Source organism: Camelina sativa, chromosome 6 (assembly GCF_030686135.1).
Source record: "Camelina sativa cultivar CO46 ecotype springtype chromosome 6, ASM3068613v1".
Lineage (NCBI taxonomy): Eukaryota > Viridiplantae > Streptophyta > Magnoliopsida > Brassicales > Brassicaceae > Camelina > Camelina sativa.
The window spans coordinates 3,519,329-3,657,599 of record NC_141885.1 but is presented as its reverse complement, the minus strand read 5'-3'; the positions used below and the strand labels follow the sequence as shown (position 1 = coordinate 3,657,599).

General features: G+C 34.2%; 19 protein-coding genes, 4 long non-coding RNA genes, 1 other non-coding gene and 2 pseudogenes across 32 annotated transcripts; 8 read left to right on the top strand and 18 right to left on the bottom strand.

Moving 5' to 3' along the window:
* Positions 1-6,627: 6,627 nt before the first annotated feature.
* On the top strand, positions 6,628-8,226 carry LOC104790318 (B3 domain-containing transcription factor FUS3-like). Of its 3 annotated transcripts, none has more exons than XM_010516043.3 (4): positions 6,628-6,950; positions 7,256-7,302; positions 7,412-7,488; positions 7,587-8,226. In XM_010516043.3, exons 2-4 carry the CDS (start codon positions 7,281-7,283, stop codon positions 7,953-7,955), a joined length of 468 nt encoding a protein of 155 aa, XP_010514345.1. In that variant the 5' UTR covers positions 6,628-6,950; positions 7,256-7,280; the 3' UTR covers positions 7,956-8,226. The 3 variants fall into 3 exon arrangements, with proteins under 3 accessions (XP_010514345.1, XP_010514344.1, XP_010514343.1); XM_010516042.3 differs by having other exon boundaries at positions 6,635-6,995; XM_010516041.3 differs by lacking the exon at positions 6,628-6,950 and having other exon boundaries at positions 7,063-7,302.
* A 4,429-nt stretch (positions 8,227-12,655) lies between these two features.
* LOC104790317 (pentatricopeptide repeat-containing protein At3g26782, mitochondrial) lies at positions 12,656-14,877 on the bottom strand. Its single transcript, XM_010516040.3, has 2 exons — positions 13,864-14,877; positions 12,656-13,782 (listed from the first exon to the last, which is right to left on the bottom strand). Exons 1-2 carry the CDS (start codon positions 14,809-14,811, stop codon positions 12,739-12,741), a joined length of 1,992 nt encoding a protein of 663 aa, XP_010514342.1. The 5' UTR covers positions 14,812-14,877; the 3' UTR covers positions 12,656-12,738.
* Positions 14,878-14,918: 41 nt separating this feature from the next.
* LOC104790316 (uncharacterized) lies at positions 14,919-17,322 on the bottom strand. The gene is made up of 2 exons (XM_010516039.3): positions 16,645-17,322; positions 14,919-15,828 (listed from the first exon to the last, which is right to left on the bottom strand). Exons 1-2 carry the CDS (start codon positions 17,191-17,193, stop codon positions 15,172-15,174), a joined length of 1,206 nt encoding a protein of 401 aa, XP_010514341.1. The 5' UTR covers positions 17,194-17,322; the 3' UTR covers positions 14,919-15,171.
* A 226-nt stretch (positions 17,323-17,548) lies between these two features.
* Positions 17,549-19,558, bottom strand: LOC104790315 (momilactone A synthase). Its single transcript, XM_010516038.3, has 4 exons — positions 19,378-19,558; positions 19,172-19,246; positions 18,300-18,730; positions 17,549-18,171 (listed from the first exon to the last, which is right to left on the bottom strand). Exons 1-4 carry the CDS (start codon positions 19,407-19,409, stop codon positions 17,795-17,797), a joined length of 915 nt encoding a protein of 304 aa, XP_010514340.1. The 5' UTR covers positions 19,410-19,558; the 3' UTR covers positions 17,549-17,794.
* Positions 19,559-20,047: 489 nt separating this feature from the next.
* On the bottom strand, positions 20,048-21,625 carry LOC104790314 (secoisolariciresinol dehydrogenase). Its single transcript, XM_010516037.3, has 4 exons — positions 21,494-21,625; positions 21,318-21,395; positions 20,942-21,210; positions 20,048-20,730 (listed from the first exon to the last, which is right to left on the bottom strand). Exons 1-4 carry the CDS (start codon positions 21,511-21,513, stop codon positions 20,192-20,194), a joined length of 906 nt encoding a protein of 301 aa, XP_010514339.1. The 5' UTR covers positions 21,514-21,625; the 3' UTR covers positions 20,048-20,191.
* Positions 21,626-23,662: 2,037 nt separating this feature from the next.
* On the bottom strand, positions 23,663-26,306 carry LOC147942217 (uncharacterized). 2 transcript variants are annotated; one of them, XR_015558873.1, is made up of 2 exons: positions 26,021-26,306; positions 23,663-23,936 (listed from the first exon to the last, which is right to left on the bottom strand). It is a non-coding gene; the product is annotated as an uncharacterized LOC147942217 (long non-coding RNA). The 2 variants fall into 2 exon arrangements; XR_015558872.1 differs by having other exon boundaries at positions 23,687-23,936; positions 25,956-26,306.
* A 455-nt stretch (positions 26,307-26,761) lies between these two features.
* Positions 26,762-28,578, top strand: LOC104790313 (uncharacterized). The gene has a single exon (XM_010516036.3). The coding sequence runs from the start codon at positions 26,875-26,877 to the stop codon at positions 28,414-28,416; it is 1,542 nt and encodes a 513-aa protein (XP_010514338.1). The 5' UTR covers positions 26,762-26,874; the 3' UTR covers positions 28,417-28,578.
* Positions 28,579-29,663: 1,085 nt separating this feature from the next.
* Positions 29,664-32,452, top strand: LOC104790312 (transcription factor ICE1). 2 transcript variants are annotated; one of them, XM_010516034.2, is made up of 5 exons: positions 29,664-29,912; positions 30,187-31,286; positions 31,503-31,727; positions 31,841-32,011; positions 32,088-32,452. In XM_010516034.2, exons 2-5 carry the CDS (start codon positions 30,267-30,269, stop codon positions 32,169-32,171), a joined length of 1,500 nt encoding a protein of 499 aa, XP_010514336.2. In that variant the 5' UTR covers positions 29,664-29,912; positions 30,187-30,266; the 3' UTR covers positions 32,172-32,452. The 2 variants fall into 2 exon arrangements, with proteins under 2 accessions (XP_010514336.2, XP_087311932.1); XM_087455806.1 differs by having other exon boundaries at positions 29,906-29,942.
* Positions 32,453-33,503: 1,051 nt separating this feature from the next.
* LOC147942216 (uncharacterized) lies at positions 33,504-34,489 on the bottom strand. The gene is made up of 2 exons (XR_015560358.1): positions 33,988-34,489; positions 33,504-33,689 (listed from the first exon to the last, which is right to left on the bottom strand). It is a non-coding gene; the product is annotated as an uncharacterized LOC147942216 (long non-coding RNA).
* A 4,440-nt stretch (positions 34,490-38,929) lies between these two features.
* LOC104790311 (light-regulated protein 1, chloroplastic) lies at positions 38,930-40,904 on the bottom strand. Its single transcript, XM_010516033.2, has 4 exons — positions 40,796-40,904; positions 39,433-40,673; positions 39,205-39,357; positions 38,930-39,110 (listed from the first exon to the last, which is right to left on the bottom strand). Exons 2-4 carry the CDS (start codon positions 39,624-39,626, stop codon positions 39,035-39,037), a joined length of 423 nt encoding a protein of 140 aa, XP_010514335.1. The 5' UTR covers positions 39,627-40,673; positions 40,796-40,904; the 3' UTR covers positions 38,930-39,034.
* A 703-nt stretch (positions 40,905-41,607) lies between these two features.
* On the bottom strand, positions 41,608-45,768 carry LOC104790310 (uncharacterized). The gene is made up of 9 exons (XM_010516032.3): positions 45,280-45,768; positions 45,002-45,051; positions 43,569-44,882; positions 43,236-43,324; positions 42,845-42,947; positions 42,615-42,719; positions 42,275-42,398; positions 42,014-42,187; positions 41,608-41,941 (listed from the first exon to the last, which is right to left on the bottom strand). The coding sequence occupies exons 1-9, from the start codon at positions 45,473-45,475 to the stop codon at positions 41,793-41,795; spliced, it is 2,304 nt and encodes a 767-aa protein (XP_010514334.2). The 5' UTR covers positions 45,476-45,768; the 3' UTR covers positions 41,608-41,792.
* Positions 45,769-48,865: 3,097 nt separating this feature from the next.
* Positions 48,866-48,972, bottom strand: LOC147942215 (small nucleolar RNA R71). The gene has a single exon (XR_015560584.1). It is a non-coding gene; the product is annotated as a small nucleolar RNA R71 (small nucleolar RNA).
* Positions 48,973-63,645: 14,673 nt separating this feature from the next.
* On the top strand, positions 63,646-65,081 carry LOC147942214 (uncharacterized; the record flags this gene model as incomplete). The annotated part of the gene is made up of 2 exons (XM_087455978.1): positions 63,646-64,947; positions 64,998-65,081. Coding segments are annotated over exons 1-2 (1,386 nt in total), but the record flags the coding sequence as incomplete, so codon positions are not given.
* An 11,365-nt stretch (positions 65,082-76,446) lies between these two features.
* LOC104790308 (uncharacterized) lies at positions 76,447-78,760 on the bottom strand. The gene is made up of 6 exons (XR_768672.3): positions 78,368-78,760; positions 78,046-78,086; positions 77,878-77,950; positions 77,621-77,710; positions 77,332-77,412; positions 76,447-77,087 (listed from the first exon to the last, which is right to left on the bottom strand). It is a non-coding gene; the product is annotated as an uncharacterized LOC104790308 (long non-coding RNA).
* Positions 78,761-80,554: 1,794 nt separating this feature from the next.
* Positions 80,555-82,253, bottom strand: LOC104793925 (uncharacterized). The gene is made up of 3 exons (XM_010520346.3): positions 81,630-82,253; positions 81,115-81,529; positions 80,555-81,024 (listed from the first exon to the last, which is right to left on the bottom strand). Exons 1-3 carry the CDS (start codon positions 82,251-82,253, stop codon positions 80,555-80,557), a joined length of 1,509 nt encoding a protein of 502 aa, XP_010518648.3.
* A 1,719-nt stretch (positions 82,254-83,972) lies between these two features.
* LOC104790307 (alpha-mannosidase At3g26720) lies at positions 83,973-89,692 on the bottom strand. The gene is given in 28 exon segments (XM_010516031.3): positions 83,973-84,172; positions 84,175-84,237; positions 84,319-84,414; positions 84,490-84,600; positions 84,750-84,834; positions 84,921-85,033; positions 85,137-85,202; positions 85,302-85,421; positions 85,506-85,553; positions 85,655-85,726; positions 85,813-85,872; positions 85,964-86,026; positions 86,115-86,248; positions 86,392-86,611; positions 86,704-86,760; positions 86,856-86,921; positions 87,133-87,222; positions 87,319-87,486; positions 87,573-87,666; positions 87,748-87,848; positions 87,954-88,067; positions 88,163-88,234; positions 88,310-88,393; positions 88,487-88,606; positions 88,714-88,888; positions 88,999-89,086; positions 89,177-89,270; positions 89,375-89,692. Coding segments are annotated over 28 exon segments (2,844 nt in total). The 5' UTR covers positions 89,579-89,692; the 3' UTR covers positions 83,973-84,106.
* A 556-nt stretch (positions 89,693-90,248) lies between these two features.
* LOC147942213 (putative disease resistance protein RF45 pseudogene) lies at positions 90,249-94,734 on the top strand (annotated as a pseudogene). The gene is made up of 2 exons (XR_015560416.1): positions 90,249-90,320; positions 92,873-94,734. The product of XR_015560416.1 is annotated as a putative disease resistance protein RF45 pseudogene (transcript).
* LOC104790306 (alanine--tRNA ligase, chloroplastic/mitochondrial) lies at positions 94,462-98,858 on the bottom strand. 2 transcript variants are annotated; one of them, XM_010516029.3, is made up of 8 exons: positions 98,617-98,858; positions 98,050-98,145; positions 97,753-97,958; positions 96,087-97,658; positions 95,725-96,000; positions 95,403-95,612; positions 95,120-95,277; positions 94,462-94,993 (listed from the first exon to the last, which is right to left on the bottom strand). In XM_010516029.3, exons 1-8 carry the CDS (start codon positions 98,699-98,701, stop codon positions 94,657-94,659), a joined length of 2,940 nt encoding a protein of 979 aa, XP_010514331.2. In that variant the 5' UTR covers positions 98,702-98,858; the 3' UTR covers positions 94,462-94,656. The 2 variants fall into 2 exon arrangements, with proteins under 2 accessions (XP_010514331.2, XP_087311935.1); XM_087455809.1 differs by having other exon boundaries at positions 98,050-98,121; positions 98,617-98,848.
* An 826-nt stretch (positions 98,859-99,684) lies between these two features.
* Positions 99,685-101,468, bottom strand: LOC104790305 (protein COFACTOR ASSEMBLY OF COMPLEX C SUBUNIT B CCB1, chloroplastic). The gene is made up of 4 exons (XM_010516028.3): positions 100,608-101,468; positions 100,391-100,512; positions 100,154-100,306; positions 99,685-100,063 (listed from the first exon to the last, which is right to left on the bottom strand). The coding sequence occupies exons 1-4, from the start codon at positions 100,941-100,943 to the stop codon at positions 99,871-99,873; spliced, it is 804 nt and encodes a 267-aa protein (XP_010514330.1). The 5' UTR covers positions 100,944-101,468; the 3' UTR covers positions 99,685-99,870.
* Positions 101,469-101,877: 409 nt separating this feature from the next.
* Positions 101,878-105,201, bottom strand: LOC104790304 (proline-rich receptor-like protein kinase PERK12). 2 transcript variants are annotated; one of them, XM_087455808.1, is made up of 8 exons: positions 104,806-105,201; positions 103,742-103,966; positions 103,409-103,617; positions 103,196-103,322; positions 103,013-103,087; positions 102,752-102,935; positions 102,533-102,665; positions 101,878-102,455 (listed from the first exon to the last, which is right to left on the bottom strand). In XM_087455808.1, exons 2-8 carry the CDS (start codon positions 103,890-103,892, stop codon positions 102,192-102,194), a joined length of 1,143 nt encoding a protein of 380 aa, XP_087311934.1. In that variant the 5' UTR covers positions 103,893-103,966; positions 104,806-105,201; the 3' UTR covers positions 101,878-102,191. The 2 variants fall into 2 exon arrangements, with proteins under 2 accessions (XP_087311934.1, XP_010514329.1); XM_010516027.3 differs by having other exon boundaries at positions 104,199-105,067.
* Positions 105,202-113,936: 8,735 nt separating this feature from the next.
* On the top strand, positions 113,937-115,593 carry LOC104790303 (nudix hydrolase 13, mitochondrial-like). The gene is made up of 6 exons (XM_010516026.3): positions 113,937-114,276; positions 114,364-114,447; positions 114,614-114,737; positions 114,822-114,905; positions 115,011-115,166; positions 115,253-115,593. The coding sequence occupies exons 2-6, from the start codon at positions 114,377-114,379 to the stop codon at positions 115,433-115,435; spliced, it is 618 nt and encodes a 205-aa protein (XP_010514328.1). The 5' UTR covers positions 113,937-114,276; positions 114,364-114,376; the 3' UTR covers positions 115,436-115,593.
* Positions 115,594-115,922: 329 nt separating this feature from the next.
* LOC104790301 (DNA cross-link repair protein SNM1) lies at positions 115,923-118,836 on the bottom strand. The gene is made up of 10 exons (XM_010516021.3): positions 117,991-118,836; positions 117,703-117,883; positions 117,373-117,612; positions 117,136-117,280; positions 116,920-117,054; positions 116,754-116,820; positions 116,599-116,676; positions 116,449-116,501; positions 116,251-116,360; positions 115,923-116,164 (listed from the first exon to the last, which is right to left on the bottom strand). Exons 1-9 carry the CDS (start codon positions 118,445-118,447, stop codon positions 116,262-116,264), a joined length of 1,455 nt encoding a protein of 484 aa, XP_010514323.2. The 5' UTR covers positions 118,448-118,836; the 3' UTR covers positions 115,923-116,164; positions 116,251-116,261.
* LOC109124653 (putative magnesium transporter NIPA8) lies at positions 118,824-121,915 on the top strand. The gene is made up of 13 exons (XM_010516022.3): positions 118,824-119,018; positions 119,203-119,404; positions 119,491-119,572; positions 119,661-119,722; positions 119,832-119,917; positions 120,012-120,085; positions 120,165-120,267; positions 120,352-120,480; positions 120,557-120,656; positions 120,750-120,869; positions 121,012-121,175; positions 121,259-121,352; positions 121,440-121,915. Exons 2-13 carry the CDS (start codon positions 119,312-119,314, stop codon positions 121,653-121,655), a joined length of 1,323 nt encoding a protein of 440 aa, XP_010514324.1. The 5' UTR covers positions 118,824-119,018; positions 119,203-119,311; the 3' UTR covers positions 121,656-121,915.
* A 392-nt stretch (positions 121,916-122,307) lies between these two features.
* On the top strand, positions 122,308-122,930 carry LOC104790298 (LOB domain-containing protein 24-like). The gene is made up of 2 exons (XM_010516019.2): positions 122,308-122,534; positions 122,666-122,930. Exons 1-2 carry the CDS (start codon positions 122,382-122,384, stop codon positions 122,873-122,875), a joined length of 363 nt encoding a protein of 120 aa, XP_010514321.1. The 5' UTR covers positions 122,308-122,381; the 3' UTR covers positions 122,876-122,930.
* Positions 122,931-123,059: 129 nt separating this feature from the next.
* Positions 123,060-124,762, bottom strand: LOC104790299 (pentatricopeptide repeat-containing protein At3g26630, chloroplastic pseudogene; annotated as a pseudogene). Its single transcript, XR_015560359.1, has one exon. The product of XR_015560359.1 is annotated as a pentatricopeptide repeat-containing protein At3g26630, chloroplastic pseudogene (transcript).
* A 4,397-nt stretch (positions 124,763-129,159) lies between these two features.
* On the bottom strand, positions 129,160-130,320 carry LOC109133467 (uncharacterized). Its single transcript, XR_002038594.2, has 2 exons — positions 130,227-130,320; positions 129,160-129,509 (listed from the first exon to the last, which is right to left on the bottom strand). It is a non-coding gene; the product is annotated as an uncharacterized LOC109133467 (long non-coding RNA).
* Between the last annotated feature and the right edge of the window lie 7,951 nt (positions 130,321-138,271).

Here is a 138,271-nt window from a genome sequence, read left to right as displayed (position 1 = left end):
GAAGAACTTTTACAACTCACATTTCAACGTGCTTGGTGTCTATGGAAATCTAGGAGAGTCATATTTCTCCTCGAATTAGACTCAAGTCAATCCATTCACTCATCAGGAAGTTATGCTCGATTTACCGAGACGTGTTATAAACCGACGAGAAGATAAGTTTGAAGGCAAGTGGACTTTAATGACGACCCGATTAGCAACCATCACGGCGGCCCGGTCCAGAGGAGTCACCACGTCCTAAACCCTTCTACACTGTTCCTTGCCATGCACTTAACAAGAAAAGACGTTTTTACCCTTACAAAACCCTAAATCTAGACAAAACCCTATAAATACTCTTCTAAGCCCTAAGGTTTAGTGTGTGCAATCATTGGAGCAGCCAAGAGACACGAATAGAGGAGCAGCCGACTGACTTGAAGCTCTCTCTCGACCCTCTCTCAAGCCTTTGAAGATCCACCAACTCTTTCTATTCTATTTGCTTTGTTCTTAGTTTTCAAAAGGAAGAAGATCCTACAACTTTGTTTGACAATCATTGAAGTAATATCTAAAACTATTTTCTCTATTTATTCTTTTATGTTTATGAATTATTTAAACCTTGCTTTGATGATTCCCTTAAACATGCTAGAGTAGTTTTCTAGTTGGGTTAAAGGGATAATCAAAGGGGGAGATGATTTTAGTTTAGGTGGCAATTTTTAGGGTTTGTTAGATTTATATTCTAGTTTATTCTATGCATTAAATTCTAAGTCTTTGCTTAATGCTTTAAGATAGCCTCATGAACTAACTATGTTTTAAAGTGTGGGTGCTTTGCCACAAGCTTTCATGTGTACTTGACCTAGCTTAGATGTGTGAGGAATCATAGGAAGCACATACCCCTTACCTATGGAATCTCATGGATTAGATCGAACATGTTTTAAATGCTTTGATCTATGCGTCGTTGCCTGCGACATTTAAGTAACGGAGTATAGTGATCTTAGACGGTTAGGTTGTGAACTATAAGTTAACGGTTCATTCGTGTTTCGTAGTCCGAGTCTTAGATAAACAAACTAATCCTAAACTTTCCTAGATAGATAGATCATCAAACCCCTGCGATATCCCTTGATGCCCAAGACTTGTTTTATTTATTTTATTTGCTTTTTATTTACGTTTATTGCTTACTTACGACAGTGACAACCTAAACCCCCATTTTTATTGAGTCATAGCCTTACATCTCTTCCGACGGATTCTCTAAACAACAAATCTCTCTCTGTGGGATCGATCCTTAAATACTACTACCTATTAGATGTGCACTTTGAGTCGTTATGTAGTCTTTTTAAGGTAAAAGATTAAGTGAAAAACCACGCACATCAAATGGCCAAGATTCGAAAGTTATAAGTTGGAACATAAAACATAAACTTTGAAAATGATAGATGAAAAAAAATATAGTCTCTCATACCATTACCAAAATGTAACCGAAGTAAAAGTTTATGAAACCGAAAAAAATGGAATATATGATATGATATTTATTGTAAAGACGACAAAAACTTACAGAAAATATAAACTATTAATGGACGTTTTTGCAAATTGTCCGCGTGGCTTGGTATCGATAGAGGCGTCCAAAAAAAGCAACTATACTCATCAAATAAAAGGCATCATATGCATGAGAAGTGTGAATAATCTCGCTATGATGCAAAATAAACGAAAGAATCCTATGGAAGTTATATACTATATCAGGAGAGCAAATCGATAAGAAATCACAATAGTGTTGCCTTCTTTGGTTGAAGATCACCTTGTAGTTAACGAAGATATGAGATTTTTCCATCAATGCATTCCTTCGAGTGATATCTGAAGCATACCGGCACCGACAAAGAAAGTGTATCATGGAAACTCCTACAAAATACGACCAAAAGCGATATACCGGCAAACATGAAGGACAAGAGTTCAAACTCCTATCATCTGTTATGAATCACATGATACAGATAAGTTTTTACTACTTTCAGTAGTGTAAGCATAAAGTAAAGATTTTAGTTTTCACAATCATAAGGATCTTGAAATTATAAATAAATTTAGTATGAGATCTTGATTTCTTGAAATTCATATTAGAAATTTGCATGGGTTGTAAATTTTTTTTCTTTACTTTTAATTAGAAAAGTCTTTACTGCATGATTGAAAATTGATGATATATGATAATGAAAATGCCTAAATAAAAGAAACAGTTAACTAATAGAGGAAATTTCAAAAATACCTTTTTTGTAATACAATTTTTCAAAAATACCCCATCTTTTAAATTTTACCAAAAAAATCACTAAAAATTTGCAAATTTTCATCATAACACATTATTCCATTGTTTATATGATTCTAAATTTACATGCTTTTGTGGGATATAGGTTATTTTCTTGGTATGAATTTGTTAAGGTTGAGCCAACTGAATATGAAGTGAACTTGTATTTGTATTATTGGTTTTATAAGAACCGATCATATTTTATAATAAATTTATAAATGATCTTAGGTTGCATGGAATGAGAACACATAAGTGATACATTTACAAACACAAAAGCAGATTTTTTCCAAAATATAAGAAATAAGTATGTGTTCGAAACTCTTTTGTGTATAATTTAATATATCATATAAGATTCTGTACAATATAATTCTAAAAATATAATACTATAACATTATAGTTAAAATTAATTTTTGAAAAAAAATAGAAATAACACATAAATAACATTAAAGATTTAAGACGAAGGTAAATCCTAAAGCAAAAGATATACAAGAGAAAAATCATCCAATATAAAGCTTAAAGAAAAATAAACTAGAAAATTGTTGGAACTAAAAATGTGATTAAATACTAAATACGTATTTTTAGAATAAATTTTTAAAAAATGAAAATATCAACAATTATCATTATATTATTTTATCAAGATTTTTATATGACGTGTGCTCGTGATTTTGGTGAGAAAAAATTAAGTAATTTGGTGAGAGATTTCATTAATTATCTCTAATTTGATATATATATATATATATATATATATATAATCTAGTACTAAAACAGCCACAAGTTTTCTATTTATTTATGCACTAACCACAAATTTACTATTTATTTATGCACTAACTATTTATGTTTTGTTTTGGTGAGAAATGCACTAGCTATTTATTATATTTAATAAAAATACAGGTAATTTTTGGTGTCCAAGAAATTTCTTTTGTAATATTACATAACTTTTCAAAAAGATAAATTTTAAAGTAAAATACTAAAATTTTAGTTTTTTAGATCCATAAAAATCAATTAATTGCATTTATTTTTTATTTTTAACGCATATTCAAAAAAAACTATTTTTATATTTATTTTATGTAAATTGAATAATTTAAAATAGTATATGTGAATGAATATACTATTAAAAAAAAGATATGATTAATTTGATGTTGTCTAGAGATCTTTTCTACTTTACTACTTATAACCCCTGTTTTAAAAATCGGTCTAGGCGGTCGTATAATCGCCGGTTATACACTAGGCAGCTCTCTGCTGCCGTAATTTGAATCCAATCGGCCAAAAAATCGGGAATAAAAAAATTTGAGGTTTTTGATGTTCTAACTATGATTTTTGTTGTAGATCTATCATATAAAGGCTAAAACTATAAGAATAACAAAGTAGAATGAAGAATAATTGCCAAGAAAATGAAAACCCAGCTTAAATTAGGGTTTTCAGACCGATATCAATGAGGAAGAATATGAGGAAATTTTCGTCATTTTGTATTCATTAATGAAAAATTGAGAAAAAACCAAAAAAGAGATTGGTGAGGCTCGAACCTGTGAACTCTAGATTGTACGTGCCACTGCAAACAACTGCACCACCGACGAATCCTAACAATATGTTACAATTTTACTATATTATAGATGTATATAGATAAAACCCCAAGAACTAGTTCCCGATTAATCTTCTATTTTAATCCGATTTTCTGATTATTCGTTAGGTCCTCACTCACCGCCCGACTAGCACCTAGCGATTTCTAAAATAGAACTTATAACATATTAATATTTTTTTATTACGATGTATAATTTAAGGTAATCAAATAGATTCCTTTACCGTTAAGCAATTTTATGATTCATTCTATTCTGCCGAAAACAAAAAAAAAATGATTCATTCTATTCAGCCGAAAACAAAAAAAATGATTCATTCTATTCTATTGAGTTTTTTTTTTTTGATTTTTTTTTTGTGTGTGTTAAATCACTACTTTTATAAGATCCATGTACATATGAGTTAAAATCTTTTATAATTTGTTACATTTTATGGTCTTAATCTATAATTTTAAAAAAATCTTCTCATCATCGTTATAACACCTTATGAATGTTAATGAGTATGTGCATATATGATATAAAATAAATATAATACTTCTCTTTTCAAAGACACATGTATATAGTAGTCAAATATATTTGTATATATACCAGTATACCACTATTTCATATACTATTAATTAGCAAATAATTTAAATTTCTTTTGAATTTGATTACGATTATGTGTTCATTTTGGCAGTTTCATAATTCATGAATAAAGCTAGTACAAAACAATATTGGCCAAATTAAAATCATGATTAGACTTGATCTTTGAGTTAATTTAAGTGCGTAAGAAAATAAAAGAGAATAATTTTGTCAGTAAATTTAGAGAATCATTGCCACTTGTCTATGCATCTTCTTCTCAGTGAGTCATTGTAACTAACACACAAGAATCACGTACCACATCTAGAAACATACGTATGTTGGTCGACGAACTACTATAGTATATGCTTCGATTAACTAGAATACAGACATTTAATATGTGTTTAGTTTAAAAAAAAAAAGATCAAAGTGGGTAAGGAACAAAAAAAAAAAAAAAAAGATGATTTCATTAAGTGTGAACAGAGTAGACTACATGCCACTTGTCCATCAATAGAAACATTTAAACATTGACAAATGGCATGTCGAAATCTCTTTTAACTTAATGAAGAAAATCTATTTTTTGCCCAGTTTAACTAATCTGTATTTAATCACTCAAACTTTCTTCATATATTATAATCAAACTTTACTACTTATAACACCATCCCAAAAGTATAGAATCAAAAAATATTCTAATATATTTTTTGGCCGACCAAATTATTAGTCTATGATTAAATTAGCAATCTATATTTTTGTTATTTTACTAACATGTACAATTTATATGTCGCATTATTCATAGAATAATTGATTAACGTACGAATTAAGAAAGCAGTTCTGTAGTTTGTTAACTTGGTGCATAACTTTTCAATATCTCAATTTATATGTTATAATATATATATATATATATATATATATATATATATAATTCAATTAGTAACGCCTTAATTACCTTCTGATATATATCATTAAATAAGACAGATTTGAGTATATATATATATATATATATAATCAATAGTCAGGCGTTATGAGTTGAAATTTCATTATCTTAAATTGTATAGAATTAATAATTTAAAGAAGAATAAAATGATCGTTTATTTTAAAATAAATTATATTTTTGATTTGCTAACTATACGTCTTTTGTATTTTAATGAAAAAAATGCATGGACAAGTGGAAACCATTCTCTAAATCTAATGATTGAATCTTTCTCTCTTTTCTTATGCACTTTAAAAATTATATTTAAATGAATTTACCATTAGTTGTTAATATATTGCTTGACTAGTTTTCATTCAAAAATCATGAACTACCATTATAGGGTTTTTTTGTGTGAAAAATCTACCCATTATAGTTGTAAGATAAAATTCATCATACATATACAATGTACGCCCTTAAACAGGGAAAAATGAAAAGTGGAAGAGCAGGATCACAACATATTAATTAAAGTTCAAAAAGACAAAAGAAAAAAAACATACAGTATTAGAATCACATTATATAATATAATATGTTTGATTAATATATCAATCTACGTACATTGTTATATATAACTGGATGTATAAGTTTTACAAAATTGAAATTTATGTTTCGTTATAATGCTTTATATGATGTGATTATAATAGTATGTTTTTAGATCTTCTTGGCTTTTGAAACTTTAATTAATATGTTGTGATCCTCCTCTACCACCTTTCATTTTATCCTGTTTAAGGGCGTACGTTTTTTCTTTTTTTTTTAGGGGTACGTTACTAATTGAGAATCACAAGTAACGATTTCGTATGGAGTTTGATATTCTAGTGAAGCTATATGAGACAAATCAGCGATTTCAACCTAGGTCAAGTAATCGAAGGACAATGAATCCTTTTCTTGCAAAACATGTATTGCCTCACTCTTTTAGAAGGAAAAAAGCCTTTAAATTTTCTTTTTCCCCTAAAAAAAGTGGTAGAATCTATGCGTATGCACAAATCACATGTTGACCAGTAAGTAATGAGAGAGTAAATTGACTTTAACAAAAACGAGAGTTTAATGTGGTAGAAGAGAGAGAGAAGAAGACGCCATTGAATTCTGGAAAAAAGGGAGAAACAGAACTTTTGCAACACATGTTCACCATGCACCTTCCACTCGTCCCTTTGCTCTTGGTTCCAAATCTTTAACCTAACCTATCTTGTTAAACTATGGTTGAGTGTTTTTATTAATTTAGTGACCTTTTGATCTCGTTACGTTACTATCATCTATAATCTTCTTAAGATTGTGAAAAATCTACTATTCGAAAACCCTAGATTCATGAATGTAGGTTATACAAATGTCACTTCCTTACCATAAATAGTAAAAAAAATCAAAAAAAAAAAATTGGGTAATCCCAAATCTCTGATTGCCCAGCGTCCATATTAAGGGCTGCTTCGATCTGCACAACACACAACACAACACAAACACAGACTCTCTCTCTCTCTTCTCTCTTCTCTCTCTCTCTATCTCTATCACTGAAACCCAAAGTGATCGACCATTTGTTCCTTTTCCCTTCACACAGAGAACTGTTTCCTTCCACACAGTTACAAATTTTGGTTAGCAAAAAAATTAAAATTTGGTTAGTATCAATCTGTAATGGATCATATGCTGTATATTTGATCTGGTACGGTGAACTATATGGATAAGTGAATACTTGGTAGATCGATCATTTTGAAAGTATTTACCTTATCCATGTCGATCTTAAGATCTTACAACTTTTTGTTTGTTTAATCTATTTATCTTTACTAATAGCTAGGAGCTTACAGTTTGTCTCTATGATGGTGTATATATGTTCATCATTTCATTTAAGACCAACCTAATATAAATGAGATCTTTAAAGGAAATTAGATGTTTGAGTCTTGCCCCTAATGTTGTGATCATTAGGTACTGGCCGAACAACAATAGCAGAATGTACGTGCTTGAAAACACAGGTAAACTTACTTATAACCCGGGATTTTTTTTTATAATTAGATCACGAATATAAACAATCGAATCCATCATTCTTTAAAAATATTGGATCGCTCTCGGTTGTATTTCCAGGTGACTTTGTGAACGCTCATGGTCTGCAGCTAGGTGACTTCATCATGGTTTACCAAGATCTCGACTCAAACAAATACGTACGTTACACGCTACTATAAAAAAAGAAAAAAAATATCGAAACTTTAACTACAAAACGTTTTACATGTTATGCCCGATTTTTTTTTTTTCAATTTAGGTTATACAAGCAAGAAAGGCATCTGAAGAAGAAGAAGAAGACGTAACCATGGTTGAAGAAGACGACGTTTACACAAACTTAACGAAGATCGAAAACACCGTGGTTAATGATCTTCTCATCCAAGACTTTAATCACCAAAGCAGCAACAGCAACAACAACAACAAATCTTCGTACTATTACCCCGTCATCGATGATATCACCACAAACACAGCGTCTTTTGTCTACGACACGACGGCTTTGACCTCCAACGATACTCCACTCGATTATTTGGGTGGAAGTACGACGACAACTAATAATTATTACTCCGATTTCGGATCATTCGAGGGTTTGGGCTCCGTTGAGAATATCTCTCTCGATGACTTCTACTAGAGGGATCAATTGATGGGGCTCGTGATAATTCTTAATGGTGATCATATATTTTATCTCCTTATATGTACAAGGATTAGATGCATTTTCATATCTTCAAAAGTGTTTCAATATTACATTATTATAGTTTATATGAAGATCATATATAGCTATATAATATGGGAGTCATGAAGGTGTGTATTTGATAAATAAATGTAATTTTGTGTCGGTACTTTAATATATTAATCCTTGCCCGACAGAAAAAAAAATATATATGAAGATATATTTAGCTTTCTTTTGATGGTTTTTGTTTATTTTACAATATTATAATTAACCATCATAAATATTTTTTTTTAAAGAAACCAAATGAGCTCATGAGGTGGAGCTATACCCTCAAACCAATAGAGCTACAAGTTCACGCAAAAAAAGAAACTCCATCATGAGGTGGAGCTATACCCTTAATCTAGTATAGGCAAGATCTCGACTCAAACAGTTAAAACGGGTTTCAGTTCAAAATAATACATTAAAACTTAAATTTTTATCACTATTTTGCAGTGTTATAAATAACTTTCATATTTGAGTATTAAGTACTACATAAACACAAGAAATAAATCTTGAATCACATATCTTTAAAATAGCTTGTGATTTTGCACAACTACATAAATATTTTATTTAAAAGTCCAATCAAAATAAAAGTTTTAATTTTAAATACTAAATTTACCATTATGTTGTAAGTCTTATATAAATTCAGTTTGTATGTAAAACTGGACTCTAGTTTTGATCCATGATCCTGATAATCCATCAACAGAAAACCAAAACTATAAATAAAAAACCTTCAAGCTAATAAAGAAACTGAAATCTAACCAAATTTTTTTTATATATATAAAAAAGTCTTAATCTAAAAATCAAAAACCAAAATCGAATAACCATTTTAAAACTACAAACATCCATGACCATAATAACTTGCCAGAGGGTGAACAATGAGGAAGCCGAGAACGTCGAGATCTAACTCTTTAGAGTTCGTTTTGATGAACAATGGAAGAGAAAAATGGTGGACAAAATTTAAAACGAGTGGTTGCTGATGATTTCTCCATTAATTTTTCTATAAAAGAAGATGATGTTTTTTTGTGATTCTGTTTAACATTATATGAATAAGCTTTGTCTCATTCTACAGGTTTTGAAAAAGAGATTACAAATTTGGTTTAGCTTCAATAATTCTAATAAATTAAAAATAAAAAAAGGAAATCAATTGCAATAAAATTTATAGTGTGTGTCTCGGTTAACTAAAACTTAAAAAAGAGAAAAAAATATATTATAAAACTAGATCCGGATTGGCATATATGAGTGAAGAATTTTTGTTTTAAATGATTTAATAAAAATGTAAAATAATATACTGCTTTGATCCGGCAGTTAAATCTCCAACTCTCCAAGCCTCGAGCAATTACATCCAAGAAACCACTGACATCCTCACCAACTTAAAATTCGCCATATATTGAAGCCACAAAACCACATCGAATACCAAAACCCACTATCAAAAAATGAAGAAATTTTACTAGTGTTTCACCATTAAGCCTAGTTCGGCAATAAAAACCATAACAAGTCAAAAGAGAAGAGATAGTTTCACGGAACAGTTGTCCTCAAGTGGATAACATAACAATTTTGAGTGATAGATTTACCATTTTTGAAAAAAAAATATCATGAAATTCATATTACTTATAACTATATAATTACAAATACTAGGTATTGAGCCCCCGCGATATCGCGGGGAACTCATTTTAATAAAACATTTATTACAATATTTCTTTATTTATTTATCTTTATTAAGTTATTTAATAATAAACTCAAAAATAAAAAATTTTGAAATTTTCTTCAAATATTTATTGATAAATATTCTTAAAAATAAATTTACCTTCATATGTAATTGAATAAATAATTAAAACTATAGACATATGATTAAAAACTCTTTAAGATTAAATAAATAATGATTAATACTATAAACATATGATAGTTAATTGCATTTTTAAAATTAAATTTGATGTACTCAAATCCACATATCTAAATTAAAAAGAACATAAAGAAGAGTTGTAATGATAATATGACATTTTATAAAAGAAAATGTTAGAAGGTTATAAATATAAACAATCATAACAGAAATATACGATAAAAACAATCAAAAGTTGCAGTTGTTCGACAAATAACTTTAATTTAACTAAATTATAACAAAAAAAATATTTAATTATATTTTAGTATCATAGCCACAACCATAAATATCAAATTTTCTAAAAGTTGAAACGGTTCAAAATAGAAATAGACAGTTTTAATGGTTCATCAAATAAACTACATTTTATGTGGTTTAATTAAAAGGTTGTAATAATTTATTTAAATATATTTTTGGAATTAAAATCTAATAAATAATAATTTGTGAAGATTTTATCTGGAGTGATGTGATCTTAAATATAAATAGCAAATGTTGCAATGATTCAATTAAATAGGTTAGAATAATTTAGTTTAATATATTTTAATAAATAAAAATTCATAATTTTTGAAGAATTAAACTCAGATACTGAATATAATTAAAAATTACTTCTTCTATCTCAACAGATTAATGTTTTAATATTTTTTCTTGTTTCTAAAAAATTGATGTTGTACATTAAAAACCTAAAATAGTTTTTTTACTTTATAATTTTCTCCACATGGCATGTTATCTGAGGTTTATATTTTTTCTTTCTACCAAAAAGTAATTATAAATTAATTTCTAAATAAAACTTTAACTTTTTCTTAATATATGTGAAATGGTCAACACATCAATCTATTAGAGACCGTGGGAGTATGAGAAGTAATTTTTACATCATTGTTAAAATTAGGTATGTTGATAAATAATTTATAGAGTAGAGAATGACGTTGAAAGTTGAATTTCAAATTATTGTAATTCATCATATTATGAAGAGATTCAGTTTTTTAAAGAGATGCAACCATAGAAGTTTCTGTAAAAAAATAAATACATAAAATATTTGATGAAAATGTATAACAAAAAGATGCAACTGTTATTCACATTTATTCAGATTTATGAAAAAATCTGTGTTGAATAGAAAGTTTGAAAGTTTTGTAAAGGAAAAACAAATATATAAATTTTTAAAGATGTGTATGTTTAAATTGAAAAGAAATTTTGAAAATTTCAGAAAAGAAGAACATATGTATATATTTTTAAAGATTTCTAAAAAAAAACAAATATATGGATTTCAAAAGATGTGAACATTTGAATAGACACAACTGTTTGTAAGAGACACAACTTTACATTCAATAGACACATTTTTTTAGAGAGACGCAACTGTAGAAGTTTCAATCTAAAAATATTTTATGAAAAAGTGTAACAAAAGGAAGAAACTGTTCTTCGTATCTATTCAGATTTATGAAAAATTTTTGTTGAATAGGAAGTTTGAAAATTTTGTAAAAGAAAAACAAATATATAAATTTCTAAAGATGTGTACCTTTGAATTGAAAAGAAAGTTTGATAATTTCATAAAAGAATAACATGTATATAGATTTTTTAAGATTTCTCAAAAAAGAAAAAAATATAGGTTTCTAAAGATGTGAACATTTGAATAGAAACAACTGTTTTCAAGATACACAACTTTACATTCAACAAGCACAATTTTTTAAAGAAACGCAACCGTAGAAGTTTCTATCTAAAAAGAAATATATATATAAATAATATTTTATGAAAATGTATAATGAAGAGATGCAACTGTTCTTCGCAATTTATTTAGATTTATGAAAAATTTTTGTTGAATAGGAAGTTTGAAAATTTTGTAAAAGAGAAACAAATATATAAATTTCTAAAGATGTGTACCTTTGAATTGAAAAGAAAGTATGAAATTTTCACAAAAAAAGAACATATATATAGATTTCTAAAGATGTGAATATTTGAATAGATACAACTTTTTGCGTTGGACACAACTTTAAATTCAACAGATGTAATGTTTAAAGAGACGCAACCATATAATTTTTTGTCAAAAAATAAATAAATAAAATATTTTATGAAAAAGTATAACGAAAAGATACAAATGTTCTTCGCATTTATTCAGATTGCTATTATTATATAGATTAAAATATATGACTTACCACATTACACATATAATAGCGTTCTACCAAAAAAAAACGTTGTGAATTATAATTTAGTATCCAAAATATGTTTTTATTTAGTAATTTAGTTGAAAAACAAGTAAACAAATAATTTAGCTATTTATTTGAACTATTATGATAATTTCTAAATTTGTACTTATATTATATTAATTAATTAATTTAGAAAGAATCCTAAGAAGAAGCTTAATCAATTTGTTCAAATATTAAAAAAAAAAATAAGAATTTAAAAATTGCTTTCTAGGATAGTGAAAAAGAGATATTTAATAATACCTCATATGTTTTATGAGTGTTGGTTTCTTCTTCTTCTTTATCTCTCTTTCTCTATGCCCTGCTCGAGAATCGATCTCGTCACACTTAGCACTCAGAGTGCTTTCGCAGACCAGACGAACTACACGAGCTTGGCACTACACATCACCTTGTTTTTTTTTTTTTATAATATAGCAAGATGTTGACACATACGTTGTTATTTTGTCGTATCAACAGGACTGTAGTCCATTATCATTCTTTTGTACTTGAGTACCACTTTTTAAGAGTTTATTGGTTAAGGGAAACCTAAAAGAATTGCAAAATCGTTGCAGGTGTTTCTGACAGTGAAGAGATATAAATTCAATGAGAGTTACTCACCTAATTCGAAAATCCAACGGAATTATAATATCTAATCAAATCACCAATAATCTCCACAAGAACAAAACCCATCTTTGAAATGGTGAAACCGTTTCGCATCTCTAACCACAAACTCTCTATCAACAATCTTCGAAATCAACTTGATCACGTTATGACAATCGCTGCAAACTCTCAGATTCTTAACCACACTAACCGTCGAGCCAGGAACAGTGTTCATGATCCCAAACGCAATCGCTAGTTTCTCGCTGTGAACTCTCAGTGTCATCTCTTTCTCTTCCTCATCAACATCATGGCATACAGATGCCGTGTTTGATACGTAACCTGCCTCCAACAGCTTCTTGTTCAGTTCTGCTAAAAACCCGTAAATCTTTTCGTGCTCTGGATGCTCTTCGTCTCCGATCAAGAACACATGAACCTCACCATTCAACTCAAGCAGACTAAAACCCGGCGGTTTCACCAATCCTCGATTCTTCATTATCATCCTCACCCTCTCAACATCTTTCCAACGCCCTGCATCAGCATATATATGCGAAAGCAGCATGTAATAACCGCAGTTCGAAGAGTCCAATTCAAACAAACGCGCCACCGATATCTCTGCGAGCTCCACATTCTTGTGAATTCTACAACCTGCAAGAAGTGAGCTCCATATGATAGAGTCCGGCTTCATCTTCATTGTCTGAATCAAATCATAAGCTTTCTGAAGAAACCCTGCTCTACCTAGAAGATCAACCATACAACCGTAGTGTTCTAAACCCGGTTCCACGCCGAATCTTCCCTTCATTGCGTTAAACCAGCGCCAGCCTTCTACATGAAGACCCGCATGACTGCAAGCAGCTAATACGGATACAAAAGTAATGAAATTTGGTTTAACCCCTGAATCGATCATAGCAGGGAATAACTCTAACGCTTTAGCCGCGTGGCCATGCATTCCATATCCAGCAATCATGGCGGTCCACGACCTAACATTCTTGTATTTCATTCGATCAAATGCTTTTCTCGCCGTCTCAACTCTTCCGCATTTGCAATACATATCAATTAATGATGTCCCGATTATCACATCATCCTCAAGACCCATCCTTATCACCTGCATATGCACATTATATCTTTACAAATTAGTCACAGTCAATGATACATATTATCTAAAATACATACTGTATTAACTGACCTGATCATGAATACACTTGCCAATACGCAGAGCACCTGAATGTGAAACCGCTAACAAGACAGTAGACAGTGTAATGGAGTTAAAGGTCACAACTTTATCCTCTACCAGTCTACGAAAGACTTCAAAAGCCTCATTAGACATCCCACTCTGAGCATACACACCCATGATCGAATTATACGAAACACGATCCTTATCCACAATCTGATCAAAGATATTTCTCGCCACAGCTACACCTCCTTCTCCACCCTTAGCATAAGCATCTAGTAGAGTATTACCAACACTCACCCCTCTATCAAACCCTCTTTTTACCACAAAGCTATGAATTGATTCGGTTAAACCCTTAGCAGCAATACGAGAACAAGCCGAGATGACTGAAACCATACCCATAGAATCAAGAAACATTGCATCGTCACCCTCATGATCTCCATCATTTTCTTCGACCAATAGATCCTTGAAAAGAGAAACAGCATCAAGGGCATTACCGTTAAGATCATACCCTCGAATCATCGATGTCCAAGAGACAATATTTCTACTAGGAATTTCGTCGAACACCTTCCGTGCATCTTTCAGTTGACCGCAAGTTGAATACATAACAATCAAAGCCGAAGACACGAAGATGTCTGATTGATACCCGAAGACAAAAGCTTGCTGATGAGTCTGCTTGCCGGAGAAAATATCAAGAAGAGACGAACATGCTTTAATAGTGCAAGGAAAGCTAGAGCGAGTTGGGTAAAGAGAAAGCTTTCGCATTGAGGAGAAAGCACGAAGAGCTTCAGCTGAATCACCGCTACGAGCGAGGTCAGCGATGACAGAGTTCCATGAGAAGACATCTGTTTTGTCAACATATCTGTTGAACAGAGTTGTTAGGTTTTGTCTCTCTGTGTATCTCTCCGTGTGGAGAAGACGAGAGACGGAAGAGAACAGAGCTTTTTTACTCGGAGGCATCATTCATTCTTTTTTTTGTCTCAAATTAGTTCTTTTTTTGGGTAATATTATTCTTAAATATCAGACAGAACACAAATGCCTAGTTCTTAATCTTGTACAATAAAAAAATATGACAAAAAAAAGTAATTTCATAAAGCTTGCAAATATAAAGAATCAACCACAACCAAAACAACAACAAAGATCAAAACCAATGAATCCTATTTGTTATCTTTTTTCTTTTTGCTCCTTTCACAAACAAAACATTACAAAGAGGTCGTGGCATGTCGTCATCTGCAAAAACATTTGTTCTTGATCTTCTGCAGATTCGTGGTGTATACATATATGAATCCTCGTTTTCCCAAATAATTTATCGGTAAATAAAAGCTACAACAATCTAAGATGAGCAGTATCATTCATTCGTTTGATCTGCCACCCGTTTCTCCAAGAATGCTGTAACACTGTCACTGAAGAGTCTTCTACACAGATCTTATGATTCATTACCGGACTGCAACCGAGGATTCCGGTTAGAAGACACTTTATAGGCAAAGAATGCGTGAAAACCCCGATGCAATTTGAGATTAGGGAAGAGGAATCACTTAGGTCATTGTGATTGTGATTAACTTCTTCCCTTGGGGATCCATCGTCAGGCTCGTGATTGGTCATTACTTGAAGTCTGCTTTTACCAGATTTCTTCCTTGTAAGACTCGGACGATGTTTGTGAAGCAAATCCCAGTTGGTCGAGGGAAGTAAAGACGAACCATCACGCTCATGAGTTTCATTGTGATTCATAGTAGAAGAGAAATCTGACCTGAGCTTCTCTGCAACTCCTGAGACTGTCCCGTTTAGAAACTGAACCATTCGGAACTCTACTTGCCTGAGTGATTCTCCAGATGGGGCCGTGAAATCAGGCTGGCATCGTTCAATCAAACTCAAGGTTTCCGCACTATATATCTCTGATTCATTGCAACCTTCCCAATCCCCAAGACTCATCTCGATAATAGCATCTGAGGATTGTACATGCTCCTCTGGAAAACTCATTTCCTGCAAAAAACAAAATCCGTCCAATTCAGTAACCACTTCCAAACTCATTTCTTTCACTAGAGGATCCATTGATGTATGAATCTAAACACTTATCATGCCCCCTCACTCAACCATGATTCCATGAACAACAACACAATAATATGAAACAAAGCATCACTAAGAGTAAGAGGCTTAACACCGAAGCATTGGTAAATATGCTAAACAAAGAGAGTGTTGAAGACATCAGTCTTCGTATATAGTTAACATTCATATTATAATTTCTATAGTTCCATCTAGTAATTTCAATGGATTTTCAGGATTCCTATTCGTGAAGTTTCTTCAGTATTAGCAAACCAATTCTATCTAATTCGTCCCCAAGAGATTTTCTCAGATCAAAGCTCGAAACTCACACAAAATAGGCAACATAGTACAGCTACTTTAACGCACACCCTTTACATATTTCTTCAAAGCTTAGATCTAAAAGGAGAGACTGAGAATCTTTAGGGTGTTACTAAACGTTACAGTTATTGAAGACCAACCAAACAAAGAAAGAATCGTGCACCCTCACTCAACCATAAACAAGATAAGCTCACCATTAACCAACACAACAATGAAACAAACCATCACTAAGAGGCTCAACGCCGAAGCACTGGTAAAATAGTTACTAAACAAAGACAGTGTTCTTTGTATATAGTGAACATTCATAGTATCATTTCTATAGTTCAATCTAGTGGTTTCAATGGATACCTATTAATGGAAGTTTCTTCAGCATTAGCTAACCAATTCTATCAAAAAGAGCTTAGATCCAAGAGGAGAGAGACTTAAAGAAACTTATACCTGACAAACCGAAACAGCCATGGATCTAGCTCGATCCAAAGGCGAAGAGTAAACAGAAGTGAATCGAACACCCTGAGATTTAAAGAAAACAGCAAGAGCCCTAGCTTGGCGTTTACCGTTAGGAGTAAGCGCAGCAACATGACATCTCCCACCAACCAAATCAGGTCTCAGATTGAGATCACACTCACCATGGCTAATGAGATAAACCTCCGTCACGGAACGATCTTCGTCACCAGACGCGATTCGCGAGAAGATAGGCGGCGGGTGCGGCGGAGGGGAGAGGACGTTGTAAGGATCCCAAACTTTAATCGAAGGTCCAAGCCGTGGAGTACCGAGAGATGATAGCTGTGGTGAAAGCGGTGAAGCTGAAGCGTGACATGGTAACATCTCAGGCTCTTGTTCGAGTACTTTTTTCACTAGGAGATTGTCTAATTCTCTTGTGTTTGATGATCTGCCATGATCGTCTTCCTCCTCTTCCTCATCTTCTTCTTCTTCTTCATTGTCAGTTTCCTCTTCTTCTTCAACTAGCGCAGATTGTGAAGAACCCATAGTGCTCTCTGAGAGATGCAAAAAGAAAGAAGCAAAGAGAGTTTTTTTTTTTTTTTGGTTGTTGTAAGCTCGCGAAGCGATCACATTCACATGGCTGATGGCTCCACCATTTTCAGATCTAGGCAATGAAAGCAGAGTCCTCTTTGTGTAAGCCGGAAGGTTTAAATTCTTGGGCCAGGCCAGTCCCGGCCCAGCCCGTTATTGGATAACACAATTCAAAGTTTATACAATCTCTCTCTCCATGCATCCCTTTATGCCAAACCATATGTAGATCGACCTTGAAGAAGTTGAATTAGAGGAGAGTAGAGCTAACTGGCTTGGAGATCAAACCATTTGGTACAAAGAGAGTTTGAAGTTTCTGCAAAGACTTAACTGTTTCATTATTTTGTGTTATGGAAAATATTATTCAAATATTTCATTAACTTGTAAATTTATTAAACTAATATGTTCTTTTTTTTTTTTTTTTTAACTAATATGTTCTTATGTGATACGGCCGGGCCGGGTATGTATACAATTTTATTTCAATATTTTAGCTAATTATGATGCATCTTGCTAGCCAAATTAGGAGGTGGCAGCTTGCCGTTTACAAAATAATGATTGATCATGAATCTGAAGGAAATGGAAAACCAGCGATCTTGAAAGCAGTCATGCCACCGTCCACGACCAAGTTATGTCCGGTAACGTATTTACCATCGTTGGAGGCCAAATACAAAGCAGCTTTAGCTACGTCTGCTTCTTCACACTCGGCTCCTTTCAACTCTCCCATTCCTTTCACTGACTCACGTAGCTTCTCCTCCGTCACCTTCGGAAACACTTTCTGAAGGTAACGGAGAGTGAGCGGTGTCGCCACAGCACTCGGCGAAATGCAGTTGATACGCACACCATGTTCGCAGAGCTCGCTAGCCATGGACTTGACGATTCCGGGAATTGTGAACTTTGAGATTGTGTATGAATGTGGTGCCAACCCTCCGGTCACGCCTACATTATTTTTGGACCATAACAAAACTCAAACTTTAGCGTTGACCATTGTAATAATGTCTTGCATTAATGTTAAATATGCAACTAGTATTCTAACAAATTTGAAACTTCGATTAATGTTTTAATACCTGCAACGCTTGATGTGCACAAAATGCATCCTGACCTAGCCGGAATCATAAACTTAGCGGCGTGTTTGATGCCGGAGACAACCCCAAAGACGTTAATCCTCATCACTCTCTCGAACTCCATCATATCAAGCTCCGATATGCTAGCCGGAGACATGGGTCCAACAATCCCAGCGTTGTTGTACATCACGTCTAGCTTCCCATACCGCTCCACCGTCATTTCCACGGCCTCGGCAATATCCGCCTCCACCGTGACATCACACCGCACAAACTCTGCCGCCGAGCCTAGCTCCTTAGCTGCTTTAACCCCGGTTTCCGCATCTAAGTCGGCGATCACAACTCGGGCACCGTGCCGAAGAAACTCGCCGGCCGTGGCTTTACCGAGCCCGCTTGCACCGCCGGTTATGAGGGCTACTTTGCCTTCTAGCTTCTTGCTGCACAAAAATTATTACCGCTTGTAACATAGTAATATACAGTACAAATATGTGTAATTTGTTGACATTTTATAAACTTGATTCAAAATCTACATTGAAAAAATAAAATAAAACAATAAAACTTGATTATATTTTTATCAACCGCTTGTAAGTTGTAACATAGTTATTAACTTGCTTGCTATATATGTTATAACTTATAATCCATATTCAATATTTAACATTTTCTGTTTATCAAAAAACATATTTATTATTTATATGTGTAAGTTACTACTGAGTTGTAGATATGTATGATCTACCGAATTGAGTTGACTTACGATCAAGATCAAGATCAAGATCAATTGATTTAAATGTGAATTTATAAGAATGATATCTTATATATTGATACTATGAGATGGATTCGGTCCGTACAAAACCATGAGAAAGACAGAGGCAGAAAATTACCTCGTACAAGTACAACCACCGCCACCACCTGTCGAGTAAGCGGCTGAGGCCGTGGTGGCTGGCCGTTTAAATTTTCTGACGAAAGAAAGAGCACAAATAAACTAAAATAATCAAACTGATTTAAATCCTTTTTAGTAATAGAAATTAGTAAATAATAATTAGTAGTTAGTAAATTAGTAATTGAGATATGATGATCTGAAGTTAACCTGACGATGGATCTGATCAGTGTGGCCGCCATGGATGACTACTTTCTTGAGATCCAAAGAGGTTCTAGTCTTGGTTTTGGTTATATCCTGATGATGACACACTAGTTGGTATTAGCTACAACATTTTAATATTCAATATTTGGAATGGAGTTAAAAAAGAACTATATAACGTGGATGCTTCTAGGATAAAACTAAACTTTCAATATAATATATCTACGTACACTACATCACCCATCTTCCAATCGTAACTTTTAGTGTTGATTTAGGTAAAGCCAAGCTGAAGGCATTTGTGTGCTTCAATGATTTTAATTAAAAGTTCATCAGAATGTTGTTTACGCTCTCTAGAATCGAGTCATTTTGCTTCTTTATGTTCGTACCTCACTTGTTTAATTTATAGTTTTGTACATATTGGAACTGTCTTAAATTGTATATTCTTTCTTTCTTAACCGCTTCACATTGTTATCTGAATTGATCTTTTACTAGATATGTAAGGTTAGCAAATTTATTCTAAAATACTAAAATGTCATAATGTAAGATGTGTTACACAATCATTTTAGACTAACACATCTTATTGTGTAATTATCATTTTAAAAGAAAAGAAAATGAATCACTTTCACAATTACACAATAATTATCTCTATACTAGTGAATTAATGTCAAAACTCCAGAGAGAGGCAAAATCTATAATTCCAAGTCCAACCATATCATATCCCATAGATTACAAAAGATCACATCAATGATGACCCAAAACACTCATGATAACAACCATGTTGAAAAACTAATAAAGAAAGACATTAATCAACTTGTGTAACTAACTACGCAGAAGGGAGATTAAGAGACTTGAAACAAGTAAACCCACCATCAACAACGAGGTTATGCCCCGTCACAAACTTAGCATCATCCGATGCCAAATACAAAGCCGCTTTAGCCACATCTATCTCCTCACACTTCTCTCCTTTTAGCTCTCCCGTCGCGTTCACAATCGCCAAAAGCTGTTCCTCCGGAATGCTGTGACCCGCACCCGCAAACGCCTCACGAAACATCCTCAGCGTTAGAGGTGTGGGGATGCCTGCGGGAGATATACAATTGATTCTCAATCCATGCTTACACAACTCACTAGCAACCGTCTTGACCACACCCGGGATTGTGAATTTAGAGATTGAGTATGCGTGTGGACCTAGACCCCCCATCAAGCCGCTGATGCTAGAGAGGCAAAGGATGGAGCCCGATCCAGCAGGGATCATGGCTCGAGCCGCGTGCTTTATCCCTAAGACAGTACCTCGAACGTTGAGACGCATCACTTTATCGTAAGTGTCCATGTCTATGTCCGCTATGCTTGGTGGTGATATGGAGCCTGCATTGAAGATATGAGCCTGTATTATTTTATAGTGATATTTGATTGGCAACTATTTTTTAACTAATCGTAAAGAATGTTAAAACAAAAACAAAATTTGCCGCCTAAAAATTCATCACAAAAAATAAAAAATTCATATATGTATGATGTATTAGTATTAAATATATTTTTTCAAAATAATTCAATTGTAATTCTTTTATATTTTTCTTACAAGATATTCCAGCACTATTGAGCATTACATCGAGCTTCCCATGACGAGACACGGCGGTTTCCACGGCCTTAGCGACTTGTTCCTCCTCAGTGACATCACATCTAACGAAATGTGCAGCTGAGCCAAGTTCGGCGGCGACCGTATGACCAGCCTCTTCATCTATATCTACGATGATCACTTGCGCACCTTGGCTCACAAATTCTTCTGCCGTGGCCTTCCCTAGGCCGCTTGCACCACCGGTTATGACCGCTACTTTTCCTTCTAACTTTCTATATATACATATATTCGAAGCAAACAAAAGTTAAGAGGGGGTTTGTGTGTTTTAACTAAGATTTCAAGATAGAATCTCATTAGTACATATATAAAGAGGATCGACCTTGAAGAAGTTGAATACAGGAGCGTAGAGTTAACTGGCGTGGAGATCAAACCATTTGGTACAAAGAGTTTGAAGTTTCTGCAAAGAGAAGCCACGGAGAAAAAAATTGAAATGAAGACTAACTGTTAATTAGGTAATCAAGAAGAGATTAGAAGCATGTATTGTGAGTGTTTTACCTTGTGAATGGCCTCAACATTCTATTCTTCTGCCTCTTCTTAGTTACTATGTGAACGTGAAGTGGAGATCTTTTTGGTGCAAGAGTCTTAAAGCTTTTTATATCATAGGAAACAACGACAGAAAAGGTTGGAGAGAAGAAGTTTATATTATATCAAGATCCCAATTTACTAATAAAAAAAGAGTAATTTATTTTCTAATTATTTTACATTCTTTAATCTTTAAAGTATATATCATTCCACTTTCCACATAGCGAGCTGTATATACGCATGTTTTTTAAATATGATTTAGAAGGAAAAAAGTGGATTCTATATATACTTTATCATACTATAAGTCTTTCTCAATGTAAGGCTTATATAATGGTACCTCGGGTAAAATATTACTTAACAGAAAATGATGTTATATAGTTTACTCATAATTTTCATACATACCAATGTAATACGAAAATTAAGCCAATCATAATTTTTTTGGGGGAAAAATGTCTTCCTGAAATTGAAAGTTTAGGTTAAATATACACCAACTGAAATAAAACTTTTTAATATGTCTCTTTAACATAATTTCTTGTTTGTTTGTTTTTTTATTTAAAAAAATAACATTGTCACTGGACTAAATTTTGTAATACATGTGTTAATTTTGCAGATTCGGTAAGATATTCACACATTCTTCTCTAAACAAATTTAATTCTGCTTTAGTACAAAGCATAGTCTACTTTGAACTAAAATAGTGATACTAACCAACCAGTAACCAATGTACTCTCAACAAAGACCCCATCTAGTGGATAAGAATTGAAAAACCAAAAAAAATAAAAACAGATAAGAGAAGGGAAGAATCTTGGATAAGACAGAGATTCCAAGAAAAGCAAAATCCACTGAAAGAAGAGTGGTTGACCAAAACACCGAAAGATGAAAAGAATGAATTAAAAAATAATTCATGTTAGTGGCCACTAACTTGGGTTGGGTAGGTTTGTGTAATCATGTAATAAAAATATAGAGTTTTGTCTATAGTTCTAGCGACAATAAAGGCAATCACAACACAGTTTTACAGGCTTTACTACTTCTCCACACACAAACACACAACTCACAAAACCCCTCTTTCTCGATGAGTTTAATTTACGAGTAAGATAACTAATCAGTGTGAAATTATTAGGTAACCAGTACAGTAAACTATGATTAAAAATCTTAGAAAAGAAAATCAAAACCTCTTTTGGTTTTGTCATATTGCGTATGGAAGGAGACAGACTTTAGACAAAGTAAGCTCTATAACTCTGTCTCTCTATAGGCTTTTTGTCTCGTTTTACTAGAGCAACAGTATCTCTAACTTTTTGTTTGTCACGTGATTACACGTGTTTTTGATTCCATCACGGGCCTTTGACGTATTAGGCTTTTGCATGCCTAAATATATATTCTACTTGGGCTAATCTTATTATGTTAATTAGAGGTGTCAGTATTAGTTAGAACCAAAAAAAAGAGCGTAACAAAAATATGGATATTCAAAAGTACAGTATCATTGAACGTAAAGAAAACGTTCAATCAAGTTGTAACTAAGGTGTTGATCGTTTGCGTGTGATAGCGGTTGTTAGCGATTGGTACCAATCACACAAATCACTTCCAATCGCTTCAAATCGCTCCTAACCGCTTCAAACCACTGAATTCTAAAATCTGCTTTCCGCGAGCGTTTGCGATTGCGTTTGGAAAATTTTTTATTTTTTTTTTAAACTTGAAACAAATCAATGATAATGAAATATTTTTTTATAGATATCTTTTACCTAATTATTTTATTCATTAAGAATGAGAGAAAATGAAGTACGAATACGATTGAGAAAATTAAAAAAATTAAAAATTAAAAGAAAATAAGATTTTAATTAACAATAACCCGGAAAACTTGATGTAAATTTAATGGTACATCGCACGTAAGTTCAAAAAAATCTAAAGAAATATAACATTTCATCAGAAATTTAAGAAAATAAGATTATTTGTGAAAAATATTAAAACAAATCACGAGTGACTCATTACCACCAATGTAAATACTGCCCCATGGAACTTATTGAGTGTGTGAGATTTAAGAAAGAAGATTTACGATTGAAAACATATGTTTTATCATTTATAAAATTACTTGATTAAAGTTTTGGTAAAAAACCAAATGCATAAAGTAATAAGTATTTCAATATGAAATTTATTTGTTTTTTTAAATAATTATTTTAGTAATTTTTAATGAATTTTAATTATAAATCAAGTTTAATAAAATATTTGGTATTTTAAAAAATTTATATAATTATATATTACATTTCTTATGTTTTAACTGCTATTGCACCCGCTGGTCAACCAGTCGTAAACTCCCGCAAACGCACCTATTTCAAAACGCTAAACCAATCATTCAAAATGCTTAATAACGCTTAAAACCGCAACCACCCGCTTACGCAATCTCCCGCAACCGCAACCGCAAACGCTGCAGTTAAACCAGTCAGGCCCTAAATATATCTTAATTTATTAACTACATAAAAACAAACAAAATAACAAAAACTAACAATAAAAATAGACAACATAATTCTTTTTGAATAAATTTTCAATAAAAACAAGACAATTTTTTGAAAAACAGATTTTAAAACAATAAGTGCGGATATTGACCTAATATATAACAAAACATGCCAAGCTCATGTTTAGATACATTACATATACAAAAGATGTAACGCCTTGGACGCATATATATATATAATGTATAGTGTTGTGTTACGCTACAAAATATTAAAACACTTATGGAGTCTTGAACTGTTAACACTTAGTTGTAGGAAAGAAATCAATATAATCTCGTAATATGAAGCATTGAATGATCCTCCTCGTATATCAAGATAAGAGGACTCAATTGCAGAATCAAAAATAGTACCATTCAAATCAATGCAAAAGTAGAGAAAGACCAGAACTGAAACAAAGACTGTATCTCTCTCTCATAATATAATATAGTATGGTTTAAAATTTGATTGTATGATATATCATAAGGCAAACTGACTTTAAACTGAATCAAAGGAGAAGCAAGTAAAGAAAAACAAAAAGAAAAAATATATTTAAGTTTTAACTTGAATTCAAATTGAAATTAAAACCGTATTAAACTATTTGTAATATATATTTTATATTAATTTGGATACCATAATTTTTATACTAAAAATATGACAATCTTTTTCTTAACTGAACTGGAATCGAACCAAAATTAGACTAAACATTCATGATCAAAATATTTCCAACAAAATATATGTAACATTGGAAAATGAGACAAATTATGATAACTAAAACCACTATCCAAACGTAAAATAGTTTGGTAAGGGTGAATTTTAAGGAAAGTATATTGGATATTTCGTAGAATTTAAAAAATTTCTTGTGAGTTTTTGGATAATTGATGAAAACCAATTCATACAACAATAATAAGTATATTAGAAATTGTCACTACAATTTTGTGACAGTGAATATTTATCATAATAAAATTCTGATAAAATCATAACGAAACACAAATAAATTCAATATATTTTCAATATTACATGGTAAATCCATAGACATAGACAAAGCATGCAAATTATAGGGAATTTAAAAATTAATATCATACAAATTATTATAAAGTTACCACACACTCTTCAAAAGAAACAACCATACATGTTTGGTCAAACAACTACATGATTTATAGGAGAATAATCTAGCAGGGCTGGTAACAATTCAAAAGAAAAGTATACAGCCCATGAATTTGTAGTTAGTTTTTTTGGTTGAAAAGCTGAAAACCCCATCTAATTAACTATGATAAAATTGAACATTATGAGTATTATTAACTAAGATTTGTGTTTAACACTCACAATAAAAGAGCTTCTAATAATGTTCATGCTGAAAAATTGGATAACAAGATAGATTTATGAAATTAGGATAACTAAAATAGATCCAAACTCTCGATGATTTGCTAAGAGAGTAAGAGTTAATTTTAAGACAAATATTTTGGATAATTAATTAGGGAATTTCAGAAGATTTTGAATTTATTAATAACTTCCAAGCAACAGTTATAAAAGTCTAAATTTTAATAATCAAACATGCACTTCTTTTTTTTTTTGTCAAAAAAGAAGTTTAATAATCAAACATGCACTTCTTATAACATGTTTTATGCTATTGATAGAATAATTTATCCGGAACCTAAAAAATAATATGTTTTGATACTTGAATTATGTTAAAACATTTAGAGGGGGTATCCAAGTTATATTTTAAAGGGTTTGGTAAGATTTTAATATTTTAGAATTTTGAAAGATTTAACAAATGTTTAGGAGATTTGATTATGTTTTAGATTTTTTATATTTTTTTTAGAAAATGAGATGTAATTCTATGAGATTCTATGAGATTTTCTTACTAAACTTTGTGTGATTTTGAAATATTTTACAAAAAAAAAAAATCTATGCATCGTGAGAACCGGCGATTTCTATCATAATAGCATCAATCTCACTTTTTCAAAATAGTTGGCTGAAGATGAAACATCTCCCTAGTTGCCTATTCTCAGATCACGGATACCTTTGGTACATAATGGTTTCCAGATTCTGGTGTCTCCTCTCACATTACCAATTCTGCTCATCACCCCCATCACGTTACGATGAGAGTAAGAAGCAAACAACATGTAATCTGATATTTCAATGGTTCTCTCTAGACAAGAACAAAAACAGAGTAAGGAGAGAGAGAAGCAAACGTGAGACAAAGAGAAGAAAACATGAATTGTTGAGAGATTATAAACAAGAAGTGTTGACTGCTCATTTGTTTGTTTTTGTTTTTAATTGAAATCCTTCAAAATCCTATCTCAAGGGGTATGATTTTGAGAAGAGTACTTTTCAACTAAAAAGAAAAAAAAAGTCTCTTAGAATCATTTAAAGTAGTATTCTAAAAAAAGTTGTGATATTTTGAATAACAAGAGATTTAAAGTTGGATTTAAAAACTATTAATTGAATAACAAGAGATTCTGAATTATTTTAGAGGAATTTATATAAATCTTAGTTGAATAACATATAATTTCATGAGATTTTTTAAAATCTTCAATTAAATAACAAATAATTTTAAAAATACTTTAAAATCCTTTAAAATGTTAAAGTTCAATGCCCCTCCTTATATGTTTAACTAAATCTTTAGAGTTAATGAATATTATTAATAAACCAATAAATATATGTATATATTAGTGTGAATAAGATTATTTATAAAATTTATCCTAAGTTAAAAAATGATTGTAAACATTATAAAAGGCTTAAAAATGATTTGAACGAAAACATGTACATGTACAGATGAATACGGATCGAATCTGATCGGATCGGGTCGGATCGGGTTTGAAGTCGGGTCAAATCATAAATCGTAAATACAATCGGAAACAGAGCAATTTTTCAATGGAGCAAAACCCTAAAACCCAGAAGAGGTCATGGCGATACACATGGGAAGCTCAATCCCATTCTCCGAATCTTCGTCTCTTTCTTTTCGATTCCACAACCAACCCTATGACCCACTGCAAAAGCCTCAATGTTTCAACCATCCTCGAAAAATCTCAACTTCTCGTCACATGGACCAATGACGACGAAGACGAAGACGAAGCCACAAGCAAAGAAGAGATTGTTTCTCTTTGTGTTCCTATCCCTAGGGTTTTGCTCGATGCTGAATCCCCTGTAAATTTCAAAGCTTTAGACGATCACATCGAGGTTAGACTTGTTCTGTTACTCCCGATTGATCATCCTCTAGTCTCAGACTTGAATTTGGGGATTGATTCTAGAGAAAAGTCGGAGCCTTTAGTGATGGGTTATGATCTCAAGACTCTGTCTTTGATGGGAGGAGTTCATTTTTACTGTAGAAACTGCTCAAATAGGTTAACAAAGAAGGAACTTTTGGATTTCTCTGAAATGCCGTCTATTAATTGGCGTGAATCTGCTGATAACTGGTTTGGTACTTGTTGTTGTTCGTTTGGTGGGATTAGTGAGAAGATGGTAGTTAAGTACACGAATTCGTATACTTGCTCTAGTGGGTTGTGTTTGCTTAGTGCTACTACTGTTTTGCTTAGTAAAGATGATCTTGTAGAGTGTAACTTGTCTAATGGAATTGAATCGAGTTTAGCTCTGAGTTTTGATGTTGGTGGAGGTGAACCGGGTTCTAGAAGTAGTGAAGATATTTCTGATGAGAGCCATGAGAATGGAGGTGAGAGTGTTTGTGGTAAAGTTGATAACTTGCTGCTGGGTTGTAAAGATAAGGCATCAATACATGGGTGCTGTGTACATGACTCACATGATTCTAATGAGAGTTTTGAGTTGGAACAGCAGCTTACACTTGATAAGAAGTTGCTTCTTGATGGGTTTCTTGAGGATGTTTTTATGGCGAAAGCATCGAATGTGTCAAAGAATGTTGACTGGATTGAATTCGTTTGCCCTGAGTGTTCATCTCCTCTTGGAGCCTACCCTTCTGGTGTTGGGAGCAACGGTAAACCCATAGATGGTGGAGTTAGACTCTTCAAATGCTATATTTCTACATCATCATCGGTGGCTGGTGATTCCTCTGATGTTTTCAGGAAATACACATTGGAAAGAATGTTTACCAATCAGCTAGTGGAATGTGCCAAAGAAGAGTTATCATTTCATGTTTTGGTCAAAGATCTGACAACTAAATCGCCTCTGTTCAACATCGTTATTCTGAACCCAAACTCTTGGTCCTCCACTGGTCTTTGCTCGAACCGAGACGAACCCTTTTCTACAGTAGAATTAAGCCCTGTTGTGAAGGTTCTGTTTTCGGATTGCAAGAGCTCGGTAGTGAAGAAGATTGATGAAGAAGTCTACATTTTGAAGGGACAAGGAGAGGAGTTGATAGAGTTGATAACAAATGCGAGCAAATGTCTTCCATCTTCATGTTCATATCTTCAAGGCTCACACGTCTCATCGATGCATCTGTGATAATGAGAATCTTGTTTTTCACTTTTTTTAGAGTTTTGCTTTTGGTTTTCCTCCAACTCGATACGGCTACCCGGGCTACGCTTGTTTGTTTGACACCATATAAACTGTTTTGTCCCGCTTAAACGCTTGTAATCGTTCTAATTCAAAATTTGATTCTCTCGAGCCTCGAGTGTTTGCTGTGGGGGAAATTGGCATATTCTACTATTACCAAATCAGTCATCGATATTGTAGGTGTCTATCATGATGACCACGGAGAGAAGTATTGTAAACAATTTTTTTAATAATAAAAGCTAAAACAGATAATTAGAGAAAAGGTACTAAAAATGAATAAACAGAACACAATGATGTATATTGTGTTTGTGTTAACCCTTTTTATTTTCTTACCATATATCTTTCAAAATACATGATTCAAAATTGAAAATTTATTTGAATAATGTAGGCTTTTTTTCTTTCTGCATCCTACATAGTTAATTTTAAAATCAGATACAGATTTTTAAAATAGTGAATAATGTTTGTATACAACACATAAATGAAATAATACAGAATTAAATACAGTAACACACATTTCGAAGGTGGATATATCTATAGAAACACCCATCAACAAAATTATACTGTAATAAATATATGTTGACATTGGTGAAATTAATTCTTCACCCATTTCATGATGATCAGTTTTCCAATTTTTTAAAATATTATCTTTCGTATGTACATATATTTTCTCTAGTATTGATTAAAGTTTATACGGAGTATATGTATAAAATTGAAAATTTTCATGAAAGGTATTTAAATAGAAGAAATTAGTTGATCTATTATAATTGCGAAGTGTTTAGTATCGAAAATTAAGCATCTGTTATTATGAAAGAAAAAAAAGTGTGCAAAACTTACAAAACCAAATTCACAAAACGGGTAAATGCATGTTTTTAAACTCATGCGTTAGATCAATCATTACATTATTTTTTAAATTCAAAAAAAAATCTTACAAAAACAAGAAAATAAAATATTTTAATAATACTAAATACTATACTAATACTTATTATTATTATTAAGAATAAAAGTGTGTAAAACCAAATTCATAAAAACGAGTAAAGTGCATGTTCTTAACTGATGCCTTAGAAACTAATTAAAAAATTATTCTTCTTGCAAAAACAAGAAAAGCAAAGATTTTAATAATATTAAATGAACTTTAATTAAGTCCTTAAAAAACTTTGATTGAATCATAATTAGGTAATACTGTAATAGTATCAGTTAAAGAAAGTGCATGGAAGACACGCGTTGCATGAATAATCCCCTAATTAGACCCCTCACTAATCATCATCATTAGCTTTTTTGTTTCTTTTTAACTCTCTCCACATAAAGACAGAGAGAGTGACACAGAGAGAGAGAGAGAGATAAGCTTAAGCTAAAAAAAAAAAAAATCAGCAAAGATGAAAGAGAGTAGTAGTGACGGTGAGATACGGTAAACGAAGCAAAGCAAAGAGAGTCACGAGAAATCTCGGGTATGTGTTGAATGATAAAGCAATTTCATGGTGGGCTGTTTCCATAAAATTGAATCCCCAAAACAAACAAATTAAAAGTTTCAATTTTTTTTTTTTTTTTTTTTGGTGAAGTCTATAAGAAATGAATCTATCATTCTCTCTCTCTATCTTCCTTTTCAGATTTCGCTTCTTCAATTCATGAAATACTCGTGATTCTTCTTTAATGCTTCTCTTTATACTTTTTTTAAGTCTCTGAAAATTCAAAGTTACTATCTTTCGTTTCAAACTTTTGCAGAATTTGTTAAAAAGGTCTCAGCTTTGTAGAATCGTCTTTTGGGGGGGGGGGGGGGGGGGGTAAAGGTCTCAGCTTTGGAGATGGTTCTTGACGGAAACAACAACGGTGGTGCGGTTTGGTTAGGTGGTGGTGGAGAAAGGGAAGAGAACGAGGAAGGTGGTTCGTGGGGAAGGAATCAAGAAGATGGTTCTCAGTTTAAACCTATGCTTGAAGGTGACTGGTTTAGTAACCCACCACATCCACAAGATCTTCAGATGTTACAGAGTCAGCAAGATTTCAGATTTCTCGGTGGTTTCCCTTTTAATCCTAGTGACAATCTCCTTCTTCAGCACTCGATTGATTCGTCTTCTTCTTGTTCTCCTTCTCAAGCTTTTAGCCTTGACCCTTCTCAGCAAAACCAGTTCTTGTCGTCCACTAACAACAAGTCTTGTCTCATCAATGTTCCTTCTTCTGCAAACCCTTTTGACAATGCTTTTGAATTCGGCTCTGAATCTGGTTTCCTTGGCCAAATCCATGCTCCCATGTCCATGGGTTTTGGTTCTTTGACACAATTGGGGAACCGTGATTTGAGTTCTGTTCCTGATTTCTTGTCTGCAAGGTCGCTTCTTGGACAGGATCACAACAACAACAATACAATGTTATGTGGCGGTGGAGGAGGAGGAGGAGGTGGGTTCACAGCTCCATTGGAGTTGGAAGGTTTTGGGAGTCCTGCGAATGGTGGTTTTGTCGGGAACAGAGCTAAAGTTCTGAAGCCTTTAGAGGTGTTAGCATCGTCTGGTGCACAGCCTACTCTGTTCCAGAAACGTGCAGCTATGCGTCAGAGCTCTGGAAGCAAAATGGGAAACTCGGAGAGCTCGGGGATGAGGAGGTTAAGTGATGATGGTGATATGGATGAGACTGGGATTGAGGTTTCCGGATTGAATTATGAGTCTGATGAGCTAAACGAGAGCGGGAAAGCGGCTGAGAGTGTTCAGATTGGAGGAGGAAAGGGTAAGAAGAAAGGCATGCCTGCTAAGAATCTGATGGCTGAGAGGAGAAGGAGGAAGAAGCTTAATGATAGGCTTTATATGCTTAGATCAGTTGTCCCCAAGATCAGCAAAGTAAACAATTACTTCTCTTTTATCTCCTTTTTAAGGTCTTTGTCTTAATCATTTACTTATTGCTCTCAGTTAAGAGAGTATTGTTGTCCTGTAGCTTTTGTAGGGTTTGAAGTAAGAATTCTAGCATGGCCTTTGTTGTTGTTAAACTTTTGAATGTAGTTGCTTTACTCTTTTGAGGAAGAAGCTTGTGATTTATGGATTCTTGATGAATTGCAGATGGATAGAGCATCAATACTTGGAGATGCAATTGATTATCTGAAGGAACTTTTACAAAGGATCAATGATCTTCACAACGAACTTGAGTCAACTCCTCCTGGAACTTTGCCTCCAACTTCATCAAGCTTCCATCCACTAACGCCTACACCGCAGACTCTTTCTTGTCGTGTCAAAGAAGAGTTATGTCCCTCTTCTTTGCCAAGTCCTAAAGGCCAGCAAGCAAGAGTAAGGACTATATATATATATATGCATATCTTTTTCATATAAGTTTTGCTTAGACTGGAAATGAGAAATGATTCATGTTTGATACATCATTTTACTCTGCTTCTTTTTCGCAGGTTGAGGTTAGATTAAGGGAAGGAAGAGCAGTGAACATTCATATGTTCTGTGGTCGTAGACCAGGTCTTTTACTTGCTACCATGAAAGCTTTGGATAATCTTGGATTAGATGTTCAGCAAGCCGTGATTAGCTGTTTCAACGGGTTTGCCTTGGATGTTTTCCGCGCTGAGGTAAGGATCTTCAACTTTTTAGTTAAAATAGTTGAGGATTGGTAGTAACATGTTCTCTTATCTCTTTATCTATCAGCAATGTCAAGAAGGACAGGAGATATTACCTGATCAAATCAAAGCAGTGCTTTTCGATACAGCAGGCTATGCTGGTATGATCTGATCGAGTCCATTGAGCATCTGTTGAACCGAAGCTAGAAGAACTAAAAATCTGTTGAACCGAAGCTAGAAGAACTAAAAGTCCCTTTTAAATCTGCAATTTTCATCTCAGTATTTTTTTTCCTTTTTCTTTTTCTTCTTAACTTCAGTTTAAGCATGTAATGCAATTGCAAATGAGAGTTGTTTTATTTTAAGCTTTTGAGAACTCAATTTCTTTTTAGCAATGTTAACTTACAATTATGTTTCATCTAAATTTGATCAATAATTCATTAAAGTTCTATTAAACTTTGTTCATGAGTGTGACCTTCTCAAAGAAGACAAGACAAAACAGTTAGGTAAGAGCCTTTTGCACATATACGGTTTCAGACAAAAGTATTAGGCTGATGAAAAATTTTGGAGCTTTTTTAAATGATGTGAGAATGAAGAACACAGTTAGAAAAGAATAGTAAAAGGAAGAGGCAGAGCAAGAGAAAAGTCCCTACCATTTTTTTTTTTTTGTTTCTGCTTTATAATTAATGTTTTAAAGAACTTTTATATCCGTTGTATGCATCCGTACAAAATAAAAGATTTTGAGACACAGAAAGAGAGAGAGAGAGGAGACAGAGTTAATGGCGGTTAGAGACAGAAGAGAGAAGAGAGTCACGAGAACGTAGAGGATGTGATGAAGTATGATGAAGAGAAAAGTTAAAGTAGTAGGGCCTTTCAAGAACCTAACATGTTATAATTTTTCCTATAGGGCTTTTTTTAGCTTCTATGATTATATCTTGTAGTAGTAAATACTAGTAATGAAGTCCTCGTGATGATTCAAGCCGTTTCGTACTCTATTTTGTTTTTCAAAATGTTTTCTCTGTGAATGTCTCTCTCTCTCTCTTTAGACGGATTCAAACTTTACAATCTTGTCTAGTAAAGAAAAGCTCTTGTTTACTCAGTCATTTTCTCTCAACACGATTTTACCTAAAATCTTCTGGCTATCCGCTATAATTGGTCCCCAAGAGAGTAAAGTAACCTTCAACTTAAGCACTTTATTTTTAAAATAAAGAACCACTTTATTTTTGCAATCAAGAACTGCCATGTATTCATAAACACTTTAAACTTCAAACATCGAAAACTATTTTTTTGTTCTACTTTCCAATAATCATAAAGAGTGTAAAGCCAATTGAAGATATAAAATCTTATTGTCATTTGGATTTTCCTTTGATAACTTTCACTTCACTCCATGTCTTATACTTGGCCTAAGTTAAAGGGGAATGAGAGAAAGGCTTGACCTTTCTTATTTACGCTTTCGCCAATTCTGTATAGAAAGTCTCAAAGAATTTTGAGAATTGGGCTTATGATTGATGCTAATGCAAGATTTCTTTAGTCAAGATTTCTTCTAAATGATAAAAAGAAAAGATTTCTATATGTTCCTAGGGAAACCTTATAGACGAATTCTCACAAACCTCAAAGACTTAAAAACTACTATTAGTACGTACCTTGGACGAGTCAAGTCGCAAGAGATCTTCCTCCAAATGAGCCACACCACCTTCACAAGAAATTACCTAATCAGACATTTACTCTATCAATAGTAGTAACATTTCAGCAAATAAGTTTAAACGAAAACATGATTCACCTTTGTGTTCACACATCTCACTCAATAAGTCAGCCAGATAAAAAAACTCATTCCCAAAAGTCAACACTCAACAATATACGATTCCAATCGATACATGAATAATAAAAGGGAATTTATATATGTTGATTTGGATGTATATATATTATCACACAATGAAGATGAAAAATAAAGATTTGGATTTATAAAAGATAAAATAAAGATTTGGAGTTACAATCTTTGATTTGGGCTATAGAGTCCCTTCTAGCGGCTGGTATCGACTATCAACCTTCTGAGACGGATTGTGCAGAGTTAGTCGTGATGGTACAAACGCCTGATGATTGGCCCGCTCTCTTGAATCTGCTAGATGATTTCTCTTCGCTCAGATCTTCATTCCCTTCCTTTACCCTTACCAGGATCCCTCATGTGTCCAATTCAAGGGCCGATTGTCTTGCTTGCTCTTTGAGATATTTAATTTCTGAAATTTCTTTTGTAAACTCTTATTCTCTTGTTTGGGCGACCAATCTTAAAGTTCTCTTTTAGTTTAATTTAATGTTGGTTGGAAAAAAATATATAAAAAAATGTTGACAAAAGAGTCAGGTTCTGAACAGAATGGTAAAGCAATTGAAAGGGCAATGAGAGAAAGGGATTTTTATATATATAACAAAAAAATAATAAATGAAATTATGAGTAAAATAAATTTGATGTAGCAGACGAAGAACTTTTGATTTATTAGTGTGAAGAAAAGAAGAAAGGAAGAAAGGAAGAAAGAAATAAAAAAAAACCACAATTTATAGCATTTTGGATCAATTTGACGTTATTTTCAAGACAAAGTTTTTCTAATATATGTTGTTCACATTTTTTTAATAGGATCAACGTTTTCCATTGTATTTTATACTATATATTAGCTTTTTAACAATTTTATTAACATTATACTAATTTGGAATCAACTTGACGTTATTTTCAAGGCAAATCTTTTCATATATGTTGTTCACATTTTTTTGTATTTTTTTATCGGGTCAACGTTTGACGTTTCCCATTGTATTTTATACTATCTATTAGATATTTACCAATTTTATTAACATTATTACTAATTTATAGCATTTTGGAATCAAGTTGACGCTATTTTCAAGGCAAAGTTTTTCTAATATATGTTGTTCACATGTTTTGTTTTTTTATCTGGTCAACGTTTCCCATTGTATTTTATACTATCTATTAGTTTTTTACCAATTTTATTAACATTATTACTAATATATAGCATTTTGGAATCAATTTGACGTTATTTTCAAGGCAAATTTTTTCATATTTGTTGTTCACACTTTTTTGTATTTTTTAACGGGTCAATGTTTGACGTTTCCCATTGTATTTTATAATATCTATTAGCTTTTTACCAATTTTATTAACATTATTACTAATTTATAGCATTTTGGAATCAATTTGACGTTATTTTCAAGGCAAAGTTTTTCTAATATATGTTGTTCACATGTTTTGTTTTTTTATTGGGTCAACGTTTCCCATTGTATTTTATACTATCTATTAACTTTTTACCAATTTTATTAACATTATTACTAATTTATAGCATTTTGGAATCAATTTGACGTTATTTTCAAGGCAAATTTTTTCATATATGTTATTCACATTTTTTTTGTATTTTTTATCGGATCTACGATTGACGTTTCCAATTTTATTTTATACTATCTATTAGATTTTTACCAATTTTATTAAAATTATAACTAATTTATAGCATTTTGGAATCAATTTAACGTTATTTTCAAGGCAAAGTTTTTCATATATGTTGTTCACATTTTTGTATATTTTTTATCGGGTCAACGTTTGACGTTTCCCATTGTATTTTATACTATCTATTAGCTTTTTACCAATTTTATTAACATTATTATTAATTTACAGCATTTTAGAAGCAATTTGACATTATTTTTAAGGCAAAGTTTTTCTAATATATGTTGTTCAAATGTTTTGTTTTTTTATCGGGTCACCGTTTTCCATTGTACTTTATACTATCTATTAGCTTTTTACCAATTTTATTAACATTATTACTAATTTATAGCATTTTAGAATTAATTTGACGTTATTTTCAAGACATAGTTTTTCTAATATATGTTGTTCACATTTTTCTGCTTTTTTTACTGGGGAACGTTTCTCATTCTATTTTATACTATCTATTAGCTTTTTACCAATTTTTTTAAACATTATTACTAATTTATAGCATTTTGGAATCAATTTAACGTTATTTTCAAGGCATTTTTTTTTTAATATATGTTGTTTACAATTTTTTGTTTTTTTTTATCGGATAAGTCCTCTAAACATGTAAAAATGTAAATTAGTAATAATGTTAACAAAATTGGTAAAAAACTAATAGAACTAAGGTTAAATTAGTAATAATGTTAACATGTTTAGAGGAGTATTTTTTTACATGTTTACATATTATTATTTTCCAATTTTCACTAAAATAATTACCAATTTGCCACTATGTTCAAAGTGAATCTCTACTATTAGAAAAGTTTTATAATATGCTGCTCACGTTTCATGTTCTTTAAAACACATGTAGATTTTGGTTGTTGTTTGTTATTTTTTGTCAACGTTTCTTATTTGTTGTATTTTACATTATCTATTATTATTATTACTAATTTTCATTAATATTATTACTAATTTGAGGTTATTTTCAAGGTAACTATAGAGTCAGTAGAGCTTTGATCTAGCCCCTTTTATCAAATACTAGGTTTTGATAAAAAATATAAATGATTGATTGATTTTGATAAAAATTATATATGATTGATTACGGTAGTAAAATATTATCTCATAAAAAAAAATTAGTACTAAGAAAAAGAATTAAATTTCAGATACATAATTTTTTAAAATATAAAAATCAGTTGTGTTATAAAATCAAATATGATAAAAAAAAATCATAAATTTAACTTGACGTCCAGGCGAGGCAAATCAAACTGATGACCTCACATATCCTAAACCATTTTCTTTGACTATCAGAAAAACGAAACAATTTGATAATCATGAATTTAACTCGTTTTCATATTTAATTGATCGCTACCATCTATGTTTTCGTGTTTTTATTCAATGTTTTCTTATTCTTCATATTCTTTTTTGTCATTTTCATTGTCAAATTTTGTGTTAATTGTCATCGTAACTTTTACCATTTGGTTCTTAGTTATACTCTTTTTCTTCTTTTTTCTCGTCAACTTCTTCACATTCTTCCACTGAAAAACAATTTTTTAGACTACCACACAACTTGTTAATCCATCAAACTCCAAGAACAAAATCATTTCTTTTCTCATAAAATTTGTCAAATTCATGATTACGAGCATAGTCAACACATTCAGCCAATTATTGTCAATTTTATCCATATACTTATTTGGTTTTAGATCCACCTGTTTAGAAACTTCTCAAACCAAAATCCTTACTTGGTTTATAATATTTTAAAAACATAATAAAATATAATTATTTATTTAATATGAATCATATGATATATAGAAATATGAGTACACTATAATAACATATTAATTATAAATAAATAATATCAATTATATTATATCATCAAATAATATCAACTGTATTATATTATCAAACAACCGTAACCGTAAATAACAGTAACCGCTTGAACCGTAACCGTATTTAAACGTAATTGTTTAACCGTTTGTTAAATGGTTCTGGTTAAGGTTACAAAAATTTCTAACCATAACCGATAGTTAATAAACCTTAACCGTGACAACCGGAACCCTGGTCATGTCTATGTATAGCTAATAAAACGTGTGTGTTTGTCATCCATCTTTCTTCTTTAAACCTCAAAATTTGACTCAAACATCAAATTAAGGTCTTGCGATGTCAATCCTTCTTCCTTAGACCAAAAAATAAAAAACTAATGAAAAAATATCAACTCATCTATAAAATCATACACAAAAATGTGTTTTACAGCTCATAAGAAATAAAAAAGCACAAATGTAGATAAATAAGATAATTTATGTTTTGCATCAACATTTATAATATTTTAAAAAATTTGAACCTTTTATTTTTTTTAAATATTTATAATATTTTATACTTTTAAAATTTAAAAACTTTTTAAAAGTTAAGACCTTTTAAACATTTTAATATTTATAATATTTAAACTTGTAAATTTTTTAAATATTATAATATTTTTTTGAAACTGTTTAAAAATTGTCATTTTCATTGTCAAATTTTGTGGTAATTGTCATTGTTACATTTATTGTCTGGTTCTTCGTTATATACTTTTTCTTCTTCTTCCTTGTCAACTTCTTCAAATTCTTCCACCGAAAAACCTTTTTTTTAGACTACCACACAACTTGTTAACCAATCAAATCCAAAGAACGAAATCATTTCTTTTCTTACGAAAATAAAAAATAAGATAAAAAATTAATGAAAGAATATCAACTCATAAGAAATAAAAAGCACAAACGTAGATAAATAAAATAATTTCTGTTTAATATCAATATTTAGAATTTTTTAAACTTTTAAAAGGTTTTGAAATATAAAATTTGAACCTCTTAAAAAGTTTCAATATTTATAATATTTTAAACTTTTAAAATTTAAAAGTTATAATATTTAAAAACTTTTTTAAAGCTAAGAACTTTTTAAAGTTTCAATATTTATAATATTTAAACTTTTAAAATTTTTAAATATTATAATATATTTTTCTGAAATTTTTTAAAGTTTTAATTTGATCAAATAAAAAACTGGATCAAACCTAATATAAAACTTTTAAACTTAGACGCGTGATAAATAAAGCTTTTCTGCTCATTTGTTGTTGGTAGCATATTAATCTTATTTATACTGGTTTTGAACCATTATCTAAAAAATTTCTAGCCGATGTGGGATATTGTACATAATTCTTTTATTTCTATAAATTTAAAATTTTCCATTTTCTAAAAAATTCTGGAAATTTATAAAAATGTTAATGAATTACATGTCAAATCCTGATAGATTGTTTAAAATAATTCTTAATATAGAAAATTCTGGAAATTTGAAAAATGTTAATTAGTGAAGTGGCTAATCCCTATTGGTGGTTTAAAATCATAGGTGGACGTCTTTAGGAGCTTATAACTTCTATTTTTTATTTATATAGATTCAAACGTTTACTGTTTGATGTAAGTTTGGGAACTCTGGTCCCTGATTCATAAGTTCAATCTTGATTTAGCTAGTAAGAAGCTAGATTTCATAGATTAAGGGGGCTATAGAGACTTTGTAAGATACAAAACACATATTCACAACATCACATAAAAAAAATCTTGTTTCTTCTAGTTGGCATCTTTTTGATAGTCAGGTTCACAGAATTCTCCACCAAGATCATCGCAGGCCTCTTCGCGGAAGACGCTAAGTTGTCACAAAAACACACAAAATCAGAGATTTTAAAATTGAAACAGAGGTTAAGAAAATGAAAAGGTTTTTGAAAAAAGTGAAGTTTTACGTTTTGGTGTTGTTATACTCTTCGTATTCTCTGTCAACATGCTCTGAAACAACGGGACGTGAGACGGGCTTTGATTCGAGCTTTACTTCAGGGTAAATGTCAGCAGAACAAGCGTATCCGCTGATTACTTCGCATGCTTCAGCTGGGAAAACACTAAGTACAATAAAGATGTTAACGAGTCAGTAGTAGAGATGAGAAGAGGAGGGAAGTGGTGATCTAAGGACTTACGAAAGGATGGAGGAGTTGTAGTCGACGGTGTTAGGATCAGATGTTGAAGGAGATGATGATGTGTTGTTTGATCTTAGAGATGAGAGTCTTGAAGCTTTAGTTGCGTGAGGAAGAAGAAGACTGAGCTTTGGAGAAGAAACTGAAGAAGGAAGAGGAAGTAGAATGGTTGGTTTGATGTAAAGCGCTCCCTGCATTTTCTTTCTTTGTGTAAGAAAGATTGGTTTAGTGGTGAGATTTTAGATTTTTTTGTTCTGTTTTGGAACAGTATATGCTTTATTTATAGCCAAAACAGAGAAGAATTATTTTTCTTTCACTTAGGCAATTTAAGATTTTAGTTTTATTGACTCAATAATTGATAATCCAACGGACTAGAATCACTCACTGGTCTAACAAAGAAGATAAAAAAGTTTGAAACAAAAGAAAGAGATATTTATGAAAGGATAAGGTTCAGGCTTTGTATGTAATATGTGAGAATGAAAATCACTGGATAGGTATCCACCACACCACTACCCTTGGAAGAAATTTTATCCAATCTTTTTTTGGAATTTTGTGTGTGTGTGTTTTTCTCAAAGTACTCTGAGTGAGCAAGAATCATATGATTTGAGATTAAGCAATAGAGTAATGTTTTGGAGAGTCTGAAATGAAATAAGCATGATACATTCTTATTCGATTATTAAAGGTTTTAGTTCTGGGGTGGACAAGTCACTAAGCATATCTGTTTAGCGTTCGGAATTAATATTATTATCCAACATTGTATCGTTTCTGTTCCCCATGGCAGCACCAACGATCCAAGTTATTATGTCTTTCTCTGGTCTACAATCTGGTTGGCCTTGATTGAGATCTAAGAGGTGTATTCAACTTGATATCTTAAGTCATTTGTGTAAAAGTTACAAATCCTATGTTATTCAATCATGAATTTTAAAAAGTCTCATGAAATCCACTGTTATTCAACTGTTGATTTAAAAATCTACTTTCAAATCCACTGTTTTAAAAACAGTTTGTGGATTTGGATTTTAATAAGTTTTAGGGATTTTGGAAGATTTTGGAGGATTTGTTTAGTTAAAAATACAGAAATACAAATCTCATGGTTTTAGGTAGGATTTGAAAGAATTTTACCATAAATCATATCAACTCTCTAAAATCTATCAAAATTCCAAATTTTCTAAATCCCATCAAATCCTCCAAAATCATTGTTTCAATACATCCCAGTTTCTCTATCTCTCCAACATCCATCCTCCCACCTACACAATTGTTTGAAACACAATCACAACTTTGACGATGAGAAAAAAAAAAAAAGACAATTAGATTTTGATGTGTGCATATCTGATTTATAATTTTTTTTTTTAAGAAAAACTATACGTACACTCATGTAAAGCGAAGAGGGAGAACATGACTATGCAGATTACAACTATCTGTGATGATTTTATGGTTTAAAAGGGATGATTCTTATTGATTTACTGAGTTGTTGTAATTTCTAAATAGAAGACTTAATATCTATATATAGTACTTTGTAGATAGATTTGTCTAGATATCTTATCTATTTACTGGAAATGCTGCCACATGTCTCTTATAAACATGACACAATTTCTATTTTTTGCTGTTTTCGATTTCTACTGGTAGACATAGATTTGTGTAGATATCTTATAAACATGATACATTTTCTCTTTTATCTAATTTTCTCCTTTTAGATTCTCTTCATTCTAACCAAACCCACACTCCAAATTAAAAATTTGCTGTATTAATCCAAAAAACAACCCCAATATAAAATCCAAAAAAAAAGAGCTTTTTTATGAGAATATCTGAGAAGCCACCTTTGGTCACTTTTCAAATTGACATGTATCTTTTATCTGTAAACACTATATATTAATTAAACACCAGGATTAAACAACTTTTAAAATTATTTAAGATTTCTTCTTATGAGAATTTCTAATGATTCATAAGTTAAATCGAGACTTAAATTGGAGATGTTTGTGATGAAATAGTTGTACGGATTGTGATGTATTTGTTTGTTCAGGTTTTTTTTGGTATAACACAAAAAAAGTAATATTTATTTCTTATTCTGAAAGTTCCTACATCAGATTCTAATTACTTCTCTACGTTGATGTCAACTAATTCTGAGATATATAAAACCTCTACATGATAAAGTTTGATGAAAGGATTTTACACTTGGCTAAGGGGATCAAACTCACATCCATATAAATGATGCACAGTGAAAAAAGAAACAAATCCAAAGTTCAAATTTAACTTACTCACCACATCCACAAGACCACAACCTCTGTTCTTTTCTTTATTCAGTATTTCTTCTTAGATGAAAAGATTATTATACATACACACAAATCCATAGCATTTTTAAAGTCTCTTCAGTAACGGCGTACACTTGTTGTCGACAAAAGTACCCGGTTCTGTTTCTTCCCTCTCTTTCCGGGTTCTTTGATTGCGGCTGGTGCGCTTGGTGTCACTGTTCTTGATGTTACACTTGCGAATGATGTCATGTTTGTGGTTCTTGCACCTGAAAACATGTTTAGAGCTCATCAGACTATTCTATAAGAATCTGCAGAGCTAGAAGCAGTGGTTTGGTTACCTGTGGTTGCATTAGCAACTTCACTACTGCTGCTGCTTTGAACATTTGTTGCATCGTTATTCAAGTTGGGGGAGTCATGGCCTGCTGCAAAACCGTGCCTTGTCACATGTGAAAAGGAATTTCTCTCTCTGATGTTTGGAGGGCTAGATGATATTGGGGCAGAGTTCCCAAGGGCTAAAAACGGACACAACACAAAAGCTTTCTGATTAGATCACTTAACCTCAAATCCAATTAACAGACGAGAGATTTCCTATTATTTACCTTCAAAGTCATCCAAGGAATATGGAGGAAAGTCATTATGAGACGACTGCCCAAAACTGGCCATCAATGGTACAACAAGCTCTGCAGCTGCAGCTACTTCAGCTTTAATTTTATCTTTTTGCTCCTGAAAAATGGACATTATATGAGTGTTAGCCCTGATTTTTCCTTTTAACCATGGAATTTAGGACAGAGTAAGACACAAAGCAGGATCATTTGCTATATGTAATCAAGATAAAAATACTAACAAAAGTGAACAAACAAAGCCCCATGAGGTTGGAATCTTAAAGATTTTAGACAAAGAGACCATGGGTTGTGTATCATGGTTAAGAAAGAGGAATACCTTCCTAGCACGGTCTTTCCTCTGCTTCTCACGCTTCTTGATATCATCTATAAATGGAGCAAAGGCATCAGGAGGCAAGGAATCCCTCATATCAATCTCACATATCTGAAAAGATTACCAAACCGAGGATAACCTCGTGAGAAAAACGTCAAGACATAGCAACATTTGCTGAAGGTAGAACCAAATGAATAACATGTGCGGAAGATAGGAGCAACCAATGGAAAATAAACCTGAAATGTAGTTGTTAAAGAAAAATGACTCAAGAAGCGGTAACGTCTCCTTATAGCTTCCGACTGGGTAACAGTCTCCATTTCCAGTATCTTTCCACTCACTCTGTCATTTCATGGATTGGAATCAGAACACAACTGGAATAAAAAACTACAGCGGATAACTTTCGCTGAACAATTTTATTGATTTTCATACTGAATAACAACAATTCAATCTTTCTATCGATCACCAATGCCCGATTTCATAAAATAAGGAGCCATACATCATAGACTTTTGAATCAGTATCACAAATCCATGCAAAAAATATTAGGCAACAAAGAAGCTTCCATTGCAACCTATTCCCTAGTCTTTGGCATACGAGAATTGTGATGCATAAAAGACATGGACTCTTACCTTGGTGGAAGAAAGTCATAGCTGCCATAGTGATGCAGAAGGCACTTCACATTTAATGTGTGAAGGATAATGTGCTGACCATCAACAGACTGTATAGGTAAACAACCAGAGCACAAAGGTAAGACAACTTGAGCATCTTACAGATAAAACCACCACAATTACTTTTGATATCAACAAAACACCCTGGATTATTAATAACATTTATTTTCATATAAAAGAATCTGACTCTGTTATATTAAACGACCAGCCCATAGCAATGGAACAATGAGCAATCATCATGCAGCTCATTAGTACTTTATGCAAACACAACAGTATGCATCAGAAACTCATTACCTGATAAAAGTTGTATGCATCGTTGTCCTTCAGGTCTTTGGTGTCATTTTGGTGCGACAGGAAACCTTTGCTGCCATTATATGAGGAAGATGACGGTGCGTCTTGGTCTTCTAGAGGATGACCATTATCATAACTCTTTTCCAAACTAAATTGTGATTGCCCATCTGACTTATCTACTGAAGAATCTTCAATTGATTTCTCTTGATTTTTGGAACCGCTAGCTGATGCTCCATGCGCCCAGCTGGGTGCTTGATAACCAACTCGAGAAACATCAGGAGGTGAAGATGATTGTGTCTGATTTCTAGCTGGTGTATTCAATTTTCTGTAATTAGAGAGCCTATGCGCATTCCAGTACATTTTTCTCTGCTCCAAACGATCCAAAGCAGCATTTACATATAGGTGCTTCTCCAAGTCTTCGACGAGTCCAGGATCTGCCTTTGCAATCCAAGAATCTAACTCTGAAACTGCTTGTTTGACAGAAAGATCAACATCTTGGGTGAAAATGAACTTTGAAAACGGATCATATATCTCATTATCACCACTAGGAACATTCGAGTCATACTCAACTTTTCGGGTGGGAGCAAATGAATCTTTCTTGCGGGTCAAAAGTACAAACTCGACGGGATCGCCTACAGAATACTGCTTGACGTTTTCAATATAAACAGTGTATAACTCTCTTGGAGAAATCATCACGAAGCACAATGGACACCTCTTGAAGCAATCTGCCTTGTGGTTATCCACACCAGTCAACAGATACTGTAGAATACACGGGAAACAGAAGATATGCCCACAGGAAGTTATCTGCGGACATAGAGGATACTCCAAGCAAATCGGACAGTGCACAGGAGACGGAGTAGAATACCTTACACAAATTATATTATCCCACTGCAGCGTTTTGTCAGGATCCATAGAATCAGGAGAATGATCTCCAGTATCCAACACAACAAACTTGTAATTGGCCTTAAGAAACATATCCTTGTTATAAGGCCTTCCCTTGTACTGTTGCTTTCTTTGAGGCGGAGGAGGACCCCTGGATTGTGGCGGCGAAATCGGATCATACTGAAAATTCAGTAAATGGTTCCCACTTATCATATTAGCTCTTCTACCAGTTGGATTATGATGCGTAACACCGCCTCTAGGAGAATTATAATGTCCGGTGTTATGCTGCAACTGAGAAGAAGAAGAAGAAGAACCAGCAGCTCCTCCAGTACCTCTTCCTCTAGACCTATTCCTTCGACCATCATATCGAAAATGGTCACGTTTATCAGCATTAGGTGGGGAAAAACTCTCCTTCCCTGCTCCAATTTGCGTCATCTGCAGAGCATAGAAACAACAATGAACCGACCATTCAACAAAAAATGAAAGGAAACTAGATTTGTTTCTTAAAAGACTTTAAAGACTCATCATTTACTGAGAAAGCAACTAAAGTTTACCTCTTTGGAAGATCCACGGCTATGTCCCTCCTCAGCTGCAGCAATCGGCTCTACAGTTCAAAAAATTCAAAATTGAGACAAAGAAGTGTGATATTATTAAAAAGCTCATTTTTTTCAAAGAAACCCTAAAAACCCAAATCAAAACTCAACCAAATTAGCTGCCTTTCAATTTTTTTAAAAAACCCTAAAAACTCAACCAAATTAACGAGTTCAATGTACAAAAAAAAACCCAAAAAATTTAGGGGTAAGGTGAGAGTTAATCAATCAATCTTCCTTACCGGAGAAACCGTGAGTGGGTTCAGAATCTTCGACGAATCGAGTTCCGGTGGAATAGATCCGGGAAGGAGGAGAGGTGGGAAGAGGAGAGAGAGAAGAAGAGTTGTCGCCATGGTCGGAGCTAGGGTTTAGAGAGGAATCTGTATTAGAAGAAGAAGAATTGTGACCTTGGTTATGCGGTGAAGGCAAGATGGACATGAAAATTTTAGGGATGAGAAATGAAACTTCGCCGGCTCAGAGCCACCGCTTCTTCTGCGTTTATGCGTACAGAGATTTTTTTTTTTTTTAACCAAAGGCCAAGAAACTCGTCGTCGTCTGTTTGATTTTTTTGTTATGATTGCTCCGTGTAGTACCCGACCCGGATCCGTTAACCCGTAATATGATTCCTTTTGTTCGCGGGTGGATATACCGAATCTTTTTAAGACAGCAGTTTACTGTGTAATAAAAGTAAATGACTAATAACCATAACCATCGTTTGTAAATTTTGGTGTTCGGTTCTTTTGTCATGTACTCCAGTTTAATAAAGTCTAATACCTACTCAGTTTGAAAGTCCTTAACAAATTATTTTTAAAACCAATCTTAAGAAGTAAGAATAATTGAAACCGTTTTATTAACTCGATGCTTAAAATTTTTACTGGTTAATTTAGTTTGAAAGCCCTGTAACTTTCTTTTATTTTATTTCAAAACTCAAATCTAACAGTTTGAAAGTCCTGTAACTTTCATTTTATTTCAAAACTCAAACTGATGAATTTTGGATTGAAAAAAACTACTCAGTTTGACAGTTTGAAAGCCCTGTAACTTTCTTTCATTTTATTTCAAAACTTAAATCTAACAGTTTTAAAAGTACAAAAATTCATCAATATCCAAAATTCATGCTCTATAAAACATTTCTAAAAATTCAAAACACAAATATACTTCAAATCAAAACAAATCACAATCTGTTTATCATTGCTATTTAAAAGCCAAACGTAATAAAATAGTAAAATAAACTCAGTTTTGATCTCATTGCCAAACATAGTAAAATAAGAAGCTCCATTTCAGATTCTTCCATTTGCCCTTGAATTGATTAAGCTGAACAAAGAGACAAAGCGACGAGCTTTAGTAAAGTCCAAGTACCGAGACATATAAGAAAGTAATCCAAACATATATAGACGTTTGCTCTTATACGAACAAACCTATTCAATTGAAAAACTGAACAAATATACGATTTTTAGTAAAGTCCAAATACAGAGAGGCATAAAGAGCAATCCAAACAACTTATACGAACCTATTCAATTGAACACAAAAAAAACTACTGCCACTATTAGACTAAACATTTGATAGAGTCTAAGATGAAGCTAATCAAAACCGTGTTCTGCAACATATAAAAGATGGAGAGAATCGCCAATCTCATCATGTGTTAGACTCTCCAACTCCTACTATTTTTGTATCATTATTATCTTCATCATCAAAATAATCTTCAATGTCTCCTAAATATCATATAAGTTAGTCAAACAATTTAAAACATTCTCGCAAAGATGACTTGAACAACTTAAAAATACCTTCAAACTCAGCAAATCCACACAACCAGTTTCTAGTGCAAATTAATGCTTGAACAATTTTGGGAAGAAGTCGGTTTCTGTAAGGATTCAACACTCTACCTCCAACACTGAAAGATGACTTTGATGCTACAGTGGTGATGTGTCTGTATTTTATAGGATTTCAATCTTAGTTTCTACACTTGTTTTGAGTCTTTTATTAGGTCCAAGTGTGTTTTTAGAGTCTTTTTAGTCTTTTGTGAGTTTGTACAGGTTTTAGGCTACTTTGGAAGGGAACTAAGTGTTTTGGGGATGAAAACATGCATTTGGAGCTAAATTGGTTGAAGACCATTGGACAAGCTAGCAATTGGTGCAAACGCAGAAAAGCATCCGAGATCCGCTGATCCTCATTCGGGATAGACCGATCTTGTACCCGAAGCAACTTTTCCTTTTTCGTTTTTAAACCGACTTTTAGAGTTTTATTTTACGATTTAAGCATGAGGCTCAACCTCTAGAAAGACAACTTTTTTTTCTACGCAGCTTTTGAGTACTTGTAAGCTTTGGGAGAAGATATCTTATCCTCTCTAACCTTTTGGAGAAGAATTTTGAACCCTTTTAATTCTCTTTGCAATTCAATCATGTTTTCTTCATCCTTGATTTCTTGTTCTTTTGCTTCCATGTCTGAGTAGTTTTACTATTGGGTTTCGGTTTTCAAAAAGGGATTTATGATTCTCTAAACTTAAGTTTGTTAGATTTGGGATTGATCTTATAGTTCTTCATCTATTGTTGTTCTTAATACTTAAGCTAGATTGATCACCTAGATTAAGATCTTAGGTTTAATTCATCTAGGCACCAAAAGTGTTGTTGAGATACTTGAAAGAATTTAAGTAAGCAAGGTGGACCTTAACCAACGGAAGTTGAAGTTGAGGCACCTTGTGAACAAATCAAACTTGAACTTTAATGCTTGCTTGTTTAGCTAGATTCAAACGGAAGTTTAGGGTCTAGTTATTTCTTTGCATAGTTAGCTAACGCTGCGGAAGTAGATTAGTTTTTTAATTGTGATTTGAGTTCAAGAACGGTGTCTAATGCTTTCCCAATCTATCATCTAAATTTGTGGTTGTATCCCCTAACTGATTCTCTACACCCAATATCTTTCTTTGAATTCAAAACCCTTACTTTATTTTCTGTTTTTAATTTGTTACTTGAAACACAAACTTTCTCTTTGCCTTAGCTAAATTCGAATATATACAATTTCATAGTGCATTGCTTGGTCTCTGTGGATTCGATCCTGAAGTGTTACAACGATACCACTAGATCGTGGTGGAGTACACATTGGGTTTTAATTGACCTATGATCAATTTGGCGCCGTTGTCGGGGACCAAAAACGTTGACTTTGAAATTTTAGATACACGTTTAGTCTAAGGTTTATTTTACTTTAGTTTACTGATTCGTTCTTGTGTTCTTTCTCTTTTGTTTCAGGTGCACGCAAACAAGAAGCCACAAGCCTACTGATTTGCGTAACCTGCGAAACAAGAAGTTAGCACAGCTTGAACGCCAAAACCGCAAAGCAAGAGCCCAGATCAACGCTATGGCCGACGGAGAAGAAACAAATGTTCGCCAACCCAACCCTCAATTGGGCATCGTCCAACAACAGTAGAGGCAACACCAGCAAGAGCAAGCTGCACCGAATCCGCCAGCAAGGCAAACCACCTTGAGGGATGAAGATGCCCACAACAGGCTGTTTCCAAATCGATCTGCGATTCAACCACCAGCTCCTGCGAGGCAAGAATATAATATTAAGCATAGGCTAATCAATTTGGTCCAGAATCGTGTGTTCAACGGGTTACTGTCGGAGAGTCCTCTAGATCACATTGAGGCTTTTGAAAGGCTGACTAGTACGACAAGGTCCAATGGTGTCCTCTACGACTACCTCATGCTGACATTGTTCCAGTTTTCTTTGGCGGATAAGGCGCTGAGATGGCTGAATCATCTGGATCATGGTTCGCTCACCACTTGGGCACAATGTAGAGCAGCTTTCCTGAATCACTTCTACACCAAATCGCGCTCAGTTAAACTACGAAGCAAAATCACTACATTCTCTCAAGGAGGCATGGAGACTTTTTGCGAAGCATGGGAGAGGTTCAAGGAATATCTGAGAGACTGTCCTCACCACGGTTACACCCAAGAGAACCTGATGAACATCTTCTATGGAGGTATCGAACAGAAGTACCAGATGGCATTAGACACAGCTAGCATAGGAGATTTCTCCACCAACACCGCAAATGAGGCCAATGCACTAATAGAAAATTTTGCCGCAAGCAATAACAATCATGGCACAGACTACGATCGTACGGTGCGGGTCAATGCTGTCGAGACTGATGCTATTAAGGACCTCACAACCAAAGTGAATCTCCTACTGAAAAGGGATCACCAAAACGTTAACTTGTGCGAGGAACAAGCCGGGGATATGCAGATTTCGGAGCTGAGACATACCTTGAGGGTACAGAAGAGATGAATTACATAAGAGGGCAAGGAAACTTTCAGAATAGAGGTTTCAACCAGAATTTTAGGAATCATCCTAACTTATCCTACAGAAGCAACAATGTTGAAAATCCTCAAGATCAGGTCTATTCGCCGCGACCTCAGCAGGGAAATTTCGCACAGGACTTCCAAAACAATGGGACAGGCTTTGGAGGATTGAATTTCCAGCAGAAACCTCAAGGGAACAACTTCTCACAAGGTTATCAAGCACCTCCACCACAATCTACTGCCCCACAAGAAAGTAAATTGGAACAGATGATGCATGCATTGATGGAAAATCAAAAGAAAAATGCAATTGAGGTGAATGTCAAGATCGATAACATGTATTCAAAGCTGAATGGAAGAATAGAAACGTTAAACACTCACATGCGAGTGTTAGAGAAGGCACCTTCAGGAACACTTCCAGGGAAAAATGAGGCTAATCCAAAAGAATTCTTGAATGTCATCACCATTCGAAGCGGCAAGGAACTGAGAGAACCGCAACAAAAAGAAGGGACTGATAGATCCACTAACAAGACTAGCCGATCCACGATACAGGAACAGAAAAGTAACTCCGATGAGGTTCCTAACGCAGCTACGAACAACATTGTAATCTCTAGTACAGAAACTGCAGAAGGAGAACAACCCTGCAAACCCCAGCCGCAATATGTACCCAAGCTTCCTTTTCCCACACGTCGCAAATCTAAGATACAAGAGCGGGAGTACGCAAAGCTGAAATCAGTGGTAGGAGAGCTTCAGGTCAGAATCCCTTTCATTGAGGCAGTCCGGATGGTTCCATCTCTTAAGAAGTATATGAAGGAGATCCTCACTGATAGGCTCAGCTTGGAGAAGGGAGTTATGTATCTCACGCAAGAATGCAGTTCATTGCTTCAAAACCGAATGCCAGAAAAATGTGGAGATCCAGGACCATTTATGCTGCCTTACACAATAGGAGATCTCAAGTTCAATCATTGCTTCTAGGACTTAGAGGCAAGCGTAAGTCTGATGCTACTTAGCGTTGCAACGCGACTTGGACTATACTCCTTCAAGCCTACCCAAGTCACCTTAGTCCTAGCTGATCGCTCTACCCGACGTCCAAAAGAGATGCTGGAGAACCTACCAGTGCAAATTGGTAACTGCTACATACCCACTGATTTCAATGTTTTGAAACTTGACGAAGAATCTCAAGAACCCATTCTGCTAAGGAGACCGTTCCTGGCCATTGTTTGTGCAGTGATAAACGTCTGAGAGGGCAAAATTGATTTGCACATGGATGATTTGGTCTTGAGATTCAACTTGGAGAAAGTAGCCAAGAAACCCACCATCGATGGCCAAACCTTCTCGATTAACACAATAGAAGAAATAATGGATTAAATCTATGAAGAATATGTTTGAATGATCATCTAGTTGTGGCTTTGACTAAGGAGGAACCTGAGTTAGGGTACTTGTCTGAGGAGACCATGAAGATGGCAGAAACGCTTAACGCTGCAGTAAATTTGGAACACGAAGTCTTTTTTGTCAATTTGCAAACTGGGCTGACAGATCCTGACATCGGATTTACCGATCCGAATCTTTATGAGGAACTCACGAATAAACGCAGTGGAACGACCATTCCTGTTTTTGGATCGGTCGATCTTGAATCCTGCTTTGAGATCAAAGAAACCCAGGAGGACTGGAGCGAACTCAAGGCTCCAAAATTGGATTTAAAACCACTCCCAGAAGGGCTCAGGTATGCTTATCTTCGACCAAATTCCACATATCCAGTAACTATTAACTCGTACCTGAATAATATTGAAACCGCACTTTTGCTCTCTGAGTTGAGAAAATATAGGAAGACTTTGGGATATTCCTTAGATGACATTTCAGGTATTTCACCGGAGTTATGCTCTCACCGCATCCACCTTGAAGATCCTTCAAAATCTTCTATAGAACACCAGCGAAGGCTAAACCCAAACCTCAAGGAAGTGCTGAAAAACGAGATCCTTAAATTGTTGGGAGCCGGAGTTATTTTCCCGATCTCCGATAGCACCTGGGTGAGTCCGGTCCATGTGGCATCAAAGAAAGGAGGGGTGACAGTAGTTGCGAATGAAAAGAATGAGTTGATCCCCACCAGAACAGTCACAGGACATCGAATGTGCATCGTTACCGCAAGCTCAATGCAGCCACCAGAAAAGATCATTTTCTCCTTCCATTCATCGACCAAATGCTTGAGCGCCTAGCCAATCACCCTTATTACTGCTTTCTGGATGGTTACTCTGGCTTTTTCCAAATCCTGATACACCCGGTTGATTAGGAGAAAACAACTTTCACATGCCCTTACGGCACCTTCGCTTATCGGCGGATGCCTTTTGGGTTATACAATGCCCCAGCTACCTTCCAACATTGCATGATGTCCATCTTTTCTGACTTGATAGAGGATATCATGGAGGTATTTATGGATGATTTTTCGGTTTATGGCTCATTTTTCTCTTCGAGTTTGTCTAATCTGTGCAAGGTTCTTCAACGTTGTGTGGAAAAACACCTTGTTCTGAATTGGGAAAAATGCCATTTTATGGTCACCAATGGGATTGTCCTTGGTCATCGAATTTCAGAGAAGGGGATAGAGGTTGACAAGGCTAAGATTGAGGTGATGTCCAGTCTGCAGCCGCCTAAAACAGTGAAAGATATACGCAGCTTCCTCGGTCATGCTGGCTTTTATCCACGGTTCATAAAGGGTTTCTCCAAAATAGCTAGACCGCTCAACCAGCTGTTATGCAAGGACATCTCCTTTGAGTTTAATGCAGAGTGTTTGGAAGCTTTCCTTACAATCAAGCAGGTACTGAGATCAGCTCCTATAGTTCAACCACCCGATTGAATCCTATCCTTTGAAGTTATGTGCGACGCAAGTGATTTTGCTGTTGGAGCGGTTTTGGGACAGCGCAAGGATAGTAAGTTACATGTTGTCTACTATGCCAGCAGGACACTCGATGGAGCACAAACCAAATATTCCACGACAGAGAAAGAATTGCTCGCCATAGTTTTTGCGTTTGAGATTTTCAGATACTACCTGGTTGGCTAAATTGAGGCTATTGAGATGGATCCTACTCCTGCAAGAATTTGAACTTGAGATAAAGGACAAGAAGGGAGTGGAGAATGGAGTGGCAGATCATCTTTCTAGGCTGAAAATCGATGTTGAGATTCCTATCGATGATCAGCTTCCTGAGGAGAATGTGTATGTAGTCACGGCATATGAGGAATGTTTTAAGGACAAAGCCGACACTAAGGTCCTCCAACAAATCGGTGATCACTCCCCATGGTATGCTGACTTCGCAAACTATTTGTGTGGTGCAGAGGAGCCTCCGAATTTAACTGGATATACCAAGAAGAAGTTTTTGCGGGATGTGCAACGTTACTTCTGGGATGAACAATACCTTTACAAACATTATGCCGATGGCCTTTACAGAAGATGTGTCCCAAAATCATAAATTCCAGGGATACTTTTTCACTATCATGGATCCAACTACACGGGCCACTTCGATATGTTTAAAACTGCGACCAAGGTACTTCAAGCAGGCATCTGGTGGCCTACTCTGCTCCGTGATGCACACGATTTTGTCTCCCGATGTGATGCTTGCCAGCGACGTGGGAACATAAGCAAAAGGAATGAGATGCCACATAATTTTTTCTTGGAAATCGAAGTGTTTGAATGTTGGGGAATCGATTTCATGGGACCCTTTCCACCCTCCTACGACAATGTTTATATACTTGTGGCAGTAGATTACGTCTCCAAATGGGTCGAAGCATTGGCAAGCCCCACCAATCACTACAAGAAAACAAGGCGATAACTGACGGAATTACTGACGGCGCTAATCCGTCAGTAATTACCGACGGCTTACCGATGAATATCTAACAAAAGATTAGTTTGTCGGTTGTTCATCAGAAAATTACTGACAGAAAAAATCCGTCGGTAATCCGTTAGTTTTTCTGACGGATTACTGACGGATATATAATTTTCTTGGTGATTTTTGATCTGTCGGTAATCCGTAAGAAATAACCGACGGAAAACTGACGGATATTAACATTTGTCGGGTGTGTCAAAATTTGGTCTGTTTTTTTTTAACCGTCGGTAATCTGTCAGAAATAACCGACGGATAACTGACGGTTTATATGTGAATAGTGTAAAATTTTCCTAACTTAGCTCCATAATGCATTTTTTTATATGCAATGTATAAAAGATGAGTTTTCAATGCCTAACTACTCTTCTTTAATACAAGTGTACACATCGAAAAGCTCTCTGCCCCGATTATCGAGAACCTCCGCCTAGCTTCCATCTCCGGCACCGTCAAAGCTTCTGCTTGCCGGCGTCGGGACTCTTTCCTCCTTTTCATGGCTTGCTTCCTAAAGATCTCTCTTTTAATTTCGATTTGGCCACTTACTCAATCTTTTCAATTTCTCCCCGGTAAACCTCGTATCAATGGTGGCTTCTCTGGTAAATCTGAAAGGCTTTTCCCAGCGAAACCCCTCTCATCTCAACCGTTGATAGCCCTATCTCTGTCGCACCTAAACCTAGAGAAACCTCCTTTGTCCAGCGGTTCTTCAACGCTCAAATCTGAGGCGCGTCTCTCCGATTCCTCCAGATCTACAGATGTTGGATCTCCTTTGTCTCCTCTTGCAGACCTCCCTCTCCGGATCTCATCGCCGTTATTGACCTCCACACCTCCCCCTCGATTCCAGCATGTTCCCTCGAGTTTTAGCTGTACGCTCTCGGGAGTTCTACCGTCAAAACGGCTCAATCCGGGCTTTGCTCCGGTGATGACATCGGGAATGAGCGGCGACGGCGCAACCCCAACGTCCATTGGTGCTCCTCGACTGGACCCTCTTGTTCGCCAAATGGGCTTCGGCCCACTTATTTTCACATCGAGGCCCTGTGATCCAAACCTATTTCTTTCAAAAGTCTAGGTTCGTTCTAAATATTTCATTGTTCTCCCGTAACATACATTTGTGTCGATACATGGAACCATTTGTCCGAAGACTACATTTGGAACATAATCAATCAGTGTTGCTAGGGGGGTACAATTCTTTTTTGAAAACCTTGCCATTAGAATCACCCAAGGGTACTACTCATATTTATCACTGTTTGAAGAAGTCCGACATTATGACCCCGTCTCTAAGGAGCGGTGGTTACCGAAACTTCTCCAACCTATCCTCCTCTCCGTGTTATATTATCCCCGAGTCCTTTCAAAAGTGTTGTTGTATCTTATATCTGGGATCCCAAAGCTTGAGGAAGAACGGCATTATGATCTCCTACCAATGGCGTGGAGATTACCGTACTTTCCTCAACCCTCTCCTATCATCTCCCTTGCTTCCCGAGCCATGTCAAAAACAAACCATCAAAAGCCGGAGGCTTATTCCCACAGCCCAAAGCTTGATGAGTTACGACATTATGATCCCATCTCTAAAGCTGAATCCACCCTCCCCTCTGCTAATGAGCAGACCTCTCCATTGAGCCTCTTGGCCATGGAACCCTTCTCAACGTCCCAATGTCTATTGATAAGGACAATTCTCCATGTCCACGTCTTGTCCGTGAATATGGCTTCGACTTCCCTTGGAATCGCTTGTGATTTGGTTGTTCACCGCCCTTGTCTCCGATATATCTTGGAATTGTTGTCGAACTACCTATCTTTTTTATCGTCTTATGCTTATGGTTGTAACTTTCTTAAATTTGGTCTTGTATTGGAAGAAACTCTAAGCTTTGTAAGCTATTATCCGAATGAATGAATGAAACAAGACTTTTGAACAAAAAAAACACGACTCTTCTTTTAAACAACATTCTTCAAAAGTTGTGGTTTTATAGAAAAATAGGTTGTTTACTTAAAGTACTTATGGTGTGGTATTACATATTATGGGTAAGTATTTGCCATATGGCTTTAAAATTATTTTTTTCTATAATTTAATCATATAGATGTTTATTCTGGGATGTTACTTCTGGCATTAACCGTACCTTTACAAACATTGTGCCGATGGCCTTTACAGAAGATGTGTCCCAGAATTATAAATTCCAGGGATACTTTTTCACTGTCATGGATCCAACTACGCGGGCCACTTCGCTATGTTCAAAACTGCGACCAAGGTACTTCAAGCAGGCCTCTGGTGGCCTACTCTATTCCGTGATGCACACGATTTTGTCTCCCGATGTGATGGTTGCCAGCGACGTGGGAACATAAGCAAAAGGAATGAGATGCCACAGAATTTTATCTTGGAGATCGAAGTGTTTGACTGTTGGGGAATCGATTTCATGGGATCCTTTCCACCTTCCTACGACAATCTTTACATACTTGTGGCAGTAGATTACTTCTCAAAATGGGTCAAAGCATTGGCAAGCCCAACCAATATAATGATTCGAAGGTTGTTCTTAAGATGTTCAAGCATATAATTTTCCCACGGTTTGGTGTTCCGCGGGTGGTAATAAGCGATGGTGGAACTCACTTTATCAATAAACTTTTCAAGAATCTGCTAAGGAAGCATGGAGTAACACACAAGGTCGCTACACCATGTCATCCTCAAACTAGTGGGCAAGTTGAGATCTCAAACCGTGAAATTAAAAACATCTTGGAGAAGACAGTGAACTCAACAAGGTAAGATTGGTCTGCTAAACTCGATGATGCTTTATGGGCCTACCGGACCGCTTATAAGACACCTATTGGCACCACACCATTCAAGTTGGTCTATGGGAAATCCTGCCATCTACCTGTCGAGTTCGAGTACAATTCACTTTGGGAAACAAAACAGATGAACGTCAATGTGAAGACCGTGGCCGAACGACGCCTGATTCAGCTGAATGAACTTGATGAGATCTGTATGAATGTCTATGAAAGCACCAAAATCTACAAGGAGTGCACTAAGATGATGCATGACAAGAAAATTTTTCCTAAGAATTTGGCTGCTAATGACTTGGTTCTGCTCTTCAACTCTCAATTGAAAATCTTTCTTGGCAAGTTACGTTCTCGTTGGTCAGGACCTTTCCGGATCAAGGAGGTTATACCCTATGGAGCCATCGTTCTCTGGAACCATGATGGTAAGGAGTTTACCGTTAACGGTCAATGCCTAAAGCCATATCTTGCTCATCATGGTCTCACTGAGGAATCTACCATCCCTCTGATGGATCCCCACGCTGCCTAAAAAGCATGAACAGTCAGGCTCGCGACTTTGAACAAGGGCTCATGGGAGGCAACCCAATGGGGTTAGTTCTGTTTTTTTTCCCCTATCTTTTCATATTTTTCCTTCGGATCTTGTTTTTGTTTTGTTTTGTTTTCATTTAGGAGTTCCACGCTGGTCATGTCGGTATTGAACTTTCATGAGACAGGTTCGAAACGCAGAAGATGCAAATTCTTTTTAAAGAATGTCACTCGGCTATTTCAGGATCGGTCAATCTATCTTTGGATCAGTCGATCCCCCGTTCCAGCTAGAATCGAAGTCGAGCAAGGTAATTTTTTCTTTTTTCCATTCTTGTGTTCAATTCTCGGCGATTTCCAGAAAATGCCTAAAAGACACCACAGTGGTAAGGAACTTGCAACTCCTACCGACGAGCAAGCAACCCGAGTTTGGAATGATGAGGATGCTAGGAGTTACAAATTGTTGGGTCAGTGTAAGATGAAGCCGACTTGGTTTTCTGACCGAGAGCTTTTTGGGAGTTTGGCCATGCTTGTAGATTTTGATGAGTTGGTCAAAAACATGGGGTTTGGTTCTTTTGCTGAGAAGGCATGGGATTTACATGAGCAGCTTGCAAGAGAATTTCTGGCCACTGTGAGGATCGATTTGCTTTCCGGTCCTGATTCGTTAGCTGAGCAATGTTCGATCAGTTTCTTTTTGTGCAAGAAGCATTACACCATCTCCATGTTCGACCTTTGTGACATTTTTCGTTTCCCTCGAAACAAGCAATGCAAGATGGACAAGCTTGACAGTAGGACATATGTTTGGAAACTAATTGGAGCTGGGAACTATGTTTCCTGCGGGGCCAGGCAATCCCACATTCACAATCTAGTCCTTCGGATCACTGCTAAATTCCTTAGAAACACCATTTATGCTAGGGCTGAAACTACCACATTGCAACTACATGAGTTGTGGATGTTCTTTCACGGGAGTTCGAGCAAGTCCGACAAGACATGGCCAAAGCTAAGAATAAGAGGGTACTCATCGGTAGCTTGGTGACTCCTATCATCGAGTATTGTGGCATTTTCATGCCATCACCCACTTCTGCTAAGAAGATGCGGCTCCTTGACCTCAAATATCTGTCCACCAGTGAGATTCATGTGCGTTAAAATTTTGTCTACCGATTTCAGGACAAAGCTGGTAAGTGTCGATACATGAGGATCCCTATGCCATCCTGCACCTCACTTTGCTAGACATAGAACATTGCCTTTGAGTCTCCTGAATTAGCATTATGTGACCTTGACGAGGTGGTTTGGATGGAGGAGAGTGGATATGCTTCCCGCAAGCCCACACGTCACACACATCAGGCCGCTGCCTCAGAGTCCTCACAATTGTCTTGTTCACTTCCGCCATTTCCGACCTTTGATGTGAGCCAGTTTGTTGCTACACCGCCTCTCCAGGAACCTCAGTCTGAATTTGAGAGGTGGATCTACGATACTCAGAGGACTAATAATATGTTGCTCACTCGACTGGCTACTTGGCCTCGGGGACTTACACCATCTTGTTTTGCACCGCCACCATCGGATCCTACTGCTGCCAATGATGCCGATAACTCCGCCACTGAGAGTCTGCACTCTGATCATTATGCGACTTCCTCACCTTCACGCTAGACTGCTGATTCACCACGGGTTACTTTTTCACACTTTCTAGGATTTATTTTGCTTTTTTCCCTTTTGTTGTCGGAGGTCCCTTTTTCTTGGCTTTGATTTCACACCGGGACGGTGTGAAGTAAGTCCGGGGGAGGGGTGTCTCCAAGTTACTAATGTCGTTATCTTTGGTTGTTTTCTTTGATTTCCCTTTTAATTGAGTCATTTTATCGAGTCTAAAAAAATATATATATTGGGAAACTATGATCATTTCTAGGAATCTTTTGCTTTGAGCTAACACTCTTATGTTTTCTTTAGTACTTTTGATTTTTGAATAAAGCTTGGAATGAACATGAGCAGTCTCAACACGCCCCAAAAGACCCTCACCAAGGAGAACATTAAGCTGATCCCATGTTGTCTCTAGTTTTGAAAGGACTTAACTGGATTTAACTTCTTGCCTTGGGACTTGGTATACATCGAACAAGACTCCTCCCTTCAAGCCTTACAAGACATGCAACTCCTCACAAAGTATGCTCCCCCTCTATCTTCCCTTCAATACTCAATAAAAAAGGAAAAGAAAAGAAGAAGAAGAGGATATAGGTAATAAAAGAAGTGAACCGAGGGTTGTGCGTAAACCCGTGCATCCTTCGGAATTCATGGAAACCTATCCACAAGAAAAGAGCAAAGGATTGATAAAAAAAATACAATGATACCCTAGAAAATTAGGGAGAAAGCAATCCTTTGGAAGTGAGAAAATGGAGAGGAAAGGGAGCATATGAAGGAAATTTTGAGCATTAAAAGGTTTAAGGAGTCAATAAGTTCAGTGATCTATATTCCCTCGGCGAGACCACACATTTTCGTTAATCTGATTTAGAGAGACAACAATGGGTATGCTAAAGGTTCTTTAAGGTTGTGGAGTTCAGAGTAGGGAGTCTTGATCCTAATCATGGGCAGAGTACAAAAAGTAGTTCTTAATTTGATTTGATGAAGAGTGCAAAGAAGAGGTTCCCAAGAATATGTGAGTTCCCACTTTCAAACATTTTCTCTATTCCTGAGTTTTTGTCTCTTCTTGCTTGAGGACAAGCAAAGATTTAAGTCCGGGGGAATTGATGTGTCTGCATTTTATAGGATTTTAACCTTAGTTTCTACACTTGTTTTGAGTCTTTTATTAGGTCAAAGTGTGTTTTTAAAGCCCTTTTAGTCTTTTGTGAGTCTGTACAGGTTCTAGGCTACTTTGGAAGGAAACTGAGTGTTTTGGGGATGAAAGCATGTATTTGGAGCTAAATTGGTTGAAGACCATCAGACAAGCTAGCAATTGGAGCAAACGCAGAAAAGCATCTGAGATCGGCTGATCCTCATTCGGGATCGACCGACCCCGTACCCGAAGCAACTTTTCCTTTTTCGTTTTTAAACCGACTTTTAGGGTTTTATTTTACTATTTAAGCACGAGGCTCGACCTCTAGAAAAACAACTTTTTTCTACGCAGCTTTTGAGTACTTGTAAGCTTTGGGAGAAGATTTCTTATCCTCTCTAACCTTTTGGAGAAGATTTCTGAACCCTTTTAATTCTCTTTGCAATTCAATCATGTTTTCTTCATCCTTGATTTGCTGTTCTTTTGCTTCCATGTCTGAGTAATTTTACTATTGGGTTTCGGGTTTCGAAAAGGGGTTTATGATTCTCTAAACTTAAGTCTGTTAGATTTGGGATTGATCTTATAGTTCTTCATCTATTGTTGTTCTTAATACTTAAGCTAGATTGATCACCTAGATTAAGATCTTAGGTTTAATTCATCTAGGCACCAAAAGTGTTGTTGAGATACTTGAAAGAATTTAAGTAAGCAAGGTGGACCTTAACCAACGGAAGTTGAAGTTGAGGCACCTTGTGAACAAATCAAACTTGAACTTTAATGCTTGCTTGTTTAGCTAGATTCAAACGGAAGTTTAGGGTCTAGTTATTTCTTTGCATAGTTAGCTAACGCTGCGGAAGTAGATTAGTTTTTTAATTGTGATTTGAGTTCAAGAACGGTGTCTAATGCTTTCCAGTCTATCATCTAAATTTGTGGGTGTATCCCCTAACTGATTCCCTACACCCAATATATTTCTTTGAATTCAAAACCCTTACTTTATTTTCTGTTTTTAATTTGTTACTTGAAATACAAACTTTCTCTTTGCCTTAGCTAAATTCAAATCTATACAATTTCATAGTGCATCGCTTGGTCTTTGTGGATACGATCCTGAAATGTTACAACGATACCACTAGATTGTGGTGGAGTACACATTGGGTTTTAGTTGACCTCTGATCAAGTGGTGATTGGAATGCTGAGAATATCAGATGCCATGGGAGCTAAATCACCATATCGATGTTGATTATCTTTCCAAAAACTTAACACTTCCATGTCTGTAAAAGTATTCATCTCTAGTCTATCTTCATCCAAATATATTTCCAAATTTGATTTGGGGTTTCCTGAACTAGACATGAGGCCACTTTCATGATCAAACAGATCCTATGATATGAAAGACAAACAAATCAGTTACAAAGATGTTAGAGAGAAGCTTAGAAAGACATAGAAAGATACTTACATCATTCAAATCATCCTCAAGTGGTGATTCAGAGAGAAGCTCATATGGAGTAGGTGTTGTAAAACTTGGTACAGAACCAGATTGAGTATTATATTCTTCATACAGCAGAACCAGATTCTTCCTAACAATTTCAACTTTTTCCTTGGAAGTGTTTGAATCGACCTTGTCATAAGCTGACTCAAGTATTTGCAACTTTAATCTCGGATCCAATGCTGCTCCCATAGAAAGAATGATATTATAATGATTCCAATACTTTGCAAACTTCTTTCGCATCATTTGAGCCATTTCTCTCACATAAACATCATCACAAATAGAATTTTTCTTCAGCAACAACACAATTTTCCACACTTGAATGAAATAAACATTGGCTGTTGGATACTTCACTCTTGAAAAGTATGTGGTGATGGTATGAAATGGTTCAACATGTCACATATTTTTCTCACCTCGATCCCATTCTTCCTATGATGGTAATGAATTGTAATCTCTCTCGTACAATTCAAAATACCAAACGCTTTTCTGAATTTAAAGCTCTAGCCAACATCTCATATGTTGAGTTCCAACGAGTTGCAACATCCAAAGATAATCCAGCTCCACCTTAGATTCCTAAGCTCTCAGCGCATGTTGCAAATGATTCTTTCCTCGACTCATATCCTTTTACAAATTTCACACTATTTCGAATATTCTCTCAAAGACTACTGGCTACATCCAACCCTGCTTTAACTCTCAAATTCAGAATATGCGCTGAACATCTCACATGCAAAAACTTTCCATCACACAACAGCCCATTACCAAAACGATGCTTAATAATCTTCAGCATATTATCATTGACTTTAGCATTATCTAGAATGATAGAAATAACATTCTTTTCTAAACCCCACATCTTTAAGCAATCATAAATTTTCTTAGCAATTTCTTCACTATTGTGTGGAAGTTTGAAATGACAAAAAGTCAAAATCTTATTGATTAATAGTGAGAGTGTATTGACCCGCTGATGGATCTGTTTTACTTTTCCAACTGGTGAAACGTGTGTCCAGAGCCATGCCTATCCTTATAGAAAAAGGCAAGTGCCTAAGGCTAGTTCACACTAAATATAACAAATTTCTAGGCCATATTTTATAGAAACTATCTTAATATTCCACACTATTTTACCTTTTTAGTGGTCAATATAAGGCTTTTTATTTTCAATGCTTTTTAAAGTTTTGTTTTTCAAATTTTCAGCTTAGATACATATTTTCTGTTTTTTTCTTATACCAAAAAAAAAAAAAATACCCCCAATCTTCAATATTGCTTTGCACTTCTACATCCTTGAGCACTGATGCGTCTTCACGTTTCAAACCTTATCTTAGCTCCGGGCAGTCACGTATTTGACGGGTTGTCGAAGCTCTGCCAGAATACATTTCTAAAGGAATCTCTGAGTACAAGATTCCCATTTTCGAGAAGAATTGCATAAACTTGGGTGCTTCTTCTTCTGGTTCCATTGTAAGGAAGGCCGGTGGACCAAAATGATCTAGTCCCTGTAATTATCACACAAAACTAAATTATGGTTTGATATCTTCAAAACAAATAGAGAATTTATACTATCTTCAAAACGAGATACTTTTATAGGTGACCAAATTTATAAGGTAGTTTTTATACAACATCTTATATAATAAAGTAAGGTTTCCACAAAATCCAATATATGAGAAGCTGATATTTGTTTCAGTTTTATATTCTTTTGACATGTTCCATTTTATTAAATTTTAATATATAAATTTTATTAGTTTCACTAAGGATCTATTTTGAGACACATAAAACAATTGTACAGTAGAAAATACTAATCCAATTTCATATTTCTTAATCTTTTATTTTTATTAATAGCTAGAGTATTATATGATATATTAGATGTTTGAAAGGAAGATGAATAACCACGTGAAACTTGAAAACTTGTATTTAAATTTTATATGAAAATTTAATGAACTAATAAAATGCTAACGTCGCAATAAAAAGATGGTATGACATCTAAAAGTCTATTTTATTTGTTATAAAAACACATCTGTAAAAATATTTTATTTATGTTTTGTTTTTATTTTACATATGTTTTTCTTATATTTTACATATCTTTTTCTTATATTTTACATATATTTTGCTTATTTTTTTTAGTTAATTTATTTTTTTCATATTATAAATACATGTCAGATGTTACATAAATGCAAAATCTTATCAGTGAAATTAGTGAGAAAATATATAATTATATGTAATATGTGTTCAGTTTTACGATGTTAGAAACCGTTTGAGAATTTTCTCAAAAATTGTGGTATTAATTAGATACTAAATACTAATTATAGTATCTAATTATAAGAGAGAGAAATAAAGAGTGTTTAGGGTTTCCATATCCGTAGAGAAAAAAGAAAATTATTATACCCACTTAACCAAAAAACAAAAAAAAAAAGAAGAGAGAAATAAAGAGTGTTTAGGGTTTTGTTATATAAAGAAGAAGAAGTTTGGCGCAATGTATATAGTAGAAACTAGAAACACTCTCATCTCTTCATAAAACAAAGAAACGTATACGTATTATATGTTTAATCCTTGATTCCTGATTGACTGCTGTTTGGTAGAGAAATATTTGTTGAACGAGAAAGTTAAATATTTTGAATGTTTAGACTTCTAGTCTATATCCAGTATATTCTTGAACCCTAATCCTGATTGACTTCTAGTCTATATCCAGTATATTAGATCTTTCGAGACGGGAGGTAGAAATTGTTTTAGGACTCTCTAGTTCATTTAGTGTCTTCACTCTTGAATCTTGGAGCTTTTGACTAGGGTAAAACTTCCCTCAAAGCAAGAGTCGTACCCGTTTAGTACTCTTTTCTAGTTGGTTTGGTCTTTTAACCTTCTACAGTTCCTGTTTCGCGATTAGGGTTCTTCTTCAGATCTACTTTATTCTGCGAAAAGTGAGAATTAGAGTTCTTCAAGTTCTGGTTGATTGTTTTACCTGTAAGATGTCGGTGAGCTTAGATAAGGCGCTGCTTGGAATGTCTCTGGAAGAAGAAGAGGAGACTCCTTTCACTATGTCGGATCTTCCTGAGTATTGCTCAAGTGAGAAAAACATTTTCAGTCTGATGGGTAAGGTTCTTAACCCAGACTGTCAATCAGTTTCTAATCTTGTCAGAGATCTATCAAGGAAGTGGCAGCTGTATCACAGGGTCATGGGAGTGGCTTTGTCGAAGGAGAACTTTCAGTTCGTCTTTCAGCATGAGCATGATTTGGATAGAATTCTGGAAAAGGGAGCTCATACTTTCAACAAATGGTCGATTGTTATTGATAGATGGGTGGAGAATCCTCCGGAGGACTACTTGAAGTATCTACCGGTATGTGTCCAAATCAGAAATATACCGGTGAATCACTTCACTACGCAAGCTATCACAGCTTTGGGGGAAATCATTGGTCAGGTTCTTGAGGTAGCCTTTGATCCAGCTCAACCACAGATAAACGACTATGTGAGGGTGAAGGTTAAGTTTGATGTCTCTAAACCTCTACGTCGCTCAAAGGTAGTAAATTTCAAAGGAGGTTCAACCACAATCTTCTTTGACTTTGAAAGAATTCAAAAACGCTGTTTCACCTGTCAAAGATTAACTCATGAACAAGGCAAATGTCCGGTTAAGCTAAAAGAACTGCTTGGGCAGAAGGAAACAATGAATCATAAGAACAAAGAGTCTCAGGCCGCGAACCGTTTAATTCCTGTCGCGGATCCCCTGTTCGGTGTTTTGAGGGATGATCAAGTGGGTATTGATCCGATTACAGGTAGAATAAGAATGGCAGCGGAAGTAATTGAGGAAATGAGTAAGTATATGAGAGGTTCAGAAGGTTCTGAAAGGATAGAGAAGAATGAAAAGATCAAGTCCTCCCTTGAGGATCTTAAGAATGATCCGCTGAGAGCTAAATTAGTGGTTAGGCTGGAGCCCCCTCCGTTGGTATCTTCCGATGTAAACAAGCAGAAAGGGTTAGTTTTTGGCTACTCTAGCGAGTCACTTCAGTCAAGTAATTCTGGTAATATCCTTTCAAGGGTGGGATGCAATGATTCTTCTAGATCTTTGGCTGGTGGGACACCTATGGTACCCGAACTTGGTATAACACAATCAGATGGAGGGATTAATTCTGTGCTCTATGGTTCTTCGATGTATTATCAGGATAATCCTACGGTCTTCAATGCGGGTCTCTCTGAGGCTGGTTGCTCCGAGACTATCCTGAATAAGTCTAAACAGAGAAGAAGACCATACAGAGCTCAAAGGAAGAAAAATACGGTCATTAATTTGGGTGGGGGTAAAGAAGTTACTTAGAGATCACCCCGCAGAGGAAAGCTGCGGATGAAGCTATAATTCCATCAAAAGTCGCTAAGCGCACAAACAAAGAGGTAGCCCCAAAGGATCCAAGTGTTAATGACAATGATCAGTTGGAATTTCCAGGGACTGGGACGGTTCCATGATCTGACAATTCTTCGTCTCAAGGAGATGTGTAAAGAACATTTCCCAGAGATCCTGTTCTTGATGGAAACTAAAAATAATAGTAATGTAGTAGTAGATTTACAAAGCTGGTTGGATTACAAGAGGGTGTTTACCGTAAATCCAGTGGGTTTAAGTGGAGGTCTTGCTTTGTTTTGGAAGGAGGGAGCCAGTGTAGATATTAAGTTTTTCGATAAGAATCTAATTGACTTCAGTGTACAGTTTGGCTCGGTGGAGTTTTTTGTCTCTTGTATATATGGTGACCCAGTTGTCAGTGAAAGAGCAAAAGTGTGGGAGAGGTTGACAAGAATCGTTATTCAAAGATCAGAGGCTTGGTGCATGATGGGTGACTTTAATGACATCCTTCATAATGGTGAAAAGCTAGGAGGACCCAAAAAAGGTGATACTTCTTTCCTTCCTTTCAAAGACATGCTTGGAAACTGTCAGATGGCTGATTTAAATAGTTATGGAAATGGGTTCACCTGGGGAGGTATGAGAGGACCATTGTGGATTCAAAGCAAGCTAGCCAGATGTTTTGGAAACAAGGAATGGTTCAAAAAATTTCCTCTCTCCAATCAAACTTTTATGGAGAAGAGAGGATCAGACCATCGCCCTGTTTTGGTCAAGCTATCATCTGTCAAGGAGCCGTACAGAGGTAACTTTAGGTTTGACAAGAGGTGTTTTAACAAACCGAATGTTAAAAAGGCTATCACGCTGGCTTGGAACTCTACGACTACTAGGAGGAATGGTGTAGTATCAGAGAGGCTCATAAACTGCAGAAAAGCTCTAAGTAAATGGAAAAAGGATAACAACACAAATGCCTTAACACAGATCTCTCAACTTCAACTCAGTTTGGAGGTGGAACAGTCTTCTGGGTTCCCAAATACTTTCAAAGTGAGAAGTTTGAAGAAAAAACTTAGTCAAGCATATAAAGAAGAGGATACTTACTAGAAACAGAAATCTCAGCAAGAATGGTCAAAGTCAAGTGACAAGAACACTAAGTTCTACCATGCAGCAGTCAAAGCAAATAGGAGGAAAATAAGGCTAGAAAGGTTGATTGATGTTAACGACAATGCTCAGAAATTGGAGGCGTTTAAGGGCTCAGTGGCAGTTGCTTATTTCCAGGATCTTTTCACAACATCAAACCCAGAGTCTTATGAGGAGTTCTTTCAAGGTTTCCAGCCTATAGTAACTGAATCGATGAATGAGCGTTTGTGCAGAGTTGTCTCTAAAGAAGAGGTGAAAGAGGCTGTCTTTGCCATCAAACCATCAAGTGCTCCTGGAGCAGATGGATTCACTGGTTTTTTCTTTCAAAAATATTGGGGGATTATAGGCAATCATGTCACTAAAGAGGTTCAAGCTTTCTTTCTAACTGGTATCTTACCAGTTGAATGGAATTACACCCAACTATGTTTGCTGCCAAAAATAGAGAACCCAGAGCATATGACAGACTTGAGACCTATCAGCCTCTGTTCAATACTCTACAAGATTATATCCAAAATCCTTATAAGACGGCTCAAACCTCTGTTGCAAGAAATAGTTTCTCCTAACCAATCTGCATTTGTCCCGGAGAGGCTCATTTCTGACAATATCTTGATAGCACATGTATTGATACATGCTTTGAGAACAGATAAAACCATATCAAAGGAGTTCTTGGCTATCAAATCTGATATGTCTAAAGCGTTTGACAGAGCAGAATGGAAATATCTGGAGACTCTGCTTCGAGCTTTAGGTTTTGGTCATCAATGGATTCAGTGGATCATGGGTTGTGTGACCACTGTCACCTTCACAGTTTTGATCAATGATCAACCCTTCGGCATGATCATCCCAGAACGAGGGTTGAGGCAAGGAGACCCCTTATCGGCCTTTCTTTTTGTTTTATGTACAGAAGGATTGACACATCTAATGAACAAGGCAGAAGCTCAGGGTCTTATAAATTGTATCCAATTCTTGGAGGATGGTCCTTCGGTTCATCACTTGCTGTTTGCAGACGACAGTTTATTCCCCTGTAAGGCGGATTCTGCTCAATGTAGTGCTTTAAAGAACATTTTAAAAGTTTATGGTGATGCATCAGGTCAGCAAGTGAATGTTATCAAATCTTCGATCACCTTTGGAGATAAGGGTGAGGTTGGCAAGAAATTTGCATTACAAGAACTGTTTGGAATCTTTGCTGAAGGAGGAGCTGGAACCTACCTAGGCCTTCCTGAGTGTTTTAGTGGTTCGAAAATCCAGCTCGTGGACTACATAAAAGCAAAGCTAAAGACCAGATTCTCAGGTTGGTTTGCTAGATCCTTGTCGCTTGGTGGTAAAGAGATCTTGCTCAAGGCAGTTGCAATGGCGACACCGGTTTACGCAATGTCATGTTTCAAACTGCCAAAGACTACTGTGTCCAATCTTACAAGTGCAATGTCCGATTTCTGGTGGAATGCAGTTGAACATAGGAAAAAAATTCATTGGGTGAGCTGGGAGAAGATGTGTCTGTCAAAAGAGAATGAAGGTTTGGGCTTCAGAGATCTGGAAGCTTTCAACCAAGCCTTGTTAGCTAAACAAGCTTGGAGAATCCTCCAAGAACCCAATTGCCTCTTTGCTAGAGTTTTAAAAAGCAGATATTGTGTCGATACTGAGTTTCTAGAAGCGGGTTGTGGGGATAGACCATCCTTTGGCTGGAGAAGCATATTACATGGTAGAGACCTGTTGAAAAAAGGCCTGAAGAAGAAAATCGGAAATGGGAAATCTGTTCAGGTATGGTGGGATCCATGGATCTTTGATAATGGCTGGCGAGCTCCATACAAGAAAAATTCTCTTTTTGATTGGGGCTTAAAGGTATCGGACTTGGTCGACCATGACTCAAGAACTTGGAACAACGAGACTTTGGATTCCATTTTCATACCCAATGATATAGAATGCATCAAAAAGCAGAAACCGGTTATCAACAAGGATGACTTTTGGTGTTGGGACCATACGAAGAGTGGAGAGTACACAGTCAAATCAGGTAATTGGCTAGCTAACTCTTTAAAGAATTCAGAACTGCTTGAGGAAGCTCAGATGCAACCAACGCTCAATGACATCAAAAACAAGGTCTGGTCGACTCAAACAGTTCCGAAAATAAAAGTCTTCTTCTGGAGAGCCGTTAGTGATGCTTTACCGGTGACCGATCTGATATCGAAAAGAGGAATCAAACTTGACTCTAGATGTCAGATTTGTGGAGTAGAGGGAGAGTCAATCAACCATGTGTGGTTTACTTGCACACTAGCGAGACAAGTATGAACTCTATCTAATTTCCCTGCACCTCCCAATGGTTTTGATGAGCTCTCAGTGCATTCAAATTTCCACTACTTGAACACAATAGCAAAAATCTCTTCAATTGATATTGAGATTAGAAGGTTATTCCCATGGATTCTATGGAGACTGTGGAAGAACCGAAACTCCTTCTTTTTTGAAGCAAAAATGTTTGATCCTCTAGACACAGTTCTAAAGATTAGAGAGGACGCTGAACAATGGAGTTTGTCTCAACAAGTAGATATGGAATGCGAAATAGAGGAAGAAACCGAGGAATTATGGGATGTGACAAAATGGAAACCACCACCTGCTGGTTGGTTAAAGTGCAACATAGGCACGTCAAGAGTAAAAAAGAACTCGGTTTCTGGTGCAGCTTGGGTTCTTAGGGATGAAAGAGGTTCAGTTCTGCTACACAGCAGAAAAGCATTGGCTAACTCTTTGAACAAAGAGGATGCAGATTTTCAGAGTTTCTTATGGGCTGCTCAAAGCATGTATAGCCACAAAGTCTCGAAAATAATCTTCGCTTCTGAATCACCTATACTGACTGGTGCGATAAACAGACCAAAAGCTTGACCATCTTACGCTCATCAACAATCAGAAATGCTTCTACAACTAACTAGAATACAAGACTGGAGTGTCCAATTAGAGAAACCAGAATCAAATAGAGGTGCCTCTCTCATAGCTCAAAGTGTTCCTGATCTTGCATTCTTGCAATCTTATGTATCCATGGGATCATTCAGGTGGTTACATGAACTCTTTGAATCTGAGAGATTCTTTCCCTCTCTTTAGGATTAGGTTTCCTTCTCCCTTAATGGCTAACTTGTTAGAGCCTATTTTTTGGAAGGTTAAGCTGATTTTGTTTAAATCACTTGTCTTTAGTAGCTTTTGATTAGATTACAAAGCTACACTATGTAATCCCTTCTCATATGAATGGAAAAACCAGATGACAAAAAAAAAAGACTTCTAGTCTATATATTGCCTGGTTTGGTATATTAGTCCTAAGTTATAAATGGTGTTGTCCAATTAAATTAACGAGTCACTAGATAGCTTTAGCTATCTTGATCAGGTGGGAGAAACAAGGCTTTCATCATATCAGCCTTATTAAATTACAGTTACGGTCATGAGTTAATAAAGACGCGTATTTCAAGCGTATAATCAACTCTGTGAAAAGCACATTTTCAAAATACATTGGATCATTTCTGCACCAACTTTTACTTACACGTGCTGATCTTGATAATCCTCCAAATACATTTTTATAAAACTGAGTACAAAATCTTAAGGACTGGACACGTACTAAATCTTATCTAAAGTATCTATTTTTAAAACTTGTGATGTTTTGACCTAAATACCTTTACTTAAATTAACACTCTATTTTCTTTGTTTAGCATAAGAAGGACGCCAAGAGTGGGAAGTGGAGAGAGAAGAAGAGTTGTCGCCATCGTGAAAGGTTTAGGATTTAGGGCAAATGTCATAAAAACCCACTTTTTCCTAAAATATTGTCATAAAAAACCCCATTTTCCACTCATGGTATACTTTCCCAAGTTTTTTGCTTATGTGTCCACTTTCCTTTTACATTTTTACCCTTACTAACAACTTACCTCTCTTTCTCTCCTTCTTTTCTCTCTTTTTCTCTTCTTTTTTGTTGTTAACACTTTAACAAAGTAAAATATATTTATTGTTATCATAAAACAAATTTTCTATTTATTTATATAAAATATGTTATGATTATATATTTTCTACATTTTAAGATACATATTGCTATATTTTTTATGAATTTTTAGATTATACAGTATCCATCAGTCGTTGAACATTTGTTCAATTATAAGTGGATAATCAATTGCAGTATTGTTAATAGATAGTTACTTGTGTTTATTCATACAAAATATACATACATAAATTTGGTTAGATCTTTATCCATAGCATATTATCCATAACACAACATAGACCAAATAAGTACAAAACCCTTTAATTCTAAATTTTAAATCCTAGAACATAAACCCTTGAACCTAAAACCAAAACTATTCACTTTAAAAAAAAACAAAGTTTAGTGGATAGAAAAACTGTGGATAGGTCTCCATGGATTTACAAAGCATATCTAGACATTAAGCTGAAGAATAGCAGTTGAATGGTGGCTATGGATGTGATCATGTGGATATTTTTTTGTGGATACCAATGTAGACAGACCAAAGAATCATCATACGACATCCACACAATTAAATCCATAGACACCATGAGCTCCTTGCTTCATATTTTGTGTTGGTCCAGAAACATATACACTCATAAGTGGTTAATAAACAAAATAAAAATTAACAACATTGATTTATTTAGAAGATTGAATATCATTCATGTGGATTAGTAGTTATGGATACTTATCTTATAATATCTTGCTCATTCTTTACATGAGCAGAAATTTGTCCAAGATAAATTAGCCACATAGATTTCTTTTAGCTAAATGTTTTTGTACTATTTTTCAGCTAGAAGGATTTCTTTTAGGGTTTAGGGTTTAGGGTTTAGGGTTCAGGGTTTAGGGTTTAGGGTTTAGGGTTTAGGGTTTAGGGTTTAGGGTTTAGGGTTTAGGGTTTAGGGTTTAGGGTTTAGGGTTTATACCCTAAATATTAAATCCTAACACCACATAGACACTAAATCCATATAAGCCCAAAAACGTAAACCTTATACCCTAAATCTTAAATCCTAAACCCTAAACCATACACCTTGAACCCAAAATCCTAAACCATGAATTAAAAATATAGACACATCATCCACATACCTAAACCTAAACTTTCAACCTTAACCCCTAAATCCTACACCTTGAACCTTAGACAATACAACTTGAACTCAAAACATAGACATTGAATCTATATACCATCTAAAGTATAAACCCTAAACTATGGTGATGTTTGAACATGCAACAAACTTGTCAATAAATTTCATCTGGATTGCTTGTCCACGTGGTCAGAGTTTGGTGGATAGGCTTAGAGATTAATAATGACCATGTTTGTTGTGTAGTATGCTTCTAGTGACACTTCTAAGTTCTAATATCTCTAATTCTAGCTTAAAAATAGTACAAAAACATTTGGCTAAAAGACATCTAAGTGGCTAAACTATAGTGATGTTTGAACATGCAACAAACTTGTCAATAAATTTCATCTGGATTGCTTGTCCACGTGGTCAGAATTTGGTGGATAGGCTTTGAGACTTAATAATGACCATGTTTATTGTGTAGTATGCTTCTAGTGACACTTATAAGTTCTAATATACCTACTTCTAGCTGAAAAATAGTACAAAAACATTTAGCTAAAAGAAATCTATGTGGCTAATTTATCTTGGACAAATTTCTGCTCATGTAAAGAATGAGCAAGATATTATAAGATAAGTATCCATAACTACTAATCCACATGATTGATATTCAATGTTCTAAATAAATCAATGTTGTTAATTTTTATTTTGTTTATTAACCACTTATGAGTGTATATGTTTCTGGACCAACACAAAATATGAAGCAAGGAGCTCACGGTGTCTATGGATTTAATTGTGTGGATGTTGTATGATGATTCTTTGGTCTGTCTACATTGGTATCCACAAAAAAATATCCACATGATCACATCCATAGCCACCATTCAACTGCTATTCTTCAGCTTAATGTCTAGATATGCTTTGTAAATCCATGGAGACCTATCCACAGTTTTTCTATCCACTAAACTTTGTTTTTTTTTTTAAAGTGAATAGTTTTGGTTTTAGGTTCAAAGGTTTATGTTCTAGGATTTAAAATTTAGAATTAAAGGGTTTTGTACTTATTTGGTCTATGTTGTGTTATGGATAATATGCTATGGATAAAGATCTAACCAAATTTATGTATGTATATTTTGTATTTATGTATGTATATTTTGTATGAATAAACACAAGTAACTATCTATTAACAATACTGCAATTGATTATCCACTTATAATTGAACAAATGTTCAACGACTGATGGATACTGTATAATCTAAAAATTCATAAAAAATATAGCAATATGTATCTTAAAATGTAGAAAATATATAATCATAACATATTTTATATAAATAAATAGAAAATTTGTTTTATGATAACAAATAAATATATTTTACTTTGTTAAATTGTTAACAACAAAAAAGAAGAGAAAAAGAGAGAAAAGAAGGAGAGAAAGAGAGGTAAGTTGTTAGTAAGGACAAAAATGTAAAAGGAAAATGGACATATAAGCAAAAAACTTGGGAAAGTATACCATGAGTGGAAAGTGGGTTTTTGTGACAGAACTCACACCCCAAAATGGGTTTTCATGACATTCACCCTAGGATTTATATATCTTCAAGTATCACAAATTTGGCTTTGTTTGTACGTTAACTAAAAAGTTCCGGCCGTGCATATATATACAATTCCTTGTGGACTAGAGACCATAACCTGTTACATTAGTCTTTATGGGTCTCAATAAGTTAGGATCTCCTCTCCATTGCTACTGTTGACATTGGAAACTTCTTAGTCTTTTTGGTATGCCAATATGGCGATATCACACGTGTTTCAGTAATTTTACAATGTCGTAGTGTATATGTGGACGGTTGATTTGCTATTTCGTGAAAGTTCACAAAATCGTAGCATTTGTTAGTTTGTTACTATGACTTCAGACGATATTGTCTTAAGTTTTAAAATGGAACTGCACCATGTTTGCAAATTTATTTTATTAATCAGAGATTAGTCACCACAAGAAAAATCTAGCGTGTGTACACATACTTGCAAAGATTCTACGATGAGAAAGTTAAAAGTATATGTAGATTACTAATAACATTCCCAAAATATGGTATAAAAACGATTAAAAATATCCCTTTTAGAATAACTACGTAACTGTTATGGTCAAGATCATGTGTTATTTTCAATTCTACACAATTATCTTGAGTGATTTAAATGAAAACACGAGCTTGTTGCATGTTCAATTGACGACTGAAACCGACAATACATGAATAGATTTTTTATTTTATTTTAAAGTGTACCACAAACATGAGACTAACTATTAAAACGTTATGTACGTACATAGTATGTAAAGTGAATTTGGTCCGGTTTACGTACGAGTGAGTAGATATCAAATTCTGTTAAAATTTAGATCCACTCTTTTTTTTTTTAAAGGAACTACTAGATAGATATGGCTAGTTATAGAACGTAGGATTTTTCTTAAGAAAACATCTAGAAAATTGTAATAGCTATCAAGAGCTAATAGAGATTTGTGCATGTATAAATTCATAGAGTATCTTAATTAAGAATGATCTCAATGGGCCGGGTTTGTACATATATCTAAAATAAAGAATCTAGAAAATATTAAAAGAATACATTTGAGATTATTGATATTTGCTAATACTTAATAGGGTGATGTTTGACATGGTCACCGAAACGAGAGAATCCGCGGTAAGTGACGGTGGAGGCAATCAAATTGTTTCCAAAACCTTGTAAGTTGTAAGAATCGATCTATCTTTAGTTGACTACTATAGAATTTGTAAAATTGTAGTATATTTATACATAACAAATTAACAATGTACAATCTTTATATACATAGAGTACAAACAAGGAAGGATCTCAAAAAAGAAGATCTCGATGGATATATATCAGTGTTCAAAAAATCGCTAGACGGTATGTGGACGATAAACCAGCGACTAGAACACTTAGTCGGAGTTTAGGCGTTTTTACGCGTTTACAATATAAAATATGATATTATATATAAAATTAGGTAAAAATATATGTTAAAAGAAAAAAAAATCATAAACTAAAATTAGAAAAATGTATTTATTTAATTTAGATTAATAACATATGTACATTTATAAATATGTATATGAATATAAAACTTAAATTTTAAATATATACAGTTAAAAATTATAAATATATATTAAAAATAATATTATGTAATTTTATACGGTTCCGGCGGTAGTTCAGACATCTGCTGAGCGCCTAACGTATACACGCCTACACCACTTTCTTGAAACTGATTTATATGTACACATCTACTAGCTATAAGATAGAGTCTATATATGACTATATATATATATATATAGAAAAGGGATATATCCAACCAACAGCAAAGTGGTCTTACATTTAGGGATATAAAGAATTGGTCTACGTTTCTAATGTCTACGACTATGTTGTTTAGATTTTTATGAAACTGAGTACAAAATCTAAGGACTAGAGACGTACTAAATCTAACCTTTTTATCTATTTTCAAAACTTGGGATGTTTTGACCTAAATACCTTTACTTAGATTAACACTATTTTCTTTGTTTACCAGAAGAATTGGGAAGTGGAGAGAGAGAAGAAGAGTTGTCGCCATGGTCAGAGCTAGGGTTTAGAGAGGAATATGTATCAGAAGAAGACGAATTGTGACCTTGGTTATGCGGTGAAGGCAAGATGGACATGGAAATTTAAGGATAAAAAAAAACTTTTTGGTAATAACCATCGTTTGTACTTTTTGGTATTCGGTTCTTTGTCAACAACACATGTCGTAACAAATTATAATTTTTCCCTGTTTGAAACTTGAAAGTCGTAACAAATTATAATTTTAACCAAACAATAAAAACCGTTTTATTCACGTGATGTTTAAAAGTTTTACTGTTTAAACTTGAACCAATGGTAAAATAGATCACAGTTGCAACTTGCAAACACCTGATATACGGACCACAGTTGATTCATGTTAGTGTGCGGATTCATTTTAGAGAATTTTGCACCCACACTCACTCTACCTCCATTATATTTTGCATTTTCTATATTTTAAGATACATATTGCTATATTTTTTATGAATTTTTAGATTATACAGTATCCATTTGTCATTTTAGAGAATTTTGCACCCACACTCACTTTCTCTAAAACTATTCACCACTACACCTACTTTCTACTACTCATATATTTTTCTCAAGTTTAATTACATATTACCCTTCACTCCTTCTAACCCTCTCTCTCTCTCTCTCTCTCCCTCTCTCTCTCTCTCTCTCTCTCTCTCCGCGCATCAACGAAAGATATGCAGAAAGTTAATAAAGAAGCCGATGACAAGAACCATTCTGACAATGATAAAGATCCAAAGTAAGAGAAATCTTCAGATCATGTGAAATTTGATATGGATTTTTTTAGTTTGAGTGTTATTTTACTGATTGTTTGTTGTCTTGTGAATTCTCTCTCTCTCCGCGCATCAACGAAAGATATGTAGAAAGTTAATAAAGAAGCCGATGACAAGAACCATTCTGACAAGGGTAGAGATCCAAAGTAAGAAAAATCTTCAGATCATGTGAAATTTGATATGGGTTTTTTAGTTTGAGTGTCATTTTACTGATTGTTTGTTGTCTTGTGAGTTTTTAAACTTAAATTTCAATCCCATCAGAAAAATTGAGTTTTGGGTTTACATGATTAATCGATTTTGATTCTTGGAATTTCCAAAATTATATGTTTATTTAAAAGACGAGCATTTGACCCGCGTTACGTGCGAAAGTTAGATGAGGTTGTTTTATTTTGGTTGTTTTGGTAGTTTGTTATTTGGTTATGTATTTTTTCTCTTTCTGTCTAGTTATGTTGTTCTTATTTTGTCCTTTGCTCTTTTGGTGTATTTTTCTGGTTTGTATAAATGTAACCTATTTTTTAAATTTTAAATTTATTTAAATCATCATGATCTTTTTTTGTTTTCATAAAAATATAAAATATAGAATTAGAAGTTAAGTTTTGTATAATAATTGTTGTTGTCTTGCTTTAGTAGTTAGTTCTGGTTTATTAAAATTATTTTTCATTTTGTCAGTCCATTGTTATTTGGTTTTATTAGATGTAGTTGTAGGTAATGTTTTTATTATTTATTTTTTTAATTAGTAACTTGTGGGAATAGTGTTTTACTAAACGCTTTTGTGTTTGGAGTAATGAGTTTGTGGTTTTTGATGACAAATGTTTTAAAATCTCAATTTCTGTTTTTTTTTCTTCATTACCATAACTATCTATCATGAACTTGTTGATTTTGGTTTAACTCCTAATGTCTAACCTCATCCTAACGAAATATATTAAAAATGACCTTCTGGTTCCTTTTACTCTAACCAAAATTGTTTGTTTTGGATTCTTAATCCTAATACAAAAAAAAAGCTTTGCAAACTATTAAGCAAACAAAAAAAAATATCTCAAACCATTTCGTTAAGAACGAAATAGTGTGTACACACACACAAACTGTTTCATTCAAGGAATAATATCGACATTAAAATCACAACAAAAGAGCCATGTGTATGGTCTCGACGGCGGCGATACTTGCCGATTTTCTCCTATTCCGGTTAAATGTAATGTCTCCGATGGTGGTGGTGGTGGTGGAATCCATGTAAGTAAAGATAAAATTAAGAGAGAAAGGGAATTGTAAGAGGCATGAAATTGGAAGAGAGGACATTATATAGGACTTCAACTTGCACCAATTGAAGAAAAAGTAGTGGGACTTCAATTGAATGAGACAGCATTGAAAGACTTGAATTATCGTTTAAGAGGAAGACGTTACGATGGAGACAATGAAAGGGTGTGGAGGATAAGGGAGGGAAGAAAGAATGAAGAGGGTGAGGGATGCTTGAGGTCACACAACAGAATAAAGAGGGGGGGAGGGGACGTTTGAGGTTGCACAACAACAGCGGCGGAGAGGAGCTACCTGGAGAAGGGTTTTATTCCTACAACATATGAAACATGTATAACTAAGAGCATCTTCATTGGTAAAGTTGTAAGAAAATATGTTAACATTATTTTAATTAGAAAAAGTACAAATTCAAAGCTAATAACTTTTGTAAGATACAACTGAAAAATATACTTCCAATGGTAAAGTTCTTAATTTTTTTTAAAATAACTTGCTTTAAAAAGGAAGAAGAAGCAGCTTGAACTTCAAGCAAGAAGCATAACACACAAGAGAAAGCTTACAATGTTGGGATATTTGGTGCTAGGTGCAGAAAGAAGAGTTGCAGTGTGAACCAAATGGTAAAGAGAAGCCATTTGCCACACCTGAAATAAACATAAAATCGAAGCCAGCAAGCAAACCGGAGCCACAATGAGGCTAAAAAGTACTATATGAGGTAAAACCATTGTTCCAATACAAGAATGTATTCACGGTTTGTTATCATTGAGACGTGATGACTAATTCTGATTTGAGATTAAAATATAGATGTAACATGAAGAAGGAAGTTTTCTTTTGGAAAAGGAAGAAACATACCTTGTCATTCTCCTTCTTCTTCCAATTAGCTTTATCGACCAATCTTGCTAACTCTTTGGGGAGGCCATACCACATCATCATATCCATCATCTACATTCAAAATCTATGTTAATATGTGATTAAGAATACTCTAACCATCAAGGATAAGACATTAACAGGAGAGTGGAGACTAACATTACAAGTAATCAACTAAAACTCATTATATAGTTCTTGTCAAAGGATGACTCAAACGTGGTTTGGCATTAGAAGGAACATACCTGAACACTACAACATCACCACGCACAAACTTGTAATCCTTGAGGCAAATTTTGTCCACAAGTACAATATCATCTACACCAACAATTGAACATCTAATAAGAAAAGAAGAATAGACCCAAAAAATGCAAGAGTTAACTTTGAACCAGTTTTGGCTAAAGGACACTTACCTAAATAAGAATTTTTCTGGGGATTCATTGTCGGAGACCATCTACAACAAAATCCACAAGGCTCCAGAGTTAATAAAGCTTCTAAATAATGTTTTCTAATACAAAATGACATAATCTATCAATTGCATCTTACAATCATCTTAAATAATTCTCATTCCAAACCAGACCTAATATAGTATTGTCAAGCAGCATGAACTGATCTTGTGAATCTAACCTTAATTAAACTAAGTGAACTAAACCTAATCGATTCATGGAGATGCAGCATCGAACCAATAGAACAAAAAAAAAGAGATTGGAGCATCGAAAGAAGATAAAATCGTACCAATAGAAAGAGATTGGAGAATCGAAAGTGAGATTGAATCATTGACCATCAATTAGTGCTGGGTTGCTTCTTGATTTTCCTCTAAATTCACGTGCAAGGAACAATACACTCGTTGTAGCCAGTATCATCGTCTTAGCCAGTATCATTGTCTTCACCAGTCTCAGCGGGCAGCCTCGTCCCGTGTCCGATGTAATGAACGACAAGAACGTTGCCAATATCAGCAGATCCGATTCCGATGAGATCCTTAAGCGCACGGCGGATGTTCTTGCCAGTGGGCTGTGTAGAGGATTCATCGGTGTCGATGAGGACGGTGATGTCCTCCTCGGAGAGAGATAGATCGAGAGAAAGAAAAGAAAGAAAACAAAAATTCACACGCATTTTTTGTTTGTGTCCTAAGATATATTTCTTAGCTTAATTAATATTTTTGATTATTTTTTTTCAGTTTTACGTTAACATATTTGCTAACATATACTTTGTTCAAAAGAAAAAAAAAAATTTGCTAACATATATGAAACTGGGCTTTAAAAAAATAAAAAAACAAAGAAAGAATAACAGTTTACTAGGCTATGTCAAATAATTGGGCTTATTAAACTAAGAGAGGTAATGACGTGGCAGCACTGAGGAAAGTGAACTTTATATATATAGACTAGATGTACTTAATTGTGATATTGAATTTTTTTCTTGTTCAAAATGTCAAAATAACGAAAGCAAAGCATAATAACCAGAGCATTATAAACATATCTCGACAAATTAGGGTTAATGAAGATGTGGTCAAAGTTAAGTAGATGGGTTTGGATGGAAATCATGAATTTTAATGTATGAATATACTTTGTTATTGCCGCAAATTCCGAACTGGTGGTGGAAAAGAGACTAACCTTGGAAAATTTTACTTTGTTTTGAATGAATCCATGGAGACTTATCCATAATTTATTTATCCACTAAATTTTGTTTATTTTTTTTTTCAAGTTAAGGTCCGTAACTAATCATCATAAGCTCTTTTTTTATGTTCTTTGAGCTTTGGCACATATCTAGAATACTTTAAAATAACCGATAACCAAACAACGGAAAGACGTCCTATTTCCCCCTCAGAAATACCATATCGTACCGAATGTTCCTGGAATTTTGACCTCCTAATAGAACCCCTTCCAGCTTATCTACTCCTTCTATTTCCCCCCGAATTCATACTTCTATGTCTATTTCCCCATCCGCCTGGGTTTACACGGTTTTGTTAGTAAACCCGATGGAAACCCATCTTAAACCGGTATGAAAGCAATTTATAACCGGGTAACATTTAGAACCCGACCCGACTACTTCTTCTTCTCTTTTAAAACGAAAACCCCCAAATTCTTACTCCACTAAGAACCCTAAAAATCTAAATTGAAAAGATCCAAATTTCTGTCTCTTTCTCTCAAAATCATGAGTAATATTTCTGGGTCTTCGACCAGGTAGACAAATGTCCGCGAAAGAGGAATAGTTGTTGGTGCACCTAAGAGATGTTGGTGTGGAGAAGCAATTGTAGCCAAAATGTCAAAATCCAACCATAACCCAAATCGACGATACTTTCGTTGTGTGTATGCAGCTGGAAATAAGGTAATACGAAGTAGAACTTATTATTTGGCTTATGAATATTGATAAGGTTCTAAAAGATAACCAAATGAATTGTCCATGGTGTAGCTTATGAATGACAATCACGTTTTCAAGTGGATCGATGAGGCTTTGTTGGATGAGGTGGAGACAAAGAAAGAGTTCATATCAGAGACAATGAAAGTTGAGAAGAAGATGCAAATGGAGCTGCAAATGGAGCTTGAGAAGAAGATGGAAATGGAGCTTGAGAAAGAGATATTTGAGAGGATTGAAGATGTAAAAGCTGAATTTAAATCCAGGATGAATAGGATGATAATTGTTTTAGTATTAGGTTGTATGATTATCTTTGGTCTAGTTAAGCTAATATGATGACATTGTATGTTGTTTTCTATGTTGGTTTTGTATGAGACATACTTCTCTTGAGTGAGTCAACCTTGAGAAGATTCCACTTGAGTTCAACCCTACAAATTTAATCAAATATAACCCATAATTTAATAAAACAAAGAACAATTGTTGTATCACAAATGAATCAATTTAGAAAGAAAACTAACATGTGTTGTATTCTTCTTATTCTTCTTCTTCTGGTGGTACCTACAATTATGATCAGCTGCACCACAAATCCCACAATGCATGATTCTTTTTTTTTTGCTTTGGTTGCTTCTTGGTAGGTGACTCATTAACACCTTTCTTCCTCTTCTTGTCGATCTTTTCATCGTCCGGCTTTGGAGGTGGATACACATTTTCACCCCCAGTGGAAGGCCAAAAACGTGGACCTCTTTGTGGAACAAGCCCGTCTGTGTAATTCTCTCTCCACTTAGCAGTTTTGAACCATTCACACACATAGCCTTCAGCTACCAATGTCTTCTTGATTATCAGTCCATAAGCATGTTCGCATGGAATTCCACAAATCTGAAACTTCATGCAAGTACAAGTTCTGGCATTTAAACATACTCGGTGTTTGTCGTATCCCAAGTAAACTTCATACGCTCCATTTGTGCTGGGATATACAAAGCATGTAGAAGTTGCCTTATGCTCATCAGCAAGGAAACATGTCACATATGGAGTGCATAATCCTGCCACATCCGACCATATAGAGTACATATAAATGAATAAACATATAAATGTGAGTGAGAAATAGCATATAAGAGTGTAGTCTTACTAACCTTCATGTGAATGAGAAATAGCAGACCGTTTAGCAATCCGAACCATGGCAAGCCTTCTAACAGTCTCTAGCATAGCCACAAATGGTTTCTCTCTCGCCTTGTTGATTGTATTGTTGAAGGACTCCACTGAGTTGTTTTCAACATCCTCACAATAGCTGCCAATCTTGTGGAATGCCCTACACCATGTTCTTGGTTTAGTCTTCATGACATCTTCATGGACCTTGCTATCGTATGCGTGAATCCTCTCCAATCTCTCTTCGTAATCTCTAGTGTTGTAGCTCCAAGCTAGATCCCAAAGCATTTTCTTCAATTGGTTCTTGTTTGGATGCATCTTCTTTAGGTTACCATAAATGTGCCTAACACATTTACGATGCTCAATCTTTGGTAATTCTAACTCAACAGCCTTAATCAATCCCTGAAACAAAGTTAAATTCATTAGAAACTGATCCAACTGAAACAATGTCTTTGGTTTACCACAAATCACACAAAGCATAAAACATAACCAAAAAAAATACCTTTTGGCGATCAGAAACCATGATGTAACCATCTCCATCTCCTAACTCCAAGTCTATCTTCAGCCTATTCACAAACCAGCTCCAATTATCTGTGTTCTCAACCTGAACAACACTCCAGGCTATTGGGTAGATAGCATTGTCAGAATCTCTTCCTAAAGCCACCAACAACTGACCCTTGATCTTTTCCTTTAAGAAGCAACCATCAACCCCAATTAGTGGCCTGCAGGATTTTTTCCATGTTTTTCTAAGAACATCAAAGCAAACATAGAACCGCTTAAACACATCATGACCATCATCATTCTTCACCGTATCAATCTCTACCACAGACCTTTGATTTGCTTCCAATATCTCAGCTCCATAGTCTCGAAGACGTTCAAATAGAGTGTCATATTCACTCGATATCCATGCCAATGCCTTTCTCCTAGCAGCTTGACATTGACCCCTCGTAGCTGATATCTTCCACTTCTCCATTATGGTCTGTTCCATCTTCAAAAGCATGTAATAATCCGGTTCTTCTCTAATCTTATCAAGAAATAACCTAGCTATGACTGGAACTTTAAACATCTCACAGTCTCCATTAGGCACACAAACATGGGTGTTCGTGTACTTCGTAATCCTCCACATCGACTCATTATGAAGAGACGCAGCATAAACTTTCCATTGACATTTTCCCTTAGCACCAACACACCTAAACCCGATTCTATCTCTATCGAAAACTCTGCCCTTTATACATTACACCATCGCCACGAACAATCGGTGTTCCCCCACGAGAAGCACCACCACGACCATTACCCTCAGTCTCGTCGTCACTTTCTGGGTACACATTATGACGAATCGATTCCTCCGTTTCTGTAAAATCTGTCGCAAGCTTATCGATGTGAAATTCATCTCGATCCTCAGCTTCCTCGTCGAACTCCACTCCAATAGGTGGATTAACAACAGGGACTAACGTCATCCCAAGAGCCAAGAGCAAGAGAGAAAAAAACGATTTGAAGAAAGAAAAATCGATTTACGGATCTAGGGTTCGTCGAGAGAGAAAGGGAAAAAACGATTTGGGAATTTTTGGGTTTTTTGATTTTTAGGTTTGATTAGGTTAAGTGATCTAATCGGGTTGTAATCGGATCGTCAATTGGTTAAAAATGATTTAATTTGGTTAATAAACCTTGTCCGTCGGTTAACTAAAACAGTAAACCGTGTTAATCCATGTCGATGGGGAAATAGATGAGAAGGTTAATTTAATTGGGGAAATCGACATAGAAGTATGAATTCAGGGGAAAATAGAAGGAGTTAAAGATTAGTTGGAAGGGGTTCTATTAGGAGGTCAAAGTTCCAGAGACATTCGGTACGATATGGTAGTTCCGAGGGGGAAATAGGACGTCTTTCCCCAAACAACCCAGCTCAGTTCGGTTTGGTTAACCGAAGTGGTTTATGATTTATTTAAAAACCAGTGCGACTGTGCGACTGATTGTTTTCTCTTTTGGTTCAAATTGTTTTCTCTTTTCTGATTAAAAATTTAAACAAGAGGAACAACAACGTTTCTTATTTCAAAACGTATGCAAATTGTTGCTGTTCTCTATCACCAACCATTTCAATGTGATCATCAAACTTGATTAAGAAGGTTCGGATTTCCATCGGAACTAGCTCAACCACTAGCTTCTCCGCGTCTATTGCTCCTCCCCTTTTCACTTCTTCCCCGGCCGAGCCTTCTACTTTCCAGATTAGCCTTCTCTTCTCCATCTCCGCCTTCTCTTGGTTCCCTGAAAGACTTGTCTCTTTCACTTGGCTTATCTGTTCAAACAAGTTACAATAGAACAGTAATATGTTTTTGTTAGGACACAAATATGAGATGGATGGATCTTCTTGTTTTTTGGCGTACCTTTTTGTTGTGAAATAGTTTCTTCAGCTCTACTTTTGCCATAACTGAGTACTCACTATCCTCACCAACCTTCACAAACACGACAGTAACTCAAAAGGACTCAACTTCAATGAAAGTCATGAAACCATTAAGAGAAGAGATAGAATATAAATATCACTTTCAGATTTTAACCGCTGCTTAGTAACCCAGAATTTTCCAGAAAAGCAAAACTGTCAAAAGTTAGTGGGTTTTCAATTTAAAACCAAATAGTAATTGGGGGCCAGACCAAGTCCCTTCTATATTACTTCAGGTCTCATCTTATTTCACATATGGGATTTTTCAGAAAACCCAAACATAATCGTCGTCAGAAAATGACATAGCACAAGGATTAACCGCATAGTCAGCATTTTTGGAATATAAGCACGAAAAGTTGAAAACAGTTTGATTTTAGGTAAAAAAATACACCTATACAATAACTAACTCTATATATTTGTGTTAAGAACTAACTCTATACAATAAATTGTTTTGGTTTCCTGGAACTGTAAGATTTGGGTTTTCTAAGTATTCCAAGTTTGTCAATATCTCTAATCATTTGATATCTTAATCGGCATTGTGTTAATTGTTAAACTACATTTCCACAACCAAAAAGCACATAGCCATAACAAATTAATGGTGGAAACATATAGAGAGAGGACAAGTAAGAACCTCGAATAAGTGAGCAAGCCTTAAAAGAACTTTCCCATTTTCCAACTCCTGGAAATGTCAAAATTAATCATAGTGTGCTCAAATAATAAAAACGTCTTTGACATATATACAGTACACAATCCAACTAACCTGGAGCGTGAGTAATGCGACGTTTTTTGGTAATGAGTATGACGGTTCAAATGCTGAGAAAGTCGTCTGATGTGAATTAATCCAACTATCTCCTTCCTACAAAAAAATAAATACCTAATCTCACTTCACTACCTAAAAGAGGAGAGGAAATGTTTCGTTTTCAAGAGCAACCTGTTCTGTGAATGCTAGAAGCAGTGGTGAATAAATTTCTTGACCAAATGTTCGACGCCATTTTGCACCATCTCCAGGTTTATCTATCTGTACATAAAACTTCCCTCGTATCTACAAAACAACTCAAAGTTACCCAAACTCTTTGTTAGGCTAAAAAACGACTAAGTACCACCATGGAAACAAGCTCTCTTACATGTTCCCTTAAAAGCTGATACGTTGCAACTTGGACGGCTAAAAATGATATGAAAACTTAAGCTTACTGTTAATCCTTTGCATCCTTCAGGGAGACAGACTGTTTCATTAAGAATCTCGCCAACACCTCTTATATCATCATGCTGCATTCTCCTACACGAATGAAACAAAAAGAGGTGAAACACAAGCAAAACAATATATGCTTTTCTTGATTATATAGAGAAAGTTAGTTGACAGACCGATGAAGCATCAACTCGATCTGGCCGTTCTCTAAGCTGGACCCTCCTACAGCACGATCCACAACCACCGATAGCTCTGAGGTTTTATCTTGCATGTATATCCCGAGATTTATCTGGAAAATAATACGTTATGGAAAAGGTAGATAATGCGGCTCAGTCAAGTACAAGACCTTAGTATATCAGGAGAAGGAATGTCAGATGGATTTGATGCCTTACAGGATAATAGTTTCCAGAAACCGGTTGGTACACTTGCAAGTCCCAATCTGTTCTGAAGTCCCGAATCTGCGAGAAAATATAACAAAGTATGTTACAAAAAAAACAAAAACAATACAGTTGTTACAAAATAAAAAACTACTGCACACATGAAGTTTGCATCTATACCCGTTTGATGAAGTCACGTCCATTAGAATCTGTGTAAAATGTTCCATTTGTCTTCATGGTGGTTGTCAGTTTAGTGATAACCTCCTTGCTAATACCATCATCAGCTGGTATAGGCCCAACCTAGAAAGCAGTGAATAATAAGACTGAAATTGTCTTCATCAGTTCTAAACGAAGACATGTGAAGATAAAGAGAGATCCACTCACAGTGAACTCAACTTCAGCATGGTTTTTTCCCTTGTACACTCTGGTAATCTGCAAATTAACAGACTCATCACAAGATGAATCAAGAGTTATAGTTTCTGTATTGTAAGTAAAATAGTCTAGAAAAATAAATATTTGCAAGAGAAAATGACCTGTGATATCCAAGAGTTAAAATCCTGGTGCACTTCATCAAACAAAGGCCCCCGAACAACAGTCAATTGAGCCTGAGTCAGGCAAGACAATTAGTTTTCTTTTGTATTTTCACATATGGTCAGGAAATAAGGTTCTAGATGCAGCGTATATGTATTACCTCTCCTTGGGATTTAATTGGAAGCACACCATCTGGTCGAAAAACGTAAGCTCCAGAAGCCTTATAAATATATGTTAAGAGAACGGTTTAAAACACGACAAGGAGATATAGATAAAGTTGTATACTTGTATCTCATAAAGAACTGAGTTACCTGTGGATCCTTGTCAGTTCCATTGCTTCCAATGTAATAAGCATATGATTGTTCTGCAGTAACCTTAAAATTTACCACAAATCAACATCAGATGATTTTAACATACTCGAATGGGAAAATAGGGAAGTTATGATTAAGAAAAAAGGCACACCTGATTTCTTGTACTTAAATAACGAGTCATTTTCAGTCCCTCTTCTGAATAGAATAACTTTAGATTTCCTTGGCCAACTTCTACATTTTGATTCATGCTTCCAGAAGTAACATCTGACGCAGATGGTCCACGCGCTAAAATCAAATTAGAAAACAGAGATGCAAGTAAATACAAAACGTCTGTTGATATCAGTGAGAACCAATTGTTATGGTGGCTAGTCGAGCCAGAACACAAGAACTTGTATTCAAGATCCTATAATTCACATTCTGAAACATACATGTTCGTCCAGTGTCTGAGATGACATACGAGCTGAACCCAAGAGGTGGTACTGAAGCTGTAAATGCAAGCACATGTTTTGCAGTATTCCTTGGTGATCTTCCTAGATACGCTTTGACATACTCATTTCTTATTCTCAATGTAATGTCTGAAAGAGGTAGAAGCTGAGACACGACTTCTTTCCCAGATGCATCTTTCACGATAACATTTTCAGATGACACCTAAAAGAAATTATCATGTACATTTCGTAAATGCTGGGAAGAATGGCAGATAGTATTGGATAATAAACAAGGGAAAAAATATATATACTTACAGGAACTCGGACAACTTCCTCTCGTTTCCATCCAAGAGAGTTGTAAACAACAACCACCTACAAGGAGAGAGTAGTGTGAAAAGAAGATAGAACAACTAACCAAGAGATCCAAAACTTCATACAATAAAAGTCAGCATGTCTGACAGATTTACCAGACTTTTCCCGCTGGGCAGACGAGCTTCAGATGCAGGACAGTAACTGATATTAAGCAGAGGACACTGCCAATATGATGCAAAACATAAGAATCTTAGAACACTATACGTCTTTGGAAATTGAGCCATTAAAGTGCTCATGAAAATGACAAAGAAGCTTACTAAAACTTTACAGCATCTTTTGTGGAAGCGAAACTAGTTACCACTCAAAGTTGATCTCAACGTACACGGCCATAGATTATTGGAATCCTAGAAATATCTTAAACAAGCACAATACCTGCTGAAATTTTGTGCCAGGATTCGTCCCTTCAGTACTTGATTTTGCTGCTGATAAAAAGGAAAGGGAAGAGGCAACCAACTTCTCCGCCTAGTAATGATCAAAGAGAAATTCTTAAACTGCTGCACCAACAAGAGAAATAAAAATTGCATGAACAACACATGAGATGTGTAACTAAAGAAACACCTGAAGGTAACCCATTGAGAGTCTAAGAGCATAATCTGCAGCCACGTGTTGTCTTTGTGTACCACTAACTGCATCATGGTGTTGAGCAATTGCCAAAGCATCGGCTAGCATATCAGTTGTTGGTCCTGAACTATTCCTACCTCTCAAGAATTCCAATTGTCGAGCTGCCTGTTTGAAAACATAAAAGACCATGTAAGAATGAAGCAAAATGACACTACAAATCTATGAATGTTAGAAAAATTATCAGGCCATACCAGATAGTAACCACTTAAATCCCTCACGTATTTCTTAAAGGCTGGCCTGCTCGTAAAGTACCCTGTCCAGTATGCATTAGGTTTGTCCGCATACCTGGCACAAGTGCATATATTATTTATTTAATCAACACGTATTTGCATTTGTAGAAAGTAAAACTCGAGCTATCAAACTCACGGGAAGAAATCATCAGTCTTTAGGGGCCAGGATTCGTTTGCTGCATATTTTGCATCGGTGTAAATAGATGGTGTTGAATAAAGAACATTGAGACGCCCATCCTGGATTGTGCAGACGACAAGGGAATAAAGATTGGTATCTTTTACATTGACAATAGTAAAATCCTATTGATATGAATTTGCTAGTATAAAAATTATAAGTTTTACCTTGTTAACATAATGTATAAACTTGTCCATCTGTCTGAACCATGAATATGCATACTGGTAACGGAAGTCAGTTCCCATTAACCACATGATATGGTTTGTCTTGGTTACATTGACCTTGAAAAGAGAAATCTAAGTTGAATTCTACAATATATCATAGTGAAGTTTCTTTTATTGTTGTTGATTTCAAGAAAAAAACAGTATGATCTTACCTGTGCAAGGGCTGCAGCTACAAAGTCGTTAACTCGCTCTTGAACATTGTAGTCAAAAAGGAGAGGATCATCCTATATTCAACATTCTTCATCAGTGCACGTTGAAGCTAAGTTCAAATACAGCACAGCATGTTCAACTGCTTTTACCTGGACTGGCGCTGATACATCATTTATTTCAAATGTGAAACCATCAGGAGGGTCGTAATGTCTTGGGAATACACCGGTGAATATCTACAAGTAACATCAAACAGCAATGAAACAAATCCAGCTAAACAATGGAAACAACAGAACAAGACTGAGCAGAGCAATTTGTTGGTTTTTAACCTGTGAAGAAGAGCCAAGGGACTTAGAACCTTGCCAAATAACCTCAAGTGTTTTCTCTCTTAATCTCTTTGCACGGTCTTGGTAGTCAATTCTAGCGAAAAACAGCGAGTCAAAGCCAAACTGTAGAAGAAACCAAAGGGGTTGTCCAATCAAAATTAGAGCTGATAAATAGGCTAAGCATTCACATACTGAAGCTAACGAAACCAAACAATGTAAAAATATTATACCTCAGCTCCAAGTAAGTAAGCTTGCACTGCAGAATGTCCAAAGGGATCAATCTGCCAACCAACTCTAGGAACCTGACCAAACTCAGATTTAATAAACTGATGGCCTAATGTAGTCTGATCAATCATGTCAATGTAATGTGGAGTCGCCTCATCATGCATACACATTCCACCATTTCTATATATAAATAAACACACACATCAACACAACAAAAACAACAGATACATACATGATGTATCAGTGATACATCCAAAAAAAAAAGAAAGTAAAATCAAAATCAAACTAACATGAACTCTAGTTGACCAGAGTCAACAAGCTTCTTGACTTTAACTTTTTTAGCTTTGCTTTGTTGCCTCCACCATCTTTCAAAAACGCCTACACAGCATTCAACCATAACTAATTACATCAAGCAAAGACAATAATCAAAAATAAAATAAGAATCTCCCGATTTGGTATATCTCTAACTGAATCTTACCATCTCAACATAAATAAACTTTCTATTTTCATCATCAAGCAACGAAGCGATTACAGAATCCAACACGTTCTGTACACAAGCTCCCTGATTCAAAAATCAAATTCAAATAACAAAATCAAATCCCTAAATAAAATCGCAGAATCCATGGAAAGAGACAGATAGAGAGAGAACTAAGTGAATAAAGTTACCCTAATGGAGTTATTAGAACCGACGTAGTACTGATCAACGGTCTTAAGCCAACCAACGTCGTCGTGTGAGTGAGGAACTAAGTGAACATTGATTTTTTCAGGTACGATTCTCGGTTTTGTGTTGTACTCTATATACTCGGAGCTAACGCCGCCGAGTACAACCGCCGCTAGAATCAGATAGAGAGAGAAACATTTGACCGCCATAGAAGAGAGAGCTCTCAGGAGAAGAGGGAGAAGGAGAAGATTACAGTGAGGATCGTGAAGAACAATGTGTAGAAGAGAGAGAGACGAGTGTTATACATATTGTAGAAGACGAAGAAGAATCAAAAAAAAAAAAAAGAGTAATCACTATCACTTAAATGTAATATATTTTTGGTCTTAACTTAACTGTGGTATTACTAATAATTTAATTTTTATTAGACTTCTTTATCTTATCCACTTCCTAACCAATAAGAGGCAATATAAATATTAACGTTTAATTCAATAATGTGTTAAATTAAAAATAGTGTAGAGTTGCTTGTAGGAGAAGTGATAAAATGGTCCATTGTTGTTGTTTTTATGACAAATTATACTGTAAGCCAAATCAAATCGAATGATTGCTCATTATTCTTTTTTGAAGTACATAGAGTAGATGTATAATTTTAAGTTTCTTTGATCGTATTTAAGGTCAGATATATTCATTAATTTCTCATGGATCGGGTAATAATGCGTGAGCCCAATCTATCTAGAGTAAAAGCCCATTCTTAATTTAAATACATTTGTAGGTCCAAATTACACCACATGTTATGTTATGCATGAACTGTTAATTTAAGACATAAGTAAAAAAATGTTTCAAGTTTAGTAGAAAAAAAAAAAAAAACGGATCACATTTCGAATGGTGCCTGGTTACAAACTTGACGTTGACACTCGAAATCCATACATGAAAGGGAAACACAGTATGACGATTGTACACGGTTTGCATTCACTAACAAGAAAAAGAAAAAGGTAAATGAGTTAGAAAATGCTTGAAGCCGGGTAGTTAGTGATATTCTGTGATAACCCGTTTATTTTTGTTTGGTTTAAGTCTTTAAGATGATAATAATGGTTTCGACGATCTATAAATCTATTTAATTTCGATTTTGTAGCTAAAACTAAATATTTTTTTATGACGACCAATATATATATATATATATATATATATATATATATATATATATATATATATATATATATATGTACTGTGTAGTTTAATAAAGAAAAGGAAAGCTTAATTTAGTATTCTCTATATATCTGATTTCAGAAATAATTAATTAAGCCTTAGTATTACAAAAAGAAAAATCCTAATTCTATTTTAAAATCGAAACTTTTATATAAATTCAAGCTATATAATTATTTTGTTTTCCTTTAACAACCACTAGAGCACCACAGCTCATAGTTTCCTTTCAAACCTTATACGTGGTAGATCTTGATTCTTCAACTCCTTTTAACTCCCAATTTTTCAAAACGAAGTATTCTATTACCAATTGCATGTGTTTCGACATCATTTGATTTTTATTCTTTCTAATATATTAAGATCTATGAACACACTATGATTTGCTTATGTGTATAGCCTTTTTATTTTATTTAAAATATGTATCAACATTTGTGAAACTTTCATTAAGTGTTTGAACACAATAGAAATCCTTATATACAAACTATTAAGCCAACACAACTATTTGTCTTAAAAAAAAAACTAGTAAAGCAATATAATCTTACCCATAATAAACCAATCTCGTAAAGCCAGAAATTTGTGTGCTTCCATCTCAAATTGAAGCACACAGATTTGTGTATTTTGTAATCACAATTATCTTCATTGGATAGTTTCAGGAAAATGATGGTTCATCATATTTCAACTCCCAAGGATACGACACATCTAAATACATGCTTTCAAAACAACATTGGTTATTTTTCAACAAAATAATTTGCTTAATGATTATGAAAAATTAGAACTTGTATTTTTAACTCACTAAAAACAGTTTCTATTTTGTCATTATCCGTATTAATTTTATTTTAATACCATCGTTTACAAAGTGATTTGTTAGAAATAAGCTTCTATGAGCATCTCATCTCCATCCACAAATATAAACTAGATATGTGTTATTAAAATCATATAAGAAAAACATGGAGAGAAAGGGATAGATGGTTGTCAACATAAATTGACAGTTATTTTACAAAAAAAAAAAAAAAAAACATAAATTGACAGTTTTCATTTCACTAATGATCCACTTATTAAAAAACAATTAAAATATATTTATATAATTAAAATATATTTTTTTTTTTTTTGAGAAACTCTTCATGGGTTTTGCCGATGAAAGTGCTCTAAGGTTGCCCATATGAGATTTGAAACAACTAATGAGATTAGATAATATTTTCTAAATCTTCATAATTTTTTACATTAAAATGTTTATGAAAAGGAAAAAAACAACATATGTACATAATATAGTTGTATACAGTATTAAGGTATTTATAAGAAGAAAATAAAGAAAAAAATAACATATGGATATAAGATAAGTGTAAAATAGAATACATAAAAATAATCAAGCATTATTAGTCTCACTAATTTTTTATAGTCTATTTTATGAATTTACTCACATCTATTTGTAATGATCTTAAATATCCAATTATAATTAGCTATCAAATTAATATTTTAAAGTATTATAAATTTTTCATATTAAAAAAAATACAAATAATTAAGGAAACAACAGAAATCCACATAGGATTTAAACATCAAATCACAACTAGCTATATCATTAAGTTAAAATTTTATTATTTTTAAATATTAAAATACATAAAAATGAAAATAATATATAATATAAACTTTTTCTATTGGAAAAAGATCATTAGTTTATTTATTGGGATACATAAAATAATTCATATTAATCTCACTAAGTTTATAAATATTTCATTTGATAAGTTTATACATCTACTAGTGAGTCATATTGTAGGGGATGATGGTGTTCAAATGGTTTTGATATTCGTAGGGGTGTCAATTGGGCTGTCCATGTCAAAATGGACACATACGTTTTATGGACATTTATGGTCAAAACCCAAATAGAACCATGTCCAAATATAAACCAAATAAGACCATGACCAATTGGATTGTCATGGGTCCAGAACTCAATTAAGCTAACAACTTATAAATTCATCATAACACTCAAAAATTCATACATAACACTCATAAATTCATATAAAACTCATAAATGCAAGTCTTATTCATGGAAGTTGCACATGGTCTTTACCCTAGTGTTGAATGATAAAAGTGATGAAAATGAACAAAAAAAAAATTCTCCAAATTTTGGAATCCCTAATTTTGAAGGATTATTGGACAGCCCATGTCCAGATGAGTTCATACCATTTTTTAGCGGACTAAATAGGTTTTGGGTCCATTTGACCGCTTCAAATTTGGTCATAACCAAAACCGGTCCAATTTAATTTGGAAATAGACAGCCCATGGTCCCTAAGCCCAATTGACATCTCTAGATATGCGGGATGGGCGGTGTTGGGAAAACCACTCTAGCTAGACAAATTTTTCATCATGAGACGGTGCGGCGTCATTTCAGTGGATTCGCTTTGGTATTTGTTTCACAGGAGTGTAGACAAAAGCATGTGTGGTGGGTGATGTTATAGAGCCTTAGGCCGAAAAATGAGGAACAGAGGATTTTGGAGATGACAGTGTCTGGACTCCAAGATGAGCTGTTTAAGCTACTTGAAACCGAGAAATGTTTGATTGTCCTTGATGACATGTGGAGCAGTGCAGCTTGGGAGCTTATAGTATGTAGAAAATGTTGGAAGAGATTTAGGTCGATGATTTATTGTAAGAGATTCAACAAATGCTCAAACATTGTGGAGGGTTACCATTAGCCTTGAAAACTCTTGGAGGGTTGTTAGCTACAAGACGTACTGCTTCCGGGTGGAGAAAGGTACACAACAATATTGGATCTCATACTGTAGGAGAGATTGGTGAAAATGGCGGCATTGGTAGTTTGGTATTCAATGTGTTATCTTTTGAGTTATGAAGATTTACCTTCTTATTTGAAGCACTGGTTTCTTTACCTTGCCCATTTCCCGGAAGATTATGAGATACAAACAGACACATTGTTCAATTACTGGGTCGCAGAAGGAATAGTGGCGGTGCATAATGAAGAGACTACTATTGTAGATGTAGCTGAGGATTATTTGGAGGAGTTGGTTAAAAGGAGTATGGTATTAGTGGGGAAGAGGAACACTGTGACATCAAGAATTGAATCTTGTCGTCTGCATGACACTGTTAGAGAAGTCTGTTTATTTAAAGCCAAAGAAGAGAATTTCATACAATTTTTCAATGCTCAGAGCCTTGTCACGAATGCTACTAACGCTCCATCACCTGCTGTATCCACCAACAGATCACGCAGACTCGCTGTACATTTGGTTGACGAAAATGAACCTAGTATATTTCAACAGAGATAGATTCAAAACCCCAAAGCAAGGACCCTTTTGTATATCACTAGATATTTCAGTCCTTGGATATTATCAACAGCAAGTTTTCGAGATTTAAGATCACTTCTAGTGCTGTTGGTTTATTTGGATTTAGAGATTTACGAGACAAGTGGTTCACATACCAAATGTCTTAAAGAAGATGAAGAACCTGAAATATCTTATGTTACCTGACGAACTAACCAATAAAACAAAGTTGGAACTAAGTGGTTTACGGAAGTTGGAGACCCTCAAGAACTTCTCACTACATCACAGTAGCGCTAAAGATCTCATTGATATGACCAAACTCAGAACGTTGTGGATCTGTTGTGCCTCCGTTAACCCTGAAGAGGAAGTTTTACCTTTGTCGCTCGGTGCATCACTGAAACAGTTGGAGGAGTTGATGTTATACAACAAAAGAAACGGCCAGGCCCAAGCCGTGAAGATTGATGCAGGAGCCTTTGTTTCAGGTTTTGTAAAACTCAACCAGTTAGGTTTAGATATAAAGATATATAAATTACGTAATGAACTTCAATTCCCTTCCTGGATTAGACCACAAGACAAGGTTAGAAGTTTAAAATTATACCTAATGTAATTTTGTAACCGAAAATGTCATCAATAGCAACCTACTCAACATCTTATTGACTAATGATCCAAAACCAATTAAGTATTTCGTCTAGACAAATCAAATACCTTTTCTTATCATATCCATCAATCTATACATACCATTCAGTTTTCTAGAATCAAGCAATGTGCTCTTCCTTCTCCCTGTACAATCTTGTTGCATAGATAGTTTTTTCTGAATTTGTTCTTCAATTTAGCTTTTCGGATAGTGTTGCTATGAGATCTTCCCGAGCTTTCTCTAAAGCACTTGGGAGATTTTCAGGCTTTCTGCCGCCTGCTTGAGCGAAATTAGGCTTTCCACCACCTCCTCCGCCACACATCTTAGCTATGGGGCCAATGAATCTTCCTGCTTGAACTCCTAAAGAGACTACTCCGGGACTAAATGCAGCAACTAAACTAACCTTGTCTTTTTCTGGAGATGATCCTAGTACCACAGCTACTGGATCTTCCAATGTGCTTACCAAATGCTCAGCTGCACTCTTTAATGAGTCAGCATCAGTGTCATCCATCGACTCAACGAGCACTCTGAAGAAATTAAAACATTCACAGGAAGAACTTTAGTTGATATTATAACGTTAGATCATGTGTCAAATTCTCTGAGCATAATTATCATACAAATCATTTATAGCAGGAAACAATAGATTTTGATACCTTATAGCCTGTGAAGTTCCTACTGTAAATGCTTTGTTCGATATAACAGATGATTTATAGACCGCTGCTTTTGAACGCAAGTCTGAGGCTTCTTTCTTAGCAGCACGCAGTTCCTCTACAAGATTCTCCACTCTGCTTGTAACATCCTCTGCTTTCACCTTCAAATTAGACCACAAGACAATTATATATGTCAAAAGTAACTACTACCCTTGAAAGCATCAAATATGATATTGGTTGACAAAAGAAGCAAATTTGAGAGGAAAACTCTCTAGAAGCGGCATACCTTGAGAGTCGAGCATAGACGTGTCATTTGAGAATCTCGTGAGTTTATGTATTCAATGAATGCTTCACCTGCAACCGCTTCAATACGTCTGATTCCAGATGCAACGCCCTGTTCTGAGATAATCTTGAAGGCTCGTATCTCTGCAGTATTGCCAACATGAGTGCCACCGCAAAGTTCCATAGAGACACCAGGGACTTCTACTACACGAACCTGCGATTAATGTAAGGGTCCTATTGGTCAAGCCAAATCAACTTATAACCAAACTGTAACACTTTATACACTAATGTGGTTCTCATAATTCAGGCTTTCACAACTCTCTTACCTCATTTTCATCATATTTTTCCCCAAACATTGCAATTGCTCCAGCTTGTTTTGCATCAGCAAGAGGAAGGACCTTTGTTTCAAGACGTGTAGCATCCCCAATCCACTTATTGATGAGGCATTCGATTTCCTCAAGCTCGTTAGCATGCAGGGAGCGATTAAAATTGAAATCGAATCTGAGGCGGTCAAAAGCTACTAATGAACCAGCCTGTGATGTTTCTTGTCCTATTACTTTCTTAAGTGCGGATTGCAGCAAATGGGTGGCCGTATGGTGAACCTGGAAAGTTAACAAAAAGGATCAAGAATTTGAAAAGGAAAGAGGTAGTTGGGGATATTGGAATGTAAAATGACTTTTAAATGTACCTTCGCTCGTTGCCTTAAGTCTGCATCTACTGCTGCTTCCACCTCCTTGCCAACTTCCAGAGCTCCACTTTTTACAATGCCCTTGTGAACAAAAATTTTAAGAGACTTCTGCACATCACTTACCTCAACAACAGCTTTCTCTTGGTTCCCATCACTGCTAACATAAAGAAAACCATGATCAGCAATTTGACCTCCTGATTCAGCATAGAATGGAGTTCTGTCCAGCAAAATCTCTACATCACTGCCTTCAGAGACCCTTATCACAGGCTTCCCATTCACCAAAAGACTTTTTACAACAGCACGAGCAGAGAGACTGTCATATCCAAGGAACTCAGTGTCTGCAATATTTTTCGTGATGTCAGCATCGTCTTCAACTGTCAGTTTTACAACATTGTGAGCAGCTTGAGATTGACGCCTTTGATTCTCCATTTCCACTTCAAAACCTTTCATATCTATACTGACTCCACGTTCTTCAGCAACTTCTGCTGTTATCTCCACAGGGAAGCCATATGTGTCATACAAAAGAAACGCATCTTTCCCATCTAGATAAGGCTTATTCTTAGTTCTATCAGCAACTGACAGCGCATCGTTAAGCTTTTGGTCAAGTAACTTTTCTCCTCTTTCCAGAGTTTTCTTAAAGTGAAGTTCCTCTTGTCTAATCTCCTCAATGATGCGTGGAGCCTTTAGTTTTACATCTGAGTCAATATATGTGCTCAATTCTATCACCTTTTCAGCAACTGTTGGCAAAAACGCTCCCTTTGGATTACCATTTCTATCCCCATTTATTCCGAGAGACTTCCCCTTCCGAACTGCCCTTCTTATTAGCCTCCTTACTACATAACCTCTGCCAATGTTTGAAGGCGAAACACCGTCTGATATGAGATAGACAACTGCACGCATGTGATCCGCAATCACTTTTAGACTTGTCTTTGCCTTTTCATTTGCAGAGTCGTATGAGATATTCGCCAACTCTGAGATCTTCGCAATGATCGGATATATTAAATCTGTCTCGTAGTTGTTTGGAACCTTCTGAAGGATTTGAGCCATACGTTCTAAACCAAGACCAGTGTCTATGTTCTTCTGTTTCAAGGGCTCAAGCAATCCATCTTCCGTCTTGTTATACTGCATGAAAACCAAATTGTAGAACTCAATGAATCTGGTATCATCCCCGAGATCAACATCTTCATCATAACCTCTCTCGGGATAGAAGTCATAGTATAACTCTGAGCATGGACCACAAGGACCAGTTGGTCCACTGGTCCAAAAGTTGTCAGCTTCACCCATTCTCTTTATCTGTTCAACAGGCACACCAACATCATTGTTCCAGATTTCAAAAGCTTCATCATCGTCTTCGTAAATGCTAACCCAAACTCTATTAGCAGGTAGCCCAAACTCTTTAGTTGATAGCTCCCATGCCCATCTTATCGCTTCTTTCTTGAAGTAATCACCAAAGCTAAAGTTCCCAAGCATCTCAAACAAAGTATGATGCCTGGCCGTTTTGCCAACATTCTCCAAATCGTTGGTACGTATGCACCTTTGCGCAGTGGTTGCACAAGGAACCTGTCTAGGTACCTGCATCATTTCAAAAAGTCCCACCAATGTTAAAGGAAAAGTCTCTAAATGCAGGAGAAAACAGTAGTGTTTGGCTTGAATTGAGTATTGATACCTTTCCAAGGAAGATCTTCTTAAACTGAAGCATTCCAGCAATTGTTAATAAGACAGTAGGGTCCTCTGGTACAAGAGACGCACTTGGAAGCACTTTATGCCCACGAGATGCAAAGAATTCAAGAAAACGCCTCCGTATTGAGTCTCCACTAACGTCATTGGACTGACAATCCTCCTTAGCGTCCTCAGACACCGGCTGTACTGATACTGAAATCAACATAGTGAAGACATATCAGTCACCAAAATTCAATAGAAGAGACAAAAACAGATTATGTGGAAACACAATAAGTGTAAAAACCTGATGAACCCTTAGCAATAATCTGAGGTGACTGAATTGATCTGGGAAGCAAGATAGAAGAAGGAGAAACACCTGTAGAGGTTCTGGTAACAAAACCTTCAAACCACATTATAAATAAATTAACGACTACATGAGACAGAGAAACAAAGCAACAAGAAGACAGAGTGAGCAAAGCTCAAGAGCTTTATTTAATCAATCAAATTAGCGTGTGCTCTCTCTCAAGTTTCAAACAAGTTTTACTAAGTTCTTCTGAATCATAGAGGACACTGAAAAGAAAGAAAACAAGCAAATCGTAAAACCAAATTATAAAGATTTATACTTTCTGAAAAACCCTTGGAGCTGCCCAGTTAAGTTCAAAATTATAATAATCATGTACAGACCAAGATAATGACAAATTTCATGGATACGAGCCCAGAATTCAATTTTCCCACTAATTTTCATCTAGGTTATGAGTTTCTAATTTCACTAAATAAATCCTCAAATCCCTTCAATTAATATTCAATGATGATTATATATAAAAAAAAAAAAAATTGATTGCGAAAAAGGGAGAGAAGAACAGAACCGTACGTTTAGAAACGAGAATACAAGAAGGATGCGAAAGCAAAATTGGTCTAAGAGGAACATCGAAAAGGTTTACTCTTGTCAAATTCATCGGAGAGAGTGTGTGTGTTTCAGACAGAACAAGAAGAAGAAGAAGAAGAAGACACAGTAAAGGTTTACTCTTGTTTATCCACTTCTTTGTGGTTTTAAAAAATTTGATTAATCAAATCAATTGTTTTGTTAAATCTTAAACTAACTCGTTAAGGTTTAAGAGGGGGGAATCGTAAAAATACATACCTTCGTCATTAGAGTAGGAGAGATTTTTATCTCCCACTGTAGCCAACAAAGACAGCGACACCTTCTTAGAGATTTTTTTTTGTTTTTTCTTCTTCTTTTCTTAGTAAGATTTGTGTCATTAGGGTTATATAACTCTATTTATAATAAGTAAATAATGATTATTTGACCTCACATTAATTTAATTAATTAATATGTACCATCCAATATACATACAAAGGTAGAAAAAGAGAAACATACGGCTTTTGATCTCAGATTTGGTTGCATTTTTTGAAAGACCAAGAACCGAATAGTAATCCTAGAGTTGGACACAATCATTAAAAAGCAAATCAAGATCATAATAAGTAGAGAAGCTGAGAGATAAGAAAATAGGAGCACATGACATACGGCATCAGCTCTAACAGTGTAACGAGATCCTCTGCGAGGATGCTCATGCATATTACTACTGGACATTCCCGTCATTAACAAGAAAGGCAAGGACCCATGTGAGAACATACTCGACTTTGAAGCTCCCAAACAATTTATTTGGTTCATGGAACTGCAAGGTTGTGATGCTATTTATTTGGTTCATTGAACTGCAAGGTTTTAGTAATATGGACTTGCCTATCATTCACGAAGATCATACTTACCGATTCTTAGTAAGCTTGGACCATTAATAGAGAACTCGAGCTCAACAACAAAATTCTTGACATGGATTGGAGGTACCAGTCCAAACCGACCAAATCCTTTGTTTCATGTTCTTTTCTACTACCCAAAATCGAACTCAGGAACAAAAACTCAATTTCATTCAAAAGAACAGACTTGCTCAACCAAATGAAATGAACTATATACTATATCAACGATACATCCTAATGACACCTGTATTCAAATTGATTCATTTATAGTACATGAAACTATGAAAATGAGTTAAAAAGTCATTAAATCTCATCTCTTAAAACAAATATAAACACATTCCCCCAAAAGGCAAAATTGGGAGGTGAAATGTTATCATGATGATCTCTCAAAAAGACCTTTGACATAAACCATGCCTTTCTCACTAAACTGAAGCTCCTTCCTCATTTCTTCAACTTGAACATCATCTCCTTGAACCACAATCTCATCCAATCTCCCTTTTGGTCCCACCATCATCTTCACCTTTATCTCCTCTTTCCTAGACGCCTTCTTCCAGTAATACACTCCTCTGCAACACAATCATCACCAAATCATTCACAAAAACACTTTCATATAGACACAAACAGAGGGAGAGACAGAGAGAGAGAGAGAGCCTTACGCGAGTGGACTGAGAAGGATGATGAAGAACCAATTGTTTCCAAAATCTGGAACTGTAATGGTTAGAACAAGACCAACACTTGCTAAGCTTATACATGTACAAAACGTAAGCAGAGCAGCTTGTCCTCTACTTGGAACCATCTTCCCTTCAAACCTTTTTTAATCCCATAACAATGTCAGTAACACAACTAAACACAAAAAACCCCAATCGAAATTTTCTAAAACTTTTGTAGCTTACGTGATCGTTTCTCCTCGATCAGTAATGTTAAAGTTCTTCCTTGAGAAGAAAGATAGAATCTCTCCAGCTACTTGCTTTGGTTCCTTCTTGACTTCATTAACAACAAACGTCTTTCTCACTATCTGCAAATCCCCGCATTGGATTCAAGCTTAATAAAAAACCAAAAAAACTTGTGGTGAAATTTTAGGGTTTTGTATGTAATTCGTAAAGTTCGAACCTTTGATTTAACAGAGCGCTTGATGAGAGACCAAAGACCTGGAACAGAGATAACAAACAAACCCAAAGACGTATAATAGCTAGCCAATGAGTAACCACCACCAGTCTCATCCATTAACAGTAACGAATTAGGGTTTTGCTCCCACCATTGATGAATCTGAATCGCTGAAGAATATACAGCAGAGAGAGGCTCCACGATCATGGCGGTGACAGCAGAGACTCTGTTTCGCTTCGTGGTCATCCATTCCCGTCTCTGCCTTGGAAGCCCTTTGATTGTTACCTCTCTTGAAGTAACCCATGGACAAGACAACGGCGGAGTAATCAGCTTCGTCGCCATTGTCGAGAGCAGGAAAAAAAAATAAAGCTTTATCCTTGGCTAACGAGAAAAGCTTAAACCTTTACGAGATGGGTCTATCCAAAAATCGTGTGGTTCTCATTTTTTCTAACTTAAAAGAAATTAAAAATTTAACGGATTTTAATATTAGCTCTGTTTCTATGTTGTAAGAATCAAAACTCTGGTTTCTTATTTGCTTTTCTGAGCTTTTCAATCAATCAGTACTGTGTGTTTTTTTTTCTTCTGTAAGGTCAAGATCTGGAAGAGTAGATTAGATTTAAAATGAGACCCACCACTTTCAATAACGATTTCACCATCTTACAGAAGAACAGTCTTTATCATTAGATCTTCTCTCCCGACATAAAAATCAGACCAAACATGGTTTTGATTTTGCAATCTCTTCAAAGACTGTTTATAGTTCTGTGTGCCCACAAAGGTTGTAGCAAAACTAGCTAGGGACAGTCATAAATAAATCAGAGAGCATTGAGTTTTGATTTTTTTTTTGACTGAGACCAAAATAAAATAAATAAGACTTGCTTGACAAATTAGTCCAGTCCAAAGAGTTTTTATCCAATTGGCATCTTTTGATCAAAAACTTTTGAGACCAACTTGGTTATTATATCTCCTTTGGCAATAAAGGCTATAAAGGCATAGGTAGGTTGAAGCTAAGGTCAAAATCTTTCCCAAAATTGCTACTCTATAGTAAAAAAGTAGCTCTGAGTCTTTCTGTACAAACACAATAATTTGAGTTCTTCAGACAGGGAGTTATCACCTTCTGTTAGTTCAACTGCTAGCCAATTGGAATCTTTTGATCAGAACTTATTCAACTAACTTGGCAATAAAGGCTTTGAAGCTAAGTTCAAAAATCTCCTCAAGATGGTTTACATTATATTTAGAGAGTAAAATGTAAGTTTCTACTTATACAAGAAAGAAAGAATCACACAACATTCCACTCTTTGCTTCCTTTATATCAATAAATAATGTTTTTACAAAAGTTATATTTTCTGCACTATATTGTCAAAAAATAATTGCTGAAAATAACCTCCAAAAAGGAAGTATAAAGGAGGAAAAAAAAAAACAAACGAATAATAATAATAAGCTCAGCTGTTCTTTATACACTTAACACAAAACAGCTGATCAGTCTTCTTCTTCTTCCTCCTCCTTGTAAGTTCTCTGATTGTTTTTTTTTTATCTCAGAGACCTTACATAATATATATGTATATATATGTAAAAAGATGGTTCCTTTTTTAATCACTTTGAAGCTTTAAAAAGCTGACTTCCAAGAGTAACAGTTGGAGTACCTTCACCCATTACTGTTGTTAAGCTCACTTCTTTGTCCAATATTCTCTCAAGCTCTGTCACAACATAACTCATTGTTGGTCTCTTCTCACTTGAAACATCAACACATATCAGTGTTAATGTAATAAGCTCCTCAACTCCTTCTGCTGTGTATGTACCTCCTAGTCTTTCATCAATCATCATTGGTATGTCCGCGTAATCCTTCAAGTTTTGCATCTGCAACTCCAGTGCATACAAGTGAGATTACATTGACAGCATTATGTGATCTGGATTCTGATCAAGTGAGTACATACCCATTCGACTAGCGTCTTTGTTGAGCTTGAAGGGGATGGTTCTGATGCTTCTCTTCCACTTACTAATTCCAAGAGGAATACACCAAAAGCATAGACATCACTTTTCTCTGAAAATCTTCTGAACTCTTGAACCCTGCACAATGGGAGGATCTGAGAAACTTGGATACAACAAAAAAAAGAGACATATGTGAGTGAGCCTAAAGGTAACATTTAAATTACTCTGGGGAGAGGAAAATCTGATCTGCAACAATGTGTGACGATGTACCAACATCCTCTCTTCCTAGGAAATTACGGACTCCTGCATCCGCAACCTTAGCAATGAAATTTTCATCCACAAGAACATTAGCGGTTTTGAAGTCCTTGTGTATCAATCGAGGACTCAGCGAGTGAAGATGCGCCAAGCCTAGAGATTAACAAAAGATCAGAACACAAGCTAGAGCTGACCTCAAATGAGCTTAATGGCTTTTGCATAGGATTTACCTTTAGCAGCTCCTATAGAGATTGCAAGCCTATGTCTGAATTCTAGCCTATTTCCAGGTACTTTACCACCAGCTCCTAATAAAAAAAGAAAAGATCCAAATGATGATCCAAACTCATAATCTTCAAACTGATTAAGTACCAAATGAGAAGAGCATTAATCTCTAAATAAGGACAGAGAGTTACCGTACAGGTGACTGGAAACACTTCCATTAGGAACATACTCGTAGACAAGAAACTGCGTGTTACTTTCTTGACAATAACCCAATAGAGTAACAAGATTACGGTGATGGATAGACGATAGATAACGAACCTGAAAGAAACATGTGAAAGCCTCTCAAGACACTTATTGTTCAAAGACCATAAGCAAAAACACTAAACAAGAACATTTATATAAACCTCGTTAACGAATTCTTGAGTGGGAAGACCAGGTCTTTTCTTAATAGCTACAAGAACACCATCTTGAAGCAAACCTTTGTAAACCTCACCGAATTTGCCAATACCTATAAGACTTTTATTAGTAAAACTCTTGGTGGCTTGAGCAAGTTCCTCCATTTCAAACCTTCTAGCTTCTCTCATTGACAACTCAATTGCAACATTTCTTCCTTCTACAAAAAAGCACACAAATAGCAAAAGTAATCATTTAGCTATATCATCCAAGAGAAAGTCAATAGAGAGAGAGGAATTGGGAATTGGGAAGTGTTGGATGGGATTTGTGAGATTATTATTAACCTTGAGTAGAAGGATCAGAAGAGCCAGTCTCAGAAGTTCTTGAAAGATTCTTAGGACGAAAGACACAAAACCAAAGGAGAAAAAGAAACAAAGCAATCAATGCAAGAGCTCCTACAGCACCACCAATGGCAGCTGCAAGAATTGCTGACATTTGGAAAAACAAAACAGCCTCTTCTCTTTCTCTGTCTCACCGATGCTCCAAGCTACTACTACCATGCGATAACCCTGGACAAAGAAAGAATAAAAACAAGAATGTCGGCGAAAAGAAAAGTAGAAGAAGAAGAAGAGACAATTTTAAAAGCAAACAGAGCTTCTTGTTATTTGAGAGGTAAACTAAAAGAAAAAAAGGGTGTCAACTTGTAAAAATTGAATTTATGATTCTTATGTAAAAAAAAATCAATCAATCAAACATGCAGTAAAAAAAAAGAAAAGGATTCATTAATTAAAATAAAAAAACCTTGACAGATCTCCAGAAAATCTCAACTTCATCGGCGATTTAATATCACAAATTCAACAATCGATGGACGTGGACGTGATTCACCACAATTTTTTTTTTTTCCCACATTCAATGACAGGAAGAAGAGAAAATAAAAATCCTTAAATCAGCAGATTCAAGAAATCAAAGTTGGCTTTTTTTCGAATTAGAAACACAAAGCTTGGTGTGAAAATAGAAGAAGAAGAAGAGGAGGAAAGAAACATCAAATCACAGCGCACCGCCGCAGTTTCTTCTAGAACTCGAAGGTAAAGAGTAAGAAGAAGAAGAAGAAGAAGAAGAAATGAAGTCTTGTGTCGGAACGCAGACAATGCCGACAGAAAGTGACATTGTTCAGACAACAACAACAACTCTCTCTTCTCTCTCTCTCTCTTAAGACTCACTCAAAATTTTTTTTAACTTATACTTAACTGAGAATCCAACAACAACAACAACAACAATATGAAGAAGAATCAAAACTAAGTAACTTTGGTGAGTTTTTGTTTTACTATTGTGCAACCACCAAACCCATTTGTTTAATTTCAGAGGGGAGAAAAAAATAAAGAAAAAAGAAGGAATAAAAAAGGAGAACCTTTGAAGACAAGAGTAGAAGCAAGTGGGGTACTTCGCCAGTTTGCAATTACAGCGAAAGCAAAAACCTTTCCTTTTTTTTTATTTTAAAGGAAGAAAGATTCAGAAGGAAGAAAGAAACTTAAAGACCCGCCGTGTAACGCAGTTTCCGCCGCCGCAATTTTTTTTTTTTTTTTTTTAAAAGAGACGAACACAAATACCATCTGTCTCTGCCTTCCTTCTCTTTTTATTTTACTCCGCAAATCTCTCTGTTTTTTTTTCTCTTTTTTTTCGCATGTTTTTAATTTCTTCTTTATATTGGTTATTTTAGTACTTTATTAAATGAGTGAGTACTTGAATACTATTAGTATTAGACTACCTAAAAAAAGTTGGAATTTTTTTATTTTTTTAGTAAATTATTAAATAAGCAACCAATGATAGAGTGGGATTTATAACTCTTGAATTTTATAATTCTTAAGATTTCAATTTTCTTTTAGTCAAAAAAAAGGATTATGTCATGTTATAGTTTTATATTTAGTTTAAGTTTTTTATTCTTTATCATTTCCACACAGAAAAGAAAAAAAGAAGATTATTTTGGTAATATGTGAATTAGTGTCACAATGTTATTCGGTTTAAACCATTTAAGACTAAGAGCGTAGATTCTTTATTTCTATGTTAAATTTTATTGAATAGAAAGAAAGAAAATATATAAAAACATTGAATTTGAATTTAAACGTTTTATCGATTGCATCACGATAATTTTTTAGTCAAATGTTTTTGGTGAAATATGGATGTCTACAACTAAATTTCTAAACCAATATTGTGAAATGGTTAAAAAATAGATGAGTCAATTTATTAATTATATATTTTTATTAAAACAAGGTTGAAATAATTCATGACTATGTTAATATCAAGGAACAAAAATGCTATCCTACATGTAACTAGTGTTATAACCAATTTGCTGCTACACATTGATAAACTATATGTGTTAGATGATATCAGTGGTTATAATAGTTACTTCGTTGTCACATGACTCACATATCTGACTGCTACTAATATAATACTTGAATGCAACAACAAGCAATAATCGCAAGTAAAGAAAAATGAACTGTTGTTTTAACTTGGGTACTACTAGAAAGCAGCTGATTAAATAATTAACCTTTTTTTTTATTAATGACAAATTAATATCCAGCGAACAAACATTCATAAAATATTCTTTAAATAAAATATTCAACAAACTTCAAAAAATAAATATAAATAAATTTAAAAATGTAGGAGTTGGACCACAACAGATTACTAAAAACATCGACAGAGTAAAAAAAAAAAAAAAAAGGTAGGAGGAGGGGAGAGGGGTCATAAGCCAGCTGTATCGACCATACATTTTTGCTGCTTCTTCTCTGACGCTCTTCCCTTTTCCAAACTCACATTTCCACGATCTGCGTTTCGCGTTTTTCTATGTTTTCTTTTCTTTTTGGTTTTTCAATCTGCCTTGTTTTTTATTAACGTTTCTCTTGACATCAAACTGTGTTTTTTTTTTGTTATTATTATAAAATACTATAAAAACGAATTGGAGAAAATTTTGAAATGTAGGAGGACCAATGATTGAAGCGGCGGTCGTGGTCATCATGAATAAATCATGCAAATCGGAAATGATTGAAAAGTGACTGAAAATAAAAAAAATCAAATCAAATCGCTAGTCTGCACCAACCCCCTAGCTCCATTTTAAAGGCCCATTTTAGGCCCATTAAATGAATTCTTCTGGGCCACTCGTCCTGCGTAAAACAGAATGATGCTTATGTCGGATTTGATTGTGCTTAATTTTAGAACCGAGATACAAAATTACCAACGAACCAAACCGGGACAACTTGGTTTGGTGTTCGGTCTGTTTCCATCAGGTTTTTGTGTCTTAAGAGATCCTTTTTTTCCATGCTTAACTTTTTATTTGCAATTGTGAGGTTAGAGGTGTTTTTATCTGGATTTCAATTCATTGTATCTTTATTTTTTTCGAATGTTTGATGTATTGAAGGCAGAGTAACCAAAGCAAAAACAAATCTAATATGGATTGCCTAGTTCGGTTTAGTTTAAGAAAATTATGTAGTATAGCCAAACATTTTACTTTGATTATATCGTTTACTAGATTATGACCTGCGGTACACCGCGATGCAAGTTTTTTTTTTTTTTTTTTTGTTAATGTACTATTTTAATACTAATTTTGCTAATGTAATTTTTTTTTTAATTTTAGTGATTTATTATATAATTCGTGACCGCACAACAATTTTTGTTTAATACAATCTTAATTAAATCAGTTTGATTCGAGATATTTTATATTGGTGTTGTTAAAATAGTAAAATAAGGATTTAACCCGTATTGAAGTATAATATTAATGATATTTGTTATCTTTTAGTATTATCAATTCAATCATGTAATGTCTTATAACCCGTCATGTAATATAACTTGTTTGTGTTATTTTGAAAATTTAATATGTTTAAATATTCATAATTTTAAACTTTTTATTAAGTTTAGATATGTCACTTATAAATTATAAACTTCTTAAAATATTATAATTTACTCTACACGGTTAATTTACTATATATGTATGTTGAACACACACTTTTTATATTAATTGAGTAATATATGTTCGTTTTAAAAAATTCAAATCACAATATATGCAGGAAAAATATACATTTTATTAACTTTATGCATTATATGACGATTCACTATATTTAAATTTTAAAATAAAATAAAAAGATGATAGGAGAATAATTTTTTTTGATATGGAATAATTCTTCTAAATATCTATATTAATTATAGAATATTATATATACGAATATTCAAAATATTTTAATTCTGTTTGGTTATAAGGATAGTAGAGAGAATTAACTAACCTTGTTTGGATATGAATATAAGCATTAAATGGTATTAAATGTAAAAAAAATCCAAAAAGTATTTTTGAGCAAAAACTGCTGCAAAAATACTAGTATAGATATTAGACCAATTCTTACCAAAAAAAACCTGAATAATTTGATGGGTAAGCCCACATTCAATTTATGTTCTCCTAACATTTTTCTTTTGTGGTTACCAAATACAAAGGATCCAACTTTTCATTGAATATAGTTTTCTAAATCATTGTATTTTATACTATACACAAGTCTTAATTATTTGGCAGAGAACCAAAATGTTCACACACATTTTCTCTTTCTTATTTTATCTATTAATTTGACATAGACTTTCTCTATTTAATTTATGAAAATCATATGTATATATATATATATATTATATAAATTTTAAAAGTTAGTAATTCATATAATCATGATATGTGTCAAATATATCGATTATATTTTGACATGTGTGAAAAGAAAATTTATTTAACAATTATAGAAAATTATAAAATCCTAAAAATAAAAAGATTAAAATTAATATTTTTGAAAAGTATATAAAACAAAAAGTAATCTATTATATCACTAATTCTAATAGGAAATTTATATATTAAATTACTAGTTTCAATAGAAAAATATGTGCAATTAATAAGGAAAATATTTGCAATTTAATTGCAATTATTATTTATTGTAATCATAGTAAAAATAAATTTATACAAAAAAGTGATTAAAGTATAAAAAGATTTAATGTGTTAAAATTAGTGATTAGTATAATATAAGAAAAATAGGATAATCAAAGTAAGAAATTAATGTAATTTTCTTAACTTTTTCAATCTGTGAATGATTTGATAGCTTATTCTATAATATGCTACTATATAAACATTGGTTTTCAAAGTTAGTAACTCATGTGATCACGACATGTGTCAATTTTAACAATTAAATTTTTTGTCATGTGTTATACAATAACTGTGTTTTAACATATTTGTAAATTATAAGAAATTAAAATTTTAAGCAATTTAATAAATATAAAAGATAGTTCATATATATAGATATATATATATATATAAAATAATACTAATTCTAATTTTAAATTAATAATTCTATAAGAAAAATAAATAAGAAAATTATAAAAATAATTACTATAATAGCATAATTAAATAAATTATGCTGTCAATTATTAATTCTAAAAGAAAAAAAGGATTGTAGATACTCACCTTTATATAAAAAAATAATTTTCTCATAATAATGTTTTTGAGTGTTTGATTAATTTATGATAGTGTTAGTATAATTTTTATTTAAAATTAGTAGGACAAGTAGTAAAACTATTACGTATGAGATTACAAAATATGAAACAAATATATTTAAGATCTTGTTACTTTTTCAATTATAAGATAAAATTAGTTTTCAATTTTTTTTTGAGAATTATGTTTTACTAAGTTTTAGGTTTTAAAAAATATTAAGTAAGGTATAAATTTGATGCAATGTACATTTTTTATATGAAAATTATAAATGTTACTCATTGGGATTGAGTGCATAGAATTAAAATCTAATTTTATTATCATGTAATACTAGGATCGGATCCGCGCTACAACGCGGGAGAATACTTATTGATATATATACGGTTTTAATAGATTGCAATATGCTATATTTTTATTTTTACAGTAAGTCATATAATTGAGTAATGAGGTTGGATAAAAGAATAGTAGGGAGAAAAAAATGAGCAAACGCTAACTTTTGTTCAAAAAAAGAGTAAATGGTAATATAATGAGTTTTTTTTGTTGTCAACTAAGGAGTTTTGATACCTAAAATTAAATATTTAAAAGTTTAGAGAAAATTCTAACAACACAAATGAATAGATAATTCAATTTGATCATTTTGGTAGTAGAAATAGGAATATATATAAAAATTATAAAAATATTATGTTTGTAAAAGTTACATACTCATAATGTATGATGTGACAAACCATAAGAACAATTTCTCATTTACACAAAATTTTTAATGTATCATTTACTAAAATTTAGAAAAACAATTTATCAAAGAGATGTTTGGTTTTATTTTTTATGTTGATGAGTTTTGTTTAGGATAGAACTTCAATGGTTTATTCTTTAGATTCTCTTGAGTTTTCTGCAAGTGTAAAAAATAAAAATAAAATCTTCTTAATTGGATATTAGTAGCATAAAAAAATTAAAAAATACAAAGATTAGTTCATATGGAGAAGATGGTGATTCCGGTAGATATCGTGGGGTCAGAACTTTGTGTTCACATATAAAATCATCGATTTGGTTAAAATATAAATTAGGAAAAAATATATATATATACACATATAAGTATGTATGTTCAGACAATTTAAATATATTTAATTAACATTAGTTGCAAAAAATAAAACAATATAGTTTTTATATTAAGTCAAATTAATTACAAAAATGTAAAATAGTTCATATACTAAGTCAAATTATGTATATAACTGAACATAAGGAGATAGAAATTTGATAATTTTCATAATGCTTCATATATCCAAAAACAATAAAAAAAAATATTAATCAAATTCATAATTTGGTTTGTAGTAGTACTCTGCATCATAATTAGAAAGATATTGAATGAAATTTTGTACATACCCTTATCACATAAGAACCTATGAGTTTGTTTGATAGATTCACAATGTTTTTGATGTTCCTGTAAAATAAAATAAAAATATTTCATATTGGATAAAAGAACATGAATTACCATTGAATTCATATATAAACAAAAAATCATAAATAAAAACTTCAGAAAAGCATAGAAAAGTTGGAATGAAACCATTGAATTCCAAATGTATTGCCTTATATAGTGAGGAATGGGTGTTCGATTTTTAGGGTTAGTCAGTTAATTTTTTCTAGAAAAATCTGTTTTGGTTTGTAGAGAGTTTTAATTGATTTCCTAATAATTATATAAATATATTTAGAATATTAATAGTAATTTCGGATTTTAAGGTAATTACTTAAACTAACTTATTGAATATGTAACTGATCTTGTATTAATATTCAATATAGTCATATAAGGAAATATTTTTTAGTGATTAACGATATTTCTGTTTTCGAAATCAATTATAATACTAACAGTTAGGTGAAAAGTTGCTATAGTATATTTGGCAAATATATGATATCTTTATAACTAATTTATATTTTAGGATTTTGTTTGTTTAGCATATAAATTAATGAGATTTCCGATGGATGACTAAAATTTTGGAACAATTTGGTAATCAGATATTATTCTATAATAATTTTCTAAAATTGAAGCGTCATTTGATTTACTAATAATATTTATTTTGTTAGTTTTCTGAATTATAATATTTTAAAACTTTTTAAAAGCTCATAACTTTTAAAAGTTTCAGTATTAATAATAATTTAAACTTTAAATTTTTTTGAAATATTCAAATAAAAAATCGTATTAAACACACTATATATAGAGTTTTCAAATTTGGAGGCCTGGTTTGAACATTTGTAAAAAAATTATAACTGATGTGGGATATTTTTTTTCTTCGCGATAGAGTAAGATTGAGATCTCTATTCTTTGCGAAATCAATATCTTAAGTTTACGGAATATTTTTGTAAGTTGGTATAACAAATAATGTTGATATGACTTTATGTTCTTGCTGATTGTTAGAATCATAGAAAATTGAAAGTTAAAAATGAAGGATTCTAAGAGATTGTTTAGAAAGTTTTTTAAAATTTTGATGATTTGTTTTTTCTAATCTTGTAAAATCTTTCTATTTGATGAAAGAGTTTTCATGACTTTTGTTATGAAGGAAATGATATAAAATCCTAAACCATTAACATAAAATTTGAATTCATTAACAATCCACAACCAATAACACCAAATTTTTAAAGAGTTTTTAAAAGTCTTGATTGAATAACAACATATTTTACCTAACTTTTAAAGTCATTAAAATTCTTTCTAAATCCTAAATCAATACCTCCCCCTTAGATTTTATTGTTAAGCTTTTAATAAATGCAAATTTTATACGATGAATCTAAAATAATTACTTAACTTTATATGTTTCCTAAATTTCATGACTGAACAATATTTTCGAAATTAGTATGCCATATGTAGAATATTTTGTTAAGATTTATGGAAGCAGTTAATGATAATTTTATTTAATGGAATAATCGGTAGGAATCGTTTGTGAGAAATTTATTGATGTTTTACATTTATGATTTTTATTTATTGAAGTTTCCTTTTTTTTTGATAACCCAATGACCCATTTAATTCGTCGCGGGTTTATTTTTATCCGTATCCGTTTCTTTAATTTCAGGTTATTTTCACTTAATTGACCCGATTGTCTATTTTGTACTTCTTTTTTACTTATATAATAGGGATGCAAAGAAATTGTATTGCAAGATTGAGTGTGTGAACTCTAAATCCGTTTTTTTTTTTTTTAAATATTTTGAATATAGCTTAAAATTTTACATATTTAACTTATATTCGCGTTAATGCACGGACCTAATCTAGTATATATATATATATATATATATATATATATCTCAATAAAAAAATTATTGTATTTAGAAGTGAACAAAATTTATCATTCATGTCTCCTACATCTTTTGATATGTATGATTAAATCTTTTGACTTTTCCTTATTTGATAATTGGATAATTATCAATAATATTACCACATTCTTTGTAATTTTTATTGTGTATTTTTTCTTACTCATAAGATAAAGTCACCCTTGAACAAAATCAGAGCATTTTTTTATCACAAGTCACCAACCATATATCCGACTTTCAAATTGTTTTCCGTTGGCATTGGTTCAATGTATCTACATTCACGAAATTTCATTATAAGTAATATCATGATTCAATCCTTCACGTCCGTTTTGGAAGGTTAAATATATCGATTTCCAATTTTTTCATAGATTAAAAAAACTCTAGCAACATATACTGTAATTTTTCTTTGGTGCTCTAAGTAGTAAGTAACACTTTATCTATTACACTAGGAGTTTAATATTTCTTTATTTTTTTCTACACAAATTTGATTAAAAATGCATAATTCAATTGTTCATGCATATTACTTATTATACTTCTCTTTCTCAAAGATGCTGGCATCTCCTTTGTATTTAGAGAAATTCCCATAAGTTGTAACCTTACGCAGAAAAAACAGCAGATCTATCTTCTTGAGAGATTGAGTGATGTTATCAAATATAGTCTACACCTGATTTATACTCTCTAAAGGACTGGTATCAATTTCCCAAAATATTATTACTCCGTAATCCATGTCTAAGGAATCCCGATAATCCATCATATAAGCGGCATCAGAGGTATCTATATCAACCTTAAAGAAACAAAAAAACGAAAAAGAAAAAGAAACATTAATATAGACTAGTTTTAGTGACAAATCAATCATATAAAATAAATATTCCTAAAAAAACACCAACTATTTAATATTTGCCAGAAAAAAACAGGAATTTTTTTTTGTTGTTAGAAAAATACAAAGACTATTTTTTAGTTGATAAAAAGTACACCAACTATTATCTTTTTCCAATTTTTTCTCCTCTCCGTTACGACCGTTAACGAAAATACATGAACTTTTTTTCTTTGCATGAAAAATACATAATTTTCCATTTCTTATTTTTCCATTAACAATATTAGAGATCATAAGTCATAATTTTCTATGCTCTCTTAAACTTCATACAAATATGAAGTTTACAATACTATTTAGGATAACTAAATTCAAGAACAAAAATACACAATTAGATTAATCAACAATTAAACTCTAAAATTTCATGATCTCCATCTTTGGATTGACAGACAGTCAATTATATATATCAGAACATGTCGTTGGTACTAGTTCCTTTGGCTCCAAGTAAGTTAATTTAACATCCATGATGTTCTTTCTATTCATTTGGCTCCATTCCCGGCACATTTATGTTTCCTTTTGGTAGGCTAAAATGTATGCCATCAAGAAGGTTCTTCAAGACAAGCGGTACAAGAACAGGGAACTACAAATAATGAAGATGCTAGACCATCCCAATGTCGTTGCTTTAAAGCCTAGCTTCTTCTCAAGAACTGACAATGAAGAGGTTTATTTGAATCTTGTACTTGAATTTGTGCCTCAGACTGTCAATCGTGTTGCAAGAAGTTACACTAGGACGAATCAGCTGATGCCACTAATATACGTTAAACCTATCAGGTAAATATTTTCTGGATTTGAAATATTCTATTATTTTTTTTTTTTTGTAGATTTTCCGTTTTTTTTTTTTTTTTTTTAATAGAAAAAGGTGAAAAAGAACGAGTGGTTTATATTAGTTAATAAAAGAATTGAATGCTCTCTTTCGTCAGCTGCTCTCTCTCTTAAATTTGTCACCGGAAAAAGCTCATTTTTCTCCTTCTTCCCATATGGCTAACAAACCAAAACCGTTCCTTCCTTTTTTCATTTCTCTTAGTTTTTTTTTTTGTTTTTGTTTCCGGTTGTGTTTTTCAGCTCCTTGGTTCTTCAGTTCTGGGTTAAGATAAAATCGTAAAAATTGAATCTTTATTGAACAAAGATGATTCGCCATGGAAGCAAAAGCTATGATGACACCAATAAATAGATAAAGACAGGATTTTTTTTCACAGCTTAGGGACCTCTGCATTTTCCCTGTAAGTGGTTCTTCTTCTTCTTCTTCGATCTTACAGAGAAATTTGTGTTTTTTTTTTTTTTTGTTAATTTGGTGTTGACTCTTTCAGGTTTTATAAAGAAATGTCGAATCTTTCAGCAAGAACAGGACGAGACCATCAACGTTATGACAACAACTTCCGTCTTGTTTCTGGGTACTTAAATCCTTTTCTCTCACCTTTTCACTTTCATGCGGGGTTGACCTTAATTTATGCTTTGTGATGTGATGTGATGCGGTGTGTCTGGTTTGTTCAATTCAATTTCAATAATGGAAATCTAAAAAGACCATAATAATTCATGTGTTGAATGTGATGATGACAGATGCATTCCATATAGGCTGGTGAAAGATGAAGAGGAGGAGGACTCAACAAGTGTTGACTTTGGAAACAAGCTTGAAGTTCTCATGGTTTCATCTCCTAATCGTCACGATCTTGTTTTCCCAAAGGTTTTTTGATCCTTAATATCTTGATTTTGAAACGATATGCAAAAGTGTTATTGTTTGAATCTTATACTCGCGTTATTTGTTCAGGGAGGGTGGGAAGATGATGAGACTCTTCTTGAAGCTGCATCTCGTGAAGCCATGGAAGAAGCAGGAGTTAAAGGAATACTAAGAGTTAGTTTCCCTGTCTTGTCTCAACACACAGACTTTATCGATAGCTTCGAGAAAGCTTCTTGTATATAGATTTAGATTGAGTCTGTCTTTTGGTGTGTTATTTAGGAAGATCCATTAGGTGTTTGGGAATTTAGAAGCAAGAGTAGCAGCATGGAAGCTGATTGCTGCTTAGCTGGTGGATGCAAAGGTTATATGTTTGCGTTAGAAGTGAAGGAAGAACTCGCGACATGGCCAGAGCAAGAAAACCGCGAGAGGAGATGGGTACAATAGCGCAAAAATGTTGCTTCTGTTTGTGTCATATTACATTGTCATATACTGATAAGGGGGTTGTTTGTAAAAATGTACAGTTGAATGTTAAAGAAGCCTTGGAGCTGTGTCGGTATGAGTGGATGCAGAGCGCGCTTGAAGAGTTTCTAAGAGTAATGGCAGAAGAAGGAAGCACAAAGGAAGACTTTCTTGATATTTCCAGCATTTCGAATAGAGGAGGAGAGCGTCAAATTGATCCTCAGTACTGCTCAGTAGTTAATTAGTTTCGTTTCTTTAGGCTTATCAAACTTCTCAATTGTAATATATTATTGAAAGCTTCTTCTGTAAACAAAGTTAAGACATGATGAGAAGCAAATGGTTTAAGACCCTGTGACTTGAATGTGTTTCTCAAAAGTAAAAAGACAAACAGAGATTATATTAACTCATAGGATCCGTTGGTTTGATATCTCTGACTGAAACAACCAAACACATAAGGACAAAAGATTTTGAAACAGTAATCTCATAGGCCAATGCATGTGAGACTAGGAACCCTTGCTTGGACAGGATTGGTCCAGTTCCCAGTGATGCAACTAAATGGTTTGAATGTGACTAAAACAGGAATCACGAAGTATCATCGGAGTTTTTGCAATGACGATAATAGTAGTTCACCATCTCCAGATACTGAATCCCCCTCGATTTGGTTATCTTATTCTTTCTTTGCATTAACTCTACTCATTGCTTGTCGTGTCAAATGACCAATTCATCATGATGTTGATGCTAATCCTTCTTCTAGGTACAGATAACTAAATGTAGAATATAGACAATATTGTTTCTTTGGACTCTTTTCTAGTTCTCTTATCATAACTACAAGAACTTAGCCACATGATGATATACTAGATCCATACAAGAGAATAACCAAGAATAAACCTCTGGATCAAAGAATATCCAAGATCTTACAGAATCATCAAGCATCCCTTGAAAGCTTTAATGATCAACATATCAGGATTCATAAACTGCAAAAAAGGGGGAAGTATTACAGATAGAATGACCAAAAGATATTGTTTTTCGTACCAATAGAAAGCAAAAATCATCCATCAACCTGGAGGAGTCTCAGCGTCTGAGCCATTCCTTGAAACATGATTGCATTTTCTCGCGATTTTCAGCATTTGCATTGTTCACTGTCGGAATAATCTTATCTGGCCTTAAAAACTGCGTAACAGTGGAATCAGTTAATGCTAAAAGATGTGTAAAACTTATCGAGGACAGACAAGAAAATAACAACATTCTTGGTACACACCTGAACAAACTCACGAAGTTCTGTGAAGCTTGAATGCTCACTATATGGAACCCCTAGAAAGATACATAACTACAGAGTCAGACAAATTGGCCTCCCACGAGTCATGATGATACCTAGAGGAGCTATGTGCATTACTAAAATCAAACTCACCGTAAATGGTGATTTTTCCCCTTGAAGTTGGTTTTATTAGATCAAGATGTTCGCCTATTTTCTCGGAGTAAGTCCAACCTGAAAACACACATTACTATTTGAACCAATCGTTTAAACAAAAAAACCTTTAAAAAAAGGAAAGGCAAAAAATTCACCTGTGGGCCTAAATGCCAAAACTGCTCCATACTGTTCTCTATAGTTCTTCAAGTGTTCATCGAGCCTCTTCAGAAATTATTAGAATAGAGATAAGATCATGAGAGGTTGACATGGAAACTATATAGAATAATACTTGATATAAGCATATTGGTTTTAGAGAAATACTTCAACTTTCAATGATGACATAGGCAAAACATGAAGACATGTGGTTTTCCCATCTGTACAAAGATTCTTAGAAATATCATCCCAACCAAATGATTGCAGGATCCGTCTTCTTGAAGCATTTGCATATATCTTAACCTGAAATCCCCACAACGTTAGAACATGGAAGTCCATAAAAGATGACTTAAAAGAAAAGAGAATTTCTCCAGGAATTTATACCCCAAGAGCTTTGGAAATAGCAAGATAAACACATTCTTTTCCAATGCTATAAGAACCAACCACAATCAGAGTCTTCGGTTGCTTCCTGAGGAAATCCTTTGTGATTCTCACAACATAACTTAAGACATCTTCTTTAGAGGGGAACCTAAACATAAAAAGGATGGATCAAACATTTACGAGCATGCTCCCTCAAATCCATCATGAGTTCTTCTATTATTCAAAAATTCTTGCTCTCACTTGTATCTCGGATTGCAATACGTTGTATCCAAATACAGAACATGAACTCGTTGGTTATAGAGGAGAGGATGAGTTTGCATCTGTTTCGAAGCCCTGAAATCTCCGGTATGCAGATAACACGTTCCATCTATGAGACGAAAGTGAATAAGAGCAGCACCAGGGCAATGATTAGCTTCAATCAAAGTGACTTTGATTCCATTAATACTGTATTCAACGTCTAGCTCCAATGGATGAATAAACCTACACACAGAATTCACCACACTGAAAACTCAACACACAGTTTGTAGGAAGTCCTTATAGAGACATATATAGCATTAGCAAAGTGCTTACGAAGGATTGACAGAGAGACTAAGTCTAAGAAGACGACTAGTGAGAGAGGAGCAGTAAATAGGACCATGAGACCAAGCTTTAGAGAGACCAATGTAATGATCAGCATGAAAATGAGTAAGGAAATAAGCAGAGCATCCTTGAACACAACCATATCGAAACGCATCCACAGTGAACGGTGTTCCTACATAAATTTCACGAAATTGGCAAAGAGAGAAAACGACTAAGGGATATGAATGCGAAGAAGAAGAAGAAGAAGAAGAAGAAGAAGAAGAAGAAGAAGAGGAAGACCTGGCAGTTTCTTGTAAAAAGGACATGGTCTAGGCGAGTCATTGCTAAACAAAGAGTCTCTACGCCTCTTTCCAAGACTAGTATTCGTCTTTTTCGCTGAAGTAGAAGCAGGTGAAGTGAAAGGAGAAGGCTTTTGTAAACCCCAAATCTGAAACAAGTCAGTTTGTTTCATCTTCTTCGTTGTATCAGGAGAACTCTCTTGTAAACCCCAAATCTGAAACAAGTTCGATTGTTTCATCTTCTTCTTCTTCTCAGAAGAAACAACGACCTCTTCATCTTCTTCTTTCACCAAACAAGACCAATCAGAACCAGCCTTATAGAAATCAGACGCAAAACCCTCTTCGTCTTTAACATCGTCTTCGCAGAACACAAAACCCTCTTCTCCTTCTTCTTCATTTACACCGTCGTTGAAACGAGAACCAAACCAGTCGTCGTCCTCTTCATCAGAAGCCTCCATTTTTTTTTTCTCTCTCCTATGAAACTAAAAGGTACAAAAGAGTCAATTTTGACCCGCACCCGCCAAAGGTCGCTTCTTTTTGGCCATTGAGTGTGTCTCTCAACAAGAGGAGAGAGAGAGAGTAAAAATGGTAAAAAGCCCAAAACAAAACGTGAGGAGCAGCAAGAAGACAGATTTAAACACAAAAGGGCCCAACCACTAACGTCATTTTTGTATGATCAAAATCGCGTAGTCGTGGTCGTCGTCTTCTTCGTTGTTCAAACCCGTCACCGTCGTTTGGAAGCTTTATCGGCACAATTGGGTCTTCCTTACGAAAAAATCAAAACTTTTTTTTAGAATTTTCAATTTTTGGGGGAAAGATCCAATTTTTATTCTTCTTCCTTTTAGTCGACGCCATTTTGGTTTGCTAAAGCTTAAATCTCATTTTCATAAAAAAGGAAAAAAAAAAAAATAGTTAATTTTTTTGTTTTCTTTGTTGGGAGAGGAGGAGGACTTGTAAGTAAATCTGCATCTTCTGTTAGAATCGATCTGGATCTGAAGCTCCTCTCTATCATCGGTCTCTTCTTCGCAGGTTTTGCCTCCTTTTTCTCTTCTCTATGCTAATCTCCGTAAACCCTTGTTTCAGTTTTGATCTCTGTTTCAATTAGATTCAACGATTGTCCCATTGCCTTATCAAAGCTGCAAGCTTTGTGTGTTTGAAAATCACCATCAAAATAGCCCCCTTCTTAGGTTTCTGCTTCTTCTTCTCTTTGTAGGTTTTGAAGGCTAAGATTCATTCATATGAGGAGGGCCTGAGCTAGTTGATTCTTTCAAGTTTACAGCTTTAGATGATCTCTAATTGAGCAAGTCTGTATTAAAAAAATCATGGGAGAATGGGTCATCGGAGCTTTCATCAACATTTTTGGAAGTGTTGCTATTAATTTCGGCACAAACCTTCTCAAATTGGGACATAATGAGGTCTGCATTTGCCTCAGCCACCCACTGTTTGATTGCATTTTAATCTCGTGAAGCTTATATAGACTTTTTGTGTTTTAATCTATCAGAGAGAAAGGTTAGCTCTACAAGATAATGGCGGAGGGAAGATGCCATTAAAGCCAATTATACATTTTCAGACATGGAGAGTTGGTATGCTCTCTGGTCTTGAGACCTTTTTTCCCCCCTTTGGTGTTTATATGAAGCTAGTTCTGAGTCCAATGTTGTTGGAAACTTACAGGGATCCTAGTCTTTCTTCTTGGGAATTGCCTCAATTTCATTTCGTTTGGTTATGCTGCTCAGGTAAAATTGATTTTGTTTGGCACTGCCTACTTGCGTGATTTGTATGATTTCATTGATTGCGTTATGGTTTCTATTCCGTTTCCTTACCTTGACGCACTCTCTTTTGCAGTCTCTTCTAGCAGCTCTTGGATCCATTCAATTTGTATCCAACATAGCATTTGCTTATGTTGTATTGAACAAAATGGTGACTGTCAAGTATGCAAACAACCTCACTGCAATTCTTTTAACATGCATAACCGATTTACTAAGTCTCTGCTCTGCTAATATTTTTGGTATGCCTTGGTCACAAAGTACTCGTTGCTACAGCCTTTATAGTTCTTGGAAACGTTTTCCTTGTAGCTTTTGGTAATCACCAGTCACCAGGTAGCCATTCTTGAACAGATAGGTTTTGGTCTATCGTTTTTTCACAAAGCGTGACCTAATGTATGTCTTCTGTGCTTAGTTTTCACACCCGAACAGTTGGCAGAGAAATATAGCAATGTAACGTTCTTGGTCTACTGTGGGATTTTGATTATTATAGTAGTCGTGCACCATTTCCTCTATAGGTGAGTCTTGCATTTGAATTGTAGCCTTGCACTATTTTTCAACTATCTGCCCTCTTGTGTGATCAGTTTAATCGAAATATTCAGGAAGGGAGAAGTTTTAATTTCTATGCCTGGACAAGAAATTAGCTCGTATTGGAAGATGCTGCTTCCTTTCTCATATGCTGTGGTCTCGGGTGCTATAGGATCATGTTCGGTTTTATTTGCCAAGTCACTGTGAGTTTGCAAATCTACTGAGCTTTACTTGAAAATCCGATAGTTTCAGGTGCTAAATTTGAGTTTCATTTTCCAGCTCAAACTTGCTGAGATTGGCCATGTCTAGTAGCTATCAATTGCACAGCTGGTTCACATACTCTATGCTTCTTTTATTTCTTAGTACAGCCGGATTCTGGGTAAAAGCCATAATCTACTGAAATTGTTTTGGTGTGCCGTTGAGACGATAAAGTTACTGAAGTTTTAACGTCTTTCCTGTGTTTGTGTTGCAGATGACAAGATTGAATGAAGGATTGTCTCTGTATGATGCAATTCTCATAGTTCCTATGTTTCAGATTGCTTGGACTTTCTTCTCCATCTGTACAGGATTCATCTACTTTCAAGAGTTTCAGGTTCATCTATTATATAAATTGTGATGCTTTTCCTCTCTTTTCTTTAACTTTGGGCTAAAACGGATCTAGATGATTACTTTGATCAAGTTGTCACAGAATGGTGTGGGTTTAGGCTTAGATAATTTTCTTCTTCCTTAAACAGGTTTTTGATGCGCTAAGAACAACAATGTTCATATTAGGAATGATGTGTGTATTCTTAGGCATTTCTTTACTAGCACCTGATGATACAAGAGGCAACGAGACAAAAGATAGTTCATCATCTCTCGACTCTATCGTGTCCTCGAGCCTACCAACAGAAGAGGACAGGTAAGCATTGCATTCTTGTTAGGTCCCTAAGTCAGAAGTTTTTCATGTTTTAGCTACTAACTATTTTTGATCTTTAATAACAGGTTGATTCCACAATCATCTGAAGATGGACATAGCAAAGACACAAGAGTACATGGAATGTATATGAAAGCAGCTGATCTAATTGCCAAGACAAAGGTACCCACAAGCGAAAGTATCATTACTTGTGAGCTTTACCAGCATTACTAAAACAAAAACGACTCTTTTACTTCATTGTCTTTGCAGACTGCTTGTTTAGCAGCATTGGGCTTTGGCGAAGACTCTATAAATGCATCTGCGATTCTAGTGATGCCAATGGTATCTTCGAAGATTACAGGGTTTAGAGGAAATGGACTCGAACGGGCTAAGATTTTGTCCATGAGAGGATCAGGATGGAGCAAACTAGCCATGGAAGAAGAAGGAACAAGAATGCTTGAAAAGACCGTCTCTTCAAAGGCTTAAGTAGGTAGTGAAAACAGAAAGCTATGAGACAGAATCTCAGGTGCTTTTCTTCTGTTATCATATATGGCTTTAGTAGCAAAATCTGTTTTTAGGAAACCATCCCACGATTGTGTATTCTTGCAAGAACCCAAATTGTATTACATAACATCTCTGTATATTCATTTTTTTTGTTTGACACCTGTGAAATGTGTTTCATAAAGCACAGAATGTAAACAAGTTTGAATCGAGTTTATTACTATTACAAATCCATATTTTGAGAATCACATTGTGAACATCCCCTCTTGCTCTCCACCATGACTAACGTCTTAACAACCTCTTATCACCGGTCTGAAAATGAGTAGTCATCATCGAAAAACTTTTATATGATACCTGCAATACTGTTTCATTAATTCGAGAGGACGGAAGCGGAAGCGGAAGCGGAACTATTGAACAAAAGGAGCGAGACAGTTAGTGCAATTCATTCTCTTGAGTCTTGAGGAGAAGAACGACACAACATTAATGTTTCCTTAACAGTACTGTAATATCATCAACGGTAATATTAGTCTAATTAATCACTTAGAGAAATCAACATTAATAGTGTTACCTTAAGTAAATGTCCTCAACATTCAGAAACTGGAAAGTAGCCGTTGGAATAATTGGAAAAGAGAGGAAATGAAAAGTGATACAAATAGCCAAATCCTTTGTCTAGATCTCACAATCTTTGTGTTCTTTCTGAGAAGATCTGTGATGAATCCAAAAAGATGTGCTGCCTGCAAATATCTGAGAAGAAGATGTCCAAAAGATTGCATTTTCGCACCTTACTTCCCTCCAAACGATCCTGCAAAATTTGCATGTATCCACAGAATCTATGGTGCTGGAAATGTTTCCAAAATGCTTCAGGTATATATATCTATTACAATATTTTTTTGTGTATCTTCTCTAAAATCATATTTAAGATCACGTACGTACGTTTATGCATATCTATATAAGCGTATTCATGTTGGATTTTTTGGTGATCTTTTTGACAACAGCAACTTCCTGATCAGACGAGAGCTGAAGCAGTGGAGTCTTTGTGCTTTGAAGCAAAATGCAGAGTAGATGATCCTGTTTATGGATGTGTTGGCATTATTCATTTACTGCAAACTCAAGTTCAGAATGCTCAGAATGAATTAGCCAAAACTCAAGCTGAGGTTGCTGTTGCTCAAACCAGACTTAGCCAAACCCAAAATTCTGACTTCTGAGTTTATGTAATATCTCTCAGTTTCATCAATAATTTCTGAATAATATTTCTTTTTGCATCTCTGTTTCTCTTTTATTCAATGATGCTGATCCTCTTGAAGTTCCACTAACATTGATATATCATACTCATAATCATAAGGCCATTAGCTACGTTAACGCGTTAAATCCAAGTAACACAGACATGAATTGCGCTCAATAAAAATCGAATCGAATTTACAATTTTCACTGCTTGAGCAAATCTAAACTCCATTCCTTTTACAGTTGTACATGACATTACACTACTTTTGCGGGAGCTTTTCTTGTATAGTTTACAAAGATGATCAATGAATCTGTTTAATAGAGGAAAAAATATATATGTAAAGAGACACTGAACCTTCAAAATCGGCCTGTATCCCACTTGGAGAACATAATTTGATGCTGGCTCGGACTTTCGTGTCTTTCATTCACTTGATCCATGTAATCATCACCAAATGAAGTATTGTGGTTTGGATCAGAATCCATAGATTCAACCAAGTCTGAAACTTCATAAACTTCGAGGGCTTTCTCCAACAGTTGGATCATACAAGCATTATGTTCCCGAATAGGTGAGATACCGTAAACTTGGATCATCCATGTGAAGTACTTCAAACCATCCTTTACATTACCTGTATTAGCACAAGCGGATAAGACACCAACGAAAGTGATAGCATCTGGCTCTACGCTCGCTTCTTCTTCCATATCTTGAAACAGAGACAAAGCCTCTTCTCCACATCCATGTACACCCAAACTAGTAATCATCGAGTTCCAAGTCGCTAAACTCTTACTCTGCATCACATCAAAGACTTTCCTAGCGTCCTGCAAGCTTCCACATTTGCTATACATATCGATCAAAGCAGTTCCAAGGAAACAATCAACCACAAAACCGTTTTTGTGAGCATAGTCATGAACCCATCTTCCCATAGACAAGCTCCCAAGCTGAGTAGAAGCTTGCAACAAATTAACAATCGTATACTCATTAGGCTTAACATGATCATCATCCTGCATTCTCCTAAAGAGCTTAAACGCCTCATCAGGTCTACGGTTCTTAACATAAGCAGTGATCATTGCAGTCCATGAAACAACGTTTCTCCTTGGCATCTGATTGAATACAATCTCAGCTGAATCCAACTGAGAATTGGAGACAAGACCATAAAGCATAGTAGTCCATGAAACAATACTTCTCCCAGGCATTTTATCAAACACCTTACGTCCACAATCTGGTTTCCCAAATTTAAAGTAAAGATCCATGAGAGTGTTCTGGAAGAAGACATCATTAAAAAACCCAGCTTTGATAGCTAAACCATGGAGTTGGGTACCTAAACGAAGAGACGAAGAAGAAGCGAGACAAGCTTTGATAACAAAAGGGAAAGTGAATTTATCAAAGTGAGAGTGATGATGAGTGAGCATAAGGATAAAGAGAAGAAGAGCTTCACGAGGCTTATGATTAAGAGAGAGAGAACGTATCATAAGGTTCCAAGTAAAGGTAGAAGGAGACTGAAGTTGGTTGAAGACGAGAGAAGCGTATTGGGTTTCTCCGAATGAAGAAGAAACACTTATAAGCTGACGAACTAGTAACTGATCGTTTGTGAGATTGTGTTTGATGACTCTGGTGTGGATTTGTTTCAATTGAGAGAAACTTGAACAGGTTCGGAGAAAGTAAGAAGCTTCGAGAGATCGGAATTGTGGAGGAGAAGACGGCGACGGAGCCGCCATCGATTAAACGAGTACGTACGTAACCCCCAAATCCTCACATTCAATCTCTTCCTCGATCGTGTGTGGATGATGATGAAGCTTCTTGGAGTGGACATATAAACCGAACCGAACTATATTTTCACCCATATACTCACGTTTTAGATCTACACTTAATGAAATTTCTCAAACCAATAATAATATTTAGACATCTTATAGAGTTTAATTATTTTTTTATTATATATAATGTTTATTCTTAAGATAAAATTTCCTTACCATAATAATATAAAATTTGGCAAATGGTAAGTCCTTAATGCACAAGACACCATCACACCAAGGATCGAGTCTCGCTCCCTATGAATGTAGGGATTTGGTTAATAGGTCAGCATGTTGTGACCAAATGGTTGACAAAAAATTAAAATAATATAAAGTTTAATTTTTTACTTTTATTTTTTTCTGAGTTACCATAATCTTTTCACGGCTTTTTTCAACACTTTTCAAGTTTTAATATAACTAGGTTTTGAACCCACGCTACGCATGGGTTTATTTGATATATTTTGGTTAAAATTATATATAATTGATGACATTTATGAAATATTATCTTGTAGAAAATTTTAAATTACTATTAATAAGGCAAAACTTTTTTTTAGATACACAATTTTTAAAAATTTTAAAAATCAGTTGTGATAAAATTAAATATGATCAAACGAATCATAAATTTAACTGGACATCGAGGCGAGGCGGATCAAACATTCGAACTGGTGACAATGCATATACTAATGATCTCACCCTTTGATAATGATCTCAAAAGTTGCAAAGTTTCGATCCAACAATTGTGTTTCTTCGTTGCACCCCCAACTTTCCATGTTGGCATCCGTTAGTTTTACACCTATTTGTTTTACAAATATAAATTGCAATGTTTTGATCCAACAATTGTGTTTCTTCGTCGTACCCCTAGATTTCAATGTTTGCACTTGCTAGTTTTCATACATTTTTGCTTCACACTTCTTTATTTTCACATCTCTTTGTTTTTTTATATATACAGATTTTTATGAACTTTGAAAAGAGTTTTTGTTCTTTGAGTATTATATTATTAATGATCTCACCATTTGTTAATGATCTCAAAAGTTGCAAAGTTTCGATCCAACAATTGTGTTTCTTCGTCACATCTCCAACTTTTCATGTTAACACCCGTAAGTTTTTACACCTCTTTGTTTTACACCTCTTTGCTTATATAAAGTTGCAATGTTTTGATCTAACAATTGTGTTTCTTCGTTGTATCCCTAGCTCTCAATGTTTGCAGTTGTTAGTTTCACACCTTTTTGCTTCACACATTTTTGTTCTCACACCTTTTTTTTTTTAATGTATATATAGATTTTTATGGACTTTGAAAAGAGTTTTTGTTCTTTAAGTATTGTTTCACACCTCCAAGTTTTAAAAATTATGAGTATTATTTTCTTTAAATTTATTAATCAACATGATTCACTCATCTTCATTTAAATTTGGATTGTTTTATTTATTGATTCTTTCATCTAACTTTTGTTTGGTAAAGTTTTCCATTTATACCTTCATCGATAATTTCTTCCAAGTATTAATCTAGGTAATTGATTGTGATTTCTGTTTTTTCATAGATTTATATGTTTATATATTATAGCAAACTCACTTTTAGGGGTCAATTTAAATATAACAGATGAGATTGTTTTTATTATCTCATCTAACTGTTTAGATTTGTTAATGATTGTAAAAGTTGCAATATTTTGATCCAGATTGTGTTTCTTCGTCGTACTCCCAGCTTTCAATGTTCACATTTTTTTGTTAATTTTTGCACATTTTTGTTTCACATCTCTTTGTTTATATATATATATATATATATATATATATTTTATTTTATTTTTGTGGACCTTGAAAAAAGTTTTTGTTCTTTGAGTATTGTTAAACACCTTCAAATTTAAAAATTCTGACTATTATTTTCTTTCAATTTGTTAATCAACATTGATTTACTCATCTTTGTTAAAAAACTTTGGATTTTTTTTATTGATTCATTCATCGAACTTTTGTTTGTTGTCGTTTTCCATCTAACCTGTATTGATCATCTCTTCCAAGAATTTATTTATTTAATTAATTGTGATTTCTATTTTTTTTTATAGATTTATCTTTTTAGTCAATTTTGTTGATTGCAGCTATGAGCTCTTTCTCCCTAATTATCTTATTATTTTGAATAAATTTCGATAGGATAATGATTTAAAATTTGTTTTCTGTGAATATTTTTCAAAATTGATTATCTGAGTATGATTCAATAAACCTAGATTTATATATCTTTAACATTATTATTGTCACTGAATCTATTTTTCATTTTTATATATACAATAAATTTTTTATTTAACTAATTTGGTTGATTCATCTTAGTCATTATTTATGACTTTTATATTATACAGTTAAAGAAATACCATAAAGTTTTCACTTGAAATGTAAAATTAACAATGTTAGTCATTTCAAGTTTTCATTTTTCGGTACGGTAACGCAAGGGCCGACATCCTAGTTATATTCAATATTTAATTGTCATTTTTAAGAAATATCAAAACAAAGCAAATACTCAACATTTCAATGCAATCCATATTTGATAGTGCACAAGCCCTTAATCATGAAACGTATGTAAGGCATGCTCGGGAAGAGGATCGGCCAACACAAATCAGCAAATGAATTAACGACTATGCAACATTGTTTTTCGATCTCATGAAACCGCCTGTTATTTTATTGAAACATCCATGTGGTGCGTTTTTAATCTTTTTCCAACAGTCGTCAGGATGCATCGGTTGAGCATTCGAACAAGACAAGGCCATCAACAGAACAACAACCATGAGCAAAGGAGTTGTCTTCATTGTCTTAGATGCAATTTTCTTTATCCAATTATTAAATAATTTAGTTTGTATCACTTAATGTTAATGATGCCTCATTTTTATAGGGGGTTCTTTACAATATTATGGCTAGATATTGATCAACTCAAACTGGTAAAATTTTTAATACATTTCACCTAGTTAAAACAAAAAAGAGCAAAAATCAATGTAACATTAATTGCTACTCAATTTCAAGATTATTTCTCTTGTATAAGATAACTAATGCTTTGAACCAAAATTTACTTTGATTACTTGATTATCTCTCTTGTATACGATAATTAAGTGCTTTAAATATAATTATTAAATCACTTAATTAATCAAAAATATAAATGAATTTAGTTTGTATCACTTATATAATGTCTGGTTTTTGTAGGGGTTTCTTTACGATAATATGGCTAGATATTGATTAACTCGAATTGGTAATTTTCAATACATTTTACCTAGTTACAAAAAAAGAGATCATAAATCAATGCAACATAGTAATTACTACTCAATTTCAAGATTATTTGTTTACCCTAATCTAAAATCTTAAAATTATATGGTATGATTTTCTACTCAAAAAAACAAAATGACCTAATTTAAGTAATAATGTTTTAAGTTTTGCTCTGATACCAACTGATAGAGAGCGGAAGCTTAATTAACGGACGAGAACGCTAGATTTCCAGGAGAACTCGGATTCACGAACGGATCTTTCTTAGAACGTCGTAACTTGACGAAGAAGCAATAAGAATAGAGCCAAGATCGGGAACGATATCGACGTGGTTTTGCAAGTCCTCCTTGCAGGGCTTGAACACAAACTCTTAGGGATGAGAATCCTCCTCTCTAGGCTTTTGACAAAGTTTTCTTAAAACTCTTTTATTCAATAATCCATAATTACAGACTAATGAGACTCAGGTCTCTTTAAATAAGAAAACGAAAACCCTAGTCTAAATATTTAACGACAAAATTATGGTTTTAAAAACCCATGAACCTAAGGCCCATTAACATGAGTTAAACAAACAACAAAGTGGTTGAGGTGGTGATCAACGACGTGAAGATGCGCTGCATCACTAATTGTTCTAGATTTTGTAGTTTACCACTTTATAAACGTACGGCTAAATCCTAGGGACACATAGCAAACTTTAACGAGGCTCGAATTTTTGAAGTTAAAAAAACCAAAGCAAATTTGATAATGAAGAACGCTTCTTTTAAGCTCTCACTCTTGGTTTTCATTTTGGTCATCATATCTAGTAAATTTTTCTTTATTTTGCCTTTTCTTTTGTCAGCAGGTGCATTGAAAAGATGTTTTTGTTTTGTACAAGTGATAGAAACAAAAGTACATTTTTAAGTATTGGTTATTAGTATTTTTGTTTTTAGATGAAGAGTTTAACCTTTAAAGCCATTTTTTTTATGCAAATGATGGATGAGAAGATCTTGGAGCACAAGCAAGACATCTAACCGAAGTTGATGCTTGAACGAAGCAATTCACAATATATGAGACAGCAAAGAGTGTGATATTTGAACGAAGCAGTGTGAACGTGTGGACGCAATCCTTGGCTGTGAAGGGGTGAGAAGAAAACACTATTTTCAATGGTAAGATCAATTTTCTTTTTATCTAAACCCGTTAGATTTAGCAGACCTTTAAAAATGGATTTGCTATTTTATATATATATATATATATATATATATATATATATATATATATATATATCCCTTCCGATCGTTACATTTTGACTATGAAAATATAGAATTAAGTCCATTGGGTAAGGACGAGGACAACCTCAAGTGGAACCTTCTTAGGACAGACAAGTCCATATGCCACAACAGATAATATATTTCCAAGTTGTAAGGACATTAACGGTCCATATTTTTCTGATAAATAATTTGAACATCGAGCGGTGAGGTTCCGACCCTAACTTGTGCAAGTTGCCAATTACAGGAAGTCTTGGTGGTCCAGGAGGTAGATTCTTCTTTGTTATTCTCGTGTTCTTTGCAATGAGTATAGATGCAATGAACACGAACGTAACTACGATATACCACAAACTCATTTTGCTTTCTACAAAAACGGATAGTTTATGTAAGGGAATGTGAAGTCGAATCATTTCTACTTGGTTCAGTTTATTGGATAATATTAAGAGAAATAGAAATAACATGTTAAGTGGATGGAAATATAGAGCTGCGCAAACTACGACCGCCAAATAATTACTTTGCCGTATGGTTACTTAAGAAGAACTATATACTTTTTCATATGACCAAATGAAGTTTTTAGAAGAGTTTTTTTTTTTTTTTTTTTTTTTTTTTTTTTTTTTTTTTTGTGCATCCGGCCAGAAGAGTTTTAACCTTTTCGTTTTTAAGTATATCTTTAAAGAAAAATTGAATCGGGGTTTTTAGTTTAGTTAAAAAACTTTGATTAGTAACATGTGTTAACCAAATTGAGTTGCATTAATATTACGATTTGATCTAACTTGCTGTTGACCATTTACTTGAAATAATAAATAATCAAAAAAAAAAATTGTAACAAAGTATAATAAACATAATTACCCATTTATTTACAATCTCATGATTTTAAAATCAATTCCTATATTTTTCATCTCAAATATAAATAAAAGATAATAAATAGCTTTTTCAAAAAAATTAGTATGATCACAAAAAATTAAGACAATAAAACATGGATAACTTCTACACTCTAAAATTCAGTATTGTAGAGTAGAGTGTCTTCTACAATACTGAAACATCTACATAATAAATATAAGGTGGAAGGCTGGAAGCTTACCTGAAGTATAATAACACTTTGTGCCGAAGATTTCAGAAAGAGGGAGAGGGAGATGGAGAGATGATAGTGTGTGATAATCTTATATAAGCGTACGTCCACGAGAATATATAATTATTTTTTAATTTGCAACAATGCTAAAAATGCCAAAAAAAAAAAAAAAAAAAAAATCTTCTCAAACGAATAATGCTAAAAAAAATCAATATGAGGTATATCAAAAGCGAGGGGTCGTCCAACGTTCAAATTGTGGAACATAACATTAGTATAAATAAAACTAAATAATTATTGCATGTCTGCGATATACAACTAATCAAATTTTATAATTAACAACGAAAATCCAGTTATACAATCTTAAACACTAAAACAAAAGAAGCAAAATTAACAAATAAATACACTTTTTTAAAATTTATTTATTTTTGTTGTAAAAATATTGTTCCGCAGATTAAAATCTAGTAGTTATTAAAAATAAAAACAGTTCATATGTATAAATGTTTTTTCTTTTGGTTATAAAATCTATACTATAAAAATTGGCTAACTTTCTCTCAGTTTGCCACATCAGCACCTAACAGTGTGCCACGTGTACTCTGCATACAAATAACGCAACTTCTTACAATTACATACGTGATAAATAAAACTTGGTCGATTTCGTACGTGATAAATACATGATTACATAACTATTTTTTCGACATACAAAAAAAAACTTGGGCTTAATTCTAACGCAGCCCATTACTGCCAAACTAGTCTCAGCCCAGCTGCACACCAAAAACTTTGATTGTAACGCTTTTTGTGACTTCAAACAATTGCTCGATTCTGTTAAAAAAAAAAAACCTCAAATCCATACTCTACTAATCAGTTTATCTGGGTATGTTATCTAATTCTCTAAAACCATATATCAGTTTTGTATTATGTTTTTTTTTGCTGTACCAAATTGAAAACAAGAGTGATAAGAGAGGGTGGATTTGGTCAGAAGAAGAATCTCAACTGCTTCACTTTTAATTGTAGGAGTATATGACACCCAAAAAGCAGCAGCACATACAGAGCCGTGCCTAGAGGTTTAGAGGGCATAGGCAAAAAAAAAAAATCATATTCGAAATAATTTATAATATAACACTTCTAATATTTCATAATAATTTTATAACCAAAGGTATACAATAATCTTTCATAAAAAGTTCAAAAAAAAAAGGTAGACACACTATTGTGTCACTATCAACAACAAAAAATTGTTTTGGTGATTATATGAATTTTAAATAAACTGTGGTGTAAAAATGTGATATCTAAATAGTTTAAACTTTTAAAAGGTTTTGAAGTATAAATTTTGAACCTTTTAGAAAATTTCAATATTTATAATATTTTAAACTTTTAAAATTTAAAATTTATAATAAAAAAAACTTTTTAAAAGCTAAGAACTTTTAAAAGTTTCAATATTTATAATATTTTAACTTTTAAAAAGTTTCAATATTTATAATATTTTAAACTTTTAAAATTTAAAAATTATAATATTTAAAAACTTTTTAAAAGCTAAGAAATTTTAAAGTTTCAATATTTATAATATTAAAACTTTTAAAATTTTTAAATATTATCATATTTTTTTGAAACTTTTTAAAGTTTTAATTTGATTAAATAAAAAACTGGATCAAACCGAATATACTTTTAAACTTGGACGCCTGATAAATCAAGCTTTCATGCTCATTCGTTGTTGGAAGCATATTAATCTTAATTATACTGGTTCTGAATCATTGTCTAAAAATTTTGTAGCCGATGTGGGATATTGTACATAGTTCTTTTATTTCCATAAATTTAAAATTTTCCTTTTTCTAAAAAATTCTGGAAATTTAAAAAATGTTAATGAATGACATGTCAAATCCTGATAGATTGTTTAAAATAATTCTTAATATAGAAAATTCTGGAAAATTTTAAAAAGTTAATTAGTGAAGTGTCTAATCCCTATTGGTGGTTTAAAATCCTAGGTGGACGCCTTTAGGAGCTTATAATAATTTTTTATATAAATTACTATATTATATTATAAGACTTTAAGAATATCTTTTACATGAACTGAACATAAATAAAAACTTTGTAAGAAGACATTGTAGGTTGCAGAGCTTCTCTCAACTATTGGAGTTGGCTGTCACAAGTTTTGCTTCAAAAGCATTTGTGGATACTTATTTTTGGATAGTTAATTAGTCTATTAAATTCATAATTTGAGTATGTAATGTGGTTGGTTGGATGTGGTTTTGTGGATTCATAGACATTGAATCCACAAAAACCTAAATCTTTAAGCCTAAGACACTAAATAATAGACACAAAATGTAAAAGCCTAACCATGTATCTTAAAAAGTGAATATTAATTCACTAACTCTACATGGATTTCAAGTTACTATCCACATGTGTAACTTGTATCCACGAATTGTAATAGTATTAACATGACCATGATTGTATGGATTTGATGATGTCGTTGTAACTTTTATCCACGAATTGTAATAGTACCACATGACCATGTGTTACTTGTATCCAAGAATTGTAATAGTATCCACATCAAGCATAGACACATCTTATAGTATCAAACAAGAGTTTCAAAGGGTGTCTATATGGAAACATATTTATTGATTAGGGTTATAGTACAATTTTTTAGATTGAAAAGTATGTTAGAATACAATTTTTTAGATAAAAAATTTAGTTAAATAAAAATTTCAATTCCAAAACTATTTATTTAATTTAGTTTGGACTTTAAAAATTGTTGATTTGGCTATAAATACCATTTAATTATATTTGATTTAGATTTAACTCATAAATTACTTTAATTTTTGTGAAAACAAAAATGGGGACAAAAATTGAAATATGCAAACAATGTTTATTTCCAAGTTATACTTAAAATATATATTAATTAAAATGAAAAACAAATGTTGAAGAAATGATTACCAAGAAAAAGAAAAGAGAGAGAGAAAAATGAGAAAGAAATAGAAAAAGTAAAGATGAATTGAATATGTAGTTAGTTTCTAAAAAAATTGAAAACCATCTAGTTGGGAAGAAGGGTTAGAAAGAGTGAGGGGTAAAATGTAATTAAACTTGAGAAAAGTATATGAGTAGTAAAAAGTAGGTGTAATGGTGAATACTTTTGTCAAAAGTAGGTGTGAATGCAAAATTCCCAAAGTTTTTTACTTTCCCTCTCGCCGTCGTCTCTTAACAGTAAAAAGTGCTAGTACTGTGATCGGCAACAAAAAAAATGAGTGAGAGAAATCGACAAAATGTGACGGTGGAGATACAGAGAGAAGCAATGGACCCTGACAGATTTCGAGATCGGGAGGCCGCTTGGAGAAGGCAAATTTGGCAGAGTTTTTGTGTATATATATATATATATATATATATATATCTCTGCTCGACAAGTTAAGGTAAACTCTCTCTCCGTTTCCCTTCGATTAAGGTGTAGAGATTTATGTCAATTTACATAGAGTTGAGAACTCAGGGTGTTGTTCATCGTTATTAATGTCATCATAATAATAATACACACTCAGGGCGGCAGGGGAGATTGAAAAATTGCCGATTTTGGGTGGTCAGTTCAGTCAAGTAACAAACAATGTGTGTGTGGAACCTTAAGATTACTTACTTGGGCACCTGGGATGGTTGAAAAACAGAGATCATGATCACGCAGTTGATTAACTGTACTTTTAGGTATGTTGTGTGTGTTACGAGTTTCTCTACCTACGGGTACCCTTCATTCGAAGCCGAGAGCCAAAAGGATACATTCACGAGGGTAAGGAGACGACTAGACTCTTTTTTTTTTTTTATCTTTGTTGAAAATGGCAGAAGAAACTTAGACCTCAGCTCCTGATGAGCTTGTACTAATTTAATTGGTATGCAGAATTCTTCAGATCCATCTGACTTTTCCTACTAGTCCAAATGTTTCAGCATTGGCCAAAAATCTCTTTATCAATCAGGCAGGTTAGGTACACCCAAGCTAAATCATTATTACCAACAATGTGACTAGTTAGTTATTAAGCATTAACAACTTATAGTTGTTTCAAAATCTGTTGCAGCTCCCTTGTTAAAGAGGATCATCTCTTAGACATGACTCTCCATTGATAAGATGATAAGAAAGAGAAACTGTATTTTTTTATTATCGATTTAGGAATTGTAACTGAATGTAACCGTAAGAGTCTCTAGACACAGCTAGAGCAATACTCTCACTCCATAGAAATCACACACGACTCTGTTCACTCACACAAACAACACGAATGTAAAACAATAACAAACTCAGAGAATTCATACATTCTCTTGTCCACTTGCTTCTTCCGTCACCGCGTCCTTAGCACGTGATCTTCTTCGGGTGTAGACGATATATGGCTTATCAATACCCCCCCCCCCCCTTCAACACGAAGCTTGTCCTCAAGCGCTAAGTCAGGATACTGTTTGTTTAAATCCTTAGCCAACTCCCACAAATCATCATAACTTGGCAAACCTAGCCAATGGACCAACACTTCTAACCGTCCTTCATCATTATAGCGTGAATCCAACACGTCCTCTGGCACCACAATCAACTCATCCGACGCATTACACGTTTCTGGAAGTGGGATCACTTGATGACTCGCACCAAGCACCTATTTCAGCTGTGATACATGAAACATTGGGTACACCTTCGAACCATCTGGTAGTTGTAGCCTATAAGACACCTTCCCTACTCGCTCCATAATCTCATAAGGACCATAAAATTTTGCAGATAACTTCTGACAGATATGCTTGGACACCGAGTTTTGTCTATAAGGTTGTAATTTCAAAAATACCCACGTACCAACCTCAAACTCCAAGTCCCTTCTATGTTTGTCTGCATTGTTCTTCATTAATTGTTGAGCATGAATCAAATGTTCCTTTACCTGGCCAAGAATCAAGTCTCGTTCTTTTAACACCACTTCAAGTTCTGACACCTTAGTGGACTGCTCTTCGAACCTAATGATAGTTGGAGGATCTCTACCATAAACCACTTTGAACGGGGTAGTTTTTAAAGCCGTGTGGAATGAAGAGTTGTACCATAATTCAGCCCAAGATAAGTACTGGTGCAATTTACGAGGGTGTGTAGAAGCTAAGCAACGCAGGTAAGTTTCTAAGCATCAGTTTAATACCTCTGTTTGCCCATCAGTTTGTGGGTGGAAGGCCGTACTGTATTTCAATTTGGTACCTGAGAGACGAAAACACTCTTTCCAAAAGGAACTCAAGAATGTGCTTCCTCTATCCGACACTATCGATGCAGGATAACCATGTAAACGTACCACTTCTTCAATGAACTTACATGCCACCTCCGAGGCAGTAAAAGGATATTTAAGTCCAATGAAATACCCATATTTGCTGAATCTATCCACAATGACCAGAATCACGTTCTTGTCCTGTGAAGTAGGTAAGCCTTCGACGAAATCCGTGGAAATATCCTCCCAGACTTGATTTGGTACAGGAAGAGGTTGTAAGAGACCTGCTGGAGATAAAGTCGAATATTTGTGACGTTGGCACACCTCACACTCAGCTACAAACTTCTGTATATCTTTAAGTAGAGTTGTCAAATGGTCCGTCCATGGACCATTTGGGCGAGTCCATCTGGACATTCTTTTGCATGGGCCAAAGTTGGACAGTCCCAAATGGACAATGGTCCACAAAGTGTTCATGCCCATTAAGACTATTTCCAAATGGTCATGACCATGGACAGCCCATTTTTTTTTTATTGTCATTCACTTATAAAATCTGAATTTTATTTTTGTTATTTTTTTTGCTATTCAATTATAAAATCTGAATTTTATTTTTGTTATTTTCTTTTATAAAATATGAATTTATTTTTGTTGTTATTCACTTATAAAATCTGAGTATTATTTTTGTTATTTTCTTTTATAAAATCTGAATTTTATTTTGTTGTTTTTTTATAAAATCTATTTTTTTTTTGTTATTTCCCTTCTAAAATTATGAGCTTGGTGTAAAATTACGTAATTACAGTTTCTCCTCAAAACCAAAATTAGAGAATCCACATTTTTTGCCAAAACCGTAAAACTGTGTTTTCCCGCCAAAACCGTAAAACTGTGTTTTCCCGCCAAAACCGTAAAATTACGTTTTCCCGCCAAAACTGTAAAATTATGTTTTCCCGCCAAAATCGTAAAATTGTGTTTTCCCGCCAAAATCGTAAAATTGTGTTTTCCCGCTAAAATCGTAAAATCACTTTTCTGCAAATACAATAATTTATCTGTTTTATGAAAAAAAAATATAAATGTATTTTATGAAAATAAAAATTTATAAATGTAAAATATAATAATTTAAAATTATTTAGTTGTAAATGGAATTTCTCATTTTGGTAAGTGGGCAACCCATTGTCCATTTGGTTAAGCCCATATGGTCAATGGACAAAAATGGTCAAATGCCCAAATAGACCATTTATTTTTTGGTCTGACCATGGTCAGCCCATATGTATATGGACATGGGCATGTCTATGGGTGGCCCGCCCAATCGACAGCTATATCTTTAAGTAACCCTTCCCAATGGAATGATTGCTGAACTCGCTTCATAGTTTTTAATACACCCGAGTGACCACCCATTAAACTGCTATGGTACTCTTCCAGAATCAGCTTGATGAATTTAGAAGACTTTGGTAAAACCAGTCTATCTCTGAACCACAGTCTACCCTCTCGAACCTCATAACTTGTTTTCACCTGAGTACCATCTTGACAACTTTGAATCAGTTCCTGTAACTTCTCGTCTTTATCAATCTCCTCAAACAGATCATGTAGTTGCAAAGCTGTAGGCACGGTTAGGGCCATCAATAGCTGAGATGACAACGATTAAACCGGTTGAACCATTCTGGATAATCCATCTGCTGCTTTATTATCAATTCCTGGCTTGTAAAGTATCTCAAAGTCATAATGTAGTAACTTTGTTAACCATTTCTGGTAATCCATTGTGACTTCTCTTTGCTCCAGTAGAATTTTTAAGCTTTTCTGATCAGTATGGACCACAAACTTTCTCCCCATTAGATAGTGCTTCCATTTCTGAACCGATAGTACAATCGCCATAAGCTCCCTTTCATAAACTGATTTTAACTGCTCTTTTGGTGTTAAACCATGACTGAAGTAAGCTATAGGCTTTTTTTCTTGCATTAGCACATCTCCTAGACCATACCCTGAAGCATCAGCTTCCACAGTAAAAGTTTTCTCAAAATCTGGTAGGTTAAAACAGGTGCACTAGTCAGACTATTTTGCCCATCACCAACTCTGCTTCACGAGTCGATACTCGATAAACCCAAGCTGACGGTCGATTTTTTGGTTAGAAGAAAGAAACCATCATTTATTTAAACAGTAGTAGGCTGTAATTTGATATCGATTAATCAAATTACAGAATCAAAGATTGAAGTTTTTGATAATCTTTATTATAATAAAAAACAAATCATATCCAAAACGATTCTTTTTCTGCTTTCGAATCAGAATCGAATGTTTTATTACGAAACATTTGGATGCATGAAAATCAAACTAAGAATCTAAAGTTTACAAATGCCAATCGAATTTTCAGCTCATTCACCCCACGCAATGCATAGTGGGTCTAATCTAACCCTGTTCAGTGTGGGCTCAATAATGAAGTAACACAGATCGGCCCATTAAAACAAACCCAACAAAGATGTCTCTTTCTCTCCATTGAAGAAGAAAACATGATAGAACCAGACGAGCCATCATCAATCAGAACTCAAAAGGACTGAGCTGATGATGATCCCTTACCCCATTGGACGGCCACCGGACTCTTAACCACGTGATCACCGTCAGTCCATTCGATCGATCCGAATTCTTGACTCGGCACCGATCCGACTCCTCCGCCAAGCACAACGCTCTTAAACGTCACTTCATACTCCAACTCGCTCTTCTCCTTGCTAAACTCTAGCTTGCTCGTAGACACATCAATCTCAACATTCGCCGGAGATTTAACTCCGACTTCGTACACCGCGTCGACGTTTCTTCCCACGTTTTTAACAACTCTTTTGTATTTCACAACCTCTCCGGACGATCCGAAAACAACGGCGAACGATGGGTAGTTGAGAT

Bases quoted from the DNA above. Each gene is read 5' to 3' on its own strand.
- LOC104790318 (XM_010516041.3), top strand. From the start codon at position 7,197: ATGAGATCTTTAAAGGAAATTAGATGTTTGAGTCTTGCCCCTAATGTT. The intron at 7,303-7,411 runs GTAAACTTACTT...TTGTATTTCCAG, and splicing joins GTACGTGCTTGAAAACACAG to GTGACTTTGTGAACGCTCAT. The intron at 7,489-7,586 runs GTACGTTACACG...TTTTCAATTTAG, and splicing joins ATCTCGACTCAAACAAATAC to GTTATACAAGCAAGAAAGGC.
- LOC104790317 (XM_010516040.3), bottom strand. From the start codon at position 14,811: ATGATGCCTCCGAGTAAAAAAGCTCTGTTCTCTTCCGTCTCTCGTCTT. The intron at 13,783-13,863 runs GTCAGTTAATAC...GTGCATATGCAG, and splicing joins GCAAGTGTATTCATGATCAG to GTGATAAGGATGGGTCTTGA.
- LOC104790316 (XM_010516039.3), bottom strand. From the start codon at position 17,193: ATGGGTTCTTCACAATCTGCGCTAGTTGAAGAAGAAGAGGAAACTGAC. The intron at 15,829-16,644 runs GTATAAGTTTCT...TGTTTTTTGCAG, and splicing joins TGGCTGTTTCGGTTTGTCAG to GAAATGAGTTTTCCAGAGGA.
- LOC104790315 (XM_010516038.3), bottom strand. From the start codon at position 19,409: ATGGCGGCCACACTGATCAGATCCATCGTCAG. The intron at 19,247-19,377 runs GTTAACTTCAGA...TTCTTTCGTCAG, and splicing joins CTGATCAGATCCATCGTCAG to AAAATTTAAACGGCCAGCCA. The intron at 18,172-18,299 runs GTATTAAAACAT...AAAATAATGTAG, and splicing joins GTGCACATCAAGCGTTGCAG to GCGTGACCGGAGGGTTGGCA.
- LOC104790314 (XM_010516037.3), bottom strand. From the start codon at position 21,513: ATGTTGAGGCCATTCACAAG. The intron at 21,396-21,493 runs GTAAAACACTCA...TTCTCTTTGCAG, and splicing joins ATGTTGAGGCCATTCACAAG to AAACTTCAAACTCTTTGTAC. The intron at 20,731-20,941 runs GTAAGAAAAATA...TCTTCAATGCAG, and splicing joins CAATAGTGCTGGAATATCTT to GCTCCATATCACCACCAAGC.
- LOC104790313 (XM_010516036.3), top strand. From the start codon at position 26,875: ATGGAGCAAAACCCTAAAACCCAGAAGAGGTCATGGCGATACACATGG.
- LOC104790312 (XM_010516034.2), top strand. From the start codon at position 30,267: ATGGTTCTTGACGGAAACAACAACGGTGGTGCGGTTTGGTTAGGTGGT. The intron at 31,287-31,502 runs GTAAACAATTAC...GATGAATTGCAG, and splicing joins TTGTCCCCAAGATCAGCAAA to ATGGATAGAGCATCAATACT. The intron at 31,728-31,840 runs GTAAGGACTATA...TCTTTTTCGCAG, and splicing joins CTAAAGGCCAGCAAGCAAGA to GTTGAGGTTAGATTAAGGGA.
- LOC104790311 (XM_010516033.2), bottom strand. From the start codon at position 39,626: ATGCAGGGAGCGCTTTACATCAAACCAACCATTCTACTTCCTCTTCCT. The intron at 39,358-39,432 runs GTAAGTCCTTAG...TATTGTACTTAG, and splicing joins TACAACTCCTCCATCCTTTC to TGTTTTCCCAGCTGAAGCAT. The intron at 39,111-39,204 runs GTAAAACTTCAC...GTGACAACTTAG, and splicing joins GAGTATAACAACACCAAAAC to CGTCTTCCGCGAAGAGGCCT.
- LOC104790310 (XM_010516032.3), bottom strand. From the start codon at position 45,475: ATGTCCATCTTGCCTTCACCGCATAACCAAGGTCACAATTCTTCTTCT. The intron at 44,883-45,001 runs GTAAACTTTAGT...TATGCTCTGCAG, and splicing joins GCCGTGGATCTTCCAAAGAG to ATGACGCAAATTGGAGCAGG. The intron at 42,948-43,235 runs GTAAGAGTCCAT...ATGAAATGACAG, and splicing joins TATGACTTTCTTCCACCAAG to AGTGAGTGGAAAGATACTGG.
- LOC104793925 (XM_010520346.3), bottom strand. From the start codon at position 82,253: ATGTGGAGGATTACGAAGTACACGAACACCCATGTTTGTGTGCCTAAT. The intron at 81,530-81,629 runs GTATTTTTTTTG...ACTTTGTTTCAG, and splicing joins TGGTTTCTGATCGCCAAAAG to GGATTGATTAAGGCTGTTGA. The intron at 81,025-81,114 runs GTTAGTAAGACT...CGGATGTGGCAG, and splicing joins TATTTCTCATTCACATGAAG to GATTATGCACTCCATATGTG.
- LOC104790306 (XM_010516029.3), bottom strand. From the start codon at position 98,701: ATGAATTTGACAAGAGTAAACCTTTTCGATGTTCCTCTTAGACCAATT. The intron at 96,001-96,086 runs GTACATTTAAAA...TTAACTTTCCAG, and splicing joins ACTTAAGGCAACGAGCGAAG to GTTCACCATACGGCCACCCA. The intron at 95,613-95,724 runs GTAAGAGAGTTG...CATTAATCGCAG, and splicing joins AAAAATATGATGAAAATGAG to GTTCGTGTAGTAGAAGTCCC.
- LOC104790305 (XM_010516028.3), bottom strand. From the start codon at position 100,943: ATGGCGACGAAGCTGATTACTCCGCCGTTGTCTTGTCCATGGGTTACT. The intron at 100,513-100,607 runs GTTCGAACTTTA...GGGGATTTGCAG, and splicing joins AGCGCTCTGTTAAATCAAAG to ATAGTGAGAAAGACGTTTGT. The intron at 100,307-100,390 runs GTAAGCTACAAA...GGATTAAAAAAG, and splicing joins GATCGAGGAGAAACGATCAC to GTTTGAAGGGAAGATGGTTC.
- LOC104790304 (XM_087455808.1), bottom strand. From the start codon at position 103,892: ATGTCAGCAATTCTTGCAGCTGCCATTGGTGGTGCTGTAGGAGCTCTT. The intron at 103,088-103,195 runs GTAACTCTCTGT...TTTTTTTATTAG, and splicing joins TGTTTCCAGTCACCTGTACG to GAGCTGGTGGTAAAGTACCT. The intron at 102,936-103,012 runs GTAAATCCTATG...GTTAATCTCTAG, and splicing joins CTCTATAGGAGCTGCTAAAG to GCTTGGCGCATCTTCACTCG.
- LOC104790303 (XM_010516026.3), top strand. From the start codon at position 114,377: ATGTCGAATCTTTCAGCAAGAACAGGACGAGACCATCAACGTTATGAC. The intron at 114,738-114,821 runs GTTTTTTGATCC...TTATTTGTTCAG, and splicing joins ACGATCTTGTTTTCCCAAAG to GGAGGGTGGGAAGATGATGA. The intron at 114,906-115,010 runs GTTAGTTTCCCT...TGTGTTATTTAG, and splicing joins GAGTTAAAGGAATACTAAGA to GAAGATCCATTAGGTGTTTG.
- LOC104790301 (XM_010516021.3), bottom strand. From the start codon at position 118,447: ATGGAGGCTTCTGATGAAGAGGACGACGACTGGTTTGGTTCTCGTTTC. The intron at 117,055-117,135 runs GTATAAATTCCT...TGGGGATTTCAG, and splicing joins CTATTTCCAAAGCTCTTGGG to GTTAAGATATATGCAAATGC. The intron at 116,361-116,448 runs GTGTGTACCAAG...ACTGTTACGCAG, and splicing joins AACTTCGTGAGTTTGTTCAG to TTTTTAAGGCCAGATAAGAT.
- LOC109124653 (XM_010516022.3), top strand. From the start codon at position 119,312: ATGGGAGAATGGGTCATCGGAGCTTTCATCAACATTTTTGGAAGTGTT. The intron at 119,723-119,831 runs GTAAAATTGATT...TCTCTTTTGCAG, and splicing joins CGTTTGGTTATGCTGCTCAG to TCTCTTCTAGCAGCTCTTGG. The intron at 120,481-120,556 runs GTGAGTTTGCAA...TTCATTTTCCAG, and splicing joins GTTTTATTTGCCAAGTCACT to CTCAAACTTGCTGAGATTGG.
- LOC104790298 (XM_010516019.2), top strand. From the start codon at position 122,382: ATGAATCCAAAAAGATGTGCTGCCTGCAAATATCTGAGAAGAAGATGT. The intron at 122,535-122,665 runs GTATATATATCT...TTTTGACAACAG, and splicing joins ATGTTTCCAAAATGCTTCAG to CAACTTCCTGATCAGACGAG.